This window comes from Gigantopelta aegis, chromosome 6 (genome assembly GCF_016097555.1).
Source record: "Gigantopelta aegis isolate Gae_Host chromosome 6, Gae_host_genome, whole genome shotgun sequence".
Taxonomy (NCBI): domain Eukaryota; kingdom Metazoa; phylum Mollusca; class Gastropoda; order Neomphalida; family Peltospiridae; genus Gigantopelta; species Gigantopelta aegis.
The window spans coordinates 49,750,668-49,872,761 of NC_054704.1; the positions used below are offsets into that span (position 1 = coordinate 49,750,668).

General features: G+C 36.4%; 6 protein-coding genes across 10 annotated transcripts; 3 read left to right on the forward strand and 3 right to left on the reverse strand.

The window, feature by feature from the left end:
- Positions 1 to 379: 379 nt before the first annotated feature.
- Positions 380 to 36,437, reverse strand: LOC121374305 (guanine nucleotide-binding protein subunit gamma-1-like). Of its 3 annotated transcripts, XM_041501360.1 has the most exons (7): positions 36,353 to 36,437; positions 33,623 to 33,692; positions 17,544 to 17,618; positions 14,274 to 14,319; positions 13,126 to 13,140; positions 8,723 to 8,740; positions 380 to 1,741 (listed from the first exon to the last, which is right to left on the reverse strand). In XM_041501360.1, exons 5-7 carry the CDS (start codon positions 13,127 to 13,129, stop codon positions 1,518 to 1,520), a joined length of 246 nt encoding a protein of 81 aa, XP_041357294.1. In that variant the 5' UTR covers positions 13,130 to 13,140; positions 14,274 to 14,319; positions 17,544 to 17,618; positions 33,623 to 33,692; positions 36,353 to 36,437; the 3' UTR covers positions 380 to 1,517. The 3 variants fall into 3 exon arrangements, with proteins under 3 accessions (XP_041357294.1, XP_041357292.1, XP_041357295.1); XM_041501358.1 differs by lacking the exons at positions 33,623 to 33,692; positions 36,353 to 36,437 and adding an exon at positions 17,760 to 17,920; XM_041501361.1 differs by lacking the exons at positions 8,723 to 8,740; positions 33,623 to 33,692; positions 36,353 to 36,437 and adding an exon at positions 17,760 to 17,920.
- A 4,735-nt stretch (positions 36,438 to 41,172) lies between these two features.
- On the reverse strand, positions 41,173 to 45,808 carry LOC121375161 (ethylmalonyl-CoA decarboxylase-like). Of its 3 annotated transcripts, none has more exons than XM_041502431.1 (3): positions 45,761 to 45,808; positions 43,562 to 43,815; positions 41,173 to 42,685 (listed from the first exon to the last, which is right to left on the reverse strand). In XM_041502431.1, the coding sequence occupies exons 2-3, from the start codon at positions 43,788 to 43,790 to the stop codon at positions 42,006 to 42,008; spliced, it is 909 nt and encodes a 302-aa protein (XP_041358365.1). In that variant the 5' UTR covers positions 43,791 to 43,815; positions 45,761 to 45,808; the 3' UTR covers positions 41,173 to 42,005. The 3 variants fall into 3 exon arrangements, with proteins under 3 accessions (XP_041358365.1, XP_041358367.1, XP_041358366.1); XM_041502433.1 differs by lacking the exon at positions 45,761 to 45,808 and adding an exon at positions 45,240 to 45,434; XM_041502432.1 differs by lacking the exon at positions 45,761 to 45,808 and adding an exon at positions 44,199 to 45,170.
- A 4,887-nt stretch (positions 45,809 to 50,695) lies between these two features.
- Positions 50,696 to 63,157, forward strand: LOC121374954 (elongin-C). Its single transcript, XM_041502101.1, has 4 exons — positions 50,696 to 50,849; positions 57,753 to 57,947; positions 58,354 to 58,402; positions 62,118 to 63,157. Exons 2-4 carry the CDS (start codon positions 57,782 to 57,784, stop codon positions 62,257 to 62,259), a joined length of 357 nt encoding a protein of 118 aa, XP_041358035.1. The 5' UTR covers positions 50,696 to 50,849; positions 57,753 to 57,781; the 3' UTR covers positions 62,260 to 63,157.
- Positions 63,158 to 69,406: 6,249 nt separating this feature from the next.
- LOC121374009 lies at positions 69,407 to 83,715 on the reverse strand. The gene is made up of 9 exons (XM_041500881.1): positions 83,579 to 83,715; positions 81,468 to 82,802; positions 80,769 to 80,945; positions 79,890 to 80,069; positions 78,961 to 79,156; positions 76,728 to 76,927; positions 73,379 to 73,441; positions 71,671 to 71,740; positions 69,407 to 69,598 (listed from the first exon to the last, which is right to left on the reverse strand). Exons 1-9 carry the CDS (start codon positions 83,622 to 83,624, stop codon positions 69,451 to 69,453), a joined length of 2,415 nt encoding a protein of 804 aa, XP_041356815.1. The 5' UTR covers positions 83,625 to 83,715; the 3' UTR covers positions 69,407 to 69,450.
- Positions 83,716 to 90,635: 6,920 nt separating this feature from the next.
- LOC121376385 (phenylalanine--tRNA ligase alpha subunit B-like) lies at positions 90,636 to 107,382 on the forward strand. Its single transcript, XM_041504236.1, is given in 12 exon segments — positions 90,636 to 90,770; positions 94,080 to 94,217; positions 97,840 to 97,958; positions 99,259 to 99,351; positions 99,648 to 99,776; positions 100,131 to 100,246; positions 101,209 to 101,255; positions 101,579 to 101,710; positions 102,498 to 102,666; positions 105,369 to 105,446; positions 105,852 to 105,960; positions 107,084 to 107,382. Coding segments are annotated over 12 exon segments (1,371 nt in total). The 3' UTR covers positions 107,190 to 107,382.
- Positions 107,383 to 114,743: 7,361 nt separating this feature from the next.
- Positions 114,744 to 118,732, forward strand: LOC121376207 (dentin sialophosphoprotein-like). The gene is made up of 2 exons (XM_041504025.1): positions 114,744 to 118,026; positions 118,429 to 118,732. The coding sequence occupies exons 1-2, from the start codon at positions 115,057 to 115,059 to the stop codon at positions 118,687 to 118,689; spliced, it is 3,231 nt and encodes a 1,076-aa protein (XP_041359959.1). The 5' UTR covers positions 114,744 to 115,056; the 3' UTR covers positions 118,690 to 118,732.
- The last annotated feature ends 3,362 nt before the right edge of the window (positions 118,733 to 122,094 follow it).

Genomic DNA, 122,094 nt, shown 5'->3' on the forward strand with positions numbered 1-122,094 from the left:
CTGTTTTTGAAAAATTTCTATGTATTTTAATTTAATAAAAAAAACAGTTAGAATTTTGACCGTTAAGGACATCTAAAGTAATGCACCAGCACTACCATAAAAACAGGAAGCCAATGTTTTGATTTCTTGTATATGCCAAAAAACATGTACACACAGAACAACCTGTGTGTCTGTCCTTGTTTTAAAAACGAGCTAATGTTTTACAAGATTTTAAACATTAATCACAGGAAGACTGTGTGTCTGTCCTTGTTTTCAAACTTGCTAAAGGTAATTTTAAACAGTTAATCACAGACAGGGGTGGACTAAGCACATAGGCACCAGGCAACCACGCGGCCAGAAAAGCGGCCAAGTTTGTATAAAAACATGCGGCCCAGAACCCCAATTCAATTGAGAAAACATTCACTACCTGTTCACTATCCTGTATACAAATGTCATGTGTTCTTCCCCAGCATGATACTGTCAATACTGCTATTTTGAGAAAAAAACACCCCACCACAAACCAAACAATAGTAATAAAATTAATTTCTGCAATTCTATTCAATCCACCATTATTTTGTTATCAGTTCAGTACACAACATAATAACCATTTCAAAACAAGTATAAGACGACGTTTTTAAAAATGTGCATCTATTTATTTACCAAACAAACTTCAATTCCGAAATTTCCTACCAAAACAATTTTTGATTTTTGATTTTTTTTTTTCCTTGTTCAAAAGCAAACTTAAAGACACTCAACATGTAAATCTAGCAATTCTAAGTTGCTTTCTAAATAATTTGATTCTTGTAATGCTTATGATGAGAACACCTATGAGAAGTTGCCACAATGATGCCTGGAGATTCGATAACATGACACACACACATTGATAACTAGGGAATAAAACAATAAGAAGAAAGGCTGAAAAATTAGTTGGCTACATGTACCACCTATTGATCTAAGTATTTATCTGATCGCCTTTAAAGTCTTAAGAACCTTATTAAAGTAAATAAAACGCATGTTGTATTCTTAAATTCAACTTTCTAGCAGAAGACCACTTCGTTAAAGAATAATGTATTTTTACAACTGGATTATGAGGTCATAATTACATAATACAATCAGTTAAAATGAATTCATGTTACAGCTATGTCAATAAATTAATTGCTAGTTATTAAGATAATGAAAAACCCTCCTGAGTTTTTGGGTAAAAACATTGACATTAGTGATTGCCAACTGTTGCATGATTTGAAAAAATGAAGAGAAAACATGCAAAATAAATATTAATATTAAACTGCTAGTAGTAGTAGTAGTAGTAGTACTTCATTTTTCGTTGGGCTTTTAAATAAATTATTTAGATTGGATCCAAAACTCAAACACCACTGAGTGCAGACTCAACCATACTGCAGACATTTGTTTCAAATTTACATTTAGGCCTACACAACAAAACACAAAAAGAACTGGGGTTTTTTTTTGTCTGTAATGTTTATAGCAAGTCCCTCTGCATCCTGCAGACTGAGCTGACCCGATACACCAGATGGACAAGTCTACAAGATTGTGCATCCGCCCTTCTCCTTGAATGGGTTCTCCTGTGGTTTGTTGAAGCCCGTTATGAGCACGTCCTCCTCGCGGTGGGTCTCACAGTATTTGACAATGTCCTCAATCACCTGGGAGACCCTCATCCGCGTGATCTGTGCTTCACAGCGCAATTGCTCTATCAGTCGTCTCTGCTGCTGGAGACCCTCCTGCAGTTTGTTCATGCGCATATCAGCTGAAAATAGGACAAACACCAGATAATTACAATGGGCCTGGTCCGAGCATTTAGGGCTGAAAATAGGACAAACACCGGATAATTACAGTGGGCCTGGTCCCTGCATTTAGGGCTGAAAATAGGACAACCACAGGATAATTACAATGGGCCTGGTCCGTACATTTAGGGCTGAAAATAGGACAAACACAGAATAATTACAATGAGCCTGGTCAGTGCATTTAGGGTTGAAAGTAGGACAAACACAGGATAATTAAAATGGGCCTGGTCCGTACATTTAGGGCTGAAAATAGGACAAACACTGAATAATTACAAAAATGGTTCTGTTTTGATAGTGGTTCCGAATTAGCCTAATTCCCAGGAAACAGAGCTGGCCAAAGGTCAACAGTTCCTAAAAATTATTTGTTCACGTCGAAAATATGTTACCGGTGTGTTTTGAATTAGATTTTTCTATTAATTACTTGCGGGATGTCACTTAATGTTGTAAATCTATATGAAAGAAATGTGAATAACGTAGTCTTTATCAGAATATTTCAACATGTATTGATTTGTCAATCAAGTATTGGGGTTTGATTTCGTTCATTTGCCATGTGATGCTGATAACTTACCAAGCGTTCTTAATAAAAAAATTGTTATTAAACATATATATATCTATATTAAAATATTACTAAACAAAAGTATCTTTTCTATAGGCTTGCGGACTAGTACACATTCTGACTGGCTAGTAAATTTTAGTTGGTTCTGATCTAGCGGGATAGTGAAATATTTTCCATTTCTGCACACCCTGCCGGAAAGATTGAGTTTTTTTATCTCTGTGCTGTCAATGTACATGAATGACCATGCAACATGCGGGATCTGTCCTAACCTCTGTATAACATAACACTAAGAGAGCAACATGTTGGGTTAAACATCACTCTAAACAGGCAAGAACGTTACATGTAAATCTATTAAACAATTACCTACATTCAGCTTATTTTATTTTCTGCTTATTTTATTTTTATTTACTGCATAAATCCAACATTAAAATGATAATGGAATAATTTATATCTGCTTTAGGGAATGATACTTTACAGACAATTGTCTAATATGTTCTTTCAAGAGTATATATATATTATAAATACAGACAATTGTCTAATATGTTCTTTCAAGAGTATATATATATTATAAATACAGACAATTGTCTAATATGTTCTTTCAAGAGTATATATATATTATAAATACAGACAATTGTCTAATATGTTCTTTCAAGAGTATATATATATTATAAATACAGACAATTGTCTAATATGTTCTTTCAAGAGTATATATATATTATAAATACAGACAATTGTCTAATATGTTCTTTCAAGAGTATATATATATTATAAATACAGACAATTGTCTAATATGTTCTTTCAAGAGTATATATATATTATAAATACGTATCACTGTACATTCAGGGTTACATGAATCAACAAACGAAATTTGTCAACGGGTCATAAGATTAGTATTAGATCACCAACCAAAATTATCGAATTAGGACCATGTTCCATTCTATATTCTGTTTCAGGTTCTATCAACAATTGTAATAACAGTCATATAAATTCGTACTTACTTTTGTGTAACATCTAATAGCCAATGTATTTTTCAAGTTGGGCTGTCATATCATTCATTCATTTGTTTGTTGGTATAATTAGGACAAACTAACCAGGTAGCTACATATATGTATACCATAATCAAAGTGTAAGTACCAAAACGGTCCCTAAATTAACTACTACAGGGTCGTACCCTATTGAGAGGGGGGGGGGGGGGGGGGGGGGGGGCGCCAGAAGTTGCTCCCTTGAGAATCTCAGAAAATAGCATAGTGTTTTATTTCTTTATAAAAAGTAGTGCCCCACACCCCCCAAATTTTGATCAGGGTACTTCCAATGGTTTTATTCTGGATCTACAGACGATCAGTAAGGAGTTAAGACCCTTTGATGTGAGTAATGTAATATAACAAATTTACCATACATAAAATACATTATACAGTACCTGATTTCAGCCACAATTTTCCACATTCTCTCAAGAAAGACAACACAGTGACCCACTCCGTACAATGTAGTTCACAAACATAAAACTTACACACAATTTATACAAATTATGAGTTACAGTGAAACAAATGTTGGTCCTCAATACCAGGCCTAAATAAGCAAACATATTATTCTAAAAATTAGCCTTAATTACATGTAACAGACCTAACAAGGAAAAAGAATGATCCATAAAAAAAAATGTATCTATTGTTTTGGGTATGTGTGAGGGGGTTTCATTTTAAATAAAGTCCTATAATAATAAATTGTTTCAACATAATCAGTAATACAAAATATACCCTGTATATATATATATATATATATATATATATATATATATATATATATATATATATATATATACAGGGGTGCAGAAAGTACTCACCTGCTCACCAAATGCAAGTAAATATTCTGACGGACAAGTTAAAAAATGCAACTACCAGTCTGACGGGCGATCTATCTTTTTCTGACTGACTATTATAATTTTATTTACTTAGTTTTATTATTATTATTATTTTGAATCTGTGACTCCGCATCAGCCATGCAAGAATTCCAAACCATTCAAACAAACGGTTCTGAACGATGCCGAAATACACAACAATACATGCGCCGCATTGTCAATAGACGACCCTTGGAGTTCTGAATTACGCAAGTGCGACATTCTGGAAACGGGTTATAGCAAAAATGAAACCATGCCAAAATGGCTCCAAACAAAAATGGAACCAAATTGGACAAAACGGAGCTTAGCGTTGGCTGAAAAGGCACCACAAACTATGGCTATAACGAAGCTCCCCCACACACCCCCCCCCCTCCAGCAAAAAAAATATACATGTATATATAACTAAAACGGTATCGTTACAAGTTGAAAACGATGATATCTGCAATAAAACAAGATATTAATCATTTATAATTTAATTAAATTTGTATGTCTATATATGGGAGATAGAAGTGTTAGCAGATAGCTAGAAGTTGGTGAAATGTAATCAATTTCACCAATATACCGGTACTGAAATGCCGTTACAGCTAAAACAAAAAGAGAGAAAAAAAAAAGTATCATTATCGCCATTACATTGAGGTGCCGATATAGCCAAATCGATTCTGTTTTCGCCTAATTCACAGGAAACAGGAACTGTCATTGTTAAAGGTCAATAGTTCCTAAAAATTATTTGTTTATGTTCAAAGTATGTTACAGGTGTTTTCAATAGATTCTTCTATTAAATATTCACAGGATGTCACTTGAATTTTGTAAATCTATATGAAAGAAATGTGAAAAACGTAGTCTTGATCATAACATTTCAACATGTATTGATTTGTCAATCAAGTTTTGGGTTTTGATTTCACTCATTTCCCAAGTGATGTTAATAACTTACCAAGTGTTCTTAATGTTTTTGTCATTAAATATATTATATTAATATATATATATAGTAAAATATTGCTAAAAAAAAGTATATTTTCTATAGGCTGGCGGTCGAGTAGAAATTCTGGTGGGCTAGTAAATTATTTTCCATTTCTGCACCCCTGATATTTGCCTGGAGAAAACATTTTCAGATTAAAAGGAGAATGAAAAGAGAAGAAAAACCTGCCCTGTCAACTGTCATATTAAACCTTGCAACAGCCTACAGGTGAAAAGTGTCAAACCATACGGTACTGAACTGGTGTGCACAGTGACAGAGGCGTGCCGGCACACAAGCTGCCAGTCGTCATGCACACATACGTGTCTACACGGATCTTGGACAACAAAATGCAGCTAAAACACACAACAAAGCACTTTCCTCACACAAAGCACCACAACGCAAGAATTCAATGATGGAAAGACAAAAATATATTAGTACCTAGCTGTGCTCTTTAAACAAAATAACCACAAATTGTGTTGGATTAATGCACCCACTTCGAGTTACTTTTTTCTTTTTCTTTTTTTTTTCTTTTTCTTTTTATGTCTCAGATTATCTCCCTTTGTTTAATTTGTCAGATTTAAAATGAGGAAATATTACTCCATTTGGAAGAACTATATCATAAAAATACAATTATCTCCCTTTATTTTTATAGCATCATTATGTCAAACTTGCCAATCTTGTTAATGATGTATTATTTCCACAAAATCAAGGACCACGCCAGGTAGTCATGAGTCTGCTAGATTGAGTGGTATTTTGTTGTGGTTTGGGCTTTTTCAAATAAAAATTCAAAATGTCAAATTATCTACTCAGTTTTTGATGCTGTGATATTCTCTTTCCCATCCTGACAACTACACAAATTGTGTGTGAACAAATAAAAATAAAACTGTACAGAAATCATCACTAGATCAATCAATTTTTAAATGTCCGTAGTGACATTTTTTCATTTTAAGGACATTCGTTGGTAAACCAAAATAATTCTAAATTCGAATCTAAATCTGTTTGTTTTTACAATATACTGAAAATATGTAGCTGGACCTCTTTCTTTATGGTGTAGTAAGAATGCAAATTTTTTTTGGGGTTAAACCGACACCTCTATACCTTTAAGCAATTATGGATATTTGGTGCTTATCACATATGACTATCAACAACTAGACTGGATAGTAACAGAGTAAACTTGCTGCTGCCAAATGGGCAACTCTTACCGATTAACAGCAATGGATCTTCTATAAACATTTCCCCACAAACAGAACAGCACATGTCACAGCCTTTAATATACTAGCCGCGGGGCACTTACTGGTGACAACCCAGGTGACCTATCCAATACCAGGCCTCTCCATGGCATGCAAACAGTTGCTCATGCTCACCTTGCCTCAAGGATGGTAAGTGGCGAATGTTTCTTCACTAGCCCTTCATCATTTAGCTGTATTATTAGTTTTTATCTTTCTAGTTGTTTTCATGTTAGGCATTCAATTCCTTGTTTGAAATTTCTCACATGGAAAAAATATATATCTGGGGAGCATGACTGCTCACCCGCTTTTTGCAAAAGGGGAGGTGTGATGAAAGCAGGGTTTCTAGAATTTTTACAAAATCCACTAGCCATGGGATCAATGATTTTAGAAATTTACTAGCCCAATTAAAAATTTACTAGCCCTATTTTAATTAATACAAGTTTATCTAAAGAGGGAGATAGAGATTAAAAACACTAAGATTTGGGGGCGGGCGACGACGACTTAAATGTAGCATTTGAGAACCTTTTTTTTCCACTAATCATCAGGCATGGCAATAGTAGTTATTTACTAGCCCAACATTGAATATCATAAGCTAGAATCCCTGTGAAAGACAATTCTATTGTGTCTAGTCTTCACTATCAATTAGATCTTCACACATTTCATTTTACACTGATGTGGAAAATATATGTATCTGTACACCTAACATTAGAAAACAAAGAACAATCTGGGTTCATTCGCTTTCTAATCAATTAAATTCCATGAATGCATTTTCATTAAGATTTTTTAATAGGACTTTCATGGAATTTTTTGCAGATCATTATAGTGCTAGCTCTGACATTCGCCAATTACACATTTTAAAAACTGGCAAAAGAATTTCCTGTAATAGTTGATATTTTGTCAGAAAATAGTTATTATGTTTCTTCAATTTTTGCAAATTTGTTTAATTTTCCAGCTCACCCAGAGCTAGGTCTGCATTTACACGATCTAATAAAATTACGATTTAAAACAATAAATACATAAACATTGTCAATCTCTCAACTGTTAAAAAACGAAATTTCAATCAAATTGCATTTTCCATGACTTTTGAAGACTCAACTCTTAAATTACATGATTTTCCAGATCTGTAAAATGACATTTGGAAATTCCATGACCGGTATAAACCCTGTATAAGATATGTACATAGTTTTGGCATTTCATGCTCAATTCTTCAGTTTAACAATATCTGACAGTTGTGATATTTTCTGTAGTACATGAATACATATGGTACCAACGAATATCCTTGTACAATTACTCTATATATGCCAAAATTTAACAAACTGTAAATAATTAATTAAAACTAAATGTATCATGGCACTCTTTGATGCATTCGTATAAGTGAGCAATAAAATGTCACTTTATAGGTTCAATATAAATACTGTAAATTATTTAAATCATTATTTTTAAATGCCATCAAATTAGAATTTAAATCGAGATGTTAGGGTCATATACAAAGTTACTTTTGTGATATACTGCATTAATATTGTCTTAAAGTAGCTTTACTTTTTGGTTGTTTAACAAACATTTTAAACTTTTAATTACATGTAACATTTCCAGTGTATTCCTAATCCTAAATTTGGGCTCCTATAATAAAATATATCAGGATCTACAATGCATTTGTACAGGTAACAGGTAAAACAAATTGTTTATAGTCAAGTGCACAAATTTCAAAAAATAGTGCCAACTGCAACAAGTCATATATACAGAAAAAGAATTCTAACTATGTGTGAGACACGAAGAAATATTAGTTCTAAAATTAATACAGAGACACCCATTCAGTGCTGGCTCCTCTCTTTAAACCAGTTTTTCAGACATTTACATGAAGAAACAAAATTCTTGCATGCAAAGGCAAGGTCTGCATCCAAGATCATTGACCTTGCTATACAGGATTTTAATAAAATATTTGGTTTACGTAATGTAAAATAAAATGAAATTAACAATTTTGAAACGGTTCAACAAAATCTGCCATAATGATTTTAAATATCAGTAAATTATTCTATTGTAAAAGTAAGAACAATAAATAATGTATACACACAATTTAATTGTATACATGTGCATTAACATCAGCAACATCTTTAAAATGTTATCGATGTGGAATGGAGACTAATTTTGAGAATAATTATGCTTTAAAACTGTATCCAAATTGAAAAAACAAAACAAAACAATACCCACTACAATTTGTGTTACAAACGGAACCGAATCAATCCAGCACTGAATGGGTTTGTACATTTAGTATAGATCTAGCAAAATTCTACATAATATATATCTATCTCTCACCGGCATTCCCTTGAGTTCCTATATGAAAGAGACAAATTTCAAACTCATCAGAGCGAGAATTATTGGTTAGTACAAAATATTAGAGGAAACATGCTTTAAAAGTCAAAATGCTTGTCAAGAGGTTGACTATTCATGCTAACGATTGCATCAAGATTACCATGATGATGATGAACTAAAATTATCAAAGCTAGTTACCACACCATGTATACATGTCCGCATATCATATATTCACAATCATCTACGTATCAGAAGTCTAGACGGTGTTCCATGCTAAAATGACTGAACTAATGACATGACCTAAATGAGATCACCATAACACTGTTCATCAAAGATCATTAAAGAAAGACCATTTCATGAAGCACATGCATGTTTTCAAACCAATATTTTTAGAATGATTTTGATGCGAACATAATAAAGCTGACAACTGTATGTGCACAGTAAAGTTCTGGTTATTCGAACTATCCCTCATTTTTAAATTCACCTCAAAGTATAGACATGTACATCATACGAAGTAAACTTTTTTTTAAATCCAAGTAGCATGAATGATGATGCAGTGGCGTAGCATGGGCGGGGCCACCGTGGCGGTTGCCCTGGGCACAAAATTCTGGACTGGTGGATGGGACTCGGGGAGTGCGAACGGTCCACGGGTTAGGGGGGCACAATACTTGCCTTGCCCTGGGCGCTGGCAACCCACGCTACGCCACTGTGATGATGACATCAAACATTCAGCATCTGGATCTTCCATAGTATTTCCATAATAATAGCTACCGTATATCTTCGCCTATAAGTCGTATTTTTTTCACCCAAAAATTATTTTATAACTTGGGGGGTCGACTATTAAGAGGGTAAAAACATTTCACCAAAAAATATTACTGTTTTGGGGATTATTTTACAAGTTTTATTGTTGAAGTATGCCATGTATTTATACTCAAATATGTTAATTTGACACATTTATTTTTTATAACCTATTTTTTGGGGCATTAGAACGGTTTTGGTTATGCAAAAAGGCGTGCGATCTCACTCACATGCCAAGACAACAGTCCACTTAGTTAAATTAACAGTCATCACTAATAGTAAAAATGTAAACAATACTAACTACCTGTTGCCTGAGTTTATTTTGAAATCTGGTCACTGGCATTAATGGTTGTTCAAACAATGTTTTGTCGGTGATTAACTTCATGAATATTACTGAGCTTTCCCTTACAATAGACTGATCTCTCCAGTTCACTAGAGCAATAGGGACACACATCATTTGGTACAAAAACCAGTGTACTTACCAGAGTTATCCTCCTTACATGTATTAATATGGCGGCAAAACGTAATACTTTCAGTTTTATCGTAGTGATCTGTTGTCAGTGTTTATAAATAAAGTTGTTGTCTGTGCACAAAACCATCTGTACAGTACCATACAGTAACAGTCAAACAGCTTTCACTCTCTACTAAGGGAATATTTCATTTTGATGCTAAGTAATAATAATATTTTGATTGGAAAATCTGATAATATTGCGATGTACAAAACGTGAAAACCGAAGTTTGTAAAATAATTTTCTTTTGTTCAAATATTGTACATTATTGTCCTCATGTGCTGAAAATATGAAATATTTCAATATTTATAAGTTGTTTTTCATGGCTTGAAATTAGGGACTCGACTTATAGCCGAGATCGACTTACAGGCGAAGATATACGGTACATGTATTGTGTACAATAATTACCGGGGAAAAAAAGGCAATAAATAAATAAATAAAAACTACACATACATGTACATTTAAACTGCATTTAAACTGCATGTACATGAATATGCTTAGAATTGAAAAACTCATAGTCTCATAATTACAAGTAACAACTACAAAATTTATGTTTTCGTATTCTTCTATCTTAAATATTGTGAATATTTCCCATTAGATGTGGACATGTATTTCACTATTAATTGTGTTAAAACAAACTGCATAGACACGCTTTGTATATGACACTGACTATGAAATGAAAATGTGTGTACAGTGTATGTACAATTTTATATGTAAAGGGTTCATATAGTTAACATTCAAAAATCCTTGGAAGTGTGGTCACTTCAATGATGTCCCCCCTGCGTGTGCTGTAACCTCACCGTGGTGCAGGGGTGTAACATTCTCTTTGAGAATGGCCAATACAGCACAAATTGAAGTTTAGAGTAAAATTCGGTGTCCGTAAATTTCTGTGATATTTTTATTTGTATTTTTGCACAGTTCTTTACACTGTTTTTTTGTTTAAACCTTGAATTTTTATATTGATGTTGATCATCACTTTATTTATTTGCATTACCATAGTTTGACACCCAGTGGCCGATGTATTTTTCGTGCTGGGGTGTCGTTAACCATTCATTCATTCATTCATTCATTTATTTATTTGCATTACCATAGTTTGACACCCAATAGCCGATGTATTTTTCGTGCTGGGGTGTCGTTAAACATTCATTCATTCATTCAATGATGTCCATCAAGTGCAATATACCCAAGTGTATACCAGTATTTATTACATACCTAGATTGTATAAAATTCTATGGCAAAGTATGAATTTATTATATACCTACATCAAAACTGTATCAAATTTGTAGTAGAGCATATAATAAATATAAATATGTCAGAACAGAATGTGCATTTATTTGCTTTCTGCATTTCATTCATGAATATATTTCTTTGCTGGAACCCACTCTGCCTGCTATATCCGGATTGTACCATGAATACAGAAAACTGAAAACACATATATATACTAGTAGAATGTGCTTCTATACACGTGTACTTAATGCCTTAGCAAATGGACAACTGGGCAATTAACAATAACACTACATGTAACAGCATATATGTTTTTGTTTTTGTTTTTTTATATAGTCAATTGTTACAGCCTGCTGAATGTTTTGTTTTTACATGATGCATTATTAAATTGTAACAACTTAATGTTTGGAGACCTGTATATAATAACACGGCTTCCAGCTCCAAAAGAAGATCTTTAATTTACTGTGTGATGCTCAACTCATCCAAGGTTTCCTAATGCGATCTACATTAATGGCTGCTATGCACAGGAGATTAACACCAATTACACATTAAAGTGACAGACCCTACTAGTAGTTTTTAAACACTATGGTATAGTTCTCACTTATATCAGAGCCATTTTTCATAACTGATTTCTGTACATTCTGGTCATCCTGGTGTTTGTAATACCTCAAAATGCATTTTTCATATTTTTCAAAACTCACATACCTTAGAGAAGTAATGGTTATGAAGATGAGCTGTAGTCTTACTTTTTAAAGGGTATTTCACCTATTCAGTGTTACAGACTCTTGTTTCACTTTTTTATAACTTTATCCAAATGTGTTACAGGTTTGTTGATTAACCAAACTTACATGTACTGTTTACATGTAAGTGCAATCCTAGACTGACTGAGCATCAAATGAGCACTTTAGCCGTTACCACTGGGCTACGTCCCCCACTAAAGCTGAAGTAAATGCATTAACAAAGAAGGTGAAAGACAAAGGTCATGTCACCATGAACACCGATGTTTTTGTTGTTGACAATTCGTATACTTTACAATTTAGCCTATGAAATTTTGACCTATATGGTATATATTAAAAATGATTACATTAAACTTAAGAGTTATGACTTGAAAATCAATACATGGAGCTCGTTTTAAAACAAATTTATTTTTTCTTAACCTAGTTTTCCCTGTTAATTATGTATCAATATGAAAATTCATAAAGTTGCACTTTGGTGATTTTAAAATCCTAGATGTTTTTTTACACAATATTTAAAAGTAAAAAGTTGTCCTTGTTGAAAAGTCCAAAATATTTTCACTGCTAACTTGATTAGCCTTAAACATTGTCAATATATAATATGCTAAACGTTGATAACATTACATGAGCATATCTAAGGGTAAGACACCAAGGTACACACACCCCCACCTTCACTCCCCCTACCAAAAAAAATCAAAGTGTTCTGAAAATCTAGCATTTTAACTCATGAAAATAATCATTTCTTAATATTTTTTAGAAGGAAAAATATAACATCTTTGTCAGACAAATATATCTGGAGAAAGTATGCCTTTACATAAATGTATCTCAGTTTACTTTGGAATACTGGCTGCAGGTAGCGTTTTTTGATGTAGCATCCGCAGCCACCCCTGCATTAGCCTTTGAAGTGTAGGTAATCAAGGTTGATCTTGACAGACTCCAATTTGCATGCATTTGCTGACACAGTATCAAGGTTATCTTGGATATACAGGAATGTTAATCTCTACTATCTGCTTTTCAGCACTGGTCAAACTTACACATACATGTACACATATATTAATACAGATATACCAAGCAAGGGCAGTCATGATACAGCAACGACTGAAAAGTTCTAATACTATGATATGTACAAGAAAACACTTACCCATAATGATGAAAGCTGAAAAATATTATAAAACTTTCATTAATATGCACATATATAAAATATCTCATTATCATATATAAAAAATAAAATTGGTGAATTATCTAGCCTACATTTGTATTTTAGTTTATCCTTCAATCACTATAGTATGTTTTGTGTCAAAGGGGAACCGACGTACTGGCATATAACTACACTAAATAATGTTAAAACTCATTTAAAAGCATATTATGAAATTTTAAACTCATACCAACTTTCCCAACATATTTTTTGGGAAAAAATATTTCTATGTAAACAAGCAATATTTGTCCCCTACAAGGCCCAACACATTTTCGTATCAAGGGCTACAACTCTGTCAAAAATGGGTACATGGCCATGAAAGTCAAACTTGATCTGTAACAGTACAGGATGAAGCTACATGTGTATGTATACACAAAATTTCAGCTCAATATCTCAAAGCATTGTGAAAAAAACATGTGGGCCAAATGGACAGAAAGAAGGGCGGAAATGAAAAAAAAAAAAGTATCTCAACACAATGTTCTTGAAGAATAAAATAGAAGGGTGGGGCTGCACATCCACAATTTTGTTATCCGTTAAAATAAAAGTTTGATTTATTAATCTTCGGCTATTAGATGTTAAACATTTTGTCATTTTGACATATAATCAGAGAGGAAACCTGCTATATTTTTCAATTAGCAGCAAGGGATATTTTATATGCACCATCCCACAGATAGGATAGCACATACCTGGCCTTTGATATACCAGTCGTGATGCACTGGTTGGAACAAGAAATAGCCCAATGGGCTCACAGATGAGAGTTGATCACAGACCGACTATGCATCAAGAGAGTACTTTACCATTTGGTTACATCCCATGATTAAATAAAGTATAATCATTCACCAATCATATAGCTATCATGCAGTACATAATGTAGAGCCCTCATTAGTGTTAGTCATCTGACCTAAATATTTTAGTTAGCTACCTGCATGATTAGTTTGACACACTGGCTGTAGCACACAGGAATGCATACCGTTACATGTAATGGCTGTTGTAAAGTAGTCGAATACATTATATGCTATGTAATTGTTGAATGGCCTAATGAATACATGTGACATACATAATACATTAGGACTAAGTACTACTGCAAAACATACCTGTAGTTCACAGTAAATTGTTTCAAAAGGCAATCTTAACTTGTTTCTGAAAAGAAAAGAACATCTTGTGAAATACAGTATTTGAAATTAAACATTGCATGTATCCTGCTACTGAAATGTCTAGCTTCCATTTAATAATTACTATGTGCATTCCATAGGCCTATATCAAAGGCTGTGGTATGTGCTACCTGTTTGTGGGATGGTGTACATAAAAGATCCCTTGCTACTAATGGAAAAATTACGTGGGTTTCCTCTCTAACAATGTCAAAATAACCAAATGCTTGACATCCAATAGCAGATGATTAATAATTCAAAGTGTCCTAGTGGTGTCATTAACAAAAAAAACTTCTTCCAGAGGCCTAAAATTATTTATTGGTTTAAATTTTAATTATCAAAACCAGGCCTCGAATTTGGCAAATTAAAAATAGAGGGCATGGCCATTCGACCTATATTAATGGAATTTTTTTAGGTAATTACATCCAGAAAGCATGGCAACAAAGCAAACTTCCACAAGTGTTTTATGTAACACAAAAACACATTCAAAATAAAGAAGTGTCAACGTTTCTATAATAAAACAAATTTCATGAGTCATGTTTCAGTATGATGAATAGTTAGTACCATGCAAAATAAGGCTCGGCCAATTTGGCCGTGAGACTGTGTTTAATTTTGAGGGCATTGAGGCATAGGACTAGGACATTACGGCAATTTGGCACATGGTCGCCATTAAATTTGAGCCCTGTCAAAACAAAGTGAATGAGGGGTGAGAATGGGGGAGCTGTTCATGTACTTATGTGTTTAACATCATTTAAGTGTATTTTTAAATAAACTTACAGACACGGTATACAATATGTACATTTGTCTTCATCGAAAAGAACTTTATTGACATGGACAATCTTTCTGATAATCTGTTTTACTAGAGGGCCCAGTGGTAAAATGTTCGCTTGATGCGCAGTCGGTCTGGAATCGATCCCTGTTGGTGGGCCCATTGGGCTATTTCTTGTTCCAACCAGTGTACCATGACTGGTATATCAAAGGCCGTAGTATGTGTTATCCTGTCTGTGGGAAGGTGCATATAAAAGATACCTTGCTGCTAATCGAAAAGAGTAGCCCATGAAGTGGCGACAGTGGGTTTCCTCTCTCAATATCAGTGTGGTCCTTAACCATATGTTTGATGCCATATAAATGTAAATAAAATGTGCTGAGTGCGTCGTTAAATAAAACATTTCCTTCCTTCACGTTTTACAAGCAGCTTTTACCTTCCACCTTTTTTTATAATATTCCTGATATAGACGTGTATACAGACTTCCTCATTTTCAAAAGTATTTTCCTTGTTTGTCTCAAGTTCCCTGCATTGTGATTGAAAAAAGTTACAGTTTTAATACGACTAGTAACTTGGGAGTCTAATTTTGAGAATAATTTTGAAGATTGTCCACTCCAAAAGATGACCACTAGTGGGGTACATCATATGCCCATCAAAAGTAGGCCGCAATGACCTTAGTCTTAGCTATGGTACACGACACACCATCATCCCAAGTTCAGCACATACATGTAGTATTGGGGGGGGGGGGGGGGGGGCCTCCCCCAGAAAGAAAATGGGTTAAGTTTAGGGTTAGAGTTAAGAAAACCATACAGTATGATAAGAGTAATTAATTTTGTCAAAATGTTAACTTAAACAAAAACATTTGGTTTGGGTAAAGCGCTATACCCGTTTTACCCTCTGGCAGAAACTGTGATGTAGACATAATTCAAATGTACAAATATTAAATACTGACAGATAATGTACACCAGATATATTAATTTTGCTGTTGAATTTTACCGACAGCAGTAATTTGTATCCTGCAGCAGAAAAGTGCCATCTGTGATGCCCCAAGCCCACAGTGCCGTTGTAAAGTTCGAGCCCTGTAATGTGCAGTAATATGTGAAAAGTAGGTCACAGTGACCTTGTTATGGTACGTGACACACCACTATCCCAAGTTGTACATGCATGTAACAAAGATAAAGTTTGATTGGTTTAACGACAACACATTGATTTATTACTATAATTAATCATCAGCTATTGGATGTCAAACAATTGGCAATTTTGATAGTCTTAGAGCGGAAACCTGCTACATTTTTCCATTAGTAAGTAAGGGATCTTTGATATGCACAATCCCACAGAGGACAGCACATACCACGACCTTTGATATACTAGTTGCGGTACACTAGGTAGAGTGAGAAATGGGGATTTTTTGATGGTATGAATGAGGGGGGAGGGCGGATATTTTGCCATTGATCCTAGATTGACCAAACATCAGTCTGCCCCCACCTTTAAAAAATGGGAGCCCATATGCTTATGGCCTGACCGATAGATTGAAAGTATGAAAAGAAAGAAAGAAAGAAAGAAATGTTTTATTTAACGACACACTCAACACATTTTATTTACGGTTATATGGTGTCAGACATATGGTTAAGGACTACAGATTTTGAGAGGAAACCTGCTGTCACCACTACATGGGCTACTCTTTCCAATTAGCAGCAAGGGATCTTTTATTTGCGCTTCCCACAGGCAGGATAGCACAAACCATGGCCTTTGTTGAACCAATTATGGATCACTGGTTGGTGCAAGTGGTTTACACCTACCCATTGAGCCTTGCGGAGCACTCATTGAAGGTATGAAGTGCTCGAGCTTTTGAGGGACTTCAAGACCAGGGGGAACAAGAAAGAAAGAAATGTTTTATTTAACAAAACACTCTACACATTTTATTTACGGTTATATGGCGTCAAACATATGGTTACGGACCACACAGATAATGAGAGAGGAAACTCACTGTCGCGACTTTATGGGCTACTCTTTTCGATTAGCAGCAAGGGATCTTTTGTATGCACCATCCCACAGACAGGGTAGTACATACCATGGCCTTTGATATACCAGTCATGGTGCACTGGCTGGAACGAGAAATAGCCCAATGGGCCCACCGACGGGGATCGATCCCAGACCGACCGCGCATCGAGCGAACGCTGTACCACTGGGCTAAGTCCCGCTCCTCAAATCCAGGGGGGTGCTGCCCTGTAAAATATTGAAAACTACATGCAATATTCTGCATTCTTACAAGTAAAATTCAATACCAATAATACATTTTTATTGGGAATTATTTGTGGGCTACCATCCCTTCCCGATCTGACAAGTTTGAACAATAATCTAATTACTCTAATATAGGCCTATTGTTTAACACACTAAACATAGCGGTTGTTAAATACTATATATATACAACACCTGGCCCCAACACTTACTTGGTGTATTAGAAACAAAGCAAACAGCTTCTTCTGAAACCAATGGTGAATGGCACAAGGAATCTGGATAGTGACCTAATTAAGAAAAACAAAAATACCAGTAATGAAACGCCTTTAAACGGAACACAGATAAAAACAAAAATGGCCACCCTAATCTAATCAGAAATTGCAATATTGACCAGACTTAACTGGAAACTATTGCTATGGTAACTGTACCTGTGTGTGAATTTATCAGTGTGTTCACAGCTTCATGGATCGGCGGCTTGGCATCTGTACATTTGAGTCAGACAATTTGTGGATCAATAACTTCCAGATAACACAAACTATAGTCCGTTTCAATTTTGAGTTAATATCCCATAGAGCAATCGCCCTGATGTAGAATGTGGCTGTCCCAGAATGTAGCATGTTATAGCTTTTGGACATCCCCAGTATTGTATACTTTATTTAATGCACGTCGCACATTTAATAAAGACGACGCCACCGATACGAGGGCCTCGTACGAGAATAACCGACTGATAACACAAACATTACATCGGTTTGCTATTCAATATGTTATTATTGTGGCTATTAGTATTATTGCCGTTGGTCCGATTCTAACAAGCCGCCCCATTTTCTACGTCCAATTCAGACTAGGCCCATATTATATTTTATATTAGCCTACAATACACAGTTACATACTAGTCCGAACGGATATAAAAAGTGTTGACTTAATGGGCGCCGCGGCCCGTGCACTAAGTTACATACATATCGTATGTTCTCAGGCTATCTTTATGGCATTGGTCATAATAATACATGGAAACTATTATAGCACAATTCTGACGTCACTATAGTTGCTGCCAGCTTGTAACAATACCGACTGTTATATTGACATATCATTCAACATCACTGACATCGCTGAATATTTTTATTTTTTTAATTGATTGTGAAGCGATTACAATCATATAGACGGGCTTATTGGCCAGTGACGTCAAAGTACTGTGCGCGACCATGTTTGGAATCACGTAATCGGTCTACCATAAAGGGCGTGGTATTCACACAAAAATAACGTGAAAGCATTGCATCTGGGTGCATTTTCAGTGTTTATGACATTTTGGGTATATTTTAGGAAAGCAAAAGCAGTATTCAACATCATTTAAAGATTATAGATTCATACCAAAGTTGGTTAAGTGTGTTAATAATTAAAGACGAAAATAATAATGCACACACACACACACACACACACACACACACACACACACACACAAAGAAAAAAGTTAAGCATCCCTAGATATAATTAGTACTAAAACAGTTCCATTCGTAAAAACTGCAAATTACGTGACGAATATGTCAAGAATGGTGTTCCATCGAAATAATAGGAGAGTACAATGACAACTGTGACGTCCCACAACAGAACAACATGCACGTGTATCATGCCACCCATGCTTTGCTCAAAATGCAGTATCAATACACTGCAATTGTTAACATTTAACGTCACTGTCTTGTATTGTTTAAGTTTAATCGTTGAATATGGCACGTCGACGGTTATCAGAGGCCCAAAGATGGCGTATTATTGGTATGCATGCGACCGGCATGACCTTAAAAAGTATCGGACGTCAACTGGGGTATCATTACACCGTAATCAGCAGACTGATACGAAAACACGGGCATACCAATGCTGTAAAGGATCTCCCACGGTCAGGGAGACCGCGCATGACGTCACAGCGCGAGGACAGGGACCTGCTTCGGCTCGTACATCGTCAACCCTTTGCTACGTCTCCTGTTCTGAAAAGCCAATAGTTACCCAATAGACGGATGTCAGCCAGAACAGTGAGGAATCGTCTGAAATTTGCGGGATTGAAAGCCAGATGGGTCATCAAGTGTCCCTTTCTTGCTGATCATCATGAGAGACGCCGTTTAGCGTGGTGTTTGGCTCGGAGAGGTTGGAATCTGATGTTTGGGGTTGCCTGTCACATGATTGTAAACTGGATCTTGTCACCATCCAAGGCAACCTCATTGGTGATCGGTACATTCGTAACGTCCTGTAACCACTTGTTGTGCCGCATTTTGACAACCATCCACTCGCCACCAGACCTCTGTACATGGTGACAACGCTAGGCCACATCGTTCCCGAGCAGTAACAGCTTTACTCCAAACTGAAGCTGTGACGACCCTGCCCTGGCCGGCCATGAGTCCTGACCTAAACCCGCTAGAGCATGTTTAGGATATCTTGGGGGCGTCGAGTACAGGCACTGACCCCCACCTGTACAGACTCTGGCACAATTAGAGGCAGCTCTTCATCGATAATGGCAGCAGTTGCCCATGCAGCAGATCAGACGACTTACTGGAGGGATGAGACGAATGGTGGAAGTTGTCATCCGGGCACGTGGCGGGTTTACCCGCTATTGATGATTTGTGTAATGAATGTCATCTGTGGATTTCAAATTACATTTTTCATCAATCATGATGTTGACTTGTGTTTCTGACTCTGCACCGCCATACTTATTGTGCTTCAGTTTTTGGCTCAAATACAGCATATTGGAATTCTTCTTAGAAGTATGATTAAAATTTCAAAAACTGGATACACTTGTTATGGTTTCTTACTGTCAAAGATGTATTCTTGCAAAACACATCTGTTTTTTCGAAGTTGTTATCAGGCTTTCAACGCCAACACTCGTAAGACAAGTGACTGTGAAAAATACAGGGGCTGCTTAACTTGTTTCTTATATATGCGAATACAAGAGCATAGCGAATAATTTAAACATGTGCAAGCAAATATAATTTCAATTTAAAAAAAAAAAAAAATCCCTTCCTCCTTTGCAGGGGAGTAGCGTAGTTTCGACGGTCGACCCGAGGGAAAGAAAGAAATGTTTTATTTAACGACGCACTCAACACATTTTATTTACGGTTATATGGCGTCAGACATATGGTTAAGGACCACACATATTTTGAGAGGAAACCCGCTGTCGCCACTTCATGAGCTACTCTTTCCGATTAGCAGCAAGGGATCTTTTATTTGCGCTTGCCACAGGCAGGATAGCACAAACTATGGCCTTTGTTGAACCAGTTATGGATCACTGATCGGTGCAAGTGGTTTACACCTACCCAATGAGCCTTGTGGAGCACTCACTCAGGGTTTGGTGTCGGTATCTGGACAATCTAATTAAAATTAGCTCCACTATTACATGTGGATCTAACAGCAGCCAGTTGGAGCCTATGTCCACCAATCAAAACCGTATTGCAGAATCATGCCAGTGATTTAAAAATAATTTGAAAACATTCTGAATTATCCTGAGGGTATACGACATGTTTCGTGTGAATTACGAATGCCTTAAAACATGTTTTTTTAAAATAAATAAATAATTTGTTATGTAAAACTGAAGACTGATAACCCATTCCGTACGTATTGGTATGGTTCACTGTACTGCGGCCACTAAAATAGACTCGCCCGATATTTTTAGAATTTGTATGCTCCCAAATAACGTTATAAAAGGCGAAGTGTGATTGGTCAATATTTAAATTATTATTTACAGACGAAATGTTTCTTGGACATTGGAGACTACGCAGTGTTGTTAGCAATCTGATTAAAATTAGTTCTACTGGTCTAAATACGGCATTCGTAATTCACATGAAACATTATCGTATACCCTCAGGATAATTCGGAATGTTTTCAAATTATTTTCAAATCACTGGCATGATTCTGCAAGCAAGGTTTTGATTGGTGGACATGAGCTCCAACTGGCTGCTGTTAGATATAATTTTAATTTAATTAGATTGGTATCTGGATTAAAAATCCCATGCCTCGACTGGGATCCGAACCCAGTACCTACCAACCTGTTGACCGATGGCCTAACCACGCCGCCACCGAGGCCGGTATTGACCCGAGGGAGATTCGAATATAAATCTAACAGACCCTTGTGCCTACGTTTTCCCTGGACACAGTGTGAGTGTGTGTGTGTGTGTGTACTGTAATTTTGCATTGTACAAAAATTGTTTTTGCCTCAACGATATGCTCCTGTTTTATTTGTACTTTTGTTGGGCGTAACCATGTTTTCAAAGGGAATTTGGCTTATTTAACTTCCAGAAACTCAAATTGCCCTTTTTAGAATTTTGTGACAGACACACCCTTTACAAAACCATTGTACCCCCTTACAAACCATAGTACCGCCTCTGGGAGGATCTGTCGGAGTGCATGGAAAGTTAAAGTTTGTTTAGTTTAACGACACCACTAGATCACATTGATTTATTAATCATCGACCATTGGATGTCAAACATTTGGTAATTTTGACACAGTCTTAGAGGAAATCCGCTACATTTTTCCATCAGTAACAAGGGATCTTTTATATGCACCATCCCGTAGACATAATAACACATACCACGGCCTTTGATATACCTGTCGTGGTGCACTGGCTGGAATGAGAAATAGCACAATGGGCCCACCGATGGGGATCGATCTCAGATCGACCGCGCACCAGACTAGCGCTTTACTATTGGGCTACGTCCCGCCCCTCAAGTGCATGATGACGTTAATCACAGCAGGCACGGAGGAGGACAGAGGAAGAGTTCAAGTAGGAGAGTTAGGTTTAAGTAAACAAACAAACAAACAAACATTAAAAATAGAAATATAACCAATACATACCCTCTGACGTTGTACAGTTCCCCCTACCCCTCCCCCACTGGGTACAGAAAATATAAATTTGTCACTCTATGATAAATATTTTACTTGGAATATGTTATTTATATGTTTTCGGGATCCCGAACAAAATCATCATAGAGTGAATAATCCATTCTCTGTATCCAGAGGGACCTGTGTAACTTCAGGGATAAGCATATAGGGATAGCTCGAGTGACCTCTAGCCCTCCCCTGTCAACATATAAACAGGGGAGGGCTAGAGGACAATCGTGCTAGCAAAGGGGTTATATACTAGTATGGTAAATCTGAAGAAAATAAAATGTTTATATTCATCAGTAAATATGTTGTCTCCAAATTGTATGGGGGTATCGGCCAAATTCTGTGATTAACACCACCCCTATTAGAAAAGGAGGTAATAAAAACCGGGGAGGGTGTAAGAAAAGTGATGGAGAAGCACGTTTTGACTTGTATCTCAACCAAGTTAACTACAATTCGTGTACAGGCGCGGATCCTGGGGGAGGGTGATAGGGTGCTTACCCCCTCCCCCGAACTTGAAAGTATCATGTAAATCCTCTTTAAAATACATGTCAGTGTACTTTGGTATACCGTAGGTGCCCTTTTTGGACGATGCACTCTCTCTCCCTAAAATAATTCTACCACTGCCCCATGTGTCGATAAGCATCTTGGCAAACCTGTAAAGGAATAGGACCTACAGGTAAACGTATAAGTTGTAAATTGCAAGTTCGCAACCTCTTTAGGCCTAGTATTATACAAAATATTTTGCGAACAAAAATTTTCTGCCACGAATCAAATCTACTATAAAGCGCACCCAAATCCGTAAGAAACCGATGTGTGTGTGTGTGTGGGTGGGGGCCGTGCTATTGGATGTCAAACATTTGGTAATTCTGACACTAAAATCATGAGAAGAAACCCGTTACATTTGTCCTAATGCAGAAAGGGATCTTTTATATGCACTTTCCCACAGACAGGAAAGCACATGCCACAGCCTTTGACCAGTTGTGATGCGTTGGTTGGAACGAGCAAGTTAACATACAATGCTTTTGAAGTGCTAAATTAGAAAATGTTCTAATTGTTTCTGACTGAATTTCTGTACATAGCTTATAGACATATCTGGATTATACGGTGTCCGTATTGAAAGGATATAGCTCAGTTGATAGAGCGTTCGGCCAAGGTGACCGGCCTCGGTGGCGTCGTGGCAGGCCATCGGTCTACAGGCTGGTAGGTACTGGGTTCGGATCCCAATCGAGGCATGGGATTTTTAATCCAGATACCGACTCCAAACCCTGAGTGAGTGCTCCGCAAGGCTCAATGGGTAGGTGTAAACCACTTGCACCGACCAGTGATCCATAACTGGTTCAACAAAGGCCATGGTTTGTGCTATCCTGCCTGTGGGAAGCGCAAATAAAAGATCCCTTGCTGCCAATCGGAAGAGTAGCCCATGTAGTGGCGACAGCGGGTTTCCTCTCAAAATCTGGGTGGTCCTTAACCATATGTCTGACGCCATATAACCGTAAATAAAATGTGTTGAGTGCGTCGTTAAATAAAACACTTCTTTCTTTCTTTCGGCCAAGGTATTTGGATTGTAGGATCGAACCTCCACAGCTGGCCCATTGCGCCCCCACCCCCCGTTCCAACCAGCAAAATCGGTATTGATATGATACCGATACCAAACAGTATATACGGTGTACCCAGGAACGGTGGAAGCAAATAGACATGGGGGTGGGTTGGGGGATGACTGAGATCAAGGGTGCATAGCAAAGTTTCTACAGGGTTCGGTGGTATGCTCCCATTGAAACTTTTGAAAACTAAAATTATATATACAAAGTACATTAATTTATCTTTCAACCGGGAAGTCAATAACACCATGTCCATTCCCTCCCTGCTTATGATGGGGAGCCGGTATTTTTGTTATTCATGTTCTAGTGCTCTTTGCAAGGCAGGCCGGTTTCGATGTACTGTGAACATTATTTGACACTCCCGTTTGATTAAAGCATGCCTACTGAGCGTTTGCACTGAACTTCACTAATCCTAGACATTTAAAACATTTTCAATCTCTCTCAAGAGAGATCTACCATGAACACCTATTTCTCACACCCATACCTCAGCTTTCATGGACAGCAGCATGTGTTTTCTTGCAGGCTGTCACATTTACCATGTTTGACACTTAAACATATGTAATTATATAAATGTTTAGCACCAATTCATTCGTAAATGTTCGTCTTTTGAATAATAAAATAGTTCCTTTCTTTTCATTTTAATATTTGAAAATTATATACTAGTATTTTAATATCTTATTCTGTCATCTTACACTAATCCAGCCAGTGCACCACGACTGGTATATCAAAGGCTGTGGTATGTGCTATCATGTCTGTGGGATGGTGCATATAAAAGATCCCTTGCTGCTGATCGAAAATCTGTGTGGTCCTTAACCATATAACCGTAAATAAAATGTGTTGAGTGTGGTCGTTAAATGAAACATTTCCTTTCCTTATACTTAAGTTCTTTTTTGTTTTTACATCCATGTATACGACATAGACAATACAACATGACTGGCTATTAGATGCCATTTATCTTAGTTGTAAACAACGAGTTTAAGACAAATGGCATTTAATAGATAAACATGTAGTCTGGCATTCTAATTCTTACATATCCTAAAAATAAAACCACCCTACGTTTTTAAACAAATCAAAATGACTGTTCTAATAAAGACTTACTATACAGCCCTTGACTAGCAGCTAACTTGCGCATCACAGACAAATCAGTTTCAGGTTAATTTACACATCACAGATCAATCCATTTCAATCATGCATTTGGTTTACATTGGATGACGATGGTATGATTCAGTCATCAACTAGAACCAGCTAGTCAAATGTTATTAAATTAATACATAAGTGTGTGCGTGTTATTGGTTGGTGTTATCATAAATAATGAATGGTGTTCTCAACAACAGGTGTATAAGAAAATGAAATATGAAACATAATTTTTATGTTACAGCATGCACACAACAAAAACAAAACGCAAAATGTAAAATCAATTGATTTATTGATGTTACTCAAGCAAATATTACTACAAGCTTAACTGCCAAATGCACTAGCACTACCAATTAGACAAAATAAAAATACACATTGCAAATGATTATTAACAATTAATGTGTACAAGTTACAGACAGAAAACATTCACGTGCATTTGATTTACAACACAAATTTAAAAAACAAAAGAAGAAGAAATCTTACACACAACTACTTGTACTGACAATAAATAAAAACCAAGACCTCTAACATAAGAGTAATGTTTAAAAACAAAAACAAATATATCAGTATTGCAATTTCTGAATGTTCTTTTTGCAGATCCCATAATTGTTAGGTTGCAGACCTTAAGATTATTTTCTTGGATAAAAATCCTTTCCTATTAGATGCACATTTTAAAAATGCAAAAAGATCACGAATACACCCATAGTATGAATTATTGGGTACATGCTTTAATTAAATCAATGTTACAATAGTACTTCCAAGCAAAATTATACTGATCTTGCAGACATTTTAGTAAAAAAAACCTGTACATATCTATTTTCACATTGTTAAAAACATATTAAAGTATAGTTTGTTTTATTTAATGACACCACTAGAGCACACCGATTTTTTATCTTATCATCGGCCATTGGACGTCAAACATATGGTCATTCTGACAGGTGTTTTTTTTAGAGGAAACCCGATGTCGCCACATAGGCTACTCTTTTACGACAGGCAGCAAGGGATCTTTTATTTGCACTTCCCACAGGCAGGATAGCACAAACCATGGCCTTTGTTGAACCAGTTATGGATCACTGGTCGGTGCTAGTGGTTTACACCTACCCATTGAGCCTTGCGGAGCACTCACTCAGGGTTTGGAGTCGGTATCTGGATTAAAAATCCCATGACTCAACTGGGATCCGAACCCAGTACCTACCAGCCTGTAGACCGATGGCCTAACCACGACGCCACCGAGGCCGGTCTAAAAATATATTAAAGTCACATACCCTAGTTTGCAACCTTGAGAACAAACACTAAAAGTTTGGTTAATCTACAAACCTGTAACACATTTGGATAAAGTATAACAATTTAATGAAAGAAGTGTTTGTGATCTTAAAACGTGGAAATATCCTTAAGACAAAGGCCAGAGCTTCTCAAAAGTATGTGCATATTAAAAAATGCAAATCATGATTTTACAAACACCAGAATAACCATATACACTTCAGATACATGTATGGAAATGGATATTCTAAATAATAATAATAAAAAAGATTTCATTTGTCATAAATGGCTCTATTAGTGAAAAATATGCTGTAGTGTTTAAAAACTAGGGTCTGTCACTTTATTATTAATATTGGTTCACAATTATTTTTATACTGAAGATACTGAGTGTTTTCTGTGGAGATTTAGAATACGTAGATCATTTGTAATAAAGTAAACCACAAATACAGGATTACAAAAATTATTAAGACAATATGCTTTAAATTTATTTTTTAACATACATGTGCCCAGCTTTAAATTTACCAAAAGGTTCACCAAGTGGCAACCTATTATCTTGTGAACTGAAGTGTGCACAGAGTAGGTATGAATTATCTAGTTTTTACAACCTTTATTGTTAAATATGTACAAATAAATGCAGTCAGATAAACCAAGGAAACATATTGTTTACCTAAACTACTTAACAGATGCTTTTTCAAATGTAGCTGCTAAACAGAATCAGTTTGGTTTTGGCACCAAAAATATAATCTTCACCACTAATATTTCTGAAGAGATCTATTTTTAATACACAACTCCTTGTAATAAAAAGCAAATTGTTTTATTCTTTACTGACATTATAAATGCATACTAATTCTGAAGTAAAAGAAAGTAATGGCAGATGCCTCATGGAGGCTATATATCTGGCGCCAAAATCTCATCACTGATTCCCTTCAACTACGAAGTACAGAGCGACAAATTCTTAGTATAAAAACAAAACAACAACAATTAGGTGCATATATATATATAAACTAGCACTGGAAAAACAAGTTTAAAATGTTACAAATTATACCACTTTGCACAAACCTACAGTGCAAACAAAACAAAACCAAATGCACAAAATGTGAGAAAAACTAAAAATAGATAAAATACATATAATTGTAGTAAACAAATACACATATACACCCACACACACAAACACAACGTGGTTTAATGTTATTCATGCTGTAGCATTCCATCTAATTTTTAAAAAGATGCAAAAATTAAACAAAAAATAATGTTGGATGCATTATTCTTCATTAAAACATAATGGATTTTAATGTATATAATGGCATGGCAGCTGATTATTTCCTGTTAAAGAATTAAATTAGTTTTAAAGAACAATGTACTGCTAATGATAATTAAAATAAAATAATCTAAAACTGCACTAAAAGCTTAAATTTAAGGATGACCAATCTGTATGGAAGGTTACCAAATCTAACAGTAAATCTGGCTGACCAGTAACAATAATACTAACTAATAGGTAAGCAGGTAGTACTTTTTGTGAAAATGAACTGGGTACAGATGTACTTAATTTGTTTGTGTTAAGGAATTTACTCAGACAAGTATATTAGTGGTATCTAGTAGTAGCTTAGTCAGATACCGTAACATTTAGTTGACTACTTTCATATTTTTTTTACTGGTCAGATAATAATTAGGACATACACTTGTTACTCAAGTAAAATATTTATACATATCACAGTCTGGTGGTCCAGTAAACTCAAATACATGTTTGTAAATTTAAATGTCATGTGAAAATATTTCTTTATTTAATTCAGTAAATATAACGAGAAAAAAGTAACATTCCCAATTCCATAATTTTTCAAAAACCAAACTTACAAAAAACTAAAAATTATTAATCAAGAGATAAGTCTGGAGCAATAAAACTACTTGTCAAACAACAATCTTAGGTCTCAATTCAAAACAGATTTGTATTCAAAATATGCAATACATGCTTATGGCATATTAAAAACGTATTTGATTTTTTGTTTACGCTACTGGCTAATTTTTTTGATATTATCTCACATTTGATTGTTATATATATATATATATATATATACTAAAAAAACACTCACAACAGAATGTGTTTTAAATATATTGGTCTATAGGTTTACTGGTTAAAGATTATTCATTCTGAATTATTCAACTGTCCCAATGTCTTAAACTGCTAGAAATGGAAAGTAGGTGAAATTGTCAGGAACATGTCAGTATGTTGATCATGGCGAAAAATATCTACAACATAAATTGAATATGTTTCGTCTATCTGTGAAGTCTTTTGAAACATGGATACTGCCTTTATTCAACAAATAGGTAATTCAAGCGGAATAAGATGAATAGATTTCATAATTCACCTAAAAGCTAATTTTAAAAAGATATGTTTAACTGCCCTCCATTTGGTTCAATTTCTTTGGCTAAGAAAAATCAAATTAGGGCATATTAAAAATAATAATAATAATAATAAATAATTTAAAATATTGGCAAACCGAGAATGATCCAAGCTTAGTGAATAATTGTGACTGAAGTTTTATGTAGTATTGTACTAGTAGAGACAAAGTAGAAATCCTAAAATAAAGACAAAAACTACAAAACAAGTCTGATGAGAGATTCGTGTAGGTTCTCCTAACTCCCCAAACCTTGTTTAATAATAGACGCCTCATAATGGTAGCAAATGAAGTGATTCAATAATGTCATAATTATACAAGTAATGGGTTAAAACATTTAGTGTTGTTAGAAATGATCTCACAAGGTGATATGTTCACACTCCCATTCAATCAATTTGATACATTCAGTGGCAGGCAAGCATATTACAGTGAAATCCTTCAACACCGGACCCCCTCTAAACCGGAATCCCCTCAAAACCGGACGTTTTCCGTGGTCCCGTGATTTACACATCTTTTAACACTATATTTTACCCCTCTAAACCGGAAACCCCTCTAACAAACAATTGGGTCCCAATGTGTCAACTTAGTGTAAATCCTACCCCTGAAAACCGGACGATCAAACCGATACCAATCAATATGGCGCCCACCTGTTGTGAACACCGATGGTTAGTGCAATATGCGCATGCTCGAGATCGCTGTTATCAGTGTAATCACCGCTGCATACAGTACAGGTACCACTCAGCAGGCAAGATTAGCAACTTGACAATAAACAATTAAAAGGACTTATCGCAAGCTTTGGTATGGAGTTAACTACTGTAAACACATTGATTGTGTTGTAATTATGGTTAACATTAGCGGAGTTCGGGTTTGGGTTAGATGTCTTTATTAAGTTACGAGTGTGTTTTAAGGTCTTAAATGTGATCCTTCACAAACATGTCTCATGATTTGCTTCAAAGATTGACACAAATAACAGGGAATTTAATTTGCTGCCTTCCTATTGTGTGAATGTGTTGGGGTTTTTTTAATCATTTGTTTAGCGAAATAAAGAGTAAGCAAAAGTATATGTTGGCTTTGCGTAGTCGAATAGATGTTAGTAGTGTTTCATTTTCATGTCGATTTTCAACATGACGGAACGTACAGAAAGATGAACGTTTCCTATTGCATGTACAGGAATTAGAAAGTTTAACACAGGCAACCATTGTTAAACACAGATGTGAAAGACAACAGACATCGATGGATACGTTTCTCAACGTAGGCTGATTTATCGATTGATTGACAATTTGTGGACTTTTTAATGTATTTTTTATTCAATATTACTCCCATGGATGTTTTTATTTTTTTAAATGCTCATAAATGCACCATTTTTCAACATATTCTTGTTGTTCTTGTTATAAAACACTTTAACACTTTCCCTATTTTATGGAGAACGGAAGGTATTTCCATCCAGGCAGACCCCTGAAAACCGGACACCTCTGATAACCGGACATTTTACTTGGTCCCATGGATGTCCGGTATTGAGGGGTTTCACTGTAAATATATATATATATATATATATAATTTAATTTTTGGTTCAGTGGCTGTCTATTTTCTACAAAGTTAATAACAGTGTATTTCTATCTTTCTACATTGTTTCATTCATACCTCACTAAATACTTAGCAAAAATAGATCTTGTTTGTACAAAATAAAAAAAATTCGATGTGCCAACAATATACATTATATAATTATATATATATATATATATATATATATATATATACACACTATCATGTGCCGTATTGAAGTTCACAAAATTTCCAGTGGAAACTTTCAAAATAGAAAGCTGTCGGCTATATTAATAAATAATGAGGAAATTTAACTTCATACTAAAGACAACCAATATGGAATCTGAACTGGGAATAACTGCTCCACCATATTTTATCAACTTATTTCTGTGAAGTTATTCAAATAAAATAATGGGTAAGAATATTTACAAAATACACAAGTGAAGACACATGGTTAGCGTAAAAGTAATAGGTATGTGTAACTGCCAATATATATTAAATCTATAATTGTTTCCCCCAATTTTTCAATGACTAGATTTATATATATTAGACCATATGACCAGAGAACAAATTTTTTCACCATTTGAAAACAACATAAAAATATTAGTTAAGAACATTTGTGAACCTCAATAGGGATGAACAGCACATTTTTTACATAAACAAAGCTGTAAACATTACTGGGTTACAATATTGTGCACCGTATCTTGTTGTCCTTGAATGGGTTAGCAAAATTTTTGTCACGCACAACAAGGGGGTCTTCGTGCTTATGGGCCTCACAGTAATCAACCAATTCCTTAAGTGTTTTCGATAATTTCATTCTTTTGAACTCTGCATGAACCCTTAGTGTTTCAATCTGCATCTTTAGCTTTTTAGAAGCTATATCAGAGTCCCGTGCCGATCCGAAAGGGTATGGCATGATGGAACAACGAAGCAGATAATCCTGCATAAAACAACAGTAAACAATTAAGTTGTGTTATTGTCCAATGGTTCAAAATATCTCCCAAATACTGACTTGCCACAGGGCAACATTATCTACATGTCGCCAGTGACAACCACGTATAGTTACTGTTCCACATACATGTATTTTTACATATGGTACCAAAATAAAATAACAATTTAGAAGATCAAAACCAGACTTCAAAATAGCTTGAAAATAAATAAATAAAGCTATCCTTTTTCTTGCAATTGACAGGGCTTGCGCTGTCTGTAGCCAAATTACCCAATGGCTATTTATACAAAAAATGGCTAATAAAATGTGTAAAGTGGCTAAAATTTTACCTAAGCCATTTTCTATCTTCCGATGTGAACAAACGGTTACATAATCTATCCGACACCTGACATATAATAATAGTACCAAATATTCAATTAGTGTAATAGCTATCTCGCGACTGGTAAGGAGAAGCAGTGTCATCCAGAATACAGCATAATAATGGTCGCTTATTTTAATAATCACGGTTATTAATTTTAACAGCAACATGTATGAAAGCAAAGTCTGAAAGATCTGTAGCTTGTTGTTTTAACTTTGTAAAGTCTTTGAACCAAAGTAATAAAAACGGACCAACAATGTGTGTGTTTCAATACACGTGCTAGTCCAGGGCCGAAGGACAAGTAGGCTAGGGCCGAGTTCAGCCAGACCGAGCAAAACTAAAACGTCCGCTAGACTGGTTTATGTGCTTCACGTTAAACCCAATGTCCACATCGGGAACCAATCACATAGTTCGCAAACGTTAGGAAAACATTCGTTCGCTGCTCTCAGTGTCAAAATACATCGTTGCTGACATTAAACAATACGATTACACGCAAGTAAATCTTGATGTAAATTATTTTTTTAAAAACCAAATAGTTGTTCGCATCAATGAATACTTAATTGCTGTTTCGTTCGCTTATTTCCGTCATCTTTGTTATTTCGCACTCATGCACATTGCGATCGTGGGAAATGAACATGCAGTATTTATACAAATGACTGTTAAACGTACACTGAATACAATTAGCAGAGGCGGATCTATTGGGGGGGGGGCAGGGCCCCGGGCCTCCCCTAAATTTTGAGATAGTTATATATTAATTTTCATTTTTTTTAACAACCTCCCTACAAACCCCCCACAAAGCTGCCTTGGCATTCCACCTCATGTCACTGCTCTCCCCCATACGCCCCAAAATGGATTTTCTGGATCCGCCACTGATTAGTTTACAATAATCATGACATTTGTTAGATAAAATATTATAAATATTTATAGACTGAGGTGACATCTTAAAAGTTAGCTAGATTTTAAAAAGACAGAACATTTCAATTCATTATCTTTTTAATCAAACGTTTTTGACGTAAATGGAAAAGTTGCAATAACGTGAAGTCAGCATTCTTAGGCTACATATTTTACAAGCTGAAATTTACAAGCTGAAATCAACAAGCATTTAACATGACGTGGAAATCAACAACATAGTGTAAAATACAAAATTGTTGGGGTGAGGAATTGATGGGTTACTTTAAAAATAATAATAATTTAAAAGCAGTTCAAACTAACATAAAGATTGCTATTGTAAAGAAATAATGAGCTCCATTTTAAAAAAGATGAGTATTGGCTCTCATATTTTTTATTAATGTCATAGGTCTTATAAGTTGGGGTGAGTGTTTGCAGAGGGCAATGGCTTCCAACTCTGCATATCTTCCACCACCCCCCACTGAAAAATCAAAATAATATATTATATGCTCCTACCCCCATCGGTGTCTTTGATTTTGATCAGGGAATAGTTTTGTAATCCAGATTTATTCCAGTTTGTACATAATTAGCTGAAAAAGATGTATTTTCATATTCATATATAAATCCTCTATACAGTACTGCAGAAAACAAGTTTGGCTAAAACATTTTCATTATGGCTAATAAAAATCCAATTTGGCTAAAAAAATAATTGTATTTTTGATCCAGGGTGAGCCTCAAATTGACCGTGAGAATTTAATAGTAGAAACCACCACCAAAAATGGTACTTTTGTAAGCTGTAAAACTGTACGAACAAAATAATTTTAAAAATTTAAACCAGACTTTTTATTATCAAGCATGTTTCTGTAGTACAATGTTTTACAATTTGCTTACATCCACCGATGGTTCAGGCACGTCTGTCTCGGGCACATTTTTCAGATTTCCTGTGGGATGTGGCCAAGACAGGCGAGGCAAGGCTAGTTCTCACCAAATTCGCCAACTGCAAGTTTTAGAAATAATTTCACATAATCATCGATATCTTGTTACGAAAATAACTGGGTTTTAGTAATTAAATTTTGAAGTTTAATAGATAATTTGGCAAATTTGTCTACTCGCCCAGAGCTAGCCCTACGAGGAAGTATATTTCTCAAGACAGCCTCCTACTTTTAACATTAACGGAATTGTCTGTGTATCCAGAGCCATGAAACAAAAAAGTACTTACAAATTTGTTACTTAAGAATTGGTCATATTGCAAATGCCCCCCCCCCCCCCCCCCCCCCCCCCCAAAAGGTAGCATATCTACTAAACATACCTGTTGTGGAAAAAAGCAGTATAGTCAGAAGTCAGTTGAAATCTGTGATGATTCTCAGAGTTGCAACCACCTAAAAAAAAAAAAAAAAAGTACTGATGTATTTATGTTTGACATGTTTACTTACCCTGTATGCACTATGAATGTTCTACAATATGAAAACACAGTCAATATACGTACATGTAGGACTACATAGAAGTCTACATTACAGTTGGATAACAACACAGCACAACATTGAAAACACTACAACCTACATACAATGTATGCATTCATCAAAGGCTTCACAATGCAACTGGTATCACTGTCATTTGGCCAAATGCCAATTATATCACTTTGTTAAATAAATGTGTAATTGGTAATTGTCCACTACTGCAGAGTTAGGGTGAATTATGCTGCATTTACATGGGTCATGTTGTAACAAATACATGGTTCGTGTTTTAACCCGGGTTAAATATAACTTAGGGACCGTACTCTATTTTTGAAACAGAAAAAATATATATTTAAAAAAAAAAAAAATATTCATATATAACGCAGTTCGATTCATTTCCTGCAGGGTTTGATCTTAACAGTCGCCGATTGACCCTGGCGACCGAAATTACAGATGGGCAAGTCAAACCCCTGTCCCAGGTTGCCCGCCTGGTGACAAAAATATTTATTGACAGTCACAGTGGAATGACTGAATGTTCAGATTTATATTCATCATAATGATGTGCAGTTAACTATGGAATCAGTTCGGTTTCGGTTATAGAAGTAAAACTGAAAACTGTAACTGTGGAGATAGAAAAAAATCTGTACTTTCAGTTTTCCAAATTTACCATTTTTAGCCCAGCTCATTCGAAATGGAAAAAAAAAATTCCTAGGTGAGTCAATACCAAAATCCACTTCTGGCAATAACTACCAAATGACTGCATTTTGTCATGTTGATCTGTGAATTTGGTATACGTTTTGAATGTTGTGCAGTATTGTTTGCAATGCAAATTAGGCAGAGTTTGGAAAACCCTGTTTGTCTGTGAACATAATGCCTATTTTACTGCATCCAGGTGATGTTTTTTTATGCGCATGTCTTCTGCAAAAGTCGTCCATGTTTATTATTTGTTTGAGGGGCATTTCAAGGTAATTTTTTGTGACAAACATGACATTTTGACACCATAAAATTATGTTTCCATGGAAACTTCTGTATATTTTCTTTTACATTTTGTATTAATAGAAACCATGTATTAATAGAAACCATGTAAGTGATGTATACTTCATAGTCGCAGACCAAATACCATGAAATGCCCCTTGAACCCTTCATTTGTACCACTACTCATACTTTATTATTTGTACCTGTATGGTATTTCTAGTGAAGTTTTTGGTATCAGCTATTTTTTTTAATTTCCGAGACAAAAGACAGATTCACTGTTAACACTGCGATTGGAAATTTTTTAATTCTTTCTTTCAAAATGACAATCAAGATAAAATGTTTAAGTTAATCCGGATTACAAACGAACACAATTACCATGTCGGCTGTTCTTATCTTATTAGATGACATTACCCGAGGACTTCCGATATTGACATATTTGAAACAATTGATTGATTCTTACTTAGGCCAAACAAAAATATAGGTGTGTTTCCGATTGCATCCCCCCAAAAAATTAGGGTAGGTAGGTAGGGTTGTTTTTTTCCCCCCCTTCGCTTTCTTCCTTAATGTGTGTGTACTTATATAACATTATCTATAAATAATATATATGGATTTGTGGCATAAACAGATGTTTAAAATATTGAAATAACCTGTAGCAAGGCTATGTTCGTACATTCGGTTACTTCCGTGACCGACCAAGCTGTTTGGTGGTAGCTAATCAGGGGAAGGAACTCTATTACAAAAGCTTTTCCACAATTTCTCGATGTTTTTCGGAAGGGTATTACATGTGCAAAATGTATCGTATAATAGTACGTAAACAATGTGCAAGGAAGGAAATACTCTTGTTTGGTGATGTTGTCCTCTTTTATTTTTACTTCTTTTTTTAAATTTAATTTTTTTTTCAGTTTAAGAGAGAAAAAATTAGGGTCGGGGGGGGGGGGGGGGTAAAACTAGGGATGGTCGGTCGACTGGAAACACACCTATTTTTTTTGTTTGGCCTTACACTTCAGCTGAGGTGTTCCGACCATCCAAGTGAGTTTGTTTAAACTACTGGGTTTTTTTTTTCTCTCACTACTGTAAGGTGGCTACTTTTTCGTTTTAGTTGAAAAATAAAATCATGCTGACAAAAGTCACAAATAGTTTATTTTATAAATTATATCTATGGAAATAAAATGTTCACAAAATTTGTGGGGAAGATCTTGACAAACTGGTTGGCGAGTGTGTGAGATGTGTGGTGGTGGGTGTGTGGGATGGTGGGTGGGTGGTGTGGGTGTGTGGTGTGGGTGGGGGGGGGGGGGGATAGAAGTGAGAGCTTAGGTAGGGAGGCAGTTACAGCCAGATAAAAGAGAGAATGCAAACGTTGTGCCGAGAAGATAATTGACCAATTATGGGCACGTTCTTATAAAAGTACGTGTATGAAGGTGAAATACGTTTATAAAAATTAATTGTGAGTGGGATTTTCACTCAAATCAGTCACTGGACCTGACCCTGGTAAAGCGAATATCCGTCCCAAATAATGTTTATTATAATGGAAAATATAACGATGGCGAATAAATTGTAGGAAAAAAAAATCAAATATAATTTAAAATGTGCTCGAATTCAAAGAAGAAAACCTGAAGTTTCACTGAAAAGTCAAGTCTGTCCAATTCCACTGTCAAACCAAAAAAACTAAGATGGCGATTAGTGACCGGAAGTAGAGCCTCAGTTTCATTTCTTTTCTTCTGTTATATTTTGTTCCAATAAAAGTTGACAGCAAGGGACCTACCAGTAGAACAGACTGGGACGAGTGAACCAGCCTCTGGAGCGAATTGGTAGAGGGCGAGTCGGTTTGGGGGTGAGTTGACCTGCTCGCCTGATGCGCTAACGATCATGGATTGATCCCTGTCAATGAGCCTATTGGGCTATTTCTCAATCCAACCAGTGCTCCACAACTGGTGTAACAAATGCCGTGGTATTATATTATCGATCCTGTCTGTGGGGTGATGCATATATATATATATAGGCGTAATGCATACATGTCTTATATTCTTAACTATATTGGTGCTACCTTTATATAATAGATATCATACGTGTATACTGATGGCTTAAAATACAAATTAAAATGCTCCAAGACACTGGAGCAACTTGTATAACTTTAATTGTCTTTAAGAAACTCATAAATACTAATACACACAAAATTGACTTTGGCAATGTTACAATCTGATTAAAATTAGTTCTACTGGTCTATAGTGGAGCTAATTTTAATTAGATTGGCAATGTTAAAACCACCATACAAGAATATTCTTCAAGAGTAAAACAATGTCTAAAATCCTCAAAGCGTACACGTGGTAGAGGATCTGGGGGCCTGCTAATTATGTAAAAAAAATAATACTTTTACCATTATATTACTGAAATTTGTAACAAAAATGATTAGAGTCTGCAGGTGAAAATTTCGGGACATGCACCGTGTAGAAAAAAAATCTGTTTCTCTTCTCATTTTATATAGACTGCCTCCAGCTGAATCACCATACTTCCAAGATCAGTATGCCGTGTTAGAATCTGAAATAGCTACATGTAGTTCAGTGGGTTCTATTATTTTAATGGGGGGGGGGGGGGGGAATAAATGCTAGAACAGTTGATAACAATACAATACTGATGATTACATTCCCCCATGATACAAATGACTTCTTACCTCTACCTGAAAACTATACACCGGACCACATTACCCAAATCGAAAAATCACTGTACACAACAAACAACGCACATGGTAAACAAAAATATGGCAGACCTCTATACAACAACGGGTGTTCGCATTCTTAATGACACTATTTCTCGCTCCAGCCAGTGCACCACGACTGGTACATCAAAGACCGTGGCATGTGCTATCCTGTCTGTGGGATGGTGTATATAAAAGATCCTAATCGAAAAAAGTAGCCCATGAAGTGACGACGGCGGGATTCCTCCCTCTTGAAATATCTATGTTGTCCTTAACCATATGTCCGAAGCCATATAACCGTACATAAAATGTGTTGAGTGTGTCGTTAAATAAACAATTTCCTTCCTTTCTTCTTAATGGCAGAACACCGGGGGACTATCTGGGTAAACTAACATGCTATAATAGTCAAGGAGCAAGTGCAATTGATTAGTGTTATCTGTCAAGAAAGTACGTGTCTTTCCGACATTGTTAGCCTAAATGTAAAACTTATCACAGCACTGCACAGCATCTATTATCATCAAAGGTAACCTAACTACCACAAAACAGCAACAACCCAAACTACGTCAGCTGAAACCAAAACATAAATTAAACACGGATAATAGTAAAAAAAATACCAGCAAGAACTCCTATCCATAGATTCACTAGAAAAAAATACAAAGCTTCATAAATAACAAAATTGAATGTGTCTAGGTATTAAGCAATATCATGTTGACATCAGCATCCAAAATATCACCTACGCGACACAGAAATCCAAATCCACCCGCAAAATATACAGAAAGAAGTGTTTTATTTAACGACGCACTCAACACATTTTATTTACGGTTATATGGCGTCAGGCATATGGTTAAGGACCACACAGATTTTGAGAGGAAACCCGCTGTCGCCACTACATGGGCTACTCTTTCCGATTAGCAGCAAGGGATCTTTTATTTGCGCTTCCCACAGGCAGGATAGCACAAACCATGGCCATTGTTGAACCAGTTATGGATCACTTGTCGGTGCAAGTGGTTTACACCTACCCATTGAGTCTTGCGGAGAACTCACTCAGGGTTTGGAGTAGGTATCTGGATTAAAAAACCCATGCCTCGACTGGGATCCGAACCCAGTACCTACCAGCCTGTAGACCGATGGCAAAATATATAGAGAAAAAAACTAAACCAAAAGTAAGTGTAAGTGATATACAGTCGCAATTCCGTAGCTTGGCTAGACAGCTCAAAACAAACCCATTAAATGTAACACTACGCAACTCACTGATGAAAACTAAGAAAAAAACCTACACAGAACCAACGAGCAATTAGAAGAAATCTTAAAGAGGAATTTAATTTTTTTAATTGTTTTTTTAAAAAACCTAAATGATGAAAAGTCAAAACAATATTGGAGCATCGTAAATAATATTTTCAATAAAAACAAAGGCAACCTCGAGTTACCCGATGAAATGATCAAGAATCTCACTGCCCTTTCTAGAGATTTAATTCACTGGCTTAGGAAGTAAAGGGGGAGGGGAGGAGGGCATGCCCCCCCCCTCCCGCTTTGTAGCAGCAGTGATATATTAAAAATATATTTATACACGTGTGTGTGTATCTATGTGCGTGTGTGCGCGCGCGCGCGCGCGCGTGTGTGTGTGTGTGTGTGTGTGTGTGTGTGCCCCCTCACTTTTTGGCACCTTCCTATGCCCGTGCCTACACAAACATTACTAGAAGAACTTTATAAACGCAAAAACTACCAAAAATACAACCCGTCATTTGACAGTAATATCACATCAAAAGAAATACTGCCATAAAATCCCTCAAAACTAATAAATTAAGCGGTCCGGACATCGTACTTTAATCTTAATTAGATATAAGCACAAAAATAAGTTGAAATGAAATGAAAATACAAATATGTATAGTTCGAGTGGTTAAGCCATCAGACATAAGGCTGGTAAGTACAGGGTTCGCAGCCCGGTACCGGCTCCCACCGTTTTATCGACTCACTGGGTAGGTGTAAGATCACTACACCCTCTTCTCTCTCATTAACCAGTAACAACTAACCCACTGTCCTGGACAAACAGCTCAGATAGCTGAGGTATGTACCAAGGACAGCATGCTTGAACCTTAATTGGATATAAACACAAAAATAAGTTGAAAGGAAAGGAAATGCATCGTTAGTCATGGATGCCAACGGGCGGATTTATAGTCCATCCCACAGAGAAGACCTTTTGTACATGTACTATGAAATTTTCAAAACACTTTTACTTTTTTTCTTACGTCAAAGCAAACTGAAATTATTTACTAAATTTTGTTTGTGGATGGGACAGACTATAGTTAGTCGCAAGATACTTTTTGATGGACCCCTTCTCCGATTGGTTTTTTTTTTTTTTTTTGGGGGGGGGGGGGGGGTTCCCCCCAAGACCTGTATATCAAAGGCCGTGGCTCATAATCATATGCTGCAAGTGTTAATATATTTTGTTTTGGGGATGTGATAGGATTAATCTACACTGTGCATACAGGAGTTGGTAGGAGCTGACGTCACTTCCTCCCAAGCTAGAGTACCGGACGCGACCAAAAAATAAAAAAATGGCTGTCCCTATTTAGCAGGAATAATCACGGGTTTTTTTTTTTTAATATTAATTCTAAAATTACGTATTTTTCCATTTCTTAAAGTGTCAGTATGTGTTGGTGGTCCGGGTATGCATCGTTCCAACACATACGGCTCATATTTGATTTGAGTTTTCCTTTAAGGCAAACAATTAAAACACTGCTTGTACAGGCTGCAGCTGCTAGTCTGACAGTGTGAAAATATAGCGCATGTTCTATGTCGTGTGTTGCCAGATCTGTAGTTCGCGCCAGCACAGATGCGGTGTGTTTTGTCACATTCGATTTACTGCGTTTCATTCTCGACTGGTACCATAATCCTTAGACCCAGTCCCAAATCTGGTGTATTTGGGGCCTTACACTTTTGAATCTTTGAATCACTGACCAAAATGATGGCTGATGCCATTCCATTTTTTAAACTTGTGCATACCTTTTCACCTCGTTGGTGAAACTTCCAAACATTTTATTATTTCTTCATCGTTTAAGATGAAGTAACAGATTTGGCAGTTGTGGTGGGGCAGGATATGCTCACATTTCGCGAACACCTAATATCATCGCTGTTATACCAGTGATACAGGAGTGCATGTCATCATATCTGTACTCATTCCAATGGGCTCTGTCCTGTGCTAGTTTTGATGGGAGTGGCAGTTCTCTTTGTGGCGGCGAGGATCACCTCGGGAGTATCTGTCCTATATACGAACCACATTTTGCCAAATGCTTATTCGATTCCGCATTGTAGAGAGATAAGGGCCTATGTCGTTCATAACCTTCGTTTGTGAACGGGCAGGACGTAGCTCAGTGGTACAGCGCTCACCTGCTGCGCGATCGATCTAGGATCGATCCCCGTTGGTGGGACCCATTGGGCTATTTCTCTCTCCAGCCAGTGCTCCACAACTGGTGTAACAAAGGCCGTGGTATGTACTATCTTTTCTGTGAGATGGTGCATATAAAAGATCCCTTGCTGCTAATCAAAACGAGTAGAGACAGCGGGTTTTCTCAACTAATATCTGTGTAGTCCTTAACCATATAACCGTAAATAAATGTGTCGAGTGCGTCGTAAAATAAAACATTTCTTTCCTTTCTTCGTTTGTGAACCGTTTTGAAGGTTAACTAAATACCATGCTTTTCTTATCTAACTGTAATGCTCAAAACACCAGAAAACAAATTTAATTTCAAACCTTTTTATTTTATAACGATGCTGCATATTAAAATTAACTCTTTAAAAGGTTTAAACCATACAAAGAGGTACTAATGGTCATTAAAACAAAACTCAACAAAACAAGCAATTCGCTTAAGTATCCTAAATACATTTCACAGGTAAAATCTTCAAAAGAACAAAGAGAAAAGAGTGTAAAAATAACTAATTTCTTCACAGATATAGACTACTGTTGACTGGTATATAGAACTAAGATGTCTTTATGTATATACAGGGTTCGTATGGGTCACGGAAATTGTGGAAAGTTGAGGAATTTTCAAATATAATATTTGTAGACCTGGAAATTCATGGCATTTTTACTCCATTTAAAATAAAACCAAGAAGAAATCAGCTATTCGCAACAAAATATTGCAATATTTTAAGATTAAATATTGATGCATACAAAAAAAAAAAATCATTAAAAAGTAACAATTCAAAAACAAAAAGTAGAAAAATAGCTGTCGTATGTCATGGAAATATTTGGTTGATCATAAATTATAGCGTATGAACCCTCATTTATGTTGCATATAACAACTTACCTCATCAACACAGAGAAAAAAAAAAAAAAAAAAAAAAAAAAGAGAGAAAAGAAACAAAAAGAAACAAAAACGAAAAAGAAAGAAAAAGAAGAAAAAGAAAAGAAAAAGAAAAACCCCAAACAGAAGTATTAAAACAAAAAGCAAAGAAGTAAAACAAAGAACAAACAGATATATAAAAGAATAGCTAGAACGGGTACTAAGACATGTAGAATGGATCCAGCTGTTTCCTGAAATTATAACCAGAATGTTATTTACATCTAAGAATTAATCATGTTTCATACTTTTGGCCAAAGCTGCTTCGTGTAATGGCGCAAACCAGTTCCTTTGAAAAATCTGTTTTTCATATTCTAATGATTCTTTGTAGCTAGTCTCTTCACTATTTGTAATTATGCCTTTCAGTGATCTGGTTATACTAGCATCGTGCTTGCAATATCGACTGATCAGCCATTGTTTAGACTCGTGCATTGCATCAGAGGTATCAGTTAATATACTCTGGCAAAGACCCATCTCGTGTGCAATAGATGCATTAACTGATGTTCCCGAACTCAACAAATCTAAAGCTTTCGTTGGTCCTAATAACTTGGTCAGAAATGTAGCTGCGCCAAATCCTGGTGTAACATTTAGTTTGATGTGCACAAAACCAATTTTAGCAGATTCTGTCATGATTCTGAAATCGCAAGATAAACTCATCTCGGCGCCACCTCCAAGGGCTCTTCCCTCAATGAGGGCAACACTAATCAAGGGCAGGCGTCGACAACGAAGCACAACATCATGCATAAATGTAGCCATCTTGAAACCATCAACACTCGTGTTAATTTGTCGCACAAAGTCCAGATCAGCACCAGAGCAGAAAGTACCACCAGCTCCACGCAATATCAGGCCCTTTCCATTGTCCCATTCTTCTAGTTCACGTATTCTGTCAGACAGTTCCACCATCATTTTACCTTGACACAAAAAGAAAGGTCATGTATTTAGTAATATTATATGAAAGGCCCTAAGTAAAATACAAGCACTAAGCATAAAATATCTACATTGCCTAACTAGAAACATTTAATGAATGAATGTTTAACGACACCTCAGCACAAAACTACTTTGATTGTTGGGTATTAATCAAAAGTATATGATGAAAACTGGACGATGACCATCAATGGAAAATGTCTAAAATCATTACTAAATTGAAACAGCTTTCTTATCCATGACAGCCCCATTACGCATACCATCAAAATAACAAAACCCATACATTTTCGACCTCGAATGGGGGCACAGCCTCCCCTTTCCCCGGGCCCTCGGGCCTAATAATGTTGCCATCCTTGCACTGCGGTGAGAATCAGCATATGCATAAAAGCGTATAGATTTACAATACAGTGGCGGATCCAGAAAATCCATTGGGGGGCAAAGACATGATGCGGAATACCAAGGGAACTTGGCGGAAGTTACAAGGGAACTTTGGGGAGGTTTGGAGGGGGGGGGGGGGGGGGGGTGGTGGTCGTAAAATAATAATAATTTTTTTTTAATATACATGTATAATAAAATTATAACTGTCGCAAAATTTAGTGGGGACCCGGGCCTCTGCCCACCCTCCACCTAGATCCGCCTCTGCAATATTTGATCGGATACGAATGCCAAAATCAAAAATACCCCGTCCCGTCATTCATGCTTTTATTATTATTAATTTTAAATCAAATAGTCAAATTACAAGCACAGCAGCCAAAACCATGTCAATGCAAATAAACTATGCATTCATCAATAACAAATTATGTCAAATACATACACATTTTAATAAATGCGTGTAAAGATTTTGTAAACAACATCCTGAGTACCTGTTAACGCATTTCGTTTCTTAGTGTTATTCAACGTAATAATAGCTATTCCCGATTGATCATCTTTTTCCAAGTCCACGGATCCACCACCGAATTGTTCGAGGAAATGTCTGACGTCATCCAACGCAGCACTAGAAGAGCTCCACCTGTGGAATGACTTTCTGCAGACGACCTTAAAATTCTGACCAATACCAGTGAGCCTACTAAACTTTGTAGCAAGAAATACCATGTCTTAATATGGAAACAAACGCTACCTGTAAATAAAAACAAAGTATGCGTAAGAATGGGCTATGACATGAAAGCCTGTTTTACGACTCCCCAGCGTTTTAAACTATATATAAACATAACATGGTAATTTGTGACTACTTCATCTAGAGTACAAAAGGAGAAACCCGCTCCCGCCACACAGGTTACTGGAGCCCATTAGCATCAGTTGAGTCTCTGTGCGCATTTTGCCACAGACAGGTAGTACTGTATATACTACGGGGAATTTCATTTCATTTCAATTTAGTGTCATGCTTATAATCTAATTAAAGTTCAAGCACGCTGTCCTGGACATACATCATAGCTACCTGGATTGTTTGTCCATGACAGTGGGTTAGTAAGAGAGAAGAGGATATAGTGGTCTTACACTTACCAACAGAGTCGTTAAAACTCGCTCTGGGTGGGAGCCGGTACCTGCATGCGAACCCAGTACCTATCAGTCTTATGTCCAATGGCTTAACCATGACACCAACGAGGCCGGTCCATGGGGAAGGGAGTATGGCCTTTATATGTGTAAATCATGGAGCCCTGCGGTATATTTCTCGAAACATCGTAAGTTTACGTCTGCGACTAGCAGTTATACCACGCATACATTTACAAGGGTTTGGCATCTATTTCACACAGAAAATTACATCATTACAGAAGATGGAGCATTTTAAGGACAAAAGAAAATCAAATACGTGTACTTTTAACAATATGTGTTGTACTATAATAGTAATAAAAATTGTGGTTTAGTCGTAGATTTACGTTTAAGTGCAAAACTAGGTTTACAATGTTTTGTGAAATTGGGCCCAGAGCTGCGGCCAATCAGACTGGGAAGAACAGCGTCTGCTGGATTGGTTTATGCTATTCACGGTATGCTAACCAACTGGCCATGTTATAAACCAATCAAATAGTTCCAGGGTGGTCAGAAATTTTCGCCAAATTATATTTTTTTAAAATGCAACAACTAGTTATTTTCCAACAAAATATCAATTATTACACAAATTGTTTTCGTAAAATTAAAATACAATTCACTAATTGTTCTAAAAAAATTTCGCAACAGTGCAACAGCTAGTCCCAAGTTGGCGAATGTAGGGTTATATGAAACGGGAAACCCGATGATCAACATCAATATAAAAATTCAACAACAGTTAAATTAAACACAGTGTAAAGAACTGCAAACAAAATAAAAAATATCACAGAGATAAAATTGCCACTCCCCTTGGAGATCCGTAGGACTGCCACTCCTAAGAATAGCTTAGAAAATCTAAAGTTGCACAGGATAGAGCGCATTAATATATCCAGCTATGATGGCATGCACGCATGATTCACTGTAAAACAGTGATGATATCTGCCCCAAATTCAGCCAGCAAACGTTTTAGCTAACGTTCGCGAACTGTTTGATTGGTTCCCGTAGACCAGTAGAGCTAACTTTGATCAGATTGGTATCAAACTCGTCTTCGCTCGTTAGATGACGTTTTAAGATAAATTATTGTATCTATTGGCCACTCATGTAGTATTCTCCATTTGTCGCCAGAATCACTTTAATTCTGAAGGCCAGTGTGCTCTAGTGATGTCGTTAAACAAAACAAACTTTAACTTTAATTCTGAAGGCAAACTCCTTATAGTCAGATAGATCTGTCGTGAAACTAAATTTGAATCAGGTCAGACGCGCGTAGAATGAATTAATTTTTAACGACACACCCAACACAAAAAAAAGACGTATCTCTAGGTCAGTTCTGTCAACTGCTTGCCGCTAGCGTTCGCTATGTTGATTTTTACGTACACTACACAGGCACGGCAAAGTGTGTGTGTGTGTGTGTGTGTGGGGGGGGGGGGGGGTCTCTAGCTAAATATCGTAAGTATTAAGAAGAAATGACTGTAGATTTACTTGGCATAAACTGTAAATTAAAATATCAATGCAGTAGGCCAAAATCAAAATATATTTCTCACAGTGTTCTTTGGTTTGTCCTTCGTCTTCTTTGTTAAATCCAGCCAACTGAAAGCGCACCACGCGAAAGTTAGAACGGCGAAGTAAGCGTACAAGACAGGGGGCGGGGTAGCCCGAGTACTCTGACTGTAAGAGAGCTAGACGGACATTTGGACATAAATACGCTGTAATGAGAGCGTATTTATGTCCAAATGTCCGTCTAGCTCTCTTACAGTCAGAGTACTCGGGCTAGGGGCGGGGGAGCAACTGCCCCTCTAGTGCTGGAGCAAAACTTCAAATTGGGGCAAAAAAATGACACAGTAAATCGGGCAAAATGTGCTAACCTGAGTCTGAGACCTTTTCACCATGTATTTCCATCATTTTACCCTCAAAATTAGTTGTAATCCATGTAAAAATGCGTAGTGATTCGTTTGCAATCCTATTAATATATTATATACTTGCGGAAAAAAGTTCCTGTGCACCAAATAATTGCATATAGAGTATAATTTACTTGAAATCTGGTCATAAAAAATTCAGTAAATGAACGTGTAACCACATCCTTCCATATCCCAGCAGTGCCCAGTCAGTTGCACGAGCTATTCATGCTTTGTGATCATAAGTTGCATTACTAGCATTTTTGGTCACGTGATCCTCTTTGACGTCATTTTTCTTATCATTGGACTCTAAAACTATTGTATGGATTATCATCACTCAGAAAAATGCTTTTGTTGGCATCTGATCGTCGTCAGTGTGATGCCACGCCTCCAAGAAAATTAACTTCTTCGAAAGATGGGCATGATTGCAGTTAGAATGGCACAAACGTTGTTGCTAGTCATTTTGGTGTTCATTGGTGTTCATCAGAAAACTATGCAGTGTCTGCGGAGATGTTCTCGACAGTTTAGGAATACTAGGGATCTTCCATGTTTAGGGAGTCATCACGTGACGTCACGTTAACCAATCCTCAATATCGAGCGGGAACACGTGGAATCATTTGGAAATGACAAGTTTAACATCCCAATACATCCCTGTGTTATGGCCAATCAGTGGAAGAACTGTACGCAACCGATTAGGTTATCACAAAGTACGACCATGTCAACGTCCCTAACTGCGTTATGCTTCCAACTCCGTTAAGTTTGTTTTCTCATGCGCGGTTCGCGCAATCAACATCCGATTTGTTACCGTCTGCTTGTCGTTCATTTGTGAGGTTTTTCTTCACAGTTCGTGAACATTTTCATTAGCAATAAAGTTCAGATAAGTACATATCTCAATACAAAACTTTACAAGACCTTAAAACCATTAATTTTGCTAAGTCGTGTTTGTATATTCCTTAAAATTACCGATATCGGGTCCACTTGACTGGTAGAAATTGAGTTGAAATGGAGGAAGACGTATTCGTGATTTTGTCGTTAGCTGAACGCAGTATGGGACGTCGATGGTATATATATATATATATATATATATATATATATATATATATATATATATATATATATATATATATATATAATCTGTTTGGTAGTAATGCTATTGAGATTCGGACACTTTCGTTTAATTCGGGTATTATTGGAAGAAAGAAATGTTTTATTTAACGACGCACTCAACAAATTGTATTTACGGTTATATGGCGTCAGACATAGGCCTATGGTTAAGGACCACACAGATATTAAGAGAGGAAACCCGCTGTCGCCACTTCATGGGCTACTCTTTTCGATTAGCAGCAAGGGATCTTTTATATGCACCGTCCCAAAGACAGGGTAGTAAATACCACGGCCTTTGATATACCAGTCGTGGTGCACTGGCTGGAACGAGAAATAACCCAATGGGCCCACCGACGGGGATCGATCCCACACCGACCGCGCATCGAGCGAGCGCTGTACCACTGGGCTACGTCTCGCCCCTAGGGTGACATTGACGTTTCACTGCTGACATGCTGTCAACGCGCTGCGCTAATGTGGGACGGGCTTAGGCGTACTGTGTCTCAAATGCATTGATATAGTTTCCTGAATTTGATGTATCAGACCTAAATAGTTTAATCATTTTGGAGTTAACTATATATATACATACATATATATATATATATATAATATATATATATATATATATATATATATATATATATAATATATATATATATATATACTCTTCAAAAGAAGAAACGCAAAACCACATTGTCGTAACATTTGGAGAATTGATTTAATTATTGAATGGTGAGTCCGATAATTACCAAATGTTGCAGGATTGTTCACAATTCACTCTAGTCCATTGTGAGTAAGTGATAGGACACACCACCAAGGTCAAGGTCATCTGGAGTCAATACCGGGTGTGGCCTCCGCGTGTGTTGACAACTGCCTGGCACTGCCTGCCCATTGAAGCAACCAGAGTACGGATGACGTCCCGGGGGATGGTGGCCCACTCGGCCTGCAAGGCTGCTGCCAGCTCGGGCAGGGTCTGGGGCTGTGGTTGTCGCTGCCGGAGGCGTCGGTCCAACTCGTCCCATAGATGCTCAATTGGGTTCAAATCCGGTGATATCGATGGCCAAGGAAGGACATTAATGTTGTTGTTCTGTAGGAAAGCCGTTGTGAGACGTGCTGTGTGAGGCCTGGCGTTGTCATGTTGGAACACTGCGTTGGCGTTGGCCATAACTGGAACGATGTGTGGCCGGAGGATCTGGTCAATGTAGCCCTGTGCATTCAGGTTGCCCTGCACGTGGACCAGGTCAGTTCTGCCAGTGTGTGAGATGGCTGCCCACACCATGACACTACCCCCGCCGAATCTGTCCACTTCCTGCACGCAGTTTGCCGCATAACGTTCACCACGACGCCTATACACGCGACATCTTCCATCATGACGTCGGAGCAGAAATCGGGACTCGTCACTGAACCACACCTGTCTCCATCGCAGTTGAGGCCATTGTCGATGAATCTGGCACCACTGCAGTCGGAGTCGACGGTGTTGTGGTGTTAAGATGACACCTCGAACTGGACATCTGGCACGAATTCCTACCTCACGTAGGCGGTTCCGTACGGTCTGGTCGGATATCCTGCGCAAACCTGGTATTGCTGCGGCTGTGGAGGTGGCAGTAGTCAATCGTTCCCGAAGGTGGCGTACCCGGATGTAGCGGTCCTGCCCGGGGGTAGTGACCCGTGGTCGACCGGATCTAGGGAGGTCACGTGTTGATCCATGTTGCTGGTAACGGTCCCACAGTCTGGAGATGGTGCTTGGGGACACATGGAATGCCCTGGCAACGGCCGTTCTGGATTCGCCTGCGTCTAGTCGGCCGATGGCATTGTTTCTCTGCGGTTCACTGAGACGTGGCATGTCATGGATTGTCAACTGTCGGCCAGATACAGAGGCCAGGCAAGCGAACACCTTGCACTTTTATACTGTCGGTGTTCATGTTGCACGTGCAGACAACGCACGTGCAGTGGTGACATGGTTTGCACGTGGCTGCGTTTTTGCGAATATTCACATTTTGGAACTTTATTGTACAGTAGCTGCGTTTTATCGAATGTAACCGTGGGAATGTGTTTGGGACATGCAATGACCTTATATTCAAAAAGCATGAACCGATAGGAAACATAAAATCGGAGTTATAACCCATTTGTACCCTTTTGCGTTTCTTTTTTTGAAGAGTATATATATATATATATATATATATATATATATATATATATATATATATATATATATATACTGATGGAAAGAAATAAGGGGACGTGTGGTATTTGAGACCAAATGTAATTCACTACTGGAGTAATTACGTCTGTATAAAATATATTGTGGCACTGCATGTCAGTACTGTGGGGTTGACGTCCAGTAACACGGTTAATTTCCTGATACTGGTGGACGAGGATTTATTTTGGTTGTAGTCAACATTTGATGTTACTACTTGCGTGTTCCTTTATTTCTTTCTATCAGTATATATATATATATTTATGGGTTAATTCTGTGGCGTTTGTAGTATCACAAATGTTACAAGTTTAATGGCATGAGTGAACTCGAAAAGGATCAAACTAAAGGTATGTGATGTCTGGTTAAAAAAAAATTCAAAGTGTGTATTATAGACACAGTACACAACTTTAGTTTTTGAATGGCGTGATTGCCCTCTATTCGTCCTTATATTCAATTGATGAGGGGAAAACTCGCACTCCTACTTTCAATAATGATGGATTTTTATTTTTTTTATTTTAAACGAGTATAACTTCATGTGTTGGCCTACTTGTTACAGAATTCACTTTAATATAGAATACTAAACGAGCTTGCCTGTCATACCATTTTATAAAAATTTCATAATAATGATATGACAGGGAAGCTAATTTAGTATTTTATTTATTACAAACCAACTGCAATCCAGCGGGAACGCAGAAGTAAGCAGATGTCGACACCTACTGCACATAATTTTTCTACGAACAGGGTCATCAAGTGGTCTACGTCACGTCAATATTACACTAGTTGGATATTGTGTGATTGTTATGACGTGGGCAATATCTTACACTGGTGTGTAATAAAACAGTTTACTCGGTGACTTGAGACTGTTATTCATCTTATTGTTTAATTGTTTTAAAATGAATGTGCTTATATGTATGATTTAAGCTAGACCGAATATGTCTGTCTCTGTAAAGCTTTATTTCATGTTTTATATTTACTTTTTAATGATTTGTCTATTATATATATATATATACCATGCGTGTGCGTGCGTGCGTGCGTGTGTGTGTGTATAAAACATGAAATAAAGCTTTACAGATTTTTTTATTTTTTTTAAAGAATTGAGAAAACTGTGGCCGGTCAGTTTTATATAACTGTATACATGTTTAGTTACTCTTATCAGTAGTACACGTCATATTGTCCATTTTGTACTACTACTGTACAATTATTTTGATTTGAAATAATACAAATAATATTTACTTATAAATAGTACCACTGGTGAATTTTAAAACAACAACAGAAAACAGAAGCAACCAGGCAGGCGAAAGAATCATAATGCTTAATGCATTACAAATAACTACAACAAGTCATGTGATCTACATCCGGGTCACTTGTTGGTAAGGACAGAGAGCTTGTTTTGTGTCGTCTAATTCAGGGGCTTGCGCTGAAAGATCTGACTTTATTGCGGTAAGTGGAAAATAGGTTACATACTTTTTTCCTATTATTTAATTATATGGGCGACTTAATAGTTATTCTTTATCCATGTAGGTTTTTCTACGATCTTTAGTTTTTCAAATTTAGACGGAGAAAACAATGGAAACGTGGATTTTGACGATTTAGTCACATAACATTAGTGTAATATGCAAAATTATATCATGTTTGAAACCATACCTCTTTTCTCTCTCTCTCCAAACAGTTATAAAAACAACTAATGTTAGGGTCCATGAATTATAAAACGTAGGAAAGGTAATAGCATAGCTATATTGATATATTATTTAGAGCTGATACTAGTAATACTAATAGTATTAGTATCAGCTGTATGACTCAGTAATACTGTATTATAGTTTATACAGTGCTGTCCGGTGTATCAGCGCACCTAAGCATTCAAAGTCCCATTATGATTATCTTTGTGAACATTGTGAAATACTTCATTGTGAAATACTTAATAAAATGTGTCTCTCACCAATGAAGCAGTGCATAATCTGAGATGCCTACAAATTGTTTTATGTCTGTAGTAAATAAACATTTTAAAATTGTCCACAAAGGTAGACACCCCCTTGTATAGAAAACGATTTGCATGTCCGGTGATTCGGCACAGTAGATGTGGACCGGTGATCCCGTTATTTATAATCTGCACATAAACGCTACACTATTGTCCCAGGATTATTTAAGACTGTTTTGTTTTGCCTTGTTAAAACATATTACTAATAAAATGAACGATCACACATGACCCATGTCGTGATCAGTTTCGGAATAATTTTCTCAAGGAGCACTACAGCAGATGCATACATTGTCATGTCTAGCCCGAGTACTCTGACTGTAAGAGAGCTAGACGGACATTTGGACATAAACACGCTCTCATTACAGTCAGAGACCAACCTATGTCTTTTTTTGGCAATTCCTGACTACCAAACGGTAGGCAACGAGTCCCGCTCTAATACCACAACAATCCTATGTTTGACGTCAAATACCTTTACATCAATCATTTTCGAGTTAAGTGATACAAAAAAATCCACATATTAATCACTAATACACTTACTACAGAAAGAAACCCGACAGCACCCACATTCAGCTACGCTTCGTGACACTCCGTCGCAACAATTGCAAAGTTTGGCGATCTATTTCGAGACGTAGACCACGTGATCGCGCACTGGGCGATTCCGCCTTGTGCAGCAGTTACAGGGGCCGTCTCATATCAAGCGAAGTTACAACATGGAAGAGTTGGCTAATGCCGTTTTGGATGAATTTGGATTTCATTACGTCATTAAACCAAAACAATTACACATTATTGATTCCATTTTGAATTTGAAGGATACATTTGGGTGTTATCGACAGGATACGGCAAAAGTATGTGCTACGTACTGCCTCCTCTTATGAAAGATAAAGTAAGTAGTAATTTAATTTGATTATTTTATGTTTTATGAATTAGTCATTAGTACAGTAGTAGAGTGTGTGTGTGTGTTTTTTTTTTTTCTTTCAACAATTACGTAACGCTCTTGAGGGGATGGGGTATCATAAGATGTATTCCGAGGCGTTAAGGGGAAGGATGGCAATGCTTGTTACTGCAAAATCAAAATTGAATCGGTGCATAGCTCATTCGATCTTTAAAACTTATCTTATAGTTGTTTTGCTATTCAGATCAAACTAAAAAATATTGAAATTTGTTTTGTTCAACGACACCACTAGAGCACATTGATTAATTAATCACTATCTATTGGATGTCAAACATTTGGTAACTCTGATATGAGTATTGGAGAAGAAACCCGCTACATTAGCAATGGATCTTTTATATGTACTTTCCCACAGGCCACTGACCAGTTCTGGTGCATTAGTTGGAACGACAAAGAAATCAATTGGTTGAATGGATCCATCGAGGTTGTTCGATCCTGCGACGCGAACACTCAAACGACTGAGCTGAAACCCACTCCCTAAGAAATATGCGGAAATGACTCAAATGTGAAACTGTGGTGTAATATCTCATTAAAAAGCAAAAAGAAAAATAAAGAAGAAAAAGGCGGTAGGATACTAGTAAATTAAGTAATAAAAATAGTTCAAATTTTGTTTTCGGTTGGTTGTAAGTATTCTGTTTGCTTAATAACTAATTTCATATGAACGATCGTTTTATCCAAGCAAATGTAAATCACATATATGTATGGTAGTTAATAATTATTGACAATGAATTAACCTACGTAGAACACAGCCCAATTGTTTTCAACAACTGAACAAAGACCGATTCTGTAACACAATACTCAATGATCAGTTGTAGACAGGAGTTCCGTCATAGTAGACAAGCTGACGCCTAGGGACCGATGGCGATGAGTTTCGCCGTATGCATGTATGGCCACAAATGACTGCCAGGTCCGATGTCGGGAATTAACCTGCTTATATCAGTTTGATGTTCAAGTACGCTACCACGATTTCTGATCAGGGCCACAAACTGTACTCAGAACGAGAGGGTGTGTGGGAGTTTTAAAAAAAGGTTTAGAACTTTTTTCAGCGTAGAATGTAGCCACAATTAATGAGATTACCCATCGATACGCATTGGCAGTTAACAGTACGACAATGATATTTGTCGCTGATTTACAAGTTCTTTTTTGACTGACGATTTGTTTATGAAAATAATAACCGCTTGATATGAGACGGTCCCTGTAACTGCTGCACAAGGCGGAATCGCCCAGTGCGCGATCACGTGGTCTACGTCTCGAAATAGATCGCCGAGCTTTGCAATTGTTGCGACGGAGTGTCACGAAGCGTAGCTGAATGTGGGTGCTGTCGGGTTTCTTTCTGTAGTAAGTGTATTAGTGATTAATATGTGGATTTTTTTGTAACACTTAACTCGAAAATGATTGTCTTACAGTCAGAGTACTCAGGCTATGTCATGTCATGCATGGCTTAAGTTGCCTACATGGATTTTTTTTCTCTGGTAGACACACACACGTGGATCTTATTTCGCTTTTATTATTATTATTATTATTATTTTTGGTGACAGTTGTGAACTGGAATGACTGTCAGTTTCAGTTAAGGTGTAAAACTTTTGTTGTTTGTTAGCATTTGTCTGTGTTTTCCTTCAGTTTAAATTAAAACAAATTACTATAATTTTTAAAATGCGGAAAAGGTATTTTTAGACTGGTTTTAACATTCTTAATACGCATCCTGGAAAACCTTGAACGTGTTTAAATTTTATTTTCATCAAGGAAAGTGCTTAAAACTTCTGGAAAAATGAATTAAAGTCCTGGAAATATATATATATATATAAAAAAAAATTCCATTTAATAATAATTATTTGGAAAATATATTTATAAATAATCGCATTTGATGTCTGGTTCCAAACAATATCCTTCACGCAACAGTAATTATAAGAGGTCGACTGCCATTGGTCAACTGTTAAAATACATACCCATTTAGAAGGCATGGACATAAATGAACACAACTTGTGATTGGTTGAATCAATTATGTAACTGTCAGTCTTGTTTCTGACAATTGTGAAAGATAAATAATTTAGCAGTGTTCGAAATAAGCAATTGTCCATTTGTCACAAGTGAAAATTTACTCGGACAAGCATAATTTACCTTAGTGGTTATCCGGCGGACAAGTAAAATATTTTTTTACAAAACAGTATCATAATTTTTAGCAATTAGTTGTACTTAAAAACAAAACCCCCCAACGAAATCAGTTTCTCATCGCAATTTGTTATACAAATATCATGGTTTGAGAGTTAAAATAAACATGGTCTTGATAACACAATAGTCTTTAGCTCGTGAATATTCGGAATGCCTTTGAGTTGCAATTGAGTTCCGAATTCCCCACTCGGAACATTTCGGCTGACATAAATAATTTATTTGTTTGATGTTTAAAAAACCGCACACCCACAGGTAACCTACCTCCCAAGGTAAGTGTTTTTAAATGGCACCATTTTATCCACATTTGAGTGTAGTTGTTATTTAACAGTTTTATTAGGCCTACTTATTCCATATTTAATACTGAACAGAATACAACAAAGACTTTTACCTCAATCCCCCCTGTAAACTGGATACCCATGGATCGAACTTACTTGGGCCAAATTTGGTCCATGGGTTTAGGGTACTGTTTAGAGGCGATTCACTGCATCATGTAAACTTGTACATACTAGTATATGTAACAGTATATGATTAATAAAGGACAACAGTAACATTTGGTGACACGCAGATTTTCATTTATGACAGGTGATTTCGACAAGCACTGCCAAACAATTATTTCCAGGCCTTAAGCTGAAAGTGAAAGTTGAAAATCAGTGACATGTTCTGAAGGGAATGTGCTTGAGAACAATTTAACTTTGTTTTCATTGAATCCTAAACAAAAACACTAATTTTTTATGAATTTTTTTTACACTGAAACTATCTTAACTGTCAAAAATTCTACAATTTGTTGTAGTCACCCGAGCAAGAAATTACACGCAATCTGCAGTGAAGAGTAATAAGCGAATTGGTTTAAAAAGATAAGCCCAGGGTTATAACTTTTCCTTCTGCTTCCACTTCCTGTCCTACATAGTTGGAAGTTCAAGTTCTTTACCATTCATCCTTGGTTGTGTACAGAAAGCGACACCGATTTCGCCTTGTAGCGACTGGTATGATGAAGTCAAGCTTGTCAAAACTAAGTTTGGGCTCGCGTGAGCCCTGATCAGGAAAAATTGTAATCAGCTGAAGTATTCCAAATATGGAACATTCCAGTGTGTTCGATTGGAAAGTAGGTGACATGTCACCAAATCACAAAAATCTTAAGCAATTAGGCCCTACGTGTGTACCTGTGTATAACTACAAACATTTAAAAACATTTTAAAAACACAACAATGTGGAATAAAATAAAACTGATTATATATAACTATTGTAGTACTCAGTAGTAGTCCCAGAAACTAACTTTATAATGAATCTGGGTAATTGTACCATTTTGACATAATTAAAATAATTCTAGCTAGCTTCCAAAATGAGTGGAACACACTACAGATTATTATTATTATTGAACATTATCCTTATGGTTTACAATAAACAGTGCCATACATATTATATTATTTCGAGCTAATAAAAAAAAATTCTACCTCTTAAGTCACACACACTACAATATATCTAATAAAACAATGTCTTCACGCCTCTTACATCACAAGCTACACAAAATATATCTATACGGATATGTGCATTGATGGATGTCAAATTGCTATCATCTGTGTACATGTATCTGTCCAGAAATAGTGTTACGTTGAGTTGATGTATGTGCTAATGTGTTGCATCAGTTACTAACTGGGGTCTTATGTCAGTTACAACAAATTTTAATTCTTGGTGTGCCTTCTTAGATTATTATGTTGCCATGTGGTGTACCCATGTCAGAACTAAGAGAATATGAAAAAACCCAATATGCGGTAACACTGTAGGACTAGGAGGGCAATAATAAAAATATGCTTCAAAAGTTAACTGATGCAATGAGGTCATGTTATAAGTTAAAATCTATTCAAAATTTATTAATTTGTGTTGTTTGGAAATTACCTTTAAGATCTTAGAAACAAAATGCAATACTTAGGTTTATCGTATTCATCCAAATTTAATGACATTTTTGAAAAAAGTTTTCAGTACAATTTCAGTAGCAAATAGCACAAACTAAAGATGGTCATACGACAGTTTTGAAACAAAACCTGAGTATTTTATGGTTTAATGATTATTAACAAATAATTCTATGTGAAAAAATATATGCATAACAGGAATTATTTTGTTTCCCTCCTAAGCTATCATTTTTCATGGAATTGCCCTGTACTAAAGTTGACAGGTTAATGGCTTATAATTATATGGTTACGATATACTGAATACTAGTATATTGTTCATACAGACACCACTCACCATGAAGCTAATTTACAAAACAGGTTGACTAAAAAACCTAAGGGTGTATAAAAGGTAGTGGTGTAACTATCGATATTTTGATATATTCAGTGCCTTGATAGCAATGCATCGGTAGTTAATTCAACTATCGATAACTATCACAATTGTTTGCTCACCTATCGATAGTTTCGATAGATTGCATAGTGAAATATGGTCTACAACCAACACATAATTTCACCAACTAGTGACATTATTACAAACACAGATATACGTGTATACAAACACAGACATATATGCATGCACACTCAGACAGACAAATACACGCATGCATGCATGCATACATATTGGTCACAACACTATTGCAATACTATCACAATAGTATTTTAACTATCACAATAGTCGCCCCTAATGAAAGGAGTGAAAAGCACTGGATGCAAAACTTAAGAAGAAAAACTATGGATATACATGTACAGTTAGACCTCGTTATAACAACCACATTCATCCCTGGGTAACTTTGTTGTTATATCCAAATTGCCATTGTAAAAAAAAAAAACACCACTAGAGCACATTGATTTATTAATCCTCAGCTATTGAGTGATCTGTTGCTGATATTTGTGAAACATTAAAACAAATTGATATAATTGAACAATAATTTATTAACGCCAGTTTTGATTCGTTGGAAAGTGGAAATTCTGTAAAATGTTATTTATAGTAACGAGAACATGACTTTACCACGGCAGTGGCACGAGATCTTGCGCACCGTGGTGCATGTTCGTAATACGTGTTACATGCTCTTGTGACAGGCAAAATGGATTTTAAACTAAATCAATCTAATGGTAGCTGTGCAGGCCAGATGCAGTTATGTACTGGTATGCTTTAACAGTCAAAAAGTTAATATTAGTGGTCATTTTGTTCAACACAAGGTACAGTTGCTAGAATGCCATCGCGTTTGCTATTAATAGAGAATCCATGATCGGCTGACTTATTCTGATGGTCTTGGAATAATAATATTTTAAAAACCTTTTTGTAGGTAAAGCCTATTCCCTCTTTCCGCCAGACATGACGGACAAGGATGAGAAGGGGGAAGAGGAGAAGATCTATGGGGGGTGTGAGGGCCCAGATGCCATGTATGTCAAACTGATTTCATCAGACGGCCACGAGTTTATCGTCAAGCGGGATCACGCCCTCACATCTGGCACGATTAAGGCCATGCTTAGTGGTCCAGGTGAGTGATTTTAAAAATCAGTCGTCATCGTATGAGTGATAGATGCTATGGAATTTGCTTTATGAGGGAGACACTTGGTGGGTTTGGGGTGGGGGTGTGGATTTAATTACTTTCTTCCAAGAAATATGAAAGGTTACAGGATCAATCCTCATCCCGGGACACATTTGCTGTGGAATGTTAATGAAACAATAATTCTCCTATTTCTTACTTGAAATATATATTTCATGTGTATTGGATATTTTTATATTGGTTTGAGTTCATTGGTATTGTATTTAGAGTTTTAATTGTCAACTGATCATATGTTATTTTAAGATACATCCAATTTTGAGATTTGAGACTGTGTGTGTTGATTGGATAAAGATGTGTATTATAAAGTGATGTTGAGATATAATTTTTTGTTTCACAGGTCAGTTTGCGGAAAATGAGACAAACGAGATTAATTTTAGAGAGATACCGTAAGTAATATTTGTGCATTTTTTTACTGAATAATTGACTAGGTTGAAAGAATAAATTGATTTGATAATTACCTATATGCTAACTCAAGTTTTAGTCCAAATTTGAAGATTTATGGTTTTTTGTGTCAATATTTGGCGACAGTGGTTATCAGTAGGGCCTCCACAAGTCCAAAATATTGGACTCGAGTAATCGAGGGTCAAACTCGACCCAGACCTGAGTACATGTCTGACACTTAACTGGATGATGATGATGAGACTAAAGAATAAAGTATAATAGCATTATGCATCTTAATTCCAGTGCTGAACAAATCATGCCATTGTATTGCATTCCACACATTCTCATAGCCATATCAGTGTTCTCGCTGGGTGAAAATTAAAGGAGGGCAGCCGCGCGACGCCACACTCTTCAAAAAAAAAAAAAAAAAAAAAAAAAAAAGGGGTGGGGGAGGCAGCTTGGTTACCATGTTGTTGTGTGTTGGTAGACTTTGTGAAAAAATATACTCCTTATTTTGCCTACGTAAAAGTGCAAAAGAGTGTATACAAAATACAAGCATACTCTTCTTTTAATTGAAACGAAGATGTTATCGGTGTGACATTCACGGGCAGTTCCGGTTTTGCTGAACTGATCAAAGTTTTAATATTATTATTTCAATAAAGATTTCAAGATATACGAAAAACAATAAAGATGTTTGTAGAGTGATCCCCTAATGTTGGATACATTTTTTGTTATTTCCATCTTCACCGAATGAATCGATCGCTGTGATAATATATTATGTTTTTGTAACGGTGGTGTATATATTATTTGGCACCCAAGATAAATGATTTTAATGATAAACACTCCCAATTCCGTTGTTTTTATATGCGGTGGTATTCCCCCAAAATGAAAAGTTTACAATATTTTATAAAGAACCGCTGAATAAACAGAATGACAGAAAGTAAAACTCAGTTGCAACCAATTATATCTGCAATTGAGGACAAAATATTAGATGATAGTTAGTGGAAACAAAAGACAGAATGACCGTTCTGATCACATGACAAATTTGGCGCAAAATAAGTGGGGGTTTTATCAATCAGAGATTGCCGAATCCGTAAAAAAATTAAAATGTTTCCATTGCTCAAATAAAATATAAGTTTTATTGTGTGTATTAAACATACAAATGGATACAGGTATGGGACAAAATAGAGGCTGTTAAATTACATTACGGTAACTGTTGTAAATGTTTCGTCAGTTGCTTTTGCATACACAGCGCGTTATGCGGCTTGTTTCCTTTGATGTCCAGTGTGCAGACCGATCGTTGTGGGTTTTTTTCAATTTAGTTATCAATTGAAAATAGAGTAGGAACTATTTTTTAAAGGAAGGAAATGTTTTATTTAACGATGCACTCGACACATTTTATCTATGGTTATACGGCATCGGACATATGGTTAAGGACCACACAGATATTGAGAGAGGAAACCCGCTGTCGCCACTTCATGGGCTACTGTTTTCGATCAGCAGCATGGTATCTTTTATATGCACCATCTGACAGACAGGATAGTACATACCAAAGCCTTTGATATACCAGTCATGGATTACAGGCTGGAACGAGAATTGGCCCACCGACGGGAATCGATCCTAGTTTGATCGCGCATCAGGCGGGCATTTTACCACTGAGCTACATTCCGCCCCTATTCTTTAATCATTAATGTTTTAGAATTGTGTAATGATCACTGAAATTTGCATAGCAAATCGTGACACGATACGTAACAAAATGATTCCTGAACTTACATATTGAAGATCCCTTGCTGTATATGAGTTTGATTATATACAGGGTAGGTGCAAAGATTGAAATGAATTTGCAATGATTAATTGTGGGTCACGGATTTAGGCCCACAGTTCGGTGCACTGTTTTTCCATTTGTTTATTTTGATTTTTAAAAAAGGGTACATGTAACAGCATTTCTGTAGCTTGCACTCTGGAATCCCAATGAAGCGAGAGTATTTATTTCTGCTAATCACAGCACTCAATTCTACTGCTATGCTATTGTGGTGGCTTAACATGGTACAAATGGTATTTTTGTTTTCTAGTTAAGACAGAGTTTTGTCCTTTTGTTATTTTTTTTATGATGCATTTATTTAAGTGACTATTGAAAACAAGTTTGTTTCTTTTAAAATAGTTTATTAAATATGTGTGATAGCTGACGTCCTGGAGGAAAGTGCTGTGGACCAAATTTCAAAATTCATATTTAAAATTTTAAAAATAAATGGTCCCATCCCTACACAAACTTGTGACAAAGCATTGCAGTTCTTTAAAAGTAAGAACCTGTTTTTCTGTAATGAACAGTTTTTGGGTGGCACTAAAATGAGGAGTTGTAATTTTTTTTTATCATCTTTGCAGTTGCCGTAAGTTTAAATAGCTGAGGTGTCATTAACCAACCAATTGTTTCTTTCTAATGCATTATAACAGATGTGTCTCACATGGCCTCAGACCACAATTAATTTCGCTATATGTTTCTATATAGCCTTAGTGGCTATAACATTTTTATTAATATCAGCAGGCCCGTGAAGTTTTGTATGTACCTTTGCCTGCATGGGGGACACATACCCTGAAAAGGACAACCCCTGTTGTCCAGCTCTTTCTCCCAGCATATTGGTTTAAACAGACACACCCTCTAAACCAGGCCGGAGTACACCCATTTTACACAAAAAGCACTACTTTTGCATGGGCCGGAATTACCACAAACAAGTCTTCAATGTCAACAAGTTACACATGTTTACAAACTACATGCTATCCCCTGTCACTTCAGTCAAACAGTTGCCACTTCATAGCTGTCTGCCATGAAATAATCACAGTCAAACAGCAGACTACTTGCACGGTCAAACTTCCGGATATTGGACAACCAAATGGGAAGATAACTGTAATCTGAGGCCACATGTAATAAATCTGAATTAATTATAACATGCCTAAAATTAATTTTGTGGAGTGGGAAGTAATCTTTACCTCTCCAGTTTTAATAAATTTTAATCGGGAAGTACATGTTAAATATTGAGGAGTAGTTCTTTAAATTAAACTAACACCAGGATTTTATTTCTAAAATTTGCCGTGACACCCATGGTTTTGACTGGGGGAATTTTTGTGGTGTTTTACAAACCAGAAGAGGGAATTTTCATCTTAGTAAACCAAGTTAGATTTTAAAAGAGTAATACTATACATACATGTACTTGTATTTATTCAAATTAACATATCTATTTTATGTTATGAAATGTTATGGGTGAGGGAAGGGGTGTTTGTCAAGTGTTACATATCGATTTCAAAATATATCTGTATCTAATAATAAACAAAAGAAATATCTACATTCAGATTGGGAATGTTTTAGTCCAAAATTGGGAATAAAAAATATCATATAGCCTTTTGTGAATGGTGGGGAATGATGCCAATTATCGGAGTCTAAAAACATGGGTGATGAAACCCTGCTAACAGTAATAATGTAACTCTTTTTTTTATCAGACTCCGATACACAATTTCATCTTATTTTACCCCTTGAGAAAAAAAGTAATTCTCGATATTTCTGAAGTGCTGAAAAATAAGATGGAATGCATAAATTGATTGTGGGACCAATTGTTAAAAATAATTTTTAAGCAGCATTTGCTGTCTGCCCTCTGTAAATTTTTCTAGCCTCATTTCAATGATTATCATCATTTTGTTTATGAAACTTCTTCTCCCTGTTCTTTTCAGATCTCACGTTCTCCAGAAGGTCTGCATGTATTTCACATACAAAGTCCGCTACACCAACAGCTCGACAGAAATACCGGAATTTCCGATAGCACCAGAAATTGCCCTGGAACTCTTAATGGCTGCCAACTTTTTGGATTGTTAAATTATTAAGCTTTCCCGAGTTTACTCTGAAAAACTTTTGACAATTCTTTGATAATCATTTATTGTCATAGGGGATTTTAACCTGTGTTAATTGCAATGTTTGGACCTTAGTTTATGAAGTGTGTTTCTGCTTCCTCTATATCCAGTTGAAAACTTCATCCTTATGCAAAAATGTTTGATCTTGGATCGAGGACAGCATGGATATGTATGTGGACAGGTGTATTGTCAAAAAAAAACCAAAAAAAAATTAAATACAAATTTTTATATTTATCTTCTGGGAAAGAGTAATGTATACATAGAACTGTGGAAGAATTTTATCATTTGAATTGACTGAATCGTATTTGATGCATACCAAATTAGTTTTTTTCTTTTATTTCAGTGAAATCGCACAGTTTGCAATTGGTGTCTACATATAAAAACGGCTAATAATAAATTACACACTTTTGATGCATTAATTTATCAGAAATATATCAGTTTTTTTTATACATATATATATTTAATTTTAGTTATTTCGGTTGAATTTTCAGTTGCATGTATTATAAATACCATCAAACACGGCCCCAGAAAAAAAGGACGATCGGACCAGCAAATGTTTGAAAGTGCAAGTTTTAATTACATTGTTCCTGTGTACCACCAAAGTAGAGCAGTCATTGATTCTTGATGTTTAATATTTGACAAATTGATTAAAAATTGAAAGTAGTGATGTGTGGCAAGCATTAAAATTGTCGAATTCCTGCGCTTTTATAACAAGGAATAGTTTACTGTTTTGTTTTTTGTTGTACATGGTTTTTATTCCTTTGTTCCATCACCTGCATTCAGAAGACATGTAGAATTGACTGTATAGCATAAAATAATGTTAATTAATAAATGTCTTGACCGTGCTTGTCATGCTAACAAAACATGTTCCGTTGAGTTTTTTGTTGCAGGCTTATTTTAGTAAGGAAAGAAATGTTTGTTTAACAACATGTCGTCTCGGTTTCACCTATGGCTATATAATGTTCGATGTACGGTTATGTCGATGCTAAATAGAGAGAGAGGAAATCTGCTACTCCTACAAAAAAAATCAGGAAGGTATCTTTTATGTGCACTTTGTTAGGCAGGACCGTTGCAGGAACACTCGACAACTTTTGATATACAATTTACAGGCATCAAAATGAGTCTAGAACAGCCGTTGAGGTTACTTGTCCTCCACAAATTCTTATTTTAACAAAACCTACAACCTTAACCTTTGATCAGTTATGGGTTTTTTTTTTATTAAATATATATTCTTAGTAACTACAGTGAGAAAAGTAATATGAATGGATAACAAAGTGTCAGTGTGTCCGTTATGGGGTATTCAAGTACATAGTAATAATGTAAATGTGATAAATGTGTCATAACACATGTTACCAGGCTTGTATTTTATGGTTACCAACTTGCCTCACCCTAAACTCGTCTTGAAGAGTATTGATTTTTAATAAAAAAATTCTTACTTATGATACTTATACTTTTGAACAGATCTTTACCCTCTGTTTTCAACTTAATTTTAGTAGTTTTTTTTAGGTTTTTTTTTTAAATATATTTATTGCCCCAGATATTTATATATTGATAATGTCAGGGTTGGGACCCGAAATCATTATCTTACAATAGATACATAAATATAAAGTGCATTCAATAAAATTACTAGTTAATTGAAACGGTCAAATTTGGAGCACAAAATTAATGACAGACTAAATATATAATAAAAGGGGAAATTAAACAGATCGACAGAGAGAAAAGAAGAAGAGAAAAATCCATATTTCCAAATATAGAAAACAAACGTTATTGGCTTTTAGGTTACAAAAAAACTACACCACCAACAGTATGCATCTTATATTGGAGTTATTTTTAACTATTAAGGCTAAGTTTAATTTTCTAGACATCTTTGCCAAGGTGCCCAGTTTTCATCAAACTCTTTTTATGTGAACAGTTTTATAGAGTATGCATTTCTCTATTTGTAATTTATCTGTAATTACATTTTTAATTCCAGTTGTAAGAAGTATATTCTTTTGAAGTTTTGTTCTATATGTATAATGCTTTACATTGACAATAAGCCAATTCACAAATTTATGATTTGTATGTATACTCCCGAATAGAACCATACTTTTATCAAGCTGTATATATTCGTCTTTTTGCTGTAACCATTGTTCTATAGTTTTCCAAAGTTCACTGACTTTAGGGCAATCATAAAACAAGTGTTGCAATGTTTCTGGTTGCTGATTACAAAAGTTACAAGTACTGGAAGCAATATACTTTATTTTATATAAAAACGAATTTGTTGGTATAATCCTATGTAAAATTTGGTACTGAAACCATAGGAGAGTTGGGTCTTTCAAAATCATAAATGGAAGACATACTTTGCCCATTTTGAAGGAGGAAAACATCCTTCACGAGAATATTTCAATTGTGATGTAGGAACTACAGTAGCCTTATTCAGTATTTTATATATTTCTCTACTTCCCGATTTGTTTTTCGCAAGAAGCTTTATTTTCGAAGGAAATACTGGATGTTTGTTTTGTTTCGTACAAATAATTTGATTGCACATATTAAAGACGCATATTCTAAAAAAATTGATCGTATATTATATTTTGCATTAAAAGTGTTATAATCCATAAACTGCCCTTGGCTATCTAGTAAATCATATAAATAATAAAACGCCTTTTTCAATGAAATTCTTATATAATATAGGTTTTCTGTCTATTAGTATATTACTATTATTCCAAATGTTCAAACTTAGAATTTCTTCTTCATTTTGAAATGTTAATTTTTGTTGAAATAAAATCCAACTATTTAATACATCCTTCCAAAACATATTTTTAATTTTCTTTATCCTAAGCTGAATTAAAAAATCACCTGGTATAATTAAGTCTCTGGTTGTTAAACCTGTTATAGACTGAAAAATATTTGCCAATTTAGAATTGGACCCAAACAGTCTTTTTATAACCAAGTCAGTTTTAATGCTGTAGAGAAATGTATAATATCTAACATTTTAAGCCCACCTTTTTCATAATCTTGCACTAGTATTGTTCTTTTTATCAGGTCAGGTTTGTTTTGCCATACAAAAATAAAAAGTAATATTGATGTTGATCAACAATTAATTTTTATATTTACCATTATCCGACACCCAATAGCAGATGTATTTTTTATACTGGGGTGTCTGTTAAACATAAATCCATTCACCAACTTACCAGACATTATGCTTATTTCGATACCTGCACTCGTAGAGCACTGGTGGGATGGTAAAAACAGTCCTACTACCGACTTAAATCTTGCTCCATTTGAGTAATAATAGTCTAAGCTCCAGGCTCCGTATTCATAAACATACTCAAGTCAATGTATGATACTTATCTATGTACTTTAAGTATGTATTTAGGTATCATACATTGCAATCTAATTAAAATTAGCTCCACTATTACATGTGGATCTAACACCAGCCAGTTGGAGCTCATGTCCACCAATCAAAACCTTACTTGCAGAATCCTGTCAGTGATTTAATACTAACAACACTGCGTAGTCCCCAATGTCCAGGTAACATTTCGTCTGTAAATAATAATTTAAATATTGACCAATCACAGCGAACCATACCAATACGTACGGGGTGGGTTATCAGTCTTCAATTGTACATTAAAAATTATTTATTTATTAAAAAAAACACTAAATCAGTCTCCAGGGTGTATACTACCAAATCAAATCCCATAGACGACAATAGTAACATATGCGGCTAAAACTCCTACCTGCAACGTATCAACCGACATAAACGCCACGGATATAAATACTACCACCCCTTACACTTAAAGTGAATCAGAAAAAATGGGGGTCAAGCTGCTCGTTTCTGACATAACGGGTAGCGTCTATGACTACCCTAGTTTCGCACAAAATTTGAGTACTTTTTTTTACAGGTACCCCATACATGTTTCAAGCACATTGGTACTAGATGAAATAAAATTGCACATTTATTTTACCCAGATGAAACTATTATTTTTTACAACCAACACACTCACATTTATAACCAATCACAGGACTTGTGGTGTTCACTTCTCTATCAAAAGTTCGGTGCACCTCCAACTTTGACCCAGCCGGAAGTTATTTGGTATAGTACTACCTTCAGTTTTACATTACAAATTGTTTATTTTATAAAATAAAACATGTTTTAAGGGATTCGTAAGTCACACGAAACATGCCGTATACCCTCAGAATAATTCGGAATGTTTTCAAATTATTTTTAAATCACTGGCAGGATTCTGCAAGTACGGTTTTGATTGGTGGACATGAGCTCCAGCTGGCTGGTGTTAGATCCACATGTAATAGTGGAGCTAATTTTAATTAGATTGCATACATTGACTTAGTACGTTTATGAATACGGAGCCAGGGCCCCGCTTTACGAAGAGCGATCTTAGCGCTAAAATCACCTTAAGTGTTAACTACCTTATACACTAAGGTGATTTTAGCGCTAAGATCACTTCGTAAAATGAAGCCCGAATTCTGTACGGCCGCTATTTCTTTTTGGACCGGACATGGAAAGCTGCAGGATTTTTTTGCTTATTTTATCAGTTGTACACATCTCTTGATGAAACTACATGTTGGTTCGGGGTACTAAAACCAAACAACGAGAAGATATTTGTGAAGGTCCAAAGTCCCATTTCACAAATATATTGGGCCGAATTTACAAAGCCTGTGTGTGTCTTACATGTGTATCTACATACATTTACAATGCTTAAACACCCGCGGCTTCGTAACATATGCGTGCACGTTCCCATTTTTATGCGCCCATCTACGAGGGGTCGTATGATGGTATGGCGTTGTCCATCCGTATGTCGGTCTGTTAACTTTCTTGTCCGGACCATATCTTGCATACAGGACCACCAAACCTCACATGTAGGAACAACTTAGGATGGTGGCGTGTCGCGTACTATTACTAGGTCAATGTGATTTACTTTTCACGGTGTACTACACATAACAGTAAATCCTTGTCCAGATCATATTTTGCACACAAGATCAAACTAAATGTAGGAACAACTTGGGATGGTGGTTGGTCCAAAACAAACTGTTCATCCATCCCATTGCAAAAATTTCACGTAATTAAGACTTGAATCATACCCGTAACATTCATTAATATAGATATGGTTTTCCCATCAAACTCCTGATGGGCGTATCATGTACCTCACCGGTACTTTTGTCGATTTAAGACTTTAATCGTGACAGTATGCATTCTGCTTCTTTAAGCATGAAAGTATTAGTTGCATGTGATAATATGTCGACGTCTGCTTTTGTCATTTAGTTAAAGGGACAGACTAGTTTCAACCCGTGAAAATTAACACCGTTTATTTAATCTACAAACCTGTAACACATTTGGATAAAGTTACAATTGAGTGAAACACGAGTATGACTGATATGGTGAAATACCCTCTAAAAATAGACAAACTCGACTCCACAATTTACTTCTCAGACGCACGCACGTGCGTTTTTAAAAATATGATAAATGCATATTGTGATGTTGAACACCAGGAAGACCAAAAACACTTCGAATTGATAATCTAAACCATAAAATCTAAGTAAAGTACGATTTCAGTTAATAAAAACGGCTATAATAATCAAAAATATGCCTTAGTTTTTAAAAACTAGGGCGTGTTCCTTTAATAAGAGTAAAAGTTAATATAGGATCATTTTGGCCCACATAATAATCAATCCAAAATGGCTGCCATCAGATTTTGCATGCATTACATTTGTTTGCATTATATTTGAAATAGTGTAAAATTGTTTTCTCCATTTGAAAAGGTTCTACATGAATCAAGATGATAAAACCGACAAAATAGAAAAAGATATATTTGTTTATTGACATCCCCGAACGTCTCTAAACGATGGCTCTTTGAAACTGTCTGTAGGCCTTATCAATAATTAGAGGACATGTGTAGCCGCATTTACCGAATGGAAAATATGGCATTTTCTATATATGCTCTTTAGTAATACCGGAATTATACCATTGAAATCGACCGATATTCCTTTATGTATATATTGGCATCGATATCAAAACTCAGATTTCCATACGGCGATGGATCTTATGGCATATTACACCTGGGACGAATACTCGACTATAAGCAAACCCTGCTGGTAAAATCACCTGTACAAGATCGAGCCTAAAGAATTATCGATACGAGGCGTTAATGCGAAAGAAAAACATCTTCTACCCTACCGGTATCACCCGCCATGCACATACCAATACTTTATTATTAAAGTTGTTTGATAATAAAAAGGATAATTCGGCAAAAAGATTAAAAGCATATGCATGTCAAAATGAGGTATAAGCATCAAACTATTTTTCTTCTTTCTTTTCTTTGGGTGGGGTGGGGTGGGGTGGTCAAGTATACATAACAATCATAAAACCCCCAGGAGTCATCATTTAATATAACCGTGATGCAACAAATTCCAAATGATATGGAGTTATTTTGAAACTCCATAACTAAGCCCAAATGGACTTCGGAATATGAATATGTAAATAAAAGCCAGAGCTCGCCGAATATTGCTCGACTGCAGAAAACCCCTACTCTTTGGGAGACATCACAGTCACTTCAGACAGATTTTAAAAAGGTAATTTTATACTGGCACAACCAAAGTTTGAGCGTCACCAATTTGATATTTGGGCGACGCAGGTTATACGAGCCGATTGCTTTCCAAATGGCACAAAACGTTATTTCCAAAACACTTTATCAGAAACCAATGTTACGGGGAGGCTGGACTAGATATGCGCATCTCCCACCCACCCACCCACCTCCAACCCCATCCCAAACTTGCTACAAAGAGCGCTTAACTTTACATTTATAATATACTAAGTTGAAGTTTGTTTTACTAACACCACCACTAAGAACATTTATTAATTGCTATTGATGTCATTTGGTAAAAAAAAAAATATATATTTGAGGAAACCCGGGCACATTTTTTTTTAAACATGGGATATTTTATATGCACCATCCCAGATATGAAGGCGCATACTATGGCTTTTGATATACCAGTCGTAGTACACTGGTTAGAACGAAAAATAGTCTAATGGGGCCTACTGATGGGGATCGATCCTGGAACAGCGCTTGACAATAATTGGGCTACGTTGTAGTATACTAAAGGAAAAAGAACAATTGTTTTTTTGTTTTAATTATAAACATTTATTCCACACCCTGCTGCGTCACGGGTTAACTGCTGTGCATACCGGGTGAAGCGTGGACCCACGGGTTTTCGCGCGTTCACACTTTCTGTTGACGAGGGAAGTCAACCTGCTACGTATTACAGTCAGGTTATGTATGACGTCTTTGACCTTTATGTCGTCCGCAATGCTGTAACGAAAGAACAATCGTTATTTGGGCGTCAGTTACATAATTTTAATATCGTAAAAATGGACATTCCCGAGTTTGCTGCATTGTAACATGTTTCCATATAAAATATTTCTACGATTAAACTTACATATATTTTATATATTTTCTTGTTTAGAATATCAGTGTCTGTATAACGTTAAAATGTAGACTAAACTCCCAACAAGAGCAAGAGCCTTGTGTGTTGGAAATATCATTCCCGGACCACCAACACGGACCACCAACACATACCGACACTTTAACAAATGAAAAAACGCGTAATTTTAGAATTAATAAAAAACCATGATTATTCCTGCTAACTGGGGGCAGCCATTTTGTTTGTTTTTGTGACGTCTGGTGGTATAGCTTGGGGCGAAGTGACGTCAGCTCAGGTCCAACTTCTCTATTATGCACAGTGTAAACAAATGATCTAATTTACGACAAGGCGCTTCGCTTTCATCAACCCGACTTGTAAAACATAAATGACTTGATAGTATATGACTTGATAGTATAATAAAACTATTTAACTAAATATATTTCAATTTGCATCAATAGAACGAAATGGAGTTATAGTATTTTTTTCTTTAAAAAAATCCAAAGAAAACTTTTTTTTATTATTAGGCCTATTGGTAGGGTACGTTCGAGCAAAAACGACCACTCACATACCCAAGTGATAATTTTATTTTCTTTGGATTACGTAATTGGTCAGTTTTGTGATTTTAGATAGGAAGTCTACTTAATCAAGGGTTTTACAGAATTACTTACAGTAATAAAGCAGGACGGCTGATAATGTCCATTACGATTTCAGGGGCGTCCGCGCGGCTGTCAGACAATACCTTGTGATCTTAATAAAAGAGGCACGTCCTTTTAGTGTGTCTAGACAGTGTCTGGGGACCGTCTAAATATATACCTACCAATCAGGAACCACAGGTACAGGCCACGGAAACAAAAGACCAATTAACCAAGAAAACACTCGGATTATTATTTCAGTACGTGGGTTAATTTATGTACAAAACATAATACAGTTATTTCAACACTGACAATGGTGGTTTATTTTGTATTAAAAGTAATATATAATTGCTGGCTTACTGGGATGACTTATTACAGAATATTGAGATGCATCCGCAAAAATCAGGTATGTTTTGTTTCTTCAGTTCGAAGACTAATTCCTGACGTGACACATTAGGAATTACGTAACCACCAGCTCGCCAGAGGGCGTATTCACTGGGATGGTACAAAATGGCTGTGCCCGTTATATATAATAGCCGTCACATTTAACCGTTTTATTAATTAACTATACGATTATACTGGTTGATATTAAGCAATAATGTGTATTATGTATCGTTGAATATGCACACAGTCCAAAAGCCTTGCTTTAGCATTCCTTTTAAGTCCGTCAGTCGATAACATCTTCAAAATTGCAGCAAACTCAGGAATGTACTTTTTTTTTAATGTTTACATGGCACACATTAAATCTGTAATCTGTTTACTGGGCGTCAAAACCCCCCCAAAACATTGTCAGAATAATCTTAGAGGAAACCCGCAATATTTTTCCATTAGTAGCAAGGGATCTTTTATATGCACCATCCCACAGACGACATGCCACATACCATGGAATTTGATATACCAGACGTGGTGCGCTGGCTGGAACGAGTAATGGACCAACCAACGGATCTATTCCAGACCGACCGCGCATCGGGCAGACGCTTGACCAATGGGCTACGTCCCGCCCCTAATACCGTAAAATGGTTATATTGGTATGCAACCGATTTTGCATTGTGATCATAAACCTCCCATTTGAAGCAAGATGTTTTTGGTTTCAAGGAATACGTTTGATAGTGTGCCAATTGCATATATTGCAGAATCATATACACGATGCAATCAATCATTCAAATATCTATTTGGACAAAATAAAATGTCCACATTTGTAACAGTATCTGTGCATCATGTTGAGGTTTAATAGATACAAGGGTATATCAAAAACAAATATCGTTATGATGCGTGTACACCATTTTGTAAAATTAATCCCAGTTTTAAAGCATCTTGTCGGCGTTTACCTTTTCAGAGTGTTTATATCCTGGTATTCCAACTCTACAAGATTCTTGGCTTCATTTTCAGTTGAAATTCCTAAACAAAAAAGGAACATCATCGTTAGCCCGAAATCCATACTAGTTTCTGTCTAAAATGTTTATGTTTACACATGATAAATCTATGAGGCTATAATCAAGTGACCAGTACTTAGTAGATATAAATGCCAAGTAAACAAAACTGGTGGACGTATGCAATATTTTCTAAAATTTGATTAGCTTCTTATGCTATTAAACTTTGACCCCGTCTGCCTCCAGCCAATAGTAATGTTCGATTCTTAAAGGGACCTTCCTGAGTTTGCTGCATTGTAAGAGGTTTCCGACTAATAAAATATTTCTACGATTAAACTTATACATTCTTGTTTAGAATATTAGTAACAAGAATGTATTTAATATGTGTCTTGTATATTCAATGTGTTTCTGGTCGTCTTAATATTTGTAAGAAGCCCAAACCTGATTGGTCTTAAAATAATTTCGTACGTACGAAAAAATATTTTGAAATAAACTGAAATTTTACGGAAAAAAACCTTTTTGGAAATAAAATAAAATTTAACCTACTACAAATATTAAAACGATCAGAAACACGTTTGATATACAACTTCTAATATTTTATGCAGAAAAATATACTGTCTATAGCAACGTTTTTTTTTTTTTTTTTTTTTTTTTTTTTGGGGGGGGGGGGGGGGGATGTTTAATATGGTACGATAAGAAATGCTGAGAAAATTTGTGCTGCAGTAAAACGTTTTTTAACTTATTTTATTCCACTTGTTTTTAAATTTGAACAAAATCCTCTTCAGTTACCGTTACTAATTTGTCCGCATGCTTAAAATATGATGCAACATTTACGTTGGCATGGGATGGGGACTGCATTTGCCATTTTGTCCGTCTGTACGCCACATTTTGGTTAGTTATAAATTGGTACATGTTATATTGTTATTGTTGCCTTTAGTGTACTGCTAAGCAATACACGACTCCGCCGGGCCCAACATTTTTTTTTTTATCTCCCAAGTTCAAAGGCCATAAATCGTTATATAAATTGTTACAGAGCATGATGAATCTATGTAATTTTAGCTCCATATCTTTGGACATTGAAAAAAGCAACAACGTCCGGAACACATTTGTCATGACCATTCAAAAATGGGTAAATAGTCAAAAGTCGAACTTATTTGTAACCGAACATGATACAGTTATACACAATTTCACTTCAATATCTCAAGGCATTGTGAAAAAGGAAATGTTTTATTTTAACGACGCACTCTAAACACATTTTATTTATGGTTATATGGTGTCAGACGGTTAAGGACCACGCATATATTGATTGAGAGGAAACCCGCTGTCGCCATTTCATGGGCTACTCTTTTCGATTAGCAGCAAGGGGATCTTTTATATGCACCATCCCACGGCCTTTGTTACACCAGTTGTGGAGCACTGGCTGCGACGAGAAATAGCCCAATGGACCCACCGACGGGGACATTGTGAAAAGAAAAAATCTGAAAACTATGTGGTACAGACAGTAAGAGTACTAATAACCAAAACCAGCATTGTGCTCCAGGGATAGTATCAAGATTGGCATTTGTCCGCATGTTTAACGTATGAAATATTTCTATAAAAGGAACTATTAGGTGAACATCCAGCGAGACTCGGTCTGACCTTGAACTTAGTTAATTCAGTACATTACCCGTTGTGGATATCCAGCCGAACTTAGTCAGCAACATCTTGAAAACGCCCAACTGATATTCATCTAAAATACACGTAAATAAACATCCTCAGAATCGCAGGTTTACAACTCTTATAAAGTCACATTTAGTACACTGCATATATACATGTATTACTTTAAAATCTGATTATGCATACACGGTCAATTCATGTTTTTGTTCCAACATTAAAATTTTTAATCTGTACTTTAAAAAAAGAAAAAGAAAAAAGACTTTCTTTACCCATTAAAAAATCAATTACGCCTAACTAAATACGTTAGTTCTAGTGCCAGCCAGTTACGGTAATCTGGTTATAACTTTTTTTCTTTTTTCTTTTTTTTTTTAGGTTTTTTTCCTCCCTAAATTACATTTGATCAATATAGCTAAGCAATTAACGTGTATTTCTCTACCACCTACTGTATTATACATTCGGCAAGGCATGTTTTAACGAAATTTCCGCACATTCAAAGCTACGGCTATTTAGCATCTAAAAATTTGCTTTATCGATGCTGTCAAAAAAAACCCAAAAAACAAGTGCAGCCACACGGTCTAATTTTGAATGTTTAAGCAGAACAGTATACACCACAGCTTTTACTTGCATCTATTGATGGCGACCAATCCTACGCCTATCAAAACTAAGGCGAGCGCTCTACCACAGAGATACATTCTTTCCATATTCATTTAACACGCGCTTTGATACGCTTGCTTATATACTCACGGAAAAAGGTTCCTGTGCATCATTAAAATTTCAGTAGGACTAATTTAAAAATATTGTGATTTACACAGATGTACTATTTATCTGTTAAAAATACTGTGATCCTCTGCCTTCTAAACCTGAAGTTCCTGTCTACAAAATGCTTGGTGCGCCGTCGGTGATGTAACCGAACGTACCGATGTATGGTCATGGTCGTACTTTGTTATCACCTAATCGGTTGCGTTCAGTTCCTCCACCGATTAACCTTAACTCAGATGCATTAGGATGTTAAATGTATCATTTCCAAATGATTCCATATGTGCACCCGCTTAATACTGACGATTTTCTGACGTGGCGTCACGTGTCGACTCCCTAAACATGGAAGATCCCTAGTACCCCTAAACTGTCGAGAACATCTCCGCAGATATTGTACAGTGTTCTGATTAACGCCAATGAATACCAAAATTACTAGCAACAGCGTTTCTGCCGTTATAACCTCAATCATACCCATCGTTCGAAGGAGTCCATTTTCTGGGAGGCGTGACATAACACCGACGATCAGATACCAACAAAAATATTTTCCTGAGTGATGAGAATCCATACAACAGTTAGTCCAATGATAAGAAAAATGACGTCAAACAGGAGCACGTGACCAAGAATGCTAGTAATGCAACGTGTGATCACAAAGTATGAATAGCTCGTACAATTGACAGGACACCGCTGGAATATCGATGGAGTGATTACACGTTCAGTTACTGAAATTTTTATAACCAGATTTCAAGTAAATTATATTCTATATGCAATCATTTGGTGCACAGGAACTTTGTTCCGCGAGTATATGTGGTGTGTGTGTGTGTATACGTACGTGTGTGTGTGTGTGTATATACGTACGTGTGTGTGTGTATACGTACGTGTGTGTGTATTACGTGTGTGTGTGTATATATATATATATATATATATATATATATATATATATATATATATATATATATATATATATATAGTATATAGTATATAGTATATATAGTATATATATAGTATATATATAGTATATATAGTATATATATATATATACTCTTCAAAAGAAGAAACGCAAAACCACATTGTCGTAACATTTGGAGAAATAATTTAATTATTGAAGGTGAGTCCGATAATTACCAAATGTTGCAGGATTGTTCACAATTCACTCTAGTCCATTGTGAGTAAGTGATAGGACACACCACCAAGGTCAAGGTCATCTGGAGTCAATACCGGGTGTGGCCTCCGCGGTGTTGACAACTGCCTGGCACCGCCTGCCCATTGAAGCAACCAGAGTACGGATGACGTCCCGGGGGATGGTGGCCCACTCGGCCTGCAAGGCTGCTGCCAGCTCGGGCAGGGTCTGGGGCTGTGGTTGTCGCTGTCGGAGGCGTCGGTCCAACTCGTCCCATAGATGCTCAATTGGGTTCAAATCCGAAGATATCGATGGCCAAGGAAGGACATTAATGTTGTTCTGTAGGAAAGCCGTTGTGAGACGTGCTGTGTGAGGCCTGGCGTTGTCATGTTGGAACACTGCGTTGGCGTTGGCCATAACTGGAACGATGTGTGGCCGGAAGATCTGGTCAATGTAGCCCTGTGCATTCAGGTTGCCCTGCACGTGGACCAGGTCAGTTCTGCCAGTGTGTGAGATGGCTGCCCACACCATGACACTACCCCCGCCGAATCTGTCCACTTCCTGCACGCAGTTTGCCGCATAACGTTCACCACGACGCCTATACACGCGACATCTTCCATCATGACGTCGAAGCAGAAATCGGGACTGTCACTGAACCACACCTGTCTCCATCGCAGTTGAGGCCATTGTCGATGAATCTGGCACCACTGCAGTCGGAGTCGGTGTTGTGGTGTTAAGATGACACCTCGAACTGGACGTCTGGCACGAATTCCTACCTCACGTAGGCGGTTCCGTACGGTCTGGTCGGATATCCTGCGCAAACCTGGTATTGCTGCGGCTGTGGAGGTGGCAGTAGTCAATCGTTCCCGAAGGTGGCGTACCCGGATGTAGCGGTCCTGCCCGGGGGTAGTGACCCGTGGTCGACCGGATCTAGGGAGGTCACGTGTTGATCCATGTTGCTGGTAACGGTCCCACAGTCTGGAGATGGTGCTTGGGGACACATGGAATGCCCTGGCAACGGCCGTTCTGGATTCGCCTGCGTCTAGTCGGCCGATGGCATTGTTTCTCTGCGGTTCACTGAGACGTGGCATATCCTGGATTATCAACTGTCGGCCAGATACAGAGGCCAGGCAAGCGAACACCCTGCACTTTTATACTGTCGGTGTTCATGTTGCACTGCAGACAACGCACGTGCAGTGGTGACATGGTTTGCAAGAATATTCACATTTTGGAACTTTATTGTACAGTAGCTGCGTTTTATCGAATGTAACCGTGGGAATGTGTTTGGGACATGCAATGACCTTATATTCACAAAGCATGAACCGGTAGGAAACATAAATTCGGAGTTATAACCCATTTGTACCCTTTTGCGTTTCTTTTTTTGAAGAGTATATATATATATATATATATATTATATAGTATAAAAAACAATCTTACATACATACACTATTTAAATGTTTTAATATCACCTTTACGTTATACTTACCGAGAACATTGCCAAAGCGGTTGATATCTTTGAGATTCCCATTAATTGCCGACTCCAAAATGTTTTTGTACATCAGAAAAACCTGCTTCACCAATGGACGAATAGCAGACGTCAATTGGACAGCTCTGGATGGCGGGGTGTGCAATCCGGGATGCTTTACGATGTGAATTAGAACATTCAGAATTTCACCATCATCAAGTCTAAATAAAGACAGTTGTAATACATATAACAGAATACGTGTAATGAATATACAAGATGTACCTATGCACAGTAGGCCACATTTTGCGTTATACTGTACAATGTTTTAATACATTTTTAAATTTATATTTCTTGCTAAAATGGGCAAGCATGGAATACATTTATAATACAAATTCGATGTTAAAATATTCACAATGTCGTCCTGTGTTTAATAACAGTTTACAGTTCTGTACTGTATTCATGTATATACTACTCAAAAAGAATTTAAGGGTCAAAAATTTATAACCAAATAAGTTTTCAGAGTATTAGATTGATGATGTAAAGTACACCAACATTTTTATATTTAAGAAAGTCACATGACATGCTGTCAAAGTTGAAGGTTGTTTAATAGTGTGTGAATCCACCTCTGGCGCGAATACACTCGACACATCGTTGCCTCATGCTGTTGATCAGACGTCTGAAGAACTATTGGGGAATGGCCTGCCACTCTGCCATAAGAAGTTGACCCAGATCATGAAGGTTGGCCGGAGGGGCATGGTTATCCCGAACTCTCCTGCCTAATTCGTCCCAGGCGTGCTCTATTGGGGCCAAGTCAGGCGAATATGCTGGCCAATCCATCCTGGCGATACCTGTTGTCTGAGAAAGTCCGTTACCACCCTGGCGCGGTGGGGTCTTGGCATTGTCATCCTGCAGAACTGCCCCGCCGCCAATCTGCTGAAGGCCTGGGAGAACCAAGGGCCGGATAATCTCATTCAGATAGCGGATTCCATTCAGATTGCCATCCACCACAGAGGGGGGTCCTGTGGTGGGTCCTGTGGTGGATAGAGATGCCGCCCCACAGCATGACGCTGCCACCACCGAACCGGTGACGTTGTCTAACGTTAACGTCAGCGAAGCGCTCCCCAGGACGTCTGTAGACACGAACCCGACCGTCGTTGAACTGGAGACTAAACCTGGACTCATCAGTGAACATCACTCGACCCCACTGAACACGTTGCCACCGCAGATGCGTAGATTATTGGCCCTCAGACGATTGCGTATGGTTTGATCAGACACTCGAGTTCCAGTCGCAGTCCGCAGATTGTCACGTAATCGTGTCACGTAATCGGCGTGCAGTGGTTGTGCGTTGACGTAGAGCCATATTGGTGATGTAGCGGTCCTCTCTATTTGTAGTGCTTCGGGGTCTTCCCGAACGTAGATGATTTTGAACAGAATTCGTTGCTTGGTACCGTTGCCACAGTCGGCCAACGACACTCTGACTGACACCAAGTCTCAGAGCAACATTTCTTTGCGTATTGCCATCCTGAAGCCATCCTGAAGCCAAGCAATAGCCCTTCCTCGATCTTCGATAGTCAGTTGACGTCGTACCATTGTTGAATTTGAGTGCACCGTACACGAACGCAAGCTCCAATTATACGGAAATTCAGCATTGGGAACATGGAATACACATGCAAAGCGTGCAAATGAAGCGCTTTGTGAAAAAGCAAGTTATGGGCACTTAGCAGACCTTTCGCTTTCGCCCTAATTTACGTGCAAATGTAAGCATGTTTTCGCCATTAGAACTAGTCGACAGTGTCAATGACAGTGGATTTTAATTAATTTATGGGTTGCTTAGACCCACTTTCGTCAAAATGGAACAATACCATGCGTGACATTATGGTCTAGCCAATATAATTGACATTCAGAAAATAATGTCGAAAATATCGTCTGACCCTTAAATTCTTTTGAGTAGTATGTATTTTGTACTGTATGCATCTATTATAGCCGTTCATTCAATACCAGGGCCCCGTTTTACTTGGGATTTAGCGCAAGTCCATAAATACCTTATGCACTTGAGGTGAATTTGGCGCCAAGACAACTTCGTAAAACGGGGTCCAGATCTATTCTAGACCGCCCTCGTATCGTTCCCATCTCCAAAAACAAACTGTTCCGTTCAGTTAAGACCCCCCCCCCCCCCCCACCCCCAAATATTACGTGTCAAATGTTTTCTTAAACAGTTCCCAAGGCTAAGTACAATGAAAAATTAAATCCACACCTTCTTGATTGAAGATCTTCATTTAGCAAATACAGCCTTTTCATGTCGTTTGCACTCTTACAATGTAACAATGTCGGCAATGTACTCGTGAAGAAGTTCTGTTTTACGATACGTTTTATCTTCTGCTCTTGCATGGCACTTTGGTGAAAGGCATTTACCAAGTCGTGGTAAAGTTGCATCACAAACCTGTTCACTTCTGCAATAAATAATCAAATGCTTAGTGTGAAATACAAACAGGTGTTTAAAACAAACAGACTATACGTGTATCTAAATCGTCTACATCGGGTAACCACCTAAGGTTATTTTGATATCCTACAGTCAATTCAATGGAGCAAATACCAATGTCCACGGATATAGTATTGCACAATTGTTTAATTATAACTACCAATATACAGGTCAAACTCGTTCAAGATGGGAACTTTCAAATGTGTAAATGTATACTATGGGTTACAGCTTTAACACAAATCAAGGATACGAGGATCAAATATTATTGCCGTCTCAAAGGTTTTGCAATAAATGATATGTCTGGTATTGGCAGCAGATGGGAATCTCTGGTCCGGATACAGATTCAACTTTTTAAAATTACATGAATTTTATCTGCGATATAAAAACAATCGTGTTATTAATCAACACAAAACATCTCAATTGATACATAAAGTATTGCATTTGGGAAAGATGGATGCCATGTTTATTATAAATCGTCAGCATAAATACCTAACTAATTTGAGCTTTTGAGAAAATACTTAAACTTTTTATACTCATGTTAATTTAAATTTAATAAAAACTACAACTAAATTTTGACTTTTCTAATTGTTTTTAAAGAACCGTTTGTATAAAAATGCGTTAAAATTAGTTAAGCAATGCCAACTGGATGACAAAATACCGAAGCTAGATTAAGACTATACACAAATGTTTGGACATGTCAATACCTTGGAACACGTCCAATTGGACTGGTTTCATCAAAGATTCTGTCATGGTTTTGTGCAGCGCCGTTACCAACTTTCTCGCCACGAAGAGTGGCTTCGGCACAAATCTGGACAAAGTGATGGTGAGGTTGTGCAGTCTCCATTCCTGCATGACGTGGTTCTGAAACGCTCTACTCATGGCATCTATATGGTTGAAACAAAATATACTCTAACAATTTTCAATTGTAACTATTTTAGCAGACATATTTAGCCATTTTAGCAAAAATGTGTTTTGTTTAACGACACCACTAGAGCACACCAATTAATCATTGTCTATTGGATTTAACATTTGGTACTTCTGACACGTAGTCGAGATATGTTATATGCACTTTCCCACAGACAAAGCACATACCACGGCCTTTGACCACCATTTTAGCATAGGCATATAGTTAAAAGAAAAGATTATATGCAATGTAAACCCTTTTTCAGTAAATTTGGTTACAAAACCCGATCCTTTCTCCAGATAACCATAAACACTCCAGCGTTCAACTAACCTTATCACCCCATTCAGATAAACAAAAAAAACCCACCAGCGTTAGCTCTTTTTAGAAACTGTACAAGGCCCTTTCCGTTTTAAACCATCGGATTTTTAACATAGGTCTATTGGGGGAAGGGGCAACTTCCATTTGAGATCTGTATATATTAAATATGGCGATTTCCATGTTTGCACGAGTTTTATACAGAGAACGAAAAATCTCCCATTAGATTTGGCAATCCAACCCCCCGCCGCATCTGTCCACTTTCCTGCACGCAGTTTTGCCGCAATCCATATATGTTACCATTAATGACATCGAGGTTTGTTTATTTCAAGTAGATTATTGGTAGAGAAAACCATATACTAACACACTACTATTCTGTTGACCACGGATGAGGGGCAGTGCGACATCTCTCGAATTATCCTCTCCGACATCATAAGAACTAGTTCCTTGGCCGCCATTTTCGGGTCCTTCATGATAGCAAAGATCTCCAACGACTTCTTAACGTCGTCATGAAAGCTGTGTTTTGTTATGTTGGGATGTTCTAAAAAATGGTTCAAATGAAAATTTACATTAATACTAAAATTACCTCAAACAAATCTGTACAACACATTTTAAAACAAATCAGTACAACACATTTTTAAAACTAGGTTCCTACACAATTACCAATTCAATTATTTTTTTTTAAATTTATGTGTGATTTTCAAATCATGTATATAAAACTTATCGGCGTTTTTGTTTTGAAAAATAAACCTTAATTATACAAGTGTGCGTGCGTGCGTATTGGGTTCAAGGGATTAACTCATGGATGTATATTATAAAATGGTCGTGTATGGTGTATGTCAAGGTCACGATGACAAAATGAAAACTTATATAATTATGGTAGACTAGTTTTTGGTAAATCAAGAATGATTAGGTATAACTATTCTACGATTGCCGAATTATAAACTTTTAAATTCGCATATCACATTACCATGTATAAATATAATTTACATTGTTAGATTAAAAGGATTCCAAAACACTTTCTTAGATGTGGTTTAATAATCGGGATACATGTTATACATACCGTTCACCTTGTCGATTTTTGGAAAACCAGCAAGATACTTCACCATTAGCCTAGGGAAGTCAAAGCAGGCCTTCGGCGAGTGGTCTGGCATCATCGTTGACGGCATTTCCCAATCTGTAGCCGTCGGGAATAAGTATGAAGTTGTCGGATAGTGAGGAGAAGGCCATTCATTTGACGTCATGGGCCAATGTGTGTAATCTGTATCAAAAGTCGACTTCGATCCTTGGTGTGGAAAATGCGTTGACAATTTTGATCCCACCGCATCAGAATAACGAGTCGGTGGAAAGGCCACGCTACCAGTTACCGATGGCCAGTGTGCTAAAGCGCTTGTGGTTATGGTTGGAACAGAAGCGTGGTGTGACGGCAGCGACGGTGTTGCCGATGTAAATGTTGCACCGCGACTCCTGTGAATATTGGAAACCGATCTAAATCTGCCGCTGTGAGATACGTGAAGAGAATGCTGATGGGTAGATGCGGTGACGCCCGAGACTGTACGACTGGGCTGAATGCTGTGGAATACTGGAGGTCGTGAACTAGACGGCATCAGCTTGTTAGATGAAGCGTGGGAGCCGGTTAGAGCCGCTCTGCTTGTAGAGGGTGTTCCCGTCATCTGCAGACTTGACGGCGATACATGAACGTTATTCAAACTACGTTTCACAATTGGTAAATCACCTGACGCCGAGAACAGCAATGCATCGCGGTCATCGAAACTACGATCCTCAAAATATTCACTCGATGGAAATACATCGCGGTCATCTAAACTATGATCCCCAAAATATTGACTCGATGGAAGTACATCACGGTCATCTAAACTATGATCCCCAAAATATTGACTCGATGGAAGTACATCGCGGTCATCTAAACTACGATCCTCGATATGTTGACTCGATGGAAGTACATCGCGGTCATCTAAACTACGATCCTCGATATGTTGACTCGATGGAAGTACATCGCGGTCATCTAAACTACGATCCCCAAAATACTGACTCGATGGAAACAATGCATCGATGTCATCCGTGCTACGATCCTCGAAATATTGACTCGATGGAAAAAATCTATCGCTCTCATCGTGCGACATGAAGTTACCAGCAGAGTTTACGATATTTGAACCGACATCAAGTCCTTTCTTCAACTCTTTAGGTTCTGATTTATAAAGAGAATCCAACAGTTGTTCCAGTTCATCTTTCACGATTGTTTTGCGGTCATGACGCAGCCGTCTTCGATCCCATTTCGAACTGACGTCTCTCTCGTCAACATCCCCATCGAGTAGGTCGAACCCAAACAATGGGTCATAAATGTCACCTGCATATTCATCGTTGCGACCCTTTACAAAACCTATAAATAGAAATGTACGTTATTTAAAAAAAAAAAATACAGAGTTTTATCGACACCACAGTACATTTAACCCGAAGAGGAAACTCATTAATTACTACTAGTCTAAAATGCACCAGAGATGAATAGGCCCGTGGGAATAATATAGTTTAAGACACGAGCCATATTCATACCTTTATATAGTTTGGGCACAATTTTGTACATGTACGAGGGGGGGGGGGGGGGGGGGGGGGGGGGGGGAGAATGCAGGAAATGCTCAAATTCGAACTAAGATACTTAGGTATATTTGGGTAAAATGAGTTTGCCCGAAACCTTTTCATCATTACATGTCCATCATTCTACCCACAATTTTGTTTGTAATCGATGTAAAAATGTGTTACGGTTCATTTGCAGCGCTTGTATGACCTGTTTGGCAACAGAAGGAAGGAAATCAATCTGATTAAAATTAGCTCTACTGGTCTACCACATGTAATAGTGGAGCTAATTTTAATTAGATTGGAAGGAAATGTTTTATTTAACGACGCACCATTTTATTTACGGTTATATGGCGTCGGGCATATGGTTGGGCGTAAGGACCACGCGGATATTGAGGGCGGAAATCCGCTGTTTGGCAGCAATGCCAATATGAATAAATGTTATCCAGATTCGGGAATTTTCGTTTAATACTTAAGCAAAAAATAAAAAATAAATCAGTCTAAACCGTACAAAAATGGAGCCCATACGTCTATGTTATTTAAGATGCAACAGTCTTTTTAACAAACATGACAGTATATTCTTACCGCTCAACAGCACCAAAAACAATACAACACGCGACAACCACCTCATGGTTGTATGAAATAAAATGCCACAGGCGAGAATGACCTCAATTTATAAGAACAACGTCACGTGAACATTCGATCTCCAGCATGAAACAAAATGCACGTGCATGTGACATCAGCAAAATACCCGTGCAATGTCAATTAGAAAAGAAAACAGGTAGTAATACTTAATAAATACACACTAGCTGCAGTTCAATATAAAATTAAATAAATAAATAAATAAAATAAATAGACTATATATGGTATGTATGTGTGTATGTATCCAAGTATCTATGTATATATGACTGTATATGTACATGTATATGTATATCATATGTATATCAATGGCGTAGCTAGCATGAAGCAGATGAGGCGCTTGCCTCGTCTAGAATTTCCCCAGATTTATTTTATTTTTCCCATGACACTGATATTTATTTTACAGGTCTGGGTTTTCATCGGCACCTTTTTCCTCTCTGGCTACGCCCCAGTATATGTACATCATATGTACTGTAAAGTGGATTAATATTGCGACGTGGGTTGTGTTTTTTTCGCGAATATACGTACACCTTATCACATGTTCTCGACGTTTAAATTTCGCGAATGACCGTTTGCATCTGTAAAAAATAACGCGTTCGAAAATAATGCGTGCGTATAAATGTCGCGACTTGGGGTTCGGAATTTATACGCATACTATGTTTTCCAGGTTTACAGTATATGTATAAAATATGTATGTGTGTATGTATGTGTGTATGTATGTATGTATGCATGTATATATACAGAATTTATACTTTATTTTATAGGACTAAATAGAAAGAAAGTAATGTTTTATTTAACGACGAACTCAACACATTTTATTTATGGTTATATGGCGTCAGACATATGGTTAAGGACCACATAGATATTGAGATAGAAAACCCGCTTTCGACACTTCATGGGCTACTCTTTTCGATTAGCAGTAAGGGATCTGTTATATGCAACATCCCACAGACAGGATAGTACATACCACGGCCTTTGATGTACCAGTCGTGGTGCACTGGCTGGAGCGATAAATAGCTCAGTTGACCCACCGACGGGGCTCGATCCCACACCGACCACGCATCAAGCGAACACTTTACCACTGGACTACGTCCCGCCCCATGACTAAATAGAGAATAATACATGAGTGGTCGTTAGATACCATTTATCTCACGAGTTGTTTTAAAATGTATCTAACGAGCGAAAGCGAGTTTGATACGTTTTTAAACGAGTTGTGAGATAAATGGTACCTAACAGACACGAATGTATTATTCTATTTCTTACATATCCTCAAAAGCCAGGTTTTAAGCAAAATTTAACATAATTTTCGACTAAAAGTTATTTACAGCCGTTGCACTTGTAGCTGACTTACGCGTCACAGACACATGTGATTGTCAGGTTAACTATACGTCACAGTCTAATATCCATTTCCATCGCGCTGGTTTTTATACATAAATGTGAGATAAATGGTACCTAACAGACACGAATGTATTATTCTATTTCTTACATATCCTCAAAAGCCAGGTATTAAGCAAAATTTAACATAATTTTCGACTAAAAGTTATTTACAGCTGTTGCACTTGTAGCTGACTTACGCGTCACAGACACATATGATTGTCAGGTTAACTATACGTCACAGTCTAATGTCCATTTCCATCGCGCTGGTTTTTATATTGGACCTATGGCATTGGTGACCTGGTCATCACATAGGAGCAGCCAGTCGTATGTCTTGAAATTGTTAACACACGTACATGTGTTATCAAAAATAACACATGGTGTTCTCACCAACGGGTGTGTAAGAAAAGGATATCTATACCAAACCGGTCTTCGTTCTGGGGAGGCAGGCGCGTGTGCAGGAATATTAACAGAGGGTGGTCTAGACTGGCGATCGAAGTGTATTGGGAGGTCGAGTCATGCTCCCCCGGAAAATATAGGTCTATTGTGAAAAAAGAAAATTTGCTTAAGCATGGATGGGTTTAGATCTCCTAAACCTTCTTTCTACACACGCTCCGGGGGGGGGGGGGGGGGGGGGGGGGGGGTGGTGTTTATAAAATATACAAAAAGCATCTGTTTAATTAAAAAATATATTAAACTGGCGAATTAAGGAAAAGGCACCACCTTATTTTTGTGTAATATCATAAAAATGTATTGTGTAAAAACAGTCAATTTTCACACAAAAGTGTTTTTTCATATAGAATATACGCTAAATATCTGAGATTTTTATTTTTACCATCCCCCATATGTCCACTGGTGTAGACAGAGAGAGGTCATGGGGCAGGTCCGTAGTCAGCATTTCGAATAGGGGGGGGGGGGGGGGGGGGGGGGTGCGAAGCGACCTGGGGCATGATTCCTAAAAAAAATTGAAATACCTGAAAGCGTTTTCCTGGTATCTGGAAATTAAGAATTGATATTAAAACAATGATTTTCGACTATTTTGTAAACAGGAGTTAAGGGTATTGACCCAATGTATATGTTAAATATTTTTGGCAATTGGTTATTATAACCTTAGTAACAAAAAAGGTACGTGTACCTCAGAACTATATGATCAGTTCCTTTAATTATGAACATATTTATGAAAAACGAAACACATTACTTTCTTGAAAATTGTATCATCACTAATCACCGCCAACACATGCAGTCCCTGTTATGAGTACAAGGTATTCCATAATTTTCACTGATGCGTCATATAATAAAAATGGCATCTACATATTGGCGTAAACGTTTTTGAAATACTTGGAAATAACCGGCATGATAAAGCAACTTCTATGCCAAAATAACATAATATTATTGTTTGATATAATATATAGAAGCTAGTGTCGATATGACCGGCCTCGGTGGCGTCGTGGTTAGGCCATCGGTCTACAGGCTGGTAGGTACTGGGTTCGGATCCCAGTCGAGGCATGGGATTTTTAATCCAGATACCGACTCCAAACCCTGAGTAAGTGCTCCGCAAGGCTCAATGGGTAGGTGTAAACCACTTGCACCGACCAGTGATCCATAACTGGTTCAACAAAGGCCATGGTTTGTGCTATCCTGCTTGTGGGAAGCGCAAATAAAAGATCCTTTGCTGCTAATCGGAAAGAGTAGCCCATATAGTGGCGACAGCGGGTTTCCTCTCAAGATCTGTGTGGTCCTTAACCATATGTCTGACGCCATATAACCGTAAATAAAATGTGTTGAGTGAGTCGTTAAATAAAACATTTCTTTCTTTCTTTCTTTCTAGTGTCGATTTGAATCCCTATATACAGATCAAGGCATGAACAAGATTACTTTTTGTTGCTAACGTTTTATTTTAAACCTTGGTTGTTAAGTCAATGGAAGGTGAACTGCTGTCATTGTCATGTAATTATCAAATGCTACGAGGTCATGAATATAGTAAAAAGTAGGCTACAATTAAACATTTTTGCTACATGTAGTTTCCTTTGTTATGATTTTGCCAGATTAGTTAGAAATTCTGAAGCATTTACACTACAGCTTTGGTAAAGGTAGTGCTAATTGACGAAGACGAGCAAATATCGTTTTATGGGAGAGTTGCAAATGTTACAATCATGTTTTTGTGTAATAATAAAAACAAAAAGGACCCACAGAAAAGTGGACAACAGCTTTTGCGGGAGGATTCGGATGAACCCCCCGAACCCTCGCCCCCTAAATACGGGCCTGTTGGGTCCACCATCTTTTATATTTGTCTGTCTCCCCCGATAGACTCAATAATTGGTGCACCCTCCAACCCGCTCACCTAATGTGTTTGTCCCACCTAACATAAAATCTTGGCTATACCAATACGTGGTTCCATCACAACTTCCCTCACCCTGAACATACGTGCGTTCTTTACCGGCCTCGGTGGCGTCGTGGCAGGCCATCGGTCTACAGGCTGGTAGGTACTGGGTTCGGATCCCAGTCGAGGCATGGGATTTTTAATCCAGATACCGACTCCAAACCCTGAGCGAGTGCTCCGCAAGGCTCAGTGGGTAGGTGTAAACCACTTGCACCGACCAGTGATCCATAACTGGTTCAACAAAGGCCATGGTTTGTGTTATCCTGCCTGTGGGAAGCGCAAATAAAAGATCCCTTGCTGCCTGTCGAAAAAAAGAGTAGCCTATGTGGCGACAGCGGGTTTCCTCTTCAAAACAGTGTCAAAATGACCATATGTTTGACATCCAATAGCCGATGATAAGATAAAAAATCAATGTGCTCTAGTGGCGTCGTTAAATAAAACAAACTTTACTTTACGTGCGTTCTCCGCAATGAAAAGTATATTAGATACAATTTGGAGCAAACCTGTGTATATTTAACACCCAGAACTTTAAAATATAACAAGCCCGCAAATATGATATTTGAAGTGTTTGTATGTAGGTGGTGAGGGGAATGGGACACGTTCCAGCGATAGGGACACAAATAGTAAGTGCTTTGAGTCTTAAGTGGGAACACACACACACACACACACACATACACACACACAGAGAGAGAGAGAGAGAGAGAGAGAGAGAGAGAGAGAGAGAGAGAGAGAGAGAGAGAGAGAGAGAGAGAGAGAGAGAGAGAGAGAGAGAGAGAGAGAGAGAGAGAGAGAGAGAGAGAGAGAGAGAGAGAGAGAGAGAGAGAGAGAGTTTAAAAAAACAACTGGGCTTTATATATACATTGTATATTATATACATACATGTATATATGTAGCACTAATACATTTTGGGCACTTTATTTTTATAACAGTATACATGTTTGAGGTTATATATGTATGCACTAGACAGGGCTGCAACTTGGAGGGGCCAACTGAGTAGTTAATAGTCTAAAACTCCTTAAAGGGAGGGTAAACTCAAATAACAGCCTTGTGTTGGAAAGATGCATACCCGGACCACCAACACATACTGACACTTTAACAAATGAAAAACGCGTAATTTTAGAGTTAATAAAAAAACCCATGATTATTCCTGCTAACTGGGGGCAGCCATTTTGTTTCGTTTTTGTGACGTCTGGTAGTATAGCTTGGGGCGAAGTGACGTCAACTCCGTCCAACTCCTCTTAAGTAGAGTGTAAACAAACGCTCTAATTTACGACAAGGCGCTTCGCTTTCATCAACCTGACTTGTAAAACAACATAAATGACTTGATAGTATAATAAAATATTTAACTAAATATATTTCAATTTGCATCAATAGAACGAAATGGAGTTAAAGTATTTTTCTCTTTAAAAAAATCCAAAGAAAACATTTTTTTATTATTAGGCCTATTGGTAGGGTACGTTCGAGCAAAAACGACCACTCACGATACCCAAGTGATAATTTTCTTTTCTTTGGGATTACGTAATTGGTCAGTTTTGTGATTTTAGATAGGAAAGTCTACTTAATCAAGGCTTTTACAGAATTACTTACAGTAATAAAGCAGCACGGCTGATAATGTCCATTACGATTTCAGGGGCGTCCGCGCGGCTGTCAGACAATACCTTGTGATCTTAATAAAAGAGGCACGTCTTTTTAGTGTGTCTAGACACAGTGTCTGGGGACCGTCTACATATATACCTACTAATCAGGAACCACAGTTACAGGCCACGGAAACAAAAGACCAATTAACCAAGAACACACTCCGATTATTATTTCAGTACGTGGGTTAATTTATGTACAAAACATAATACAGTTATTTCAACACTTTGACAATGTTGACTTACTTTGTATTGAAAAATAATATATACTTGTTGCCGGCTTACTGGGATAGATACTATTACAGAACCATCTCGCCAGACGGCGTATTCACTAGGATGGTACAAAATGGCCGCGCCCGTTATATATAATAGGCGTCATGTTTAAGCGTTTTATTAATTAACTACACGATTATACTTGTTGATATTAAACAATAATGTGCGTTATATATCGTTGAATATGCATACCAGGCCAAATGCCTTAAAGGGACATACCTTAGTTTCAACCCGTGAAAATTAACATTAAGTTTGGATAAACTTACAATTGAGGGAAACATGAGTCTGTGACTTTGAAATGGTGAAATACCCTCTAAAAATATACTAAAACTCGACTCCATAACTGTTACTTCTTAAACGCACGTGCGTTTTTACAAATAATATGAGAAATGCATTTTGTGATATTAAAATCACCAGGATGACCAAAAAGACTTCGAATGTACGGAAATGTATAATCTAAACAATATAATCTGCGTAAAGTATGATTTCAGTTATCAAAAACTGCTGTGATAATGGTTAAGAAGAGATTTTCTTTAAGTTTCTATACCCCCACCCCCTGCTAGCTACGGCCCTGCTAGAGCTGTATTTTTATAAGTAGGCTCCCCGAATAAATTAAAGTTTGTTTTGTTTAACGACACCACTAGAGCACATTAATTAATTAATCATCGTTTATTGGATGTCAAAAGTTTGATAATTCAGACACGTAGTCATAGTCATCAGAGGGAACCCGCTACGTTTTTCCCACTGCAACGAGGGATCTTTTATATGCACTATCCCACAAGCAGGAAAGAACATACCACAGCCTTTAACCAGTTGTGGTGCACTGGTTGGAACGAGAAAAAACAATCAGTTGAATGGATCCACCGAGGTGGTTCGATCCTGCGACGCAAACACCTCAAGCGAGCACTCAACCGACTGAGATAAATTCCGCCTCTCTTCCTGAATAGAGTTTAAAGTTTATTTTTGTTCAATGACACCACTAGAGCATTTGTATTTATAAATCATCGGTTATTGGATGTCAAACATTCGGTAATTTTGGCATATAGTCTTAGAGAAAGGGATCTTTTATATGCACCATCCCACATACAGGACAGCACATACCACTACCATTGAAATACCAGTCATTGTGCACTGGCTGGAACGAGAAAAGGACATATAGATTAGAATTAAGAAAATACATGGTAAAAAAGTTTCAGGCCATCTCATTTTGCTCGAATATGTCTGTCGTTTCCCCACGAATTTGAGGGTCTGCTTCGGCACGAGGCCCTGGGATGATATTGCTCATTTAGAGCAGAACGATAGCCTGGTTAATATCGCGTTGCCTAATTTTATATGAACCAACATGGCTGACTTAGAAGTTTTTCTCCAACATTTAGATAAAACAAATGGTATTGACAGTTTAGATCTTGCAAAGACACTGACTGTAGATCATCAAAAAGTCGTCGGAGCTATTAAAAGTATACAGTCTATTGGAGAAGTAAGTTAAACAAAGGGGAAAATATTTAATTCATGATATGCCATGGATACGGATGATGAAACTGGCACATGGAGTGAGGCCCATTTGGGGATCTAATGTTTTCATATTACTGAACACTACCCTAAGTACCCTGCTCTAAGTACCGTGTTGTACCTGAGATTGATGGACAATAGACCCCTCCGTATGACGAGTTAACCACGCCCCCCGTCACACGTGATGCAAGGTTAGACAAACTTCCAATAATGGCTGCCGATTCGCATAGGTCGATAGCAAAATCAACCGATCTGCCGATTAAGTTTTCGCCTTAATGTATTTGGAAATATCGTTGTTTAATTAAAAAGCCGACAAGAGGAGACATTCAAGTGTTTCACTACAGGGTACATTTACGACGACAACGTGATTTAAATCGAAGAAACCATTTTTACTTCAGTAAATCGAAGCACAAGAACCCGGAAGTAACGAACGTCGAATGCAAGCAAAAGAAGATTTAAAACATCCTATGCTAACTTTTCTTGTCAGGACTGATAAATTAAAATGTCTTGTTTCTTTCTTTTTTCTTCTTTTTTTTTCATCTTAATTTTTGTTGTTGTTGTTGTTCGACTTTTATATTAATGGAATCCCAATATGCCGAGGAACAAGAGTATAGAAGGCGCGTCGACGACCCGGCCTCGACCCGGTTGCGTTAAATGGTTTTGTTTAAAAAAAGAAGAAAAAAAAAAGAAAAAAAGTTAGGGAGGCCGTGAGCAGTAACATTCTATCAGGAATGCTATCAGTGTACCATCGTTCTATGTACAAAAGGTTACAAAACTATAGCAGGATACAGTCGCCTGTGCAAAAATTATGCAGGCAGTGGTTTAGATTGTAGGATTGCGAAGTTTATGGGGGTGTATTCTTACATAGCTGCACTGCTTGAACCAACCGATATACGGCACTTGCCCTATTTATGAAACCAAAGCCATACACGAAATAAAAAAAAATAAAAAAATCACAACTAGCATAGCCAGAGGGCTTGTTGGTGGGGATCACATTTTTGGGCCTCCAGTTATGTATACTAACATATTGGCCCGTCTTCGTTCTGACAAGACCTATTAGGGCTGTTTACGTTTGGGTGCCCCATCCCCTCTATAAAATCAGGCTGTCCAGCACACCCTTTTGAAAAAGTTGGGACACAATTAGGAATGAAAATATAGACAATGTTGAATAAAAGAAGGAAAGAAAGAAAGAAATGTTTTATTTAACGACGCACTCAACACATTTTATTTACGGTTATATGGCGTCAGACATATGGTTAAGGACCACACAGATTTTGAGAGGAAACCCGCTGTCGCCACTACATGGGCTACTCTTCCGATTGGCAGCAAGGGATCTTTTATTTGCGCTTCCCACAGGCAGGGTAGCACAAACCATGGCCTTTGTTGAACCAGTTATGGATCACTGGTCGGTGCAAGTGGTTTACACCTACCCACTGAGCCTTGCGGAGCACTCACTCAGGGTTTGGAGTCGGTATCTGGATTAAAAATCCCATGCCTCGACTGGGATCCGAACCCAGTATCTACCAGCCTGTAGACCGATGGCCTGCCACGACGCCGCTGAGGCCGGTATAAAAGAAGGAAGACGTAGAACAAATGTAGGACTGAAACAGTACGTAGCTACATTATTCATGCTCATATTGAGAAAACACCTTTTTTATGTGGTGCTCAGTTTGTACATGCATTTTGTGTTCTATCAAAAATAATGTAAATCTTATGTAACGGTCACGTTATACAGTTGTTTCAAATTACTGTACACTATATTAATCAATATACATATTTACTTGCATAGGAATGCTGATGCACAGTAAAACCGAGTTAACATGATTAATTTAAGTTTTCCATAATGTATTATAGATTCTGAAGTCATACATACACATTGTACATTATAATCATGTTAATCATTGGAAAATATGTTGGCTTTGAGGGTGTAATTTTAATATGTTGAGATTATATGGTGCCACAAATTGGGAGATATATTTTGCTGCCAAAAAAAATAAAATAATAATTCCCATAACTTTTATAATAACACAAGGAATATGCACACTTTAACAGCAATTCGTGGCATTTTCAAACACAAAAGTAAAAAAAACTAAGTGTTTTGAAGAAAAAGTAGGAAAAATAGGACAAAGACCAAAAAGTACGAAAAAGGATCGCTGGACAGCCTGTAAAATATTTGCCAATTAAGCCAGCACAACACAGTGTTTAAATAAATTCAATCTGATTAAAATTAGCTCTACTGGGCCTAGCCAGTAGATCTAACAGCATTGCGTGGACGCCCATGTCCAGGTGACATTTCATCTATAAATAACAATTTAAATATCGACCAATTACACTTCGCCTTTTATAGCGTTATTCGGGAGCATACAAATTCTAAAAATATCGGGCGAGACTATTTATGCAATAGGCGAACTTGTTGGTCTATTTCAACATTGAAAAAAAACAGGGGGAAAAGTGCAGTAATAAACTTTGGATTTTATACTAGTATAAACAGATTTTATGGCTATACCATCACGGTTTATTTTTTCCGTCTTGAAACCAATTTTATATAAAATTCTATATTGCAATTAGTTTCCAGCATACTTCGTAATTCACCCGAATTATTTCGTATACCACATAATCCCGAATGTTTTCAAATTCTTTTCAAATCACTGGCATGATTTTGCAAGTAAGGTTTTGATTGGTCGAATGAAAGGTCAACTGGACATGATCTCCAACGGGCTGCTGTTAGATCCACATGTAATAGTGGAGCTAATTTTAATTAGATTGCTTACGACAATTACCGTAGCGTAATTTAACAGTATATTTAACAGGCTCTATTTTGTCCCATACCTGTATCCATTTGTATGATTGATATACACAATAAAAGTTTGATACACAGAATGAAAATATATTTAAAATGTTTATCGATTCGGCAATTTCCAACAGGAAAACCACTTATTTGGTGCCAAATTTGTCACATGAACAGAATGGTCATTCTGTCTTTTGTGTCCACTAACTATTGTGTGATATTTTGTCCTTAATTACAGATGTAATTGGTTGTAACTGGTGATTTTTACTTTCTGTCATTTGTTTATTTAGCAATTCTTGTTATGTAATGATACAGTTTTCCATGGCTGGTTGTAATATACATATAAAAATATATTTCCAAACCAAAATGTGTACAGTGAACCTTTAAATGGATTCATCATCACTGTTTGACAAATAAAATGTGTTTTTATAAATGGAATTGTCGTCTTTAACATTAACTACAATATATTTCAATTGTTTTGCATTGCAGATATTGAAAGTTGAGCAGAGACAACACAAGAAATGGGAGTTGACTGATGAAGGAAAGGCAGTTGCGGCTAGTGGAAGTCACGAAGCCTTAGTTTTCCAAGCAGTTCCACCTGATGGAATATCTCAGGCATATATAATGGTACAAACTTGCTCATTATCAGTTCAGACTACAGGGCTTCTAGAAATTTTATAAAATCCACAAGCCATGGCATCAGTGATTTAAAACATTTACTAGCCACAATTAAAGATTCACTAGCCCTACTTTACTTTAAGTTTGTACAATTTTACTAAATAATAGTAAGAATCATATATGTCACCTAAAGAGGGAGATGGAGCTTAAAAACACTAACATTGGGTGGTTGGGGTAAGGGCAGGATATTAATTTGTACAAAATAAACTTGACTGCAACATTTGACAACAAAAATTTCCACTAGCCATCGGGCAAGGCAATAGTAGTTATTCACTAGCCCAACATTGAATATCACTAGCCATGGGAGTGGGGCTACCATAATCTAGAAATCCTGAGACTAACCACCTGTACTCAGAATATTTACTTTTAATGGCAAAAGTCCATGTACAATTATAAAAAACATTATTGCAAAGTTCTGTGACCTATTATTCAATTTTTATAACCAGCATGTCACTATTATATTGTACATGTATGTTGTACTTTATTAGTAGTTTTATGTAGTTTTTTCTCTTGTTCTTAGAGTTTCTTTCTCACCGTCATAATGCTCCTTAACCGTTTTGTCTGACGCCACATAAACGTATATCAAATGCGTTGAGTGTGTCGTTAAATAAACATTTCTCTCGTATGTATGTGTAGTCTATATGCATTTTTAGTCGATTAGTTTATAGGTTGTTTGGTTGTTTGATAGTGAATGATATGGAAATAAATTGTTTTTGGTGTTAAAGAGTTCATGCATACATTAAAGTAATACTCCTGATGGGTATGGAGAAATAACTTAATCAGTCGACGAACTCATTTCTTCATCACTATCTTCGTTAAGGGGGACTATCACAGGGGGTATTTTATTTCTTATAAAACTATTTTGTTTTCTAAAATCTTCTTCGATCTTTATTACATTTTTAACTGCGTCAGAGAAGTGTGTAGGTGTGACAGAGTTCAATGCATGTGCAAGTTCTCTCCGCACCGTGGTAATTTTACCATCATTGTGACAAGCTATGTGCCCTTTGACTTGACTCCAGATCAGTTCTATCGGATTGAGTTTAGAATGTCTTGGCGGCAGTCTTAGACACAAGTGCCAATGGCGTTCAGCAATATCATCAGTAACAAATTGCTTTGCACATTTGTTACTTTTCACAAGTTCATAAAGAACTGGCTTTGTCATGTTACTCTCAAAAGGTATATTTTTGTTTCGTAGCCACGACTGAATTTCTTCCTTTTTAGCGTTTAGTGCAGGACATCGTGTAATCTCAGTTAATTTGTTGTGGTAGCTTGCGTTATCCATGACGATAACAGAAGGTTCTGGTAGAGAAGGCATAAGTTGTTCTTCAAACCATTTGATGAAATTTTCATGATTCATCTCACCATGATAGTCTCCGTCTGTTTTTTTAGCCTCAAAGATCAATTCACAGCCATGTATCAGTCCATATTTATCACAGCCAGCATGACAAATAATAAGTCTTTTTCCCTTCCCAGTCACTGAACAGAGTTTAGGAACTCGATCAGCAGCGTCTGATTTCGGCAGGTGATTGGCGGTACTTGTGCCCGGGTGGATATCTGTCCAGTGGTGGGATGTTGTGTGGTTGACATTCACCCAGGTCTCATCTTGATACACTATTAAATACCCCTGTTCTCGTAAACTGGATATTTCATGGAGATAGGACAGTCTCCTGTCTGATATATTGGCGTCCTCAAAAACCACTTTTCCGGTTGTTAGACATATGTTGGTATTTAAAATCAAGGTCATGAAGTGTTCTTCGTAAAGTTGATATGGATATGTTGATTCCACATTTCTCCCTTAAAGCCACGTTAATCTTCGCCCTCTCTATAAAATCTGTATACTCGTCGTCTAATAACATCTTTATCAAATAAATCGATGAGTTTTCGGTCGCGTTTTTTAACAGTGATTTCTGTGCTTGGATTCGTAGATATATATATATACGTATGAGTCCCCCCAATTTAGAGGCAAATTAAATAACATTTTTATTATTATTTGATGTTGGTGGCCTTTGACATTTTATCCCCCCCCCCTCCTGGTCTTCTGGGTCCGGCCCTGCATTAAATGTATTTATAAATTTGGAAAGCACATTCCTGCGGTGTGTGAGGTGATTTGTTTATTACTGTGCTACACCTCAGTTGTGTTAGGTTAGGTATGGTATGCTAATATATAATTGATATAATAAAATAAAAATACATAATACATTAGCTAAATTTATTAAATATAATGCACCTACAAGAAAGGGTTACATGTTCTGTTTGTTTACATTTATGTTCAACGGAAAGATTAGACAATGCTGTTACACACTGCAAAACAATAATAACCTTGATTTAGTGAAACAAGCTATAATGGCCTTCACATAGCCTCAGATCCCAATGTTTTGATATGCAAATGACCGTAGTTATTTATAGGAGAAATAACGTGCATTCAAAAGAGACAGAGATTTTTAAAAAAGTGGAATTAAGTCAACTTCGTGCATTTTATATGATGATTTGTATATAAAACCTGTCGGGGTTTGGGTTTGTTTTCATGTAAATGCAAAGAAAACAAATATCGAATAGGAAATAAACGTAACATTTCCAAAAAACTTTGGGTCTAAATAATTGAACAGGATAATAGTGGTAATTACGATATTTGATCTAAAGAGCTGAAGATAAAACTCTGCTGCCACCACATAAAATTAAATGTACCTGTAGGGTGTTCCTTCCAAATAGCAGCAGTTGGGTTTTATAAGCACTTTTCCACATAAAATATAATAAATTTTAAATACTTTATTTTTTTATTATATATTTTTTGCATAAAATAACTTCATGAAGTAGATTGAAAATGAAGGTAGTAAATGTTTTTATTTAACGACGCACTCAACACATTTTATTTACGGTTATATGGTGTCAGACATATGGTTAAGGACCACACAGGTATTGTGAGTGGAAACCCGTTGTCGCTACTTCATGAGCTACTCTTTTCGATTAGCAGCAAGGAGTCTTTTATATGCACCATCCTACAGACAGGATAGTACATATCACGGCCTTTGTTACACCAGTTGTGGAGCACTGGCTGGAACTAGAAATAGTTCAGTGGGTTCACCGACGGGGATCGATCCTTGACCGACCACGCATCAAGCAAACGCTTTACCACTGGACTACGACCTGCCCCTAAAGTAGATTGGATAAAAATACCAAAATACAAAATACAAAATATATAAAATACTAAATTAAAAAAAAAATGTTTACCTTTATTTAAGTAAAGTATAGTTTCTGGGTTAAGGATCAGTGCAGTTTATGCTCGTGAAGTAGGTAGCTGATACCACCTACACAAACTCGTCAATATGTGATATCGAGAAGTTAGAAGATAAGCTTGACATACATTGCTTATAATGTCAAAAAAAGAAAAGAGAAAAAGTAATTTGCAGGGCTGCATTTTACGAAGCGATCTTAGCGCTAAAATCACCTTAAGTGCCTTTATAATTTACTTAGGCACATAAGGTGATTTTGGTATTAACATTGCTTCACAAAATGTATCCCTGGATTGTATTTTTAAAATAACAATTAAGAATTCCATGATTTGTTGTTCCAGGTTGAAAGTATTGATGATCTGGTGCAGCAGTGTTTGGTTAAGATTCAGAAACTGGGCTTGGACGATATAACAGATGCACAGAAAAATGAATACAAGAAGAAGAAGCTCATCACAGAAGTGTTAGTTAATCTGCCTTGAGATAAAGGTCATGGGCTGTCAAATGTCATGCAAATTCAAGCATTGAATTTGGGAATATTTTTTAAGGATTCTGCCAGAATCATCAGGGCTTTAGACCTCACTAATTTGGGTATAACGGGGACTTCTGTCTTTTCTGAGCGCAGGGAAGTCTGTTTATTTCAGTACTGTCATTAACAGCTGCTGTAGAATTGTCAATATTCAGAAATGCATTTCAAGTTATTTTAATGTAATTAAACTCAACATTTCAGTGGTTTTGAGGTGAACTATTTTGAGGTCAGTAGGTTTGTACTTAATTTGGGTATGATTATGTTGGGCATATGCAGAAGCGGATCTAGGGGGGACCCAAGGGCCCGGACCCCCCTTAAATTTTGCGATAGTTATAATTTTATTATATATTAATTGTCATTTTTTTTATGATTCATCTCATGTCACTTGGGCCCCCCTAATGGATTTTCTGGATCGGTCACTGATATGTATTTGGAGCACAAAGTTTATCGCATCAACTTTAATGCAATCTAAAGCCCTAAATCATAAACATGATTCAATATTGGGTATAAAATATAGATATTGTGGGATTCCGTCTCATTAATTTAGACTTACAACCCTAAATCAGGGATTTGTGGAAGCACGGAATCGTGCAATATTTGTAGCCTGCAATTAATGCAGTAGATTCAGATCATGCCAATATACACTTTGTGATTTCATTTTATTTTGCAAGTGAATTTTTATTAGAGGAGGGATCTACGTCAGCTGCTAAAGTGCTCACCTGTCATGCTTGGGTGGTAGGATCAAACCCTGAAGCTGACCTAGAGGAATTAACCAATCCCAACCAAAGCCACACTGCTTGCCTATGAAAGGCTATGGTATGTGCTGTCTGGTCTGTGGGGCAAGTTTATATTTTAAAATCCCTTCCTCTGAAGACTGTGTATGTTTGATGATTACTTAGTTTGTTCTAATGGAAAGTAAAGTTTGTTTTGTTTAACAACACGACTAGAGCACATTGATATGTTAATCATCGGCTATTGGATGTCAAACATTTGGTAATTCTGACTTGTAGTCAATAGAGGAAAACCGCATCATTTTCTTAATGCAGCAAGGGATCTTTTATATGCACTTTCCCACAGACAGCAAAGCACATACCACAGCCTTTGACCAGTTGTGGTGCATTGGTTGGATACTCTAATGGTGTCATTAAAAAACCCAAAAAAAAAAAATTTTAAACTCTAATCCAAATGATCTTGCAATCTGGCAAATTTATTCTTTTGTTTTTTCCTTTTTCAGAAAGCTCACCAGTTATTTCATATCAAAAGGAGAACACTTCACAACATCAATATCTAAACCGCATGTTGATCTGACAGCAGAAATGATTTCGAGGTACCAACGACGAGCCGTACATGGCAGTTTGTTGAACGTTAAAGACTCGTTACTATAACATACAGATATAAAATGTAACTGGTTTGGGTCATTAAAATTGTTAATACTATTAGTCTTTTTAATTCCGTATACTTAGACTGTTTTTTCCAGTTTAGTTATAACTAAGCAACTTGTTCTTGTTTTTATCTGACACTATATGTATATTGTTTTTGTATGTTACAAATGTTTTCATTTGTCTTATTCAGTTTCGCTTGACAGTTAACTTTGCGAACATCTGTTTTGATTTTCTCCCGCAGTGGTTCATGGAAAGATCTGAAGTTCAAGGCATACAATTTCAATGCTCTCGGCGTTCCTCCGACTTGCGGACATCTGCACCCGCTGCTCAAAGTCAGCGATCAGTACAGACAGGTCTTTTTGGAAATGGGGTCAGTATTGATAATTCATTTTTATTTTCAGGGTCGAATAATTTACCTGGAAATATCCAGATTTTCTAGAATGAAGGTCTGGAAGGTATTTTACAGACATAAAAAAAATAGACTGATGCACAGTAATATTCGTACAGGTCTAACACTGGAAATGTTTTTTAGTTTTAGCTAATTTTCAAATATGTAGAGTATTTCTTTAAAAAATATTTAAAAATGGATAATTCAAAGAAATTTTATTTGCAAAATATTTAATGTTGTAGCCACTTTGTATAAAAAATTGGCTAATTTGCCAATGTGCAGAGTGAGCCCTGGTCCATGATATTAAAAGTTTATAACCTATGTTTATTTTTTCAGGTTCACGGAGATGCCAGCCAATGATTTCATCGAGAGTAGCTTCTGGAATTTCGATGCCATGTTCCAACAACAGCAGCACCCGGCAAGAGACGCTCATGATACGTTCTTCCTATCTGGTGTGTTTTTGCTATTTCTTTGAAATACATATTGCAAAAATAACTATCTTCTTACATAGGTCTAACTCATCAGTTATGTAAACTATATTAACAAAACCGAACAATCGGTTACTCATGTGAACTGACTTCCGGTTATCTAAGATTTTGAAATATTGTCTCCTGTGGTAGACACGGTGCAGATTTAGCTTGACAGTCCAATAGGCACGAACTATTTTAGTCAAGTAATTAATTTCCCCTTATATATGCTAATGAATGTTATTTATCAATGCCACCAAACTACATTATGTTAAGATAGGGTACTTTTAATTTTATAAAGTAATCGTTCACCATGTAACCGATTAGCGGTTCGCATGATTTTAAATTTGTCTAACCGACACGCGAACAGAACACCGGTTCTCGTGAAATATTGTACCCTGCTACCATAAAATTATTAGTATGGGTCAGACAACTAACAGAGAATGGTTGGCCACAATCATATTCTTTTTCTATATTAATTAAAGTAGCATCTAATTAATATAATTATAGGCACTAAGTCTAATGTAATATGTTAATAGATAGAGGGGTACTTCTAATTAGTTAGGTTGCTTTGTGGAACTGTTGTAAAAATGGCAATGTAAGTCACTGTGTACAATCAACCTTAGCTACAGTTCTTTCATATTTTAGGAAATTAACTCAACAAGAAGTGAATGTTTCTTTTAATTTAAAATATATTGCTTGATTTTTGTGTTGAACTATCTAGGAGTTTACATTATTTATTTGTTTTGATGTCATTAGATGAATTATTTTAAATTCATTGTGAATTGTTACTTTAAAAAAAAGCAACCTAAGTGTTTAATATTTTTTTGTAAAAAAACATCTGGCAAATAGTTATGGGTTTTTATAATTGAAATACTATGTAAGATCTGTCAAAGTTTTACACCAGGTTTTTTAAATTGCATTTAAAAATGATTTTTTTTCGTTAGACCCAGCCAGTGCACATGCATTCCTAATGGATTACTTGGAAAAAGTAGTGTGACATTTTAATTTCGGACCAATAAAAATATTAAATTTTCCAATAGTGTATATAAATGTATATATTATATGAATGTATTATAAACACATTACGTAACAGTAACAATAAAAATATAATATATATTGATGCTGTTTTAAAATTGGCCATGATCTTTTACATATGCTCTTTTGAAAATTATGTTAAAGTTTGTTTTGTTTAACAACACTACTAGAGCACATTGATTTATTAATCATTGTTAATTCTGACATAGTATTAGAGAGAAAACCCACAAATTATGTTAAGTGAAATATTTTACTAAATATTATAATGTGGATTATTAGATGTGATATACTGTTTCTTTTATCATATCTAGTTACAATTATGACTGGAAAATGGAAGAAGCAGAACAAAATATTCTGCGGACCCACACAGCTGCAGTCAGTGCACGGATGTTGTATAAACTCACACAGGAGGTAAAGTTGCAAGAAACTAAAGTTGTAATCGTTTTTTGCCATTTGGTGTAAAGTGATACATTTATCATACTGGCGAAGACTTGGGAACTATTTAAAAGAATAATTGGTGTATTTATCCCAGCTAATTGATTGTTAAATTATTATTGAGAAATTAAAAAAAAATATTTAACAAGCATGAGCTATTTATCCACTAACATGCACATCTGCAAGATTATTAAAAAAAATTGGACATTTTACAGAAAAGTATTGCTGTTGAACTTTATTCTATACTGTTCTTCACTGAATACCAATCCCCGTCAGTGGGCCCATAGGGCTATTTCTCGCTCCAGCCAGTGCACCATGATTGGTACATCAAAGGCCGTGGTATGTGTATTCTGTCTATGGGATGGTGCATATAAAAGATCCCTTGCTGCTAATCGAAAATAGTAGCCCATGAAGTGGCAACAACGTGTTTCTTCCCTCAATATCTGTGTGGTCCTTAACCATATGTCCGACGCCATATAACCATAAATAAAATGTGTTGAATGTGTCGTTAAATAAATCATTTCCTTCCTTCCTTCCTTCCTACCAAAAAAAAGCTTCTTTGCTAACCACTCATACTGGTTTATTGCCAGTGACAGTAGCAGTTTAACAGTTGCCTGTAGTATTTTATAGCTTTTTTTGTTTAATTTTTGCTATGTTCCTGCAAAAAAGTAATTGCAATTTACCAAAATATATATATATTTTTTTACACACAAATGTTTTTCCAATAATTGTTCGACTAAACCTTGTTTGTTCTGTGTTTTAGAAAGAGTTCAGGCCAGTGAAGTACTTTTCCATTGAACGCGTGTTCAGGAACGAAAATCTTGATGCTACTCACTTAGCCGAGTTCCACCAGATAGAAGGACTTGTTGCTGACCGTCTGCTCACGCTTGGAGACCTGATGGGGGTCATTAAAGAATTCTTCAAAAAATTAGGTATGTGTCAAAATGTGTGTTTGCTCTGTCAGTTTTAACAGTGCTACTATTTGTGTGAATTTGTACTGGTCTTTTAAAACTTTGCTGACATTAATTTTGTTATTATTCGTCATTAAATGGACATTCCTGAGTTTGCTGCAATTTTTAAGATGTTATTGACTAACAGAGACATTTTAACGATTGTAATTACATATCAAATATATTTTTCTGCATAAAATATTAGTGGCTGTATATTAAACGTGTTTCTGATCGTTCTAATATTTGTACCAGGTTAAATTTCATTTTATTTCCTAAAATATTATTTTTTTCGTACAAACAAAATTATTTGAAGACAAAATCCAGTTTGGGCTTCTTACAAATATTAAGATTACCAGAAACACATTGAATATACAGACAGTGATATTCTAAACAAGAAAATATATTTTAACATGTAAGTTTAATCGTAGAAATATTTTATTAGTCGGAAACATCTTACAATGCAGCAAACTCAGGAATGTCCCTTTAAGTATTATTTGAATCTTTGCAGTTAAAAAGCTTACATATTATATACAGACCTACTAACCATTACACACATTGGTGATAACACACGATGGGGGTACAAGAATATCTGATAATGATAACACAGTTTGTATATACACCAGTTTGCAATCAGCTAAAAGGAACAAAGAAAAATATGTACTGTGCTTTTATTGACTTTGACTCTGTATGGCGTATTGGTTTATGGCAAAAATTATTAAGTTGTGATATTAATGGAAAATGTTTCAGAATAATATTTAATATGTATGACGGTATCAAATCTAGAATTGTACACAATGGCTGTAAATCTGAATATTTTCCATGTAATATTGGTGTACGACAAGGAGAAAATTTGTCACCTTTTTTATTTTCATTATATTTAAATGATTTAGAAACATTTTTAGCTACAAAAAATAGCAAAGGTATCGAATTAGTAACAAACCCACTTGAGAAAGATCTTAATGTATATATTAAGTTATTTGTGTTACTATATGCTGATGACACTGTACTACTAGCTGAAACAGCAGATGACCTACAACATCAACTAGATTGTTTTCAAGTATACTGTGAAACATGGAAACTTAAAGTTAATGCAGCCAAGACTAAAATTTTGATTTTTTCAAGAAGTAACTCAAAAACAAAAAAGAATAAATTTACATATAATAATAAAAACTTAGAAATCTTAACTGAAGTTAAATACCTTGGGCTTGTGTTGAGTAAATCTGGGTCATTCACAAATGCTAAGAAAAATCTAATCAATCGAGCCTCAAAGTCTATGTTTGCTGTATTACAAAAATGCAGACAGTTCAATTTGTCAATCGATTGTCAATTAGACCTGTTCGACAGGATTGTAAAACCTATATTATTATATGGATGTGAAATATGGGGCTTCAGTAATTTAGATATCATTGAACGAGTACACCTCAAGTTCTGCAAATATATATTATGTGTTAATAAGTCGACACCAAGCTTTATGATTTATGGTGAATTAGGTAGATACCCACTGTCTATTAGTGTTAAAGTTAGAATGATTACATACTGGGCAAATGTTGTTAATAGTAGAAAATCTAAATTGTCTGGTATATTATACATGTTGGCATCATATAACCATAACGTTAATGCTATACCATGTACTTGGTTATCCTTTATAAAACGTATATTAGATGAATGTGGTTTATGTAATATATATTCATGTACACAGGTGGATGTTTTGTGGTTAAAACATGCAGTTAAACGAATACTATGTGACCAGTACTTACAAAAATGGAATAGTGATAAATTTGACTCATCGAAAGGTATTAACTACAGAATGTTCAAGCATGAATTTAAATTAGAAAATTATTTGTTGAAACTCTTAACAAAAAATGCTAGAATTCTTTGTAAATTTAGAACTGGAAATGTCAGACTTCCTATTGAAACCGGTAGATGGTTTAATATTGAGAGAGAAAACAGAATATGTCACTTGTGCAACACTGATGTTGGTGATGAGTTTCACTATATTTTTAAATGTACGTCTTTATCCACTGATCGAAATGTGTATATACCTAGTTACTATACCAATAGAGCAAGTGCAATTACCTTTTACAAGTTATTTTCTACAACTAAAAAATTACTTTTGTGTAAACTATGTAAATATTTGCAAATTGTCATTGAGAGGGTCAGTCTTCCGGGTTAATATTACTTAAATAGTATGTCCATTACCACTACAGAAAACACTTTGTAACTTATTTTGTTTATATTTTCTCCATACTGCACTCGGTGCAGTTTATGAGAATAAAATTCTTGTCTTGTCTTGTCTTGTCTTGTCTTGTACAAGGCACTGGTATTGTGTGGCATTGCGTTAAATGAACATTGAAAACACTGCAGTAATCTCCACAGCAATGCCGATTGACTGTAGTGGTTAATTGCTCAGGTTGTATATACAGGGCATATTATTCGTGTTAACCATTGTTATGTTCATGTATAGATTACACAACTTTAAATTTATGCAAACTATTCTGAAATTAAAAGATGCAGACCCTGTAATTTTACAACAATTTTGAGATAAATGATTAGGTTATGCAAATATAATTCACATAACTATGCATTCAGTTACCTAGGTAATTTTTTTTACATGAACCAACTTCCAGTTACCTACAATTTAAAAATATTTTTCAACTGTATATATAACATGTTTGTTTCTCCAGGTATATTCAAATTGCGCTTCAAGCCAGCATATAACCCTTACACAGAACCAAGTATGGAGATTTTCGGATACCATGAAGGTATTTTTTATTATTAACTTTTAAAGTAGATCTATACTGAATATTAAATGTTGTACAAATGTTGTTTATAATTGTATATTGAGTATTCATATATGGAAACAAAAAATCAATCCAACTATAAAAACATTGGTAGTTTCAAGTTACTGTTCGGTGCATTCTTTAGGCTCCAGTGCATTATTTAGGCTCATTGTTATCTGTATAGCACCAACATCTACTGTATACACCCCAATTTGTAACTTTCTTTGATGATTGTTTGTAAATTACTGAGTTAATGATTCCTTTGTCAATAATAATTTCAGATTTCAAACGTACAGAATTATCACAATGGACAAGATACAAGGTATATACTAAATTCTGTTCTAAAATACTGTATATTTATTGCACATTGTTCATCTTGATTTTTAGGTCTTGGCAAATGGATGGAACTAGGAAATAGTGGAGTGTTATGGCCTGAGATGTTGTTACCAATGGGACTGCCAGAAGATGTGGTTGTAATTGCATGGTCACTTGAAAGGTAAATCAATACAGAATGTTTGTCTTCACTCCTCACAATTAACTTAACTTAATATAATATGTATTATTTGTTCACTACATGATTAGGTTGAATATTGATCTGTGAAAATTTACAATTTAAATATTTCAAGAGAAAATATTTATTTTTTTTAAAGTTGATTCCAATCACTCTTACAAATATTTTTTTTTAAATACTGTTATTTTTTATCAAATAGATAGTCTGTAAGTATTCTTTAACGGTAACCTCTTGATTGTGTTAAAGTGCAGTTTAATGACTTTTGAAAACTGACTTCCATACTTCCATTAATATTGATTTGGCACTACGTTTGGCAATGCTTACTTTACCCATGAAAAATCAGCATACACACAAGCAATAGTTATGAAAGGATGCCAGCGTTATAAGGCTGTAACAGACTGTTGGTCTATCCAAGAACTTTCAAAATTAGTGCCCAGGAAATCCTATTGTGTTTATTTATAGTTTATTATCAGTGGCTTTGTGCTACATCACTTATAGTGTGTTAAGCTGATCTACTACTGGTCTTCAAGAATTAACAAGTTGATTTCTTAAGAACCGGGTTCAAATTTTATCATTGAAATGGCAAAAAAGAGCCATGGTTGCCCTTCTTATTTGCCGCTATACCCCGAAAATTAATAAGATATTGTTGACGGCAAGAAAACTACTATGGTGCGCTACCTGGTTTGCCCCCATGCATTCTATGATTCATATAAAAATTGTTTAGTAAATTTATCATTGGTAATATGATAAAAGGCAAATTGTATTGGCTAGATGTCCAAGGCACCAGAATGAAATCATGTTTATCTCGAAAAAAACTTGATAGAAAGTAAGATGCCTTTATGCTCCTCTTTTGAAGGAATAGTTTTCATTGGTGCTCCTGAACTTGCCTTGGTGCCCAATTTTCTATTATTAAACCCAAGGCAACACATGCCATGACACCACAAAATTAAAATTCAACCCCTGTTAACTGACAATGTTGATTGATTATATCACAGGGCTGATTTGTAGAAAAATAACTGCATATCTGTGTATGTTGATGATCACCTGCTTGTTTAAGTATCTTAAGTTTATGTAAAACCCTTCATTAAAATGTTTATTATCATTTCAGGCCAACAATGATAAAGTATGGAATCAACAACATTCGTGATTTTATAGGACCCAAGGTCAACCTACAGATGGTGTATGATAACCCTATATGTAGACTGGACAAGTGAAAACAATACACACATCAAACTATATATATTTATTTACAATTCCAACAGACATTTTGACAAATTCAGCTATAATAAATCTTTAATTTAATATTTAAACAAAATTAAAATTCTGTATCTTAATTTAGTATATTTTTTTAAACTGTCTGACTGGTCATATCTTATCAATACAGAAACACACAATTAGGCTAAAGAAGAAAAGAAAAACACCATTTACGGAAATATTAATTACATAATTTTGCTAACAAGTAGTGTAGTGGTAGTCTCAAGAATAATAGTATTTCCAGGATATGGTCTTGAATGTCATTGGTGTTACACATTGTCATTGGTGTTACTTGTTTTGTCATTGGTGTTACGCAAGAATATTTTAGCTGTCATTTCTCAAGAAACTTTATTTTTGAAATTTAAATTGTTTATATAGGAAAGCATACCTTCTACCTTTATGACTTTGATGAAATTTATTTTGAAGGACTCCATATTTTTAAATAATTAAAACTGCCACAGTGTATACTTTAAGTCACATACAGAATATCCGTGTGGAAATGCGCAATTACACCCTTGGATAGTTTTTGAATTCCAAATATGTTATTAGGGACACCCAAATAACACATCCATGTGCTCTTGATCACTATAAACCAATTGGATCACACTGCTGAACTACCTCACTTGTCCGGTAACACCAATGACATAATGAACTTGTTCATAGAGTAACATGTGTCTGCACGTGCAGACCGATTACAGTTCTGCGTGGCCAGATATAATTTTATGTTTCTTTGTTCATCTAGTTTCCAAAAGTTAACAATAAATATTTATATCTTTTAATTGTTTTATCTTGAATTTGTATTTTTGAAACACACACACACACACACACACACACACACACACACACACAAACAAACACACACACAATCACACACACACACACACACACACACACACACACACACACAGTACATTGACCCCTACTTGATACCAGTCCGCCTTACTGACAATGTTCATGTGCCTGTAAAAAACATATATATTATTACTATACACGGTAGATATGTATATTATTTACTTTGAAACATTAAATTAATAAATACACAGCTTTATGGTAAGTAGAATATTACCCAAATAATATATTAACACATACTATGTATTTGGGGGTGGGGGGGGGGGGGGGGGGGGGCAAAAGCTATGTTATTATTAACCGTGATTTTAGCCGTATCCACGTCCGCCTACGCACACGTGAACACGCATCTTTAGGGTACATTTTGGTTGGGTACGTTTCGGTTTGGGTACGTTTTGACTTGTATCCATCACATAGTATACATCCGCGTAGATCGTCATGCAAACATTGTGCACATGGTTCTTTTAATTTCTTGTCAATTCTTATAATCAATGTCAGTCGCTTAATTTGCAAAATATATTTTTTAATCCTTGAATACATTTATTATATTGTTTGAGTAAGCTTCATAATCACTAAGATGTATAGGTGGTGTAGAAAAGCAAAGTGACCACCAAATGACGTCACATCACTAAATGACGTCATTTCAAAAAGTGCCGTTACCTTCCTTGATAATAGGTCTGTGCTTTTCCATGTCTTGTTTAGTTAGTTGCGAGTAATTCTATCCGATTTTTGGCAGTGATGAGCAGTGTAATATATAGAATACTATAATCGTTCCCGAGAGTGACACAACTCGTGTGTTTTCGATCATAGACCACATGCTTTCGCGTGTGACGTACGTGTGAGTTTTCTTGCATATTCAATGATATTGCGTTCAACTTCCCATTAAATCATATTTTATAATTGGTAAAATTCACAAATTATTACACAAAATGTAGCATAGTAGAGCAGTAGCAAAACAACGCTATATTGCCTCGAAAACATGTCTCTAGGCATCTATATTTCAACATTTTATGAGGAGCATGCCCCTAAACCCCATCCCCTCGAAGTTCGATTCGTTTGCCCTCGGCAAACTCAAAGTTACTCTTTTTACAATTTATTACCCCCACCCTTTTAAAATCCCGGATCAGCCCCTGATGTCTGCATGCTACTTTATAAATTTAAAATAAATATATTAGGCCAAAAAAAAAGAGAAAAAAGAGTTGGGTGATCGTCCTTTTGATCACACAAATCAGAGGGGGGGGGGGAGGAGGGTTTTTTTTTTGGGGGGGGGTTTCTGTGAAAAACTTGATAAAAACCTGGAGACCGTTTTTTTTTGCGGGAGTAGCAGTCAATAGCGCATGCGCCTGGATGTTGTAGTGCCTTCACTTGCCGCCAGACGGACCTGGTGTTGGTTTAACCATTTACGGTGCTTACGAAATTTAATTGCTGCTTTCTCGACGCATTTTAAACAGTTTTTAATAAAATAAATTCAGGGGCGGGCGCTTTTTTTCAGGTACGGGCGGGGACGATCACCAACTCTTTTTTTTTATTTGGCCTGATTACTAGATTAATAACATATACGGTAGATAGGTATATTATTTACTTGATAACATTAAATTAATAAATACCGGCACACATATTTAAGGTAAGTAGAATATTACCCAAATAAATATACTAATAAGATATAAAACAAGATATTAAACATAGAAACTGAGATTTGCCAAGCTGTAGCTACGTTTTGCCACAGGCCGTAAAACGATATCTGGAGAGACGAGGGGCGGGGAGGAGGGAGGCACAAACTATTTTTTGAGGGGATTGTAGCCGTTTCCACGTCCGCATACGCATAAGTGGACACGCATCTTTAGGGTACGTTTTGACTTGTATCCATCACATAGTATAAATCCGCGTAGATCGTCACGCAAAAAGTGTGCACACGGTTCTTTTGATTTTTTGTTGTTAATTCTCAATTATAATTAATGTCAGCCGCTTAATTTAGCATATATATATATGTAATCCTTTTGTTTATCCTTGAATACGTTTACAGTATTGTTTGAGTAAATTTCATAATGACGGAGATGTATGGGTGGCGTAGGAAAGCAAAGTGACCACCAAATGACGTCATGTTGCAATATGACGTCATTTCGGAAAGCGCTGTTAGCTTCTTCGATAATAGGTCTGTGCTTTTTCATGTCTTGTTTAGTTAGTTTGAAGTAATTCTGTACGATTTTTGGCAGTGATGTGCGTTGTAATATATAGAATACTATAATCGTTCCCGAGAGTTACCATTTATATTACAACTCGTGTGTTTTCGATCATAGACCACAGGCTTTCGCGTGTGACATACGATCGTAAATGGCCTCACGGGAATTCGTTTAGTATTCTCTATATAAGTTAGATTACAGTAACATGCTAATTCAACGTTGCACGTGTGTCTTCCTGAGCTAAAACCAGTCAGCTGTGGGTTTGAATCCCTATCTTGAAGTCACAAAAAGTTCAAATTGTCTTCACAAACACAAAACATAAAATAGTCTACGCCTAGAATAATAGTATGACGTCACTTTAAATATCAATAACAGAGAAAAAAAAGTAAAGTTTGTTTTATTTAACGACGCCACTGGAGCACATTGATTTTTTTATCTTATCATCGGCTATTGGACGTCAAACATATGGTCATTCTGACACTGTTTTTTTAGAGGAAACCCGCTGTCGCCACATAGGCTACTCTTTTACGACAGACAGCAAGGGATCTTTTATTTGCACTTCCCACAGGCAGGATAGCACAAGCCATGGCCTTTGTTGAACCAGTTATGGATCACTGGTCGGTGCAAGTGGTTTACACCTACCCATTGAGCCTTGCGGAGCACTCACTCAGGTTTTGGAGTCGGTATCTGGATTAAAAATCCCATGCCTCGACTGGGATCCGAACCCAGTACCTACCAGCCTGTATACCGATGGCCTAACCACGACGCCACCGAGGCTGGTTCAATAACAGAGAAAGTCCAATGTCCCTTGTGAGGGGTGTTGATGTATGTTAAGTATTTTTAAAATAAAAGGAAAGTGATCTCTGTGTTACAAAACGTTACATGGGGTTGATATGGAATATAATAATGTTCAGTGGCGTAGGAAGGTGTCAAAACGTGGTTGGGGGGGGGGGGGCGACACAATTTTATATTTACACACTTTCACACTATTGTAAAGCAAAATATCTGAAAAGTGGGGGGGGGGGGGGGGCACATTCCCCCCTTGCCTCCCCGCTTCCTACGCCAGTGCTGTTTATGTTATTTATAATAGTTATGTTATTTATTTTATTTGATGGCTATTTTTAGAAGAGGAAATTTTGGATTAGTGAAATCTATTGCCAAATACCAAACAATCTGGTGTCAGCAAACATAGATTTTAAAAAACCCCACTATACAACATCAATAACAACAACAAAAACAAAAACAACAATTAATAACAATAACAAAATTTGTATTATATTTATAGGAATAAAATGACTAGGCCTATATAATAATAAAGTACTAGTATATTATAACAATAAAATTATGAAAGTAATTAAATTACTGCCCCATTGATAACCGGAACAAGAACTTTACGTTTAAAAATACAACCGACAATAAATGTTAATACATGGTTATTATACCAAACAATCTGGTGTCAGCAAACATAGATTAAATAAATTAAAAAAACCCCATACAACATCAATAACAACAACAATTAACAGTAACAAAATTTGTATTTTATTTATAGGAATAACATGACTAGGCGTATATCATAATAAAATACTAGTATATTATACAAATAAATGGTCAAAAAAAAGAGTTTGTTTTATTTAACGACACCACTAGAGCACATTGATTTTTTATCTTATCATCGGCTATTGGACGTCAAAGATATGGTCATTTTGACACTGTTTTGAAGAGGAAACCCGCTGTCGCCACATAGGCTACTCTTTTTTCGACAGGCAGCAAGGGATCTTTTATTTGCGCTTCCCACAGGCAGGATAGCACAAACCATGGCCTTTGTTGAACCAGTTATGGATCACTGGTCGGTGCAAGTGGTTTACACCTACCCACTGAGCCTTGCGGAGCACTCACTCAGGGTTTGGAGTCGGTATCTGGATTAAAAATCCCATGCCTCGACTGGGATCCGAACCCAGTACCTACCAGCCTGTAGACCGATGGCCTGCCACGACGCCACCGAGGCCGGTAAATGGTCAAAGTAATTAAATTACCGTCCCATTGATAACGGGAACAAGAACTTTTACGTTTAGAAATACAGCCATCAATAAATGTTAATACATGGTTAAGAATTACCGGCCTCTGTGGCGTCATGGTTAAGCAGTCGGACATAAGGCTGGTAGGTATAGAGTTCGCAGCCCGGCACCAGCTCCCACCCAGAACGAGTTTAGGTGTAAGACCACTCCACCCTCTTGTCGGTGGCCTCATGGTTAAGCAATCAGTACAGTAGAAAAGTCGGAAAAGGAGTAACTTATCAAATAGCTCTTGCCTTTCAACATAAGTCTAAAATAAAATGTTTTTTTCTTTTTCACAGCTTGGGTAATTACAGTGAGTGAAACCATGGTTTTCACACATCACGAGTTGACATAAAAATCGTATTCGAAGTTTAAAAAACACCATGAAATGGTCGATTTATTACAGACATTTTTCCTAATTTTTTTATACTATCTTTCGCTTTTTGCCATACATGTTTTACAATGTAATGTACATATATGTAATTGTTATTGTCACTGAGGTAATTTTAACCTTCTTTTACACAAAATTCTAGTGTAAGTCATCGCAGATTGTGTCACTGAGGTAATTTTAACCTTCTTTTACACAGAACTCTAGCGTAAATCATCATAGATTGTATCACTGAGGTAATTTAAACCTGTTGATATAGACAGAACTCCAGCGTAAATCATCGCAGATTATGTCACTGAGGTAATTTTAACCTTCTTTTACACAGAACTCTAGCATAAATCATCGCAGATTGTGTCACTAAGGTAATTTTAACCTTCTTTTACACAGAACTCAAGCGTAAATCATCACAGATTGTATCACTGAGGTAATTTAAATCTGGTAATAAAGGTAGAGAAGCAAAGGAATATTTGTTTTACAGACCTCGCTGGTTATGGGGAGCTACATGTATCACTAGTGATGTTTCAATAATCGCAAATAATCGAAAGTTGATTGGTTTGGCTACCGATGTAATAATCGATTATAAAAATCCATAATCGATTGTGTGGGAAAATGTTTACTGTAATTGTTCCTCCAGTAGAGATAATAGAATACATATAAATGTGTTGGGTTTGGTGTTTGCTTTCATATGGACACACACAAAAGGATATTAAATGGTTAGTAAAGGTGGAATTGGCGATTTGAACAGAACGATGGTTCATGTCAAGTATGGTTGCTATTTTTCACGACTAGCAGGTTGCCTCTCGGTCGACCACATGTCAAATAACCAACAGCCATACATATTCACAATGTAGTTTGATGATCATAGAGCTTGGTGCATGTAAAAACATTTCCTTTCGGTTTCCACACTAATGCTTATGCATAGCTTCTGTACTCTGACTTCAATGGATTTAGATTGAGTTTGGAGTTTTCCTTCTCCTAGGAGAGTTTCCTTACTAGGATTCTGAGCCTCTCCAGCCCAGTTTTGATTTTGGAGTTTCCTTCTAGACAGTTGTCTTTCTTGACTCACGTCCTTTGTCTGTCCGGTCCATATTAATCTAGTTTCTACACTTTGACCAGTCCAGCTTGGGTGACCCTACAAGGAGCTGATGCTCCACCTGACATAGCTCTCCGAGTCATGGAGACATGCAGTCTACCTCACCACGTCAAGGAATGGACCATGAGATAGGCAATGTAGTTTCAAAACAAAATTTAACTTAACTTAATATACACTCTTAAAATAAGCTAGCAAACGGTGAATTGCATTGACTAATATTGTAACTTTCACACCTGCTACATTTTTGTCTGGGTAGCAAGTTTCAAAATATATACTCACTGTGTGGGACCGACACTTGATATTGGTACTATCGAAACGACAAATCTTGAAGTAGAGAAAATAATTATTAAAGTATGTCTTTTATCAGTTACTTTCTGTTATAGGTCAGTTACCATTGTTCATGTTCGGTGAGGTTCATATAACTGTAACATTGTATAACACAGTTTACATAATGCATTTGTTTCATTAAACATTTAATTGACGACTGTACGACGAATTGTAGAAGTATATACGGTGAATTGCTATAGTTAGTTTTAAAATCTCGACTGACATTTAAACTGTTTACTCAAAATCAACAGTTTGTCCTATTTGCTAAAAGTCTTGATTATAGGTCTGTAAGTATTGCTTAATTAGCAGTTATACATTTCTTTAAGTTAATGGTAAAACAAGTTTATTACTGTAATTCAGTCATGGTAGCAAGATATGTAGCTATATATATATATATATATATATATATATATATATATATCGCTACAACAGTACCAATATCTGGTGTCTTTCCCACAGTGATACCGAGAGAGTAAGTAAGGGACCACCTGGTCGTCCTTATGGTTTGATGTGGGAAATTGCTTTTGGCTGCGTGTGTTCGCGCAAGATGATTCCTCATGGGTGAAACTCTTCTTGCCTTATCATAATGGGATTTAATTGGAGGTTTTAGTTGCAGTCACTCTGCTGTTGCAGTCCTCGAAATAAGCTGGGTATTATTTATTATGTGTCACCAGACACCTGAGAAAATCGTGAAAACCACGCATTGCAAACAAAAACGTGATCACAAACAAAGCATTGGTTAAGGGAAAATACCAACACATAGACGTAACCAATACAAGACTTGATCTTTCGTTTGCGAATTATTTTGGGGGCTGTGTTAATGTGATCTATTATTCCTATCCAAAATTAGTATGTATGTGATAGCAGGTAAGACATAATGCACTACGATAAACTTGTTTCTTTTGTTTGTACTTAATATGGTATTGCTTGTATTTCAGAATGCTGAATAATCCTGCCGTTGTGAATTCTTTGGCCAAACTAAGAAAGAATAGAAACAAGGAGAATCCTCTTTCTGGGAGTTCTGATCACTTATCTTCACTGATATCAGATGCAAGCTATGCATATTCTCAGTTATATGGGGAATCTTCAACGTCACAGGTATTGTCTAATACAGACACTAATGATAAAAGCAGAAGGATGGCCAACAGTGGTTTTGAGTATGGCGACAGAAAAGCGTCCAGAGACGCAGATAAAAGTGAAATACAGAAAAAGAGAAAATATGAAGAAGACAGTCATGATAATTCCAAAAAGCAAAAAGTGTCACCTTCTGTAAGTGTTAGGGGCAGAACAGCAAAAAGGATTGTTGATAAATATCCTGGAAGTTCTGGCCCTGCCAACATACAAAGGGAAAAGCACCACACAAGAAATGGTGACCCCGGAGACAAGACATTAGACAGCTGTTTTAAAGGTGATAAACATTCATTAGATAATGGGACCAAGGATAAGAAAAAGGCACACGAAAATGATAAGAGAAGAAAAGGTGAAAAAGAAACGAGTGTAAAAAAAGATGAAAAGGAAAAGAGTGTAAGAAAAGGTGAAAAGAGTGTAAGAAAAGACCACATATATGAAAGGGATAAAAAGACCATAAGTACCTCCAAAACTGACCACAGTACAATCGGAGCAACTGAGAAATATGACCAGAAAGAAAGAAATGATAAGAGAAGAAAAGGTGAAAAGGAAAAGACTGTAAGAAAAGACCACATATATGAAAGGGATAAAAAGACTGTAAGTACCTCCAAAACTGACCACAGTACAATCGGAGCAACGGAGAAATATGACCGGAGAGAAAGAAATGATAAGAGAAGAAAAGGTGAACAGGAAAACAGTGTAACTAAAGACCACATATATGAAAGGGATAAAAACACCAGAGATACCTCCAAAAGTGACCACAGTGCAATTGGAGCAACTGAGAAATACGACCAGAGAGAAAGAAACTCTCATTCTGACAAAACTCGACATAAACGTTTGGACCCAAGAAGTCATCAAAGTTCCCCGTCTTCCAAAGGTGTTTGCACAGAAAACACTGACCTGGGGAATGGTGCAAGTCATTTAACACCGATTTCAGAAAAACGGGCTATTCTGGAAGATGACGTTGAACACAAAGACAGTATCAGTCATTCCGATAAGAAAAAGTATACAGAACCTGGTCAACATGGTATTAAAACAAGAGATAATCCAATTCACTTGACACAAGGGTTACCGAACCTGGTTAGTATGGAATGTATTGATCACAATATTATACCCGTTTCATCACCAGTTTTAAAACAAGTAGTTGATATGGAGAGTGGTGTTGCTAATGTTGAACAGAACAATTGTCCAGATAGTTCACAAGTTTCACCAAAGACAATTTCTAAGGAAGCTGATGATCTGGGGAGTACTAGTCATGCACCATTGATTTCACAAAAAACAGTCATTCTGGGACACAATCCTTCACCAAATAATATCTGTAGTGATGGTGATAATAAGAGTAATTCAGCACGGGTGTTGGCAAAATCAATTGGTCTTGAACATGTTCAACATGTTATACAGGTGGATGATGTGCATGATCGATCAATAATTTTAGAAATAACATTAAATGTGAAAGGTGATGTAAAGGCTGTTAAACAGAGAAATAGAGCCCGCAATATACCACTGGCTTCACTCAAACGAAAGCAGGTACGAGATGGTGATACAACTACAAAACAAAGCGACAGTGCAGTTCATTTAGCAAAAGAAATTATTCTGGAAGGTGGGGACCATATTGATGATGAGGTGAATCATTTGCTGCCTTCACCAAAGAAAATTCGTATACAATATACTACTGTTTACAGTCCTTCAAGTAACAGTGAGAATAAGGCTTTAAAGGGATTGTCATCTGCAGCTGAAACTGATGAGACAAACGACCATGGTAAAGGTGCCAAATGTCATGAAACTGATGAAGAAAGTTCAACTTCAAGTTCTGATGAAGAAAGTTCAAGTTCTGATGATACATCATCAGATAGTGACAGTGACGTGGGTGAACGTAATTCAGTTTACCCTGCATCAAGTGGAATTCATAACAATTCTCAGCAGATTGTGAATGGTTCTGATAATCCACATGTTTTAAAATTATTTGACAGACTGAAGCCCTTAAATGAATTGTTAAGTAGCATGCTGAGTAGTCAGAATAGAAGAACGGATGCATCCAAGACGGATGTTTCTAAAGTTTCAAAAACTTCAGTGAGTAGCAAACAGACAGGTAAAGGAAAAGATTCCAAAGCAAACGATGCTACAGCAAAAATAGTCTCAGATAAACGTCATACTATCAGTGACAAAGACAAACCAGTTTCTAAAGTTTCAAAAACTTCAGCCAGTCACACACAGACAGGTAAAGCAAAATATTCCAAAGCAAAGGATACCACAGCAAAAATAGTCTCAGATAAAAGTGATACTATCAGTGACAAAGACAAACCAGGTTCTAAAGTTTCAAAAACTTCAGCCAGTCACACACAGAGAGGTAAAGCAAAATATTCCAAAGCAAAGGATACCACAGCAGAAATAGTCTCAGATAAAAGTGATACTATCAGTGACAAAGACAAACCAGTTTCTAAAGTTTCAAAAACTTCAGCCAGTCACACACAGAGAGGTAAAGCAAAATATTCCAAAGCAAAGGATACCACAGCAAAAATAGTCTCAGATAAAAGTGATACTATCAGTGACAAAGACAGTCCAGTTTACAATGAAAACAGTATTAGGTATCCATGCATTTCATTGGATGATGAAGATTGGTCACTGCAGCTGCACGTGGTCAGTGATGAAGAAATAAGCGATGCTAGCTCTTTAGAGGATGGGGAATTACAGAATGAATCTCCAGATGACTACATTGTTAGCAAACGTCTAACTGAAAGAAAGCCCAATTTTGAACCCCTAATCAAATTAAAGACACCAAACATTTCAGCATCCACCAGTGGACAGCAAAGAGGACAAAGAAAGGGAACAAAATTGAGTATGGATTTATACCGACCTATGATTGGTGAATCAAGTTCTGATGAAGAAAGTTCAACTTCAAGTTCTGATGAAGAAAGTTCAACTCCAAGTTCTGATGAAAAAAGTTCAAGTTCTGATGATACATCATCAGATAGTGACAGTGACGTGGATGAACGTAATTCAGTTTACCCTGCATCAAGTGGAATTCATAATCCACATGTTTTTAAATTATTTGACAGACTGAAGCCCTTAAATGAATTGTTCAGTAGCATGCTGATTAGTCAGAATAGAAGAACGGACGCATCCAAGACGGATGTCTCTAAAGTTTCAAAAACTTCAGTGAGTAGCAAATTAAAGACACCAAACATTTCAGCATCCACCAGTGGACAGCAAAGAGGACAAAGAAAGGGAACAAAATTGAGTATGGATTTATACCGACCTATGACTGGTGAATCTCATTCTTCAAATCAAGCCACCAAGGCATTTTCAACGTTAAAGGGTTATAAAATACCACGGAAAAGTTCCTTGGGCTCACAAAAAAGGCCATTTTCAGATGTCGGCAGCATTGACAGGACTCCTAAGAGAAAAAGACTTGAAAAATCACCCAGTCAATCTGTAGGCTGGTAGTCTGACAGTGATTTGATAAAAATAAATGTATATATCAAATTTACATATGGCAGTTCTTGTTTGTACATGTTTGTACTGAATGTTTGAGTGGATATTTGGTTAACTGCATATCTTTATGTGGGCTCTGAAAAGAATTTGACTTGTCCAAATAGTTCCCCAGCAAGAACGTGTTGTTGTCATTATACAAATATTAACATCTACAAGCACCTAACAATTAAGGCCTGAATAAATAAATAAATAAATAGATGATGAATGAATGAATTAGTGAGTAAGTGAGTTCGTGAATGAGTGAGTGAGTGTATGTACGTATGAATGAATGAATAAATGAATGAATGGATGGATGAATGGAAGACCAAACAAATCGTGAGGGTAGTTAACAAAACGACGCCAATGCATCTGCATACTACGATGCTCAGTCCAGTCATGAATGTATCTCAAACAATGAAGAATCGTGAAGATGATGTGACAAAATTTAATGTATTTATGTTTATAATATTCTTCCACAATATCGCATTATTATAGTGTAACTTATTATGGTAGTATTAAACAAAATAACTTCCGTCTGGGTCAAAGTTCGAGGTGCACCAGACACCACAAGTCCTGTGATTGGTGATAAATGTGAGTGTGTTGGTTGTAAACAAAATAGTTTCATCTGGACAAAAGATATATGCAATTTTAGTTCATCAAGTACCACTGTGTCAAGTAGCCTTGTGCTTGAAACATGTATGGGGTACCTGTAAAAAAAAGTACTCGAATTTTGTGCGGAACTAAAGTCCAAACCAAATTGTTAACAACTACAATAAATTACTCTCCTACCTTTAATTACCAGACACAAGTTGTGAAAAAACCATTACATGACACAGATTCCACATATGAGACTGTAACGATGTCGCCAGTATCGACTTCGCTGAGATAGCATAAGGCAAAATACATGCAGTTTTCTGCCGTCTGCCATTTGTTTTTTTTATGGAATACTCTTCAAGAGGGTGAAAGCCTGCAAAGTTTGTGACATAATTAATATAAAATCAATGATCTCTAGTGGTATCATTAAATAAAAAAATAAAAAATAATAATAAAATTAATATGACGTCATCACTTTTGTTTTTTTTATATCATAACATGTTATGACGTTGTTAGATTAAGTCATATCATTTCACCCCCTCTTGGAGAATATTCCATAAAAAGTCAAAATGGCAGCCGGCACAAAATTACATGTTTTTCGCCCTATGCGATCTCAGCGAAGTCGATATAGGTGACATGGTTATCATCTAGTATGTGGAATCGGTCATTGTAATGTTTTTTTCAAGATTTCTGTCTGGACAAAATGTGGGTAAAATCTAACGAAAAATAAAGGTAGGAGAGCAATTTTTCGTAGTTGTTAACATTTTGGTTCGGACTTTAGGTAGTCATAGACGCTACCCGTTATCTCAGAAACGAGCAGCTTGACCCCATTTTTTCTGATTCACTTTGAGAGTGAAGGGTGGTAGTATTTATATCCGTGGTGTTTATGTTGATTGATACGCTGAAGGTAGGAGTTTTAGCCACATGTTACTATTGTCGTCTATGGGATTTGATTTGGTAGTATACACCATATAGCCCATCCAGTGCATAATATAACATATTATGATTTTGTCATTTTATTTAATTAAAGTATTCTGATTGATTAATTAGCCGTCACTCGACCATGTAAGTTCACAATGACCTTGACCTTGACAATAGTCACTGTACATGGCTCTGAATGGAGTTTGAATCAAAGTTAGCACTGAGGAAAAGTTGATTTTGGCCTATAATTCATACTGTAACGATTTCAATAATTTCTTTTTACATGGTGTTTGACTTGCCATATACAACTGCTCTTAAATATGGTATTATATGTAGGCGACCTGAACTAAGATTTTAATAGCAATTTATTTTTATATTAAAAATAGCATGTGCCAATAGTGGGTTAATGTCTTTAGTTTCCATCAACAGTTATTTTTTCATGTAGGCCCTATAAAATTCGGAAAACTCAAATTTATAAAGAACTCGATTTTTATTGTCATTTTGACATATTTATAGGGTGCTAAGTTATATTTTAGACAAATTTGTAGTTTTAAGTAAGTTTGAAGAAAAACGTTACCAAAGACATAATTAAATTTGTTGTCACTATTGTGCCTTCTGTTTTATTTATACGTAACAATAAGCTTGTTAAACATATATTTAGATCTCAAGGTCGATTTTTTAAAAATAATCACTTCGTTTGCTCTCATGAAGAGCATTTTAAGTCTATACTAGATTCAGAACCAATTTTTTCAGATTTGATTATCTGCCTTGGAGTAGGTTAATAATTTATTTTATTGTTAAAGCTGTATTACCCAATGTTACTAGCTAAATAAAAAGCTCGATTACAGAGTGTAGGAATACATCCAATATACATATTGTATTCATCTGGATTAGAAAATAATGCAAGAAAATAGATGTTCGGGTAATTGTGGTTTTTTCCAGTAATTAATTAAAAATAAATGTGTGAAAACTGCATATTTCCAGACATCACAAATATTAAAACCTCCAACTACAGTAGGCTATAAATAAAATATAGTCAGGAATACTGGTGGCTGCCAATGGTTTTGATGGTGCATTATGGAAATCAACATGGCCGATGGATTTGAGATTTCCCATACCTGGTAAATTGAAGACACCCTCACCCAGAATACAGGATTTCCTCCCAACACTAATGTTCAGGACATTAAGTCATTACTTCATACAGGTACAGTCATGTTGGTGTTTCCTTTCCCAGACAGTGTATTTTTTTAACACTGATATTTCTTTGATGTGCCTGTTAAGGTCTTCATAATCTAGGGATCAGTCAAGTGCACGTATTTTAATGGAATTCTTTAAATGGGTAGAGGTACTCTGACGATCTTTGTTGTCTCTACATATATACCTGAGTACACACACCCAACTGACAGTAAATATCTTCAGAAGTTTTATTTTAAAACATTTTGTTGTTTAATATGACATATTGCATTTGTACAAAACTGTATGCAATATATGCCATATGAGATGTGCATTATATTAGTTTGCACTGTAGAAACAAAAGTTTCAGTGAGGTTGTTAGTTTATGTCAAAATACACCAGATTTCTGGTTGTCATAAAAACACATAGCTGGACACGTTTTGAAAAATGTATGTTATCAGTATAGGTAGTACTAAACCAAATAACTTCCGGCTGGGTCAAAGTTCGAGGTGCACCCAACGTTTGATAGAGAAGTGAACACTACAAGTGTCAGTGGATTTGATGTGGTAACAGTATGGAGCACCCGTATAAAATAAGTATCAACACTTAACGACTAGGTCATAAGCCTTCAATTCTGTCTTGTGCTCAGAAATAGCAACCCTTTGACCCCATATTTTTTTAGTGAGGGTT

Coding starts and splice junctions, on each gene's coding strand:
- LOC121375161 (XM_041502431.1), bottom strand. CDS start 43,790: ATGGTATTTCTTGCTACAAAGTTTAGTAGGCTCACTGGTATTGGTCAG. Junction 42,686..43,561: donor GAAACGAAATGCGTTAACAG/GTACTCAGGATG, acceptor TTTTGTGTCAAG/GTAAAATGATGGTGGAACTG.
- LOC121374954 (XM_041502101.1), top strand. CDS start 57,782: ATGACGGACAAGGATGAGAAGGGGGAAGAGGAGAAGATCTATGGGGGG. Junction 57,948..58,353: donor GGCCATGCTTAGTGGTCCAG/GTGAGTGATTTT, acceptor TTTGTTTCACAG/GTCAGTTTGCGGAAAATGAG. Junction 58,403..62,117: donor ATTAATTTTAGAGAGATACC/GTAAGTAATATT, acceptor TGTTCTTTTCAG/ATCTCACGTTCTCCAGAAGG.
- LOC121374009 (XM_041500881.1), bottom strand. CDS start 83,624: ATGAGGTGGTTGTCGCGTGTTGTATTGTTTTTGGTGCTGTTGAGCG. Junction 80,070..80,768: donor GGTCAACAGAATAGTAGTGT/GTTAGTATATGG, acceptor TCAACCATATAG/ATGCCATGAGTAGAGCGTTT. Junction 79,157..79,889: donor CCAATTGGACGTGTTCCAAG/GTATTGACATGT, acceptor TATTTATTGCAG/AAGTGAACAGGTTTGTGATG.
- LOC121376207 (XM_041504025.1), top strand. CDS start 115,057: ATGCTGAATAATCCTGCCGTTGTGAATTCTTTGGCCAAACTAAGAAAG. Junction 118,027..118,428: donor TCAAATTAAAGACACCAAAC/ATTTCAGCATCC, acceptor AAGACACCAAAC/ATTTCAGCATCCACCAGTGG.